The sequence below is a fragment of the Carcharodon carcharias genome, chromosome 13, assembly GCF_017639515.1.
Source record: "Carcharodon carcharias isolate sCarCar2 chromosome 13, sCarCar2.pri, whole genome shotgun sequence".
In the NCBI taxonomy this organism is placed as follows: Eukaryota; Metazoa; Chordata; class Chondrichthyes; order Lamniformes; family Lamnidae; genus Carcharodon; species Carcharodon carcharias.
Genome location: NC_054479.1, coordinates 105,360,085 through 105,503,839, shown reverse-complemented (window position 1 = coordinate 105,503,839; position 143,755 = coordinate 105,360,085). Strand labels below are relative to the sequence as shown.

General features: G+C 44.3%; 1 protein-coding gene across 5 annotated transcripts; it reads right to left on the bottom strand.

The window, feature by feature from the left end:
* Positions 1–76,095: 76,095 nt before the first annotated feature.
* On the bottom strand, positions 76,096–142,145 carry LOC121286230 (pendrin-like). Of its 5 annotated transcripts, XM_041203253.1 has the most exons (22): positions 142,006–142,145; positions 141,670–141,746; positions 134,188–134,371; positions 123,274–123,413; positions 116,976–117,086; positions 116,059–116,240; positions 115,497–115,661; positions 108,390–108,542; positions 102,343–102,425; positions 102,029–102,176; positions 99,937–100,050; positions 98,301–98,378; positions 94,641–94,736; positions 93,443–93,549; positions 93,274–93,343; positions 93,076–93,168; positions 92,885–92,980; positions 90,645–90,875; positions 88,321–88,375; positions 84,944–85,089; positions 83,251–83,334; positions 76,096–79,473 (listed from the first exon to the last, which is right to left on the bottom strand). In XM_041203253.1, exons 2-22 carry the CDS (start codon positions 141,719–141,721, stop codon positions 79,450–79,452), a joined length of 2,412 nt encoding a protein of 803 aa, XP_041059187.1. In that variant the 5' UTR covers positions 141,722–141,746; positions 142,006–142,145; the 3' UTR covers positions 76,096–79,449. The 5 variants fall into 5 exon arrangements, with proteins under 5 accessions (XP_041059187.1, XP_041059188.1, XP_041059189.1 ...); XM_041203254.1 differs by lacking the exon at positions 142,006–142,145 and having other exon boundaries at positions 141,670–141,759; XM_041203255.1 differs by lacking the exons at positions 141,670–141,746; positions 142,006–142,145 and adding an exon at positions 137,167–137,265.
* Between the last annotated feature and the right edge of the window lie 1,610 nt (positions 142,146–143,755).

The window sequence follows — 143,755 nt, the reverse complement described above, 5'->3', positions numbered from 1 at the left end:
GTTGTTTCTGCAAGGCTCTGCCTGGCTTTGATTGTGCTCTGTTTAGTCTCTGCTATCGCTCTAGCCAGGCTCTTTTTGGCTCTGCTTTGCTCTGTTTGGTATTTTTCTGGCTCTGCCAGGCTCGATTTGGCTCTGTTTGTCTCTGCCAGCATCTGTGTGGCTCAGTATGCTCTGCCAGGGTATGTTTTGATTTGCCAGGCTCTGTTTGGCTCTGCTTTACATCGTCCAGGCTCTGTTTGGATTTGTTTGGCTCTGTTTGGCTCAGCCAAGCTCTGGTTGTTTCTGTTTGGCTCTCCCAGGGTTTTGCTTGACCCTACCAGGCTCTGTTGTTTCTGCAAGGCTCTGTCAGCCTCTGTTTGATTGTGGCAGATTATCTTTGATTCTTATTGGCTCTGTGTAGCTCTATTTGGCCCTGCCAGACTCTGTCTGGCTCTTTTTGGCTCTGTGTGGTTCTGCCAGGCCCTTCAAGGCTCTGTCTGCTTTGTTTGGCTCTTTTGGGCTCTGTATGGCTCTGCCAGGCTCTTCCAGGCTCTACCAGGCTTTGTTTGCACTGTGTGGCTCTGATTTGAACTGCCAGGCTCTGTTTGGCTCTGTTTGGCATTGGCAGGCACAATTTTGGCTTTGCCAGGCAATGTTTGGCTTTGTTAGGATCTGCCAGGTCTCTGTTTGTCTCTCTTTGGCTCTGCCAGACTCTGTTTGGGCGCTTTTGGTCTCAGTATGGCTCTGCCAGGCTCTTCCAGGCTCTACCAGGCTTTGTTTGGCACTGTTTGGCTCTGATTATAACTGCCAGGCTCTGTTAGGCTCTGTCATGCTCTGTTTGGTACTGTTTGGCTTTACCAGTCTCAGTTTAGCTCTGCTTCACTGTGTCAGTCTGTTTTTGGCTCTGCTTTGCTCTGTTTGGCATTTTCTGGCTCTTTGTTTTGTTCTGCCATGCTCCGTTTGGCTTTGTTTGTCTCTGCCAGGGTCTGTGTGGCTCGGTTTGGCTCTGCTGGGCTCTATTTGACTTGGTCAGGCTCTGTTTGGCTTCATTTGGCTCTGCCAGGCTCAGTTTGGTTCTGTTCATCTCTGCCAGGTTTTGTTTGCTCTATTTGGCTCTGCCAGTCCCTGTTTGGCTCTCTCTGGCTCTGCCAGGCTCTGTGTGGCTCTGTTTTTAACTGCCAGTCCTCTGTTTAGCTCTGTTAAGCTCTGCCATGCTCTGTTTGGCTCTGCTGGTGTCTGTTTAGGTCTGCTACGCTGTGCCAGACTCTTTTTGGCTCCACTTTGCACTGTTTGGTATTTTTTTGGCTCTGCCAATCTCGGTTTGGCTCTCTTTGCCTCTGCCAGCATCTGTGTGGCTCAGCATGGCTCTGCCAACTCTATTTGGATTTGCCAGGCTCTGTCTGGCTCTGTTTGGCTCTGTCAGGCTCTGTTTGGCTCAGCCAAGCTCTGGTTGTTTCTGTTTGGCTCTCCCAGGGTTTGCTTGACCCTACCAGGCTCTGTTTGTTTCTGCAAGGCTCTGTCAGCCTCTGTTTGATTGTGTCTGTTTAGTTCTGCTTCGCTGTGCCAGGCTCTTTTTGGCTCTGCTTTGCTCTGTTTGGTATTTTTCTGGCTCTGCCAGGCTCGATTTGGCTCTGTTTGTCTCTGCCAGCATCTGTGTGGCTCAGTATGGCTCTGCCAGGGTATGTTTTGATTTGCCAGGCTCTGTTTGGCTCTGCTTTACATCGTCCAGGCTCTGTTTGGATTGTTTGGCTCTGTTTGGCTCAGCCAAGCTCTGGTTGTTTCTGTTTGGCTCTCCCAGGGTTTGCTTGACCCTACCAGGCTCTGTTTGTTTCTGCAAGGCTCTGTCAGCCTCTGTTTGATTGTGGCAGATTATCTTTGATTCTTATTGGCTCTGTGTAGCTCTATTTGGCCCTGCCAGACTCTGTCTGGCTCTTTTTGGCTCTGTGTGGTTCTGCCAGGCCCTTCAAGGTTCTGTCTGGCTTTGTTTGGCTCTTTTGGGCTCTGTATGGCTCTGCCAGGCTCTTCCAGGCTCTACCAGGCTTTGTTTTGGCACTGTGTGGCTCTGATTTGAACTGCCAGGCTCTGTTTGGCTCTGTTGGCATTGGCAGGCACAATTTGGCTTTGCAGGCAATGTTTGGCTTGTTAGGATCTGCCCAGTCTCTGTTTGTCTCTCTTGGCTCTGCCAGACTCTGTTTGGCGCTTTTGGTCTCAGTATGGGCTCTGCCAGGCTCTCCAGGCTCTACCAGGCTTTGTTTGGCACTGTTTGGCTCTGATTATAACATGCCAGGCTCTCTTTGGCTTTTACAGGCTCCGGTTTGCTCTGTTTGTATCTGCCAGGCTCAGTTTTCCTCTGCCTGCCTCTGTTTGGCTCTGTCTGCTCTGTTTGTACTGTTTGGCTTTACCAGTCTCAATTAGCTCTGCTTCACTGTGTCAGTCTGTTTTTGGCTTCTGCTTTGCACTGTTTGGCATTCTGGCTCTTTGTTTTGTTCTGCCAGTCTCTGTTTGGCTTTGTTTGTCTCTGCCAGGTCTATGTGGCTCAGTTTGGCTCCTGCTGGGCTCTATTTGGCTTTGTCAGGCTCTGTTTGGCTCTATTTGGCTCTGCCAGTCTCTTTTTGTTACTCTTTGGCTCTGCCAGGCTCTGCTTGAGTTTGTTTGGCTATGTTTGTCTCTGTCAGGCTCTGTCTGGCTGTGCCAGGTTATCTTTGGTTCTTTGTGGCTCTGTGTGGCTCTATTTAGCCCTGCCTGACTCGGTTTGGCTCTTTTTGGCTCCGTTTGTCTCTACAAGGCCCTTCAAGGCTCTGCCTGGCTTTGTTTTGCTCTTTTTGTCTCTCTATGGCTCTACCAGGCTCTTTTTGGCTCTTCTTTGCTCTGTTTGGTATTGTTTGGCTCTGCCAGGCTCGGTTTGGCTCTGTTTGTCTCTGCCAGCATCTGTGTGGCTCCATATGGCTCTGCCAGGGTCTATTTTGATTTGCCAGGCTCTGTTTAGCTCTGCTTTACATCATCCAGGCTCTGTTTGGCTCTGTTTGGCTCTGTTTGGCTCAGCCAAGCTCTGGTTGTTTCTGTTTGGCTCTCCCAGGGTTTGCTTGACCCTACCAGGCTCTGTTTGTTTCTGCAAGGCTCTGTCAGCCTCTGTTTGATTGTGGCAGGTTATCTTTGATTCTTATTGGCTCTGTGTAGCTCTATTTGGCCCTGCCAGACTCTGTCTGGCTCTTTTTGGCTCTGTGTGGTTCTGCCAGGCCCTTCAAGGCTCTGTCTGGCTTTGTTTGGCTCTTTTGGGCTCTGTATGGCTCTGCCAGGCTCTTCCAGGCTCTACCAGGCTTTGTTTGGCTCTGTGTGGCTCTGATTTGAACTGCCAGGCTCTGTTTGGCTCTGTTTGGCATTGGCAGGCACAATTTGGCTTTGCCAGGCAATGTTTGGCTTTGTTAGGATCTGCCAGTCTCTGTTTGTCTCTCTTTGGCTCTGCCAGACTCTGTTTGGCGCTTTTGGTCTCAGTATGGCTCTGCCAGGCTCTTCCAGGCTCTACCAGGCTTTGTTTGGCACTGTTTGGCTCTGATTATAACTGCCAGGCTCTGTTAGGCTCTGTCATGCTCTGTTTGGTACTGTTTGGCTTTACCAGTCTCAGTTTAGCTCTGCTTCACTGTGTCAGTCTGTTTTAGCTCTGCTTTGCTCTGTTTGGCATTTTCTGGCTCTTTGTTTTGTTCTGCCAGTCTCTGTTTGGCTTTGTTTGTCTCTGCCAGGGTCTGTGTGGCTCAGTTTGGCTCTGCTGGGCTCTATTTGGCTTTGTCAGGCTCTGTTTGGCTCCATTTGCTCTGCCAGTCTCTTTTTGTTACTCTTTGGCTCTGCCAGGCTCTGCTTGAGTTTGTTTGGCTATGTTTGTCTCTGTCAGGCTCTGTCTGGCTGTGCCAGGTTATCTTTGGTTCTTTGTGGCTCTGTGTGGCTCTATTTAGCCCTGCCTGACTCGGTTTGGCTCTTTTTGGCTCCGTTTGTCTCTACAAGGCCCTTCAAGCTCTGCCTGGCTTTGTTTTGCTCTTTTTGTCTCTGTATGGCTCTACCAGGCTCTTTTTGGCTCTTCTTTGCTCTGTTTGGTATTGTTTGGCTCTGCCAGGCTCGGTTTGGCTCTGTTTGTCTCTGCCAGCATCTGTGTGGCTCCATATGGCTCTGCCAGGGTCTATTTTGATTTGCCAGGCTCTGTTTAGCTCTGCTTTACATCGTCCAGGCTCTGTTTGGCTCTGTTTGGCTCTGTTTGGCTCAGCCAAGCTCTGGTTGTTTCTGTTTGGCTCTCCCAGGGTTTGCTTGACCCTACCAGGCTCTGTTTGTTTCTGCAAGGCTCTGTCAGCCTCTGTTTGATTGTGGCAGGTTATCTTTGATTCTTATTGGCTCTGTGTAGCTCTATTTGGCCCTGCCAGACTCTGTCTGGCTCTTTTTGGCTCTGTGTGGTTCTGCCAGGCCCTTCAAGGCTCTGTCTGGCTTTGTTTGGCTCTTTTGGGCTCTGTATGGCTCTGCCAGGCTCTTCCAGGCTCTACCAGGCTTTGTTTGGCTCTGTGTGGCTCTGATTTGAACTGCCAGGCTCTGTTTGGCTCTGTTTGGCATTGGCAGGCACAATTTGGCTTTGCCAGGCAATGTTTGGCTTTGTTAGGATCTGCCAGTCTCTGTTTGTCTCTCTTTGGCTCTGCCAGACTCTGTTTGGCGCTTTTGGTCTCAGTATGGCTCTGCCAGGCTCTTCCAGGCTCTACCAGGCTTTGTTTGGCACTGTTTGGCTCTGATTATAACTGCCAGGCTCTGTTAGGCTCTGTCATGCTCTGTTTGGTACTGTTTGGCTTTACCAGTCTCAGTTTAGCTCTGCTTCACTGTGTCAGTCTGTTTTTGGCTCTGCTTTGCTCTGTTTGGCATTTTCTGGCTCTTTGTTTTGTTCTGCCATGCTCCGTTTGGCTTTGTTTGTCTCTGCCAGGGTCTGTGTGGCTCGGTTTGGCTCTGCTGGGCTCTATTTGACTTGGTCAGGCTCTGTTTGGCTTCATTTGGCTCTGCCAGGCTCAGTTTGGTTCTGTTCATCTCTGCCAGGTTTTGTTTGCCTCTATTTGGCTCTGCCAGTCCCTGTTTGGCTCTCTCTGGCTCTGCCAGGCTCTGTGTGGCTCTGTTTTTAACTGCCAGTCTCTGTTTAGCTCTGTTAAGCTCTGCCATGCTCTGTTTGGCTCTGCTGGTGTCTGTTTAGGTCTGCTACGCTGTGCCAGACTCTTTTTGGCTCCACTTTGCACTGTTTGGTATTTTTTGGCTCTGCCAATCTCGGTTTGGCTCTCTTTGCCTCTGCCAGCATCTGTGTGGCTCAGCATGGCTCTGCCAACTCTATTTGGATTTGCCAGGCTCTGTCTGGCTCTGTTTGGCTCTGTCAGGCTCTGTTTGGCTCAGCCAAGCTCTGGTTGTTTCTGTTTGGCTCTCCCAGGGTTTGCTTGACCCTACCAGGCTCTGTTTGTTTCTGCAAGGCTCTGTCAGCCTCTGTTTGATTGTGTCTGTTTAGTTCTGCTTCGCTGTGCCAGGCTCTTTTTGGCTCTGCTTTGCTCTGTTTGGTATTTTTCTGGCTCTGCCAGGCTCGATTTGGCTCTGTTTGTCTCTGCCAGCATCTGTGTGGCTCAGTATGGCTCTGCCAGGGTATGTTTTGATTTGCCAGGCTCTGTTTGGCTCTGCTTTACATCGTCCAGGCTCTGTTTGGATTTGTTTGGCTCTGTTTGGCTCAGCCAAGCTCTGGTTGTTTCTGTTTGGCTCTCCCAGGGTTTGCTTGACCCTACCAGGCTCTGTTTGTTTCTGCAAGGCTCTGTCAGCCTCTGTTTGATTGTGGCAGATTATCTTTGATTCTTATTGGCTCTGTGTAGCTCTATTTGGCCCTGCCAGACTCTGTCTGGCTCTTTTTGGCTCTGTGTGGTTCTGCCAGGCCCTTCAAGGTTCTGTCTGGCTTTGTTTGGCTCTTTTGGGCTCTGTATGGCTCTGCCAGGCTCTTCCAGGCTCTACCAGGCTTTGTTTTGCACTGTGTGGCTCTGATTTGAACTGCCAGGCTCTGTTTGGCTCTGTTTGGTATTGGCAGGCACAATTTGGCTTTGCCAGGCAATGTTTGGCTTTGTTAGGATCTGCCAGTCTCTGTTTGGCTCTCTTTTGGCTCTGCCAGACTCTGTTTGGCGCTTTTGGTCTCAGTATGGCTCTGCCAGGCTCTTCAGGCTCTACCAGGCTTTGTTTGGCACTGTTTGGCTCTGATTATAACTGCCAGGCTCTGTTAGGCTCTGTCATGCTCTGTTTGGTACTGTTTGGCTTTACCAGTCTCAGTTTAGCTCTGCTTCACTGTGTCAGTCTGTTTTTGGCTCTGCTTTGCTCTGTTTGGCATTTTCTGGTCTTTGATTTGTTCTGCCAGTCTCTGTTTGGCTTTGTTTGTCTCTGCCAGGGTCTGTGTGGCTCGGTTTGGCTCTGCTGGGCTCTATTTGCTTTGGTCAGGCTCTGTTTGGCTCCATTTGGCTCTGCCAGTCTCTTTTTGTTACTCTTTGGCTCTGCCAGGCTCTGCTTGAGTTTGTTTGGCTATGTTTGTCTCTGTCAGGCTCTGTCTGGCTGTGCCAGGTTATCTTTGGTTCTTTGTGGCTCTGTGTGGCTCTATTTAGCCCTGCCTGACTCGGTTTGGCTCTTTTTGGCTCCGTTTGTCTCTACAAGGCCCTTCAAGGCTCTGCCTGGCTTTGTTTTGCTCTTTTTGTCTCTGTATGGCTCTACCAGGCTCTTTTTGGCTCTTCTTTGCTCTGTTTGGTATTGTTTGGCTCTGCCAGGCTCGGTTTGGCTCTGTTTGTCTCTGCCAGCATCTGTGTGGCTCCATATGGCTCTGCCAGGGTCTATTTTGATTTGCCAGGCTCTGTTTAGCTCTGCTTTACATCATCCAGGCTCTGTTTGGCTCTGTTTGGCTCTGTTTGGCTCAGCCAAGCTCTGGTTGTTTCTGTTTGGCTCTCCCAGGGTTTGCTTGACCCTACCAGGCTCTGTTTGTTTCTGCAAGGCTCTGTCAGCCTCTGTTTGATTGTGGCAGGTTATCTTTGATTCTTATTGGCTCTGTGTAGCTCTATTTGGCCCTGCCAGACTCTGTCTGGCTCTTTTTGGCTCTGTGTGGTTCTGCCAGGCCCTTCAAGGCTCTGTCTGGCTTTGTTTGGCTCTTTTGGGCTCTGTATGGCTCTGCCAGGCTCTTCCAGGCTCTACCAGGCTTTGTTTGGCTCTGTGTGGCTCTGATTTGAACTGCCAGGCTCTGTTTGGCTCTGTTTGGCATTGGCAGGCACAATTTGGCTTTGCCAGGCAATGTTTGGCTTTGTTAGGATCTGCCAGTCTCTGTTTGTCTCTCTTTGGCTCTGCCAGACTCTGTTTGGCGCTTTTGGTCTCAGTATGGCTCTGCCAGGCTCTTCCAGGCTCTACCAGGCTTTGTTTGGCACTGTTTGGCTCTGATTATAACTGCCAGGCTCTGTTAGGCTCTGTCATGCTCTGTTTGGTACTGTTTGGCTTTACCAGTCTCAGTTTAGCTCTGCTTCACTGTGTCAGTCTGTTTTTGGCTCTGCTTTGCTCTGTTTGGCATTTTCTGGCTCTTTGTTTTGTTCTGCCAGTCTCTGTTTGGCTTTGTTTGTCTCTGCCAGGGTCTGTGTGGCTCGTTTGGCTCTGCTGGGCTCTATTTGACTTTGTCAGGCTCTGTTTGGCTTCATTTGGCTCTGCCAGGCTCAGTTTGGTTCTGTTCATCTCTGCCAGGTTTTGTTTGCCTCTATTTGGCTCTGCCAGTCCCTGTTTGGCTCTCTCTGGCTCTGCCAGGCTCTGTGTGGCTCTGTTTTTAACTGCCAGTCTCTGTTTAGCTCTGTTAAGCTCTGCCATGCTCTGTTTGGCTCTGCTGGTGTCTGTTTAGGTCTGCTACGCTGTGCCAGACTCTTTTTGGCTCCACTTTGCACTGTTTGGTATTTTTTGGCTCTGCCAATCTCGGTTTGGCTCTCTTTGCCTCTGCCAGCATCTGTGTGGCTCAGCATGGCTCTGCCAACTCTATTTGGATTTGCCAGGCTCTGTCTGGCTCTGTTTGGCTCTGTCAGGCTCTGTTTGGCTCAGCCAAGCTCTGGTTGTTTCTGTTTGGCTCTCCCAGGGTTTGCTTGACCCTACCAGGCTCTGTTTGTTTCTGCAAGGCTCTGTCAGCCTCTGTTTGATTGTGTCTGTTTAGTTCTGCTTCGCTGTGCCAGGCTCTTTTTGGCTCTGCTTTGCTCTGTTTGGTATTTTTCTGGCTCTGCCAGGCTCGATTTGGCTCTGTTTGTCTCTGCCAGCATCTGTGTGGCTCAGTATGGCTCTGCCAGGGTATGTTTTGATTTGCCAGGCTCTGTTTGGCTCTGCTTTACATCGTCCAGGCTCTGTTTGGATTTGTTTGGCTCTGTTTGGCTCAGCCAAGCTCTGGTTGTTTCTGTTTGGCTCTCCCAGGGTTTGCTTGACCCTACCAGGCTCTGTTTGTTTCTGCAAGGCTCTGTCAGCCTCTGTTTGATTGTGGCAGATTATCTTTGATTCTTATTGGCTCTGTGTAGCTCTATTTGGCCCTGCCAGACTCTGTCTGGCTCGTTTTGGCTCTGTGTGGTTCTGCCAGGCCCTTCAAGGTTCTGTCTGGCTTTGTTTGGCTCTTTTGGGCTCTGTATGGCTCTGCCAGGCTCTTCCAGGCTCTACCAGGCTTTGTTTTGCACTGTGTGGCTCTGATTTGAACTGCCAGGCTCTGTTTGGCTCTGTTTGGCATTGGCAGGCACAATTTGGCTTTGCCAGGCAATGTTTGGCTTTGTTAGGATCTGCCAGTCTCTGTTTGGGGCTTTTGGTCTCAGTATGGCTCTGCCAGGCTCTTCCAGGCTCTACCAGGCTTTGTTTGGCAAAGTTTGGCTCTGATTATAACTGCCAGGCTCTCTTTGGCTTTTACAGGCTCCGGTTTGCTCTGTTTGTATCTGCCAGGCTCAGTTTTCCTCTGCCTGCCTCTGTTTGGCTCTGTCATGCTCTGTTTGGTACTGTTTGGCTTTACCAGTCTCAATTTAGCTCTGCTTCACTGTGTCAGTCTGTTTTTGGCTCTGCTTTGCACTGTTTGGCATTTTCTGGCTCTTTGTTTTGTTCTGCCATGCTCCTGTTTGGCTTTGTTTGTCTGTGCCAGGGTCTGTGTGGCTCGGTTTGGCTCTGCTGGGCTCTATTTGACTTGGTCAGGCTCTGTTTGGCTTCATTTGGCTCTGCCAGGCTCAGTTTGGTTCTGTTCATCTCTGCCAGGTTTTGTTTGCCTCTATTTGGCTCTGCCAGTCCCTGTTTGGCTCTCTCTGGCTCTGCCAGGCTCTGTTTGGCTCTGTTTTTAACTGCCAGTCTCTGTTTGGCTCTGTTAAGCTCTGCCATGCTCTGTTTGGCTCTGCTGGTGTCTGTTTAGGTCTGCTACGCTGTGCCAGACTCTTTTTGGCTCACTTTGCACTGTTTGGTATTTTTTGGCTCTGCCAATCTCGGTTTGGCTCTCTTTGCCTCTGCCAGCATCTGTATGGCTCAGCATGGCTCTGCCAACTCTATTTGGATTTGCCAGGCTCTGTCTGGCTCTGTTTGGCTCTGTCAGGCTCTGTTTGGCTCAGCCAAGCTCTGGTTGTTTCTGTTTGGCTCTCCCAGGGTTTGCTTGACCCTACCAGGCTCTGTTTGTTTCTGCAAGGCTCTGTCAGCCTCTGTTTGATTGTGTCTGTTTAGTTCTGCTTCGCTGTGCCAGGCTCTTTTTGGCTCTGCTTTGCTCTGTTTGGTATTTTTCTGGCTCTGCCAGGCTCGATTTGGCTCTGTTTGTCTCTGCCAGCATCTGTGTGGCTCAGTATGGCTCTGCCAGGGTATGTTTTGATTTGCCAGTCTCTGTTTGGCTCTGCTTTACATCGTCCAGGCTCTGTTTGGATTTGTTTGGCTCTGTTTGGCTCAGCCAAGCTCTGGTTGTTTCTGTTTGGCTCTCCCAGGGTTTGCTTGACCCTACCAGGCTCTGTTTGTTTCTGCAAGGCTCTGTCAGCCTCTGTTTGATTGTGGCAGATTATCTTTGATTCTTATTGGCTCTGTGTAGCTCTATTTGGCCCTGCCAGACTCTGTCTGGCTCTTTTTGGCTCTGTGTGGTTCTGCCAGGCCCTTCAAGGTTCTGTCTGGCTTTGTTTGGCTCTTTTGGGCTCAGTATGGCTCTGCCAGGCTCTTCCAGGCTCTACCAGGCTTTGTTTGGCACTGTGTGGCTCTGATTATAACTGCCAGGCTCTGTTAGGCTCTGTCATGCTCCGTTTGGTACTGTTTGGCTTTACCAGTCTCAGTTTAGCTCTGCTTCACTGTGTCAGTCTGTTTTTGGCTCTGCTTTGCTCTGTTTGGCATTTTCTGGCTCTTTGTTTTGTTCTGCCAGTCTCTGTTTGGCTTTGTTTGTCTCTGCCAGGGTCTGTGTGGCTCAGTTTGGCTCTGCTGGGCTCTATTTGGCTTTGTCAGGCTCTGTTTGGCTCCATTTGGCTCTGCCAGTCTCTTTTTGTTACTCTTTGGCTCTGCCAGGCTCTGCTTGAGTTTGTTTGGCTATGTTTGTCTCTGTCAGGCTCTGTCTGGCTGTGCCAGGTTATCTTTGGTTCTTTGTGGCTCTGTGTGGCTCTATTTAGCCCTGCCTGACTCGGTTTGGCTCTTTTTGGCTCCGTTTGTCTCTACAAGGCCCTTCAAGGCTCTGCCTGGCTTTGTTTTGCTCTTTTTGTCTCTCTATGGCTCTACCAGGCTCTTTTTGGCTCTTCTTTGCTCTGTTTGGTATTGTTTGGCTCTGCCAGGCTCGGTTTGGCTCTGTTTGTCTCTGCCAGCATCTGTGTGGCTCCATATGGCTCTGCCAGGGTCTATTTTGATTTGCCAGGCTCTGTTTAGCTCTGCTTTACATCATCCAGGCTCTGTTTGGCTCTGTTTGGCTCTGTTTGGCTCAGCCAAGCTCTGGTTGTTTCTGTTTGGCTCTCCCAGGGTTTGCTTGACCCTACCAGGCTCTGTTTGTTTCTGCAAGGCTCTGTCAGCCTCTGTTTGATTGTGGCAGGTTATCTTTGATTCCTATTGGCTCTGTGTAGCTCTATTTGGCCGTGCCAGACTCTGTCTGGCTCTTTTTGGCTCTGTGTGGTTCTGCCAGGCCCTTCAAGGCTCTGTCTGGCTTTGTTTGGCTCTTTTGGGCTCTGTATGGCTCTGCCAGGCTCTTCCAGGCTCTACCAGGCTTTGTTTGGCTCTGTGTGGCTCTGATTTGAACTGCCAGGCTCTGTTTGGCTCTGTTTGGCATTGGCAGGCACAATTTGGCTTTGCCAGGCAATGTTTGGCTTTGTTAGGATCTGCCAGTCTCTGTTTGTCTCTCTTTGGCTCTGCCAGACTCTGTTTGGCGCTTTTGGTCTCAGTATGGCTCTGCCAGGCTCTTCCAGGCTCTACCAGGCTTTGTTTGGCACTGTTTGGCTCTGATTATAACTGCCAGGCTCTGTTAGGCTCTGTCATGCTCTGTTTGGTACTGTTTGGCTTTACCAGTCTCAGTTTAGCTCTGCTTCACTGTGTCAGTCTGTTTTTGGCTCTGCTTTGCTCTGTTTGGCATTTTCTGGCTCTTTGTTTTGTTCTGCCATGCTCCGTTTGGCTTTGTTTGTCTCTGCCAGGGTCTGTGTGGCTCGGTTTGGCTCTGCTGGGCTCTTTTTGACTTGGTCAGGCTCTGTTTGGCTTCATTTGGCTCTGCCAGGCTCAGTTTGGTTCTGTTCATCTCTGCCAGGTTTTGTTTGCCTCTATTTGGCTCTGCCAGTCCCTGTTTGGCTCTCTCTGGCTCTGCCAGGCTCTGTGTGGCTCTGTTTTTAACTGCCAGTCTCTGTTTAGCTCTGTTAAGCTCTGCCATGCTCTGTTTGGCTCTGCTGGTGTCTGTTTAGGTCTGCTACGCTGTGCCAGACTCTTTTTGGCTCCACTTTGCACTGTTTGGTATTTTTTGGCTCTGCCAATCTCGGTTTGGCTCTCTTTGCCTCTGCCAGCATCTGTGTGGCTCAGCATGGCTCTGCCAACTCTATTTGGATTTGCCAGGCTCTGTCTGGCTCTGTTTGGCTCTGTCAGGCTCTGTTTGGCTCAGCCAAGCTCTGGTTGTTTCTGTTTGGCTCTCCCAGGGTTTGCTTGACCCTACCAGGCTCTGTTTGTTTCTGCAAGGCTCTGTCAGCCTCTGTTTGATTGTGTCTGTTTAGTTCTGCTTCGCTGTGCCAGGCTCTTTTTGGCTCTGCTTTGCTCTGTTTGGTATTTTTCTGGCTCTGCCAGGCTCGATTTGGCTCTGTTTGTCTCTGCCAGCATCTGTGTGGCTCAGTATGGCTCTGCCAGGGTATGTTTTGATTTGCCAGGCTCTGTTTGGCTCTGCTTTACATCGTCCAGGCTCTGTTTGGATTTGTTTGGCTCTGTTTGGCTCAGCCAAGCTCTGGTTGTTTCTGTTTGGCTCTCCCAGGGTTTGCTTGACCCTACCAGGCTCTGTTTGTTTCTGCAAGGCTCTGTCAGCCTCTGTTTGATTGTGGCAGATTATCTTTGATTCTTATTGGCTCTGTGTAGCTCTATTTGGCCCTGCCAGACTCTGTCTGGCTCTTTTTGGCTCTGTGTGGTTCTGCCAGGCCCTTCAAGGTTCTGTCTGGCTTTGTTTGGCTCTTTTGGGCTCTGTATGGCTCTGCCAGGCTCTTCCAGGCTCTACCAGGCTTTGTTTTGCACTGTGTGGCTCTGATTTGAACTGCCAGGCTCTGTTTGGCTCTGTTTGGCATTGCCAGGCACAATTTGGCTTTGCCAGGCAATGTTTGGCTTTGTTAGGATCTGCCAGTCTCTGTTTGTCTCTCTTTGGCTCTGCCAGACTCTGTTTGGCGCTTTTGGTCTCAGTATGGCTCTGCCAGGCTCTTCCAGGCTCTACCAGGCTTTGTTTGGCACTGTTTGGCTCTGATTATAACTGCCAGGCTCTGTTAGGCTCTGTCATGCTCTGTTTGGTACTGTTTGGCTTTACCAGTCTCAGTTTAGCTCTGCTTCACTGTGTCAGTCTGTTTTTGACTCTGCTTTGCTCTGTTTGGCATTTTCTGGCTCTTTGTTTTGTTCTGCCATGCTCCGTTTGGCTTTGTTTGTCTCTGCCAGGGTCTGTGTGGCTCGGTTTGGCTCTGCTGGGCTCTTTTTGACTTGGTCAGGCTCTGTTTGGCTTCATTTGGCTCTGCCAGGCTCAGTTTGGTTCTGTTCATCTCTGCCAGGTTTTGTTTGCCTCTATTTGGCTCTGCCAGTCCCTGTTTGGCTCTCTCTGGCTCTGCCAGGCTCTGTGTGGCTCTGTTTTTAACTGCCAGTCTCTGTTTAGCTCTGTTAAGCTCTGCCATGCTCTGTTTGGCTCTGCTGGTGTCTGTTTAGGTCTGCTACGCTGTGCCAGACTCTTTTTGGCTCCACTTTGCACTGTTTGGTATTTTTTGGCTCTGCCAATCTCGGTTTGGCTCTCTTTGCCTCTGCCAGCATCTGTGTGGCTCAGCATGGCTCTGCCAACTCTATTTGGATTTGCCAGGCTCTGCCTGGCTCTGTTTGGCTCTGTCAGGCTCTGTTTGGCTCAGCCAAGCTCTGGTTGTTTCTGTTTGGCTCTCCCAGGGTTTGCTTGACCCTACCAGGCTCTGTTTGTTTCTGCAAGGCTCTGTCAGCCTCTGTTTGATTGTGTCTGTTTAGTTCTGCTTCGCTGTGCCAGGCTCTTTTTGGCTCTGCTTTGCTCTGTTTGGTATTTTTCTGGCTCTGCCAGGCTCGATTTGGCTCTGTTTGTCTCTGCCAGCATCTGTGTGGCTCAGTATGGCTCTGCCAGGGTATGTTTTGATTTGCCAGTCTCTGTTTGGCTCTGCTTCACATCGTCCAGGCTCTGTTTGGATTTGTTTGGCTCTGTTTGGCTCAGCCAAGCTCTGGTTGTTTCTGTTTGGCTCTCCCAGGGTTTGCTTGACCCTACCAGGCTCTGTTTGTTTCTGCAAGGCTCTGTCAGCCTCTGTTTGATTGTGGCAGATTATCTTTGATTCTTATTGGCTCTGTGTAGCTCTATTTGGCCCTGCCAGACTCTGTCTGGCTCTTTTTGGCTCTGTGTGGTTCTGCCAGGCCCTTCAAGGTTCTGTCTGGCTTTGTTTGGCTCTTTTGGGCTCTGTATGGCTCTGCCAGGCTCTTCCAGGCTCTACCAGGCTTTGTTTTGCACTGTGTGGCTCTGATTTGAACTGCCAGGCTCTGTTTGGCTCTGTTTGGCATTGGCAGGCACAATTTGGCTTTGCCAGGCAATGTTTGGCTTTGTTAGGATCTGCCAGTCTCTGTTTGTCTCTCTTTGGCTCTGCCAGACTCTGTTTGGCGCTTTTGGTCTCAGTATGGCTCTGCCAGGCTCTTCCAGGCTCTACCAGGCTTTGTTTGGCACTGTTTGGCTCTGATTATAACTGCCAGGCTCTCTTTGGCTTTTACAGGCTCCGGTTTGCTCTGTTTGTATCTGCCAGGCTCAGTTTTCCTCTGCCTGCCTCTGTTTGGCTCTGTCATGCTCTGTTTGGTACTGTTTGGCTTTACCAGTCTCAATTTAGCTCTGCTTCACTGTGTCAGTCTGTTTTTGGCTCTGCTTTGCACTGTTTGGCATTTCTGGCTCTTTGTTTTGTTCTGCCAGTCTCTGTTTGGCTTTGTTTGTCTCTGCCAGGGTCTATGTGGCTCAGTTTGGCTCTGCTGGGCTCTATTTGGCTTTGTCAGGCTCTGTTTGGCTCTATTTGTCTCTGCCAGTCTCTTTTTGTTACTCTTTGGCTCTGCCAGGCTCTGCTTGAGTTTGTTTGGCTATGTTTGTCTCTGTCAGGCTCTGTCTGGCTGTGCCAGGTTATCTTTGGTTCTTTGTGGCTCTGTGTGGCTCTATTTAGCCCTGCCTGACTCGGTTTGGCTCTTTTTGGCTCCGTTTGTCTCTACAAGGCCCTTCAAGGCTCTGCCTGGCTTTGTTTTGCTCTTTTTGTCTCTCTATGGCTCTACCAGGCTCTTTTTGGCTCTTCTTTGCTCTGTTTGGTATTGTTTGGCTCTGCCAGGCTCGGTTTGGCTCTGTTTGTCTCTGCCAGCATCTGTGTGGCTCCATATGGCTCTGCCAGGGTCTATTTTGATTTGCCAGGCTCTGTTTAGCTCTGCTTTACATCATCCAGGCTCTGTTTGGCTCTGTTTGGCTCTGTTTGGCTCAGCCAACCTCTGGTTGTTTCTGTTTGGCTCTCCCAGGGTTTGCTTGACCCTACCAGGCTCTGTTTGTTTCTGCAAGGCTCTGTCAGCCTCTGTTTGATTGTGGCATGTTATCTTTGATTCTTATTGGCTCTGTGTAGCTGCTATTTGGCCCTGCCAGACTCTGTCTGGCTCTTTTTGGCTCTGTGTGGTTCTGCCAGGCCCTTCAAGGCTCTGTCTGGCTTTGTTTGGCTCTTTTGGGCTCTGTATGGCTCTGCCAGGCTCTTCCAGGCTCTACCAGGCTTTGTTTGGCTCTGTGTGGCTCTGATTTGAACTGCCAGGCTCTGTTTGGCTCTGTTTGGCATTGGCAGGCACAATTTGGCTTTGCCAGGCAATGTTTGGCTTTGTTAGGATCTGCCAGTCTCTGTTTGTCTCTCTTTGGCTCTGCCAGACTCTGTTTGGCGCTTTTGGTCTCAGTATGGCTCTGCCAGGCTCTTCCAGGCTCTACCAGGCTTTGTTTGGCACTGTTTGGCTCTGATTATAACTGCCAGGCTCTGTTAGGCTCTGTCATGCTCTGTTTGGTACTGTTTGGCTTTACCAGTCTCAGTTTAGCTCTGCTTCACTGTGTCAGTCTGTTTTTGGCTCTGCTTTGCTCTGTTTGGCATTTTCTGGCTCTTTGTTTTGTTCTGCCAGTCTCTGTTTGGCTTTGTTTGTCTCTGCCAGGGTCTGTGTGGCTCAGTTTGGCTCTGCTGGGCTCTATTTGACTTTGTCAGGCTCTGTTTGGCTCCATTTGGCTCTGCAGTCTCTTTTTGTTACTCTTTGGCTCTGCCAGGCTCTGCTTGAGTTTGTTTGGCTATGTTTGTCTCTGTCAGGCTCTGTCTGGCTGTGCCAGGTTATCTTTGGTTCTTTGTGGCTCTGTGTGGCTCTATTTAGCCCTGCCTGACTCGGTTTGGCTCTTTTTGGCTCCGTTTGTCTCTACAAGGCCCTTCAAGGCTCTGCCTGGCTTTGTTTTGCTCTTTTTGTCTCTCTATGGCTCTACCAGGCTCTTTTTGGCTCTTCTTTGCTCTGTTTGGTATTGTTTGGCTCTGCCAGGCTCGGTTTGGCTCTGTTTGTCTCTGCCAGCATCTGTGTGGCTCCATATGGCTCTGCCAGGGTCTATTTTGATTTGCCAGGCTCTGTTTAGCTCTGCTTTACATCATCCAGGCTCTGTTTGGCTCTGTTTGGCTCTGTTTGGCTCAGCCAAGCTCTGGTTGTTTCTGTTTGGCTCTCCCAGGGTTTGCTTGACCCTACCAGGCTCTGTTTGTTTCTGCAAGGCTCTGTCAGCCTCTGTTTGATTGTGGCATGTTATCTTTGATTCTTATTGGCTCTGTGTAGCTCTATTTGGCCCTGCCAGACTCTGTCTGGCTCTTTTTGGCTCTGTGTGGTTCTGCCAGGCCCTTCAAGGCTCTGTCTGGCTTTGTTTGGCTCTTTTGGGCTCTGTATGGCTCTGCCAGGCTCTTCCAGGCTCTACCAGGCTTTGTTTGGCTCTGTGTGGCTCTGATTTGAACTGCCAGGCTCTGTTTGGCTCTGTTTGGCATTGGCAGGCACAATTTGGCTTTGCCAGGCAATGTTTGGCTTTGTTAGGATCTGCCAGTCTCTGTTTGTCTCTCTTTGGCTCTGCCAGACTCTGTTTGGCGCTTTTGGTCTCAGTATGGCTCTGCCAGGCTCTTCCAGGCTCTACCAGGCTTTGTTTGGCACTGTTTGGCTCTGATTATAACTGCCAGGCTCTGTTAGGCTCTGTCATGCTCTGTTTGGTACTGTTTGGCTTTACCAGTCTCAGTTTAGCTCTGCTTCACTGTGTCAGTCTGTTTTTGGCTCTGCTTTGCTCTGTTTGGCATTTTCTGGCTCTTTGTTTTGTTCTGCCAGTCTCTGTTTGGCTTTGTTTGTCTCTGCCAGGGTCTGTGTGGCTCAGTTTGGCTCTGCTGGGCTCTATTTGACTTTGTCAGGCTCTGTTTGTCTCTGCCAGCATCTGTGTGGCTCCATATGGCTCTGCCAGGGTCTATTTTGATTTGCCAGGCTCTGTTTAGCTCTGCTTTACATCATCCAGGCTCTGTTTGGCTCTGTTTGGCTCTGTTTGGCTCAGCCAAGCTCTGGTTGTTTCTGTTTGGCTCTCCCAGGGTTTGCTTGACCCTACCAGGCTCTGTTTGTTTCTGCAAGGCTCTGTCAGCCTCTGTTTGATTGTGGCATGTTATCTTTGATTCTTATTGGCTCTGTGTAGCTGTATTTGGCCCTGCCAGACTCTGTCTGGCTCTTTTTGGCTCTGTGTGGTTCTGCCAGGCCCTTCAAGGCTCTGTCTGGCTTTGTTTGGCTCTTTTGGGCTCTGTATGGCTCTGCAAGGCTCTTCCAGGCTCTACCAGGCTTTGTTTGGCTCTGTGTGGCTCTGATTTGAACTGCCAGGCTCTGTTTGGCTCTGTTTGGCATTGGCAGGCACAATTTGGCTTTGCCAGGCAATGTTTGGCTTTGTTAGGATCTGCCAGTCTCTGTTTGTCTCTCTTTGGCTCTGCCAGACTCTGTTTGGCGCTTTTGGTCTCAGTATGGCTCTGCCAGGCTCTTCCAGGCTCTACCAGGCTTTGTTTGGCACTGTTTGGCTCTGATTATAACTGCCAGGCTCTGTTAGGCTCTGTCATGCTCTGTTTGGTACTGTTTGGCTTTACCAGTCTCAGTTTAGCTCTGCTTCACTGTGTCAGTCTGTTTTTGGCTCTGCTTTGCTCTGTTTGGCATTTTCTGGCTCTTTGTTTTGTTCTGCCAGTCTCCGTTTGGCTTTGTTTGTCTCTGCCAGGGTCTGTGTGGCTCGGTTTGGCTCTGCTGGGCTCTATTTGACTTGGTCAGGCTCTGTTTGGCTTCATTTGGCTCTGCCAGGCTCAGTTTGGTTCTGTTCATCTCTGCCAGGTTTTGTTTGCCTCTATTTGGCTCTGCCAGTCCCTGTTTGGCTCTCTCTGGCTCTGCCAGGCTCTGTGTGGCTCTGTTTTTAACTGCCAGTCTCTGTTTAGCTCTGTTAAGCTCTGCCATGCTCTGTTTGGCTCTGCTGGTGTCTGTTTAGGTCTGCTACGCTGTGCCAGACTCTTTTTGGCTCCACTTTGCACTGTTTGGTATTTTTTGGCTCTGCCAATCTCGGTTTGGCTCTCTTTGCCTCTGCCAGCATCTGTGTGGCTCAGCATGGCTCTGCCAACTCTATTTGGATTTGCCAGGCTCTGCCTGGCTCTGTTTGGCTCTGTCAGGCTCTGTTTGGCTCAGCCAAGCTCTGGTTGTTTCTGTTTGGCTCTCCCAGGGTTTGCTTGACCCTACCAGGCTCTGTTTGTTTCTGCAAGGCTCTGTCAGCCTCTGTTTGATTGTGTCTGTTTAGTTCTGCTTCGCTGTGCCAGGCTCTTTTTGGCTCTGCTTTGCTCTGTTTGGTATTTTTCTGGCTCTGCCAGGCTCGATTTGGCTCTGTTTGTCTCTGCCAGCATCTGTGTGGCTCAGTATGGCTCTGCCAGGGTATGTTTTGATTTGCCAGGCTCTGTTTGGCTCTGCTTTACATCGTCCAGGCTCTGTTTGGATTTGTTTGGCTCTGTTTGGCTCAGCCAAGCTCTGGTTGTTTCTGTTTGGCTCTCCCAGGGTTTGCTTGACCCTACCAGGCTCTGTTTGTTTCTGCAAGGCTCTGTCAGCCTCTGTTTGATTGTGGCAGATTATCTTTGATTCTTATTGGCTCTGTGTAGCTCTATTTGGCCCTGCCAGACTCTGTCTGGCTCTTTTTGGCTCTGTGTGGTTCTGCCAGGCCCTTCAAGGTTCTGTCTGGCTTTGTTTGGCTCTTTTGGGCTCTGTATGGCTCTGCCAGGCTCTTCCAGGCTCTACCAGGCTTTGTTTTGCACTGTGTGGCTCTGATTTGAACTGCCAGGCTCTGTTTGGCTCTGTTTGGCATTGGCAGGCACAATTTGGCTTTGCCAGGCAATGTTTGGCTTTGTTAGGATCTGCCAGTCTCTGTTTGTCTCTCTTTGGCTCTGCCAGACTCTGTTTGGCGCTTTTGGTCTCAGTATGGCTCTGCCAGGCTCTTCCAGGCTCTACCAGGCTTTGTTTGGCACTGTTTGGCTCTGATTATAACTGCCAGGCTCTCTTTGGCTTTTACAGGCTCCGGTTTGCTCTGTTTGTATCTGCCAGGCTCAGTTTTCCTCTGCCTGCCTCTGTTTGGCTCTGTCATGCTCTGTTTGGTACTGTTTGGCTTTACCAGTCTCAATTTAGCTCTGCTTCACTGTGTCAGTCTGTTTTTGGCTCTGCTTTGCACTGTTTGGCATTTCTGGCTCTTTGTTTTGTTCTGCCAGTCTCTGTTTGGCTTTGTTTGTCTCTGCCAGGGTCTATGTGGCTCAGTTTGGCTCTGCCGGGCTCTATTTGGCTTTGTCAGGCTCTGTTTGGCTCTATTTGTCTCTGCCAGTCTCTTTTTGTTACTCTTTGGCTCTGCCAGGCTCTGCTTGAGTTTGTTTGGCTATGTTTGTCTCTGTCAGGCTCTGTCTGGCTGTGCCAGGTTATCTTTGGTTCTTTGTGGCTCTGTGTGGCTCTATTTAGCCCTGCCTGACTCGGTTTGGCTCTTTTTGGCTCCGTTTGTCTCTACAAGGCCCTTCAAGGCTCTGCCTGGCTTTGTTTTGCTCTTTTTGTCTCTGTATGGCTCTACCAGGCTCTTTTTGGCTCTTCTTTGCTCTGTTTGGTATTTGGCTCTGCCAGGCTCGGTTTGGCTCTGTTTGTCTCTGCCAGCATCTGTGTGGCTCCATATGGCTCTGCCAGGGTCTATTTTGATTTGCCAGGCTCTGTTTAGCTCTGCTTTACATCGTCCAGGCTCTGTTTGGCTCTGTTTGGCTCTGTTTGGCTCAGCCAAGCTCTGGTTGTTTCTGTTTGGCTCTCCCAGGGTTTGCTTGACCCTACCAGGCTCTGTTTGTTTCTGCAAGGCTCTGTCAGCCTCTGTTTGATTGTGGCAGGTTATCTTTGATTCTTATTGGCCCTGTGTAGCTCTTTTTGGCCCTGCCAGACTCTGTCTGGCTCTTTTTGGCTCTGTGTGGTTCTGCCAGGCCCTTCAAGGCTCTGTCTGGCTTTGTTTGGCTCTTTTGGGCTCTGTATGGCTCTGCCAGGCTCTTCCAGGCTCTACCAGGCTTTGTTTGGCTCTGTGTGGCTCTGGTTTGAACTGCCAGGCTCTGTTTGGCTCTGTTTGGCATTGGCAGGCACAATTTGGCTTTGCCAGGCAATGTTTGGCTTTGTTAGGATCTGCCAGTCTCTGTTTGTCTCTCTTTGGCTCTGCCAGACTCTGTTTGGCGCTTTTGGTCTCAGTATGGCTCTGCCAGGCTCTTCCAGGCTCTACCAGGCTTTGTTTGGCACTGTTTGGCTCTGATTATAACTGCCAGGCTCTGTTAGGCTCTGTCATGCTCTGTTTGGTACTGTTTGGCTTTACCAGTCTCACTTTAGCTCTGATTCACTGTGTCAGTCTGTTTTTGGCTCTGCTTTGCTCTGTTTGGCATTTTCTGGCTCTTTGTTTTGTTCTGCCAGTCTCTGTTTGGCTTTGTTTGTCTCTGCCAGGGTCTGTGTGGCTCCGTTTGGCTCTGCTGGGCTCTATTTGACTTTGTCAGGCTCTGTTTGGCTTCATTTGGCTCTGCCAGGCTCAGTTTGGTTCTGTTCATCTCTGCCAGGTTTTGTTTGCCTCTATTTGGCTCTGCCAGTCCCTGTTTGGCTCTCTCTGGCTCTGCCAGGCTCTGTGTGGCTCTGTTTTTAACTGCCAGTCTCTGTTTAGCTCTGTTAAGCTCTGCCATGCTCTGTTTGGCTCTGCTGGTGTCTGTTTAGGTCTGCTACGCTGTGCCAGACTCTTTTTGGCTCCACTTTGCACTGTTTGGTATTTTTTGGCTCTGCCAATCTCGGTTTGGCTCTCTTTGCCTCTGCCAGCATCTGTGTGGCTCAGCATGGCTCTGCCAACTCTATTTGGATTTGCCAGGCTCTGCCTGGCTCAGTTTGGCTCTGTCAGGCTCTGTTTGGCTCAGCCAAGCTCTGGTTGTTTCTGTTTGGCTCTCCCAGGGTTTGCTTGACCCTACCAGGCTCTGTTTGTTTCTGCAAGGCTCTGTCAGCCTCTGTTTGATTGTGTCTGTTTAGTTCTGCTTCGCTGTGCCAGGCTCTTTTTGTCTCTGTATGGCTCTACCAGGCTCTTTTTGGCTCTTCTTTGCTCTGTTTGGTATTGTTTGGCTCTGCCAGGCTAAGTTTGGCTCTGTTTGTCTCTGCCAGCATCTGTGTGGCTCCATATGGCTCTGCCAGGGTCTATTTTGATTTGCCAGGCTCTGTTTAGCTCTGCTTTACATCATCCAGGCTCTGTTTGGCTCTGTTTGGCTCAGCCAAGCTCTGGTTGTTTCTGTTTGGCTCTCCCAGGGTTTGCTTGACCCTACCAGGATCTGTTTGTTTCTGCAAGGCTCTGTCAGCCTCTGTTTGATTGTGGCAGGTTATCTTTGATTCTTATTGGCCCTGTGTAGCTCTATTTGGCCCTGCCAGACTCTGTCTGGCTCTTTTTGGCTCTGTGTGGTTCTGCCAGGCCCTTCAAGGCTCTGTCTGGCTTTGTTTGGCTCTTTTGGGCTCTGTATGGCTCTGCCAGGCTCTTCCAGGCTCTACCAGGCTTTGTTTGGCTCTGTGTGGCTCTGATTTGACCTGCCAGGCTCTGTTTGGCTCTGTTTGGTATTGGCAGGCACAATTTGGCTTTGCCAGGCAATGTTTGGCTTTGTTAGGATCTGCCAGTCTCTGTTTGTCTCTCTTTGGCTCTGCCAGACTCTGTTTGGCGCTTTTGGTCTCAGTATGGCTCTGCCAGGCTCTTCCAGGCTCTACCAGGCTTTGTTTGGCACTGTTTGGCTCTGATTATAACTGCCAGGCTCTGTTAGGCTCTGTCATGCTCTGTTTGGTACTGTTTGGCTTTACCAGTCTCAGTTTAGCTCTGCTTCACTGTGTCAGTCTGTTTTTGGCTCTGCTTTGCTCTGTTTGGCATTTTCTGGTTCTTTGATTTGTTCTGCCAGTCTCTGTTTGGCTTTGTTTGTCTCTGCCAGGGTCTGTGTGGCTCGGTTTGGCTCTGCTGGGCTCTATTTGGCTTTGTCAGGCTCTGTTTGGCTCCATTTGGCTCTGCCAGTCTCTTTTTGTTACTCTTTGGCTCTGCCAGGCTCTGCTTGAGTTTGTTTGGCTATGTTTGTCTCTGTCAGGCTCTGTCTGGCTGTGCCAGGTTATCTTTGGTTCTTTGTGGCTCTGTGTGGCTCTATTTAGCCCTGCCTGACTCGGTTTGGCTCTTTTTGGCTCCGTTTGTATCTACAAGGCCCTTCAAGGCTCTGCCTGGCTTTGTTTTGCTCTTTTTGTCTCTGTATGGCTCTACCAGGCTCTTTTTGGCTCTTCTTTGCTCTGTTTGGTATTGTTTGGCTCTGCCAGGCTCGGTTTGGCTCTGTTTGTCTCTGCCAGCATCTGTGTGGCTCCATATGGCTCTGCCAGGGTCTATTTTGATTTGCCAGGCTCTGTTTAGCTCTGCTTTACATCATCCAGGCTCTGTTTGGCTCTGTTTGGCTCTGTTTGGCTCAGCCAAGCTCTGGTTGTTTCTGTTTGGCTCTCCCAGGGTTTGCTTGACCCTACCAGGCTCTGTTTGTTTCTGCAAGGCTCTGTCAGCCTCTGTTTGATTGTGGCATGTTATCTTTGATTCTTATTGGCTCTGTGTAGCTGTATTTGGCCCTGCCAGACTCTGTCTGGCTCTTTTTGGCTCTGTGTGGTTCTGCCAGGCCCTTCAAGGCTCTGTCTGGCTTTGTTTGGCTCTTTTGGGCTCTGTATGGCTCTGCCAGGCTCTTCCAGGCTCTACCAGGCTTTGTTTGGCTCTGTGTGGCTCTGATTTGACCTGCCAGGCTCTGTTTGGCTCTGTTTGGCATTGGCAGGCACAATTTGGCTTTGCCAGGCAATGTTTGGCTTTGTTAGGATCTGCCAGTCTCTGTTTGTCTCTCTTTGGCTCTGCCAGACTCTGTTTGGCGCTTTTGGTCTCAGTATGGCTCTGCCAGGCTCTTCCAGGCTCTACCAGGCTTTGTTTGGCACTGTTTGGCTCTGATTATAACTGCCAGGCTCTGTTAGGCTCTGTCATGCTCTGTTTGGTACTGTTTGGCTTTACCAGTCTCAGTTTAGCTCTGCTTCACTGTGTCAGTCTGTTTTTGGCTCTGCTTTGCTCTGTTTGGCATTTTCTGGCTCTTTGTTTTGTTCTGCCAGTCTCTGTTTGGCTTTGTTTGTCTCTGCCAGGGTCTGTGTGGCTCAGTTTGGCTCTGCTGGGCTCTATTTGACTTTGTCAGGCTCTGTTTGGCTTCATTTGGCTCTGCCAGGCTCAGTTTGGTTCTGTTCATCTCTGCCAGGTTTTGTTTGCCTCTATTTGGCTCTGCCAGTCCCTGTTTGGCTCTCTCTGGCTCTGCCAGGCTCTGTGTGGCTCTGTTTTTAACTGCCAGTCTCTGTTTAGCTCTGTTAAGCTCTGCCATGCTCTGTTTGGCTCTGCTGGTGTCTGTTTAGGTCTGCTACGCTGTGCCAGACTCTTTTTGGCTCCACTTTGCACTGTTTGGTATTTTTTGGCTCTGCCAATCTCGGTTTGGCTCTCTTTGCCTCTGCCAGCATCTGTGTGGCTCAGCATGGCTCTGCCAACTCTATTTGGATTTGCCAGGCTCTGCCTGGCTCTGTTTGGCTCTGTCAGGCTCTGTTTGGCTCAGCCAAGCTCTGGTTGTTTCTGTTTGGCTCTCCCAGGGTTTGCTTGACCCTACCAGGCTCTGTTTGTTTCTGCAAGGCTCTGTCAGCCTCTGTTTGATTGTGTCTGTTTAGTTCTGCTTCGCTGTGCCAGGCTCTTTTTGGCTCTGCTTTGCTCTGTTTGGTATTTTTCTGGCTCTGCCAGGCTCGATTTGGCTCTGTTTGTCTCTGCCAGCATCTGTGTGGCTCAGTATGGCTCTGCCAGGGTATGTTTTGATTTGCCAGGCTCTGTTTGGCTCTGCTTTACATCGTCCAGGCTCTGTTTGGATTTGTTTGGCTCTGTTTGGCTCAGCCAAGCTCTGGTTGTTTCTGTTTGGCTCTCCCAGGGTTTGCTTGACCCTACCAGGCTCTGTTTGTTTCTGCAAGGCTCTGTCAGCCTCTGTTTGATTGTGGCAGATTATCTTTGATTCTTATTGGCTCTGTGTAGCTCTATTTGGCCCTGCCAGACTCTGTCTGGCTCGTTTTGGCTCTGTGTGGTTCTGCCAGGCCCTTCAAGGTTCTGTCTGGCTTTGTTTGGCTCTTTTGGGCTCTGTATGGCTCTGCCAGGCTCTTCCAGGCTCTACCAGGCTTTGTTTTGCACTGTGTGGCTCTGATTTGAACTGCCAGGCTCTGTTTGGCTCTGTTTGGCATTGGCAGGCACAATTTGGCTTTGCCAGGCAATGTTTGGCTTTGTTAGGATCTGCCAGTCTCTGTTTGTCTCTCTTTGGCTCTGCCAGACTCTGTTTGGGGCTTTTGGTCTCAGTATGGCTCTGCCAGGCTCTTCCAGGCTCTACCAGGCTTTGTTTGGCAAAGTTTGGCTCTGATTATAACTGCCAGGCTCTCTTTGGCTTTTACAGGCTCCGGTTTGCTCTGTTTGTATCTGCCAGGCTCAGTTTTCCTCTGCCTGCCTCTGTTTGGCTCTGTCATGCTCTGTTTGGTACTGTTTGGCTTTACCAGTCTCAATTTAGCTCTGCTTCACTGTGTCAGTCTGTTTTTGGCTCTGCTTTGCACTGTTTGGCATTTCTGGCTCTTTGTTTTGTTCTGCCAGTCTCTGTTTGGCTTTGTTTGTCTGTGCCAGGGTCTGTGTGGCTCGGTTTGGCTCTGCTGGGCTCTATTTGACTTTGTCAGGCTCTGTTTGGCTTCATTTGGCTCTGCCAGGCTCAGTTTGGTTCTGTTCATCTCTGCCAGGTTTTGTTTGCCTCTATTTGGCTCTGCCAGTCCCTGTTTGGCTCTCTCTGGCTCTGCCAGGCTCTGTTTGGCTCTGTTTTTAACTGCCAGGCTCTGTTTGGCTCTGTTAAGCTCTGCCATGCTCTGTTTGGCTCTGCTGGTGTCTGTTTAGGTCTGCTATGCTGTGCCAGTCTCTTTTTGGCTCCGCTTTGCACTGTTTGGTATTTTTTGGCTCTGCCAATCTCGGTTTGGCTCTGTTTGTCTCTGCCAGCATCTGTGTGGCTCAGCATGGCTCTGCCAACTCTGTTTGGATTTGCCAGGCTCTGTCTGGCTCTGTTTGGCTCTGTCAGGCTCTGTTTGGCTCAGCCAAGCTCTGGTTGTTTCTGTTTGGCTCTCCCAGGGTTTGCTTGACCCTACCAGGCTTTGTTTGTTTCTGTGAGTCTCTGTCAGCCTCTGTTTGGTTGTAGCAGATTATCTTTGATTCTTATTGGCTCTGTGTAGCTCTATTTGGCCCTGCCAGACTCTGTCTGGCTCTTTTTGGCTTTGTGTGGTACTGCCAGGCCCTTGAAGGCTCTGTCTGGCTTTGTTTGGCTCTTTTGGTCTCTGTATGGCTCTGCCAGGCTCTTCCAGGCTCTACCAGGCTTTGTTTGGCTCTGTTTGGCTCTGGCTTGAACTGCCAGGCTCTGTTTGGCTTTGTCATGCTTTGTTTGGTACTGTTTGGCTTTATCAGTCTCAGTTTAGCTCTGCTTCACTGTCTCAGTCTGTTTTTGGCCCTGCTTTGCTCTGTTTGGCACTTTCTGGCTCTTTTTTTTTTGTTCTGCCATGCTCTGTTTGGCTTTGTTTGTCTGTGCCAGGGTCTGTGTGGCTCGGTTTGGCTCTGCTGGGCTCTATTTGGCTTTGTCAGGCTCTGTCTGGCTCCATTTGGCTCTGCCAAGCTCTTTTTGTTACTCTTTGGCTCTGCCAGGCTCTGCATGGCCCTGCCAGGCTCTGTTTGGCACTGCATGGCTTTGTTTGCCTCTGTTTGGCTCTGCCATGCCCGGTTTGGCTTTGTCTGTCTCTGTCTGGCTCTATTTGGCTCTACTGGGCTACATTTGGCTCTGCCAGGTTCTGTTTCACTCTGACAGGCTTAGTCTTTCTCTGCCAGCCTCTGTTTGGCTCTGCCAGGCTCTGTTTGTCTCTCTTTGGCTCTGCCAGACTCTGTTTGGCTCTGCCAGGCTCTGTTTGGCTCTGTTCGGCATTGCCAGGCACAATTTGGCTTTGTCAGGTAATGTTTGGCTCTGTTTGTCTCTGCCAGCATCTGTGTGGCTCAGTATGGCTCTGCCAGGCTCTCTTTGGCTTTTACAAGCTCCGGTTTGCTCTGTTTGTATCTGCCAGGCTCAGTTTTGCTCTGCCTGCCTCTGTTTTGCTCTGTTTGGCTCTGCCAGGCTCTGTTTGTCTCTCTTTGGCTCTGCTGGACTCTGTTTGGCTCTGCCAGGCTCTGTTTGGCTCTGTTTAGCTCTATTTAGATTTGCCAGCGTCTGTTTGGCTCAGTTTGGCTTTGCCAGGCACAGTTTGGCTTTGCCAGGCTCTGTTTGGCTCTGTCATGCTCTGTTTGGTACTGTTTGGCTTTACCAGTCTCAATTTAGCTCTGCTTCACTGTGTCAGTCTGTTTTTGGCTCTGCTTTGCTCTGTTTGGCATTTCTGGCTCTTTGTTTTGTTCTGCCAGTCTCTGTTTGGCTTTGTTTGTCTCTGCCAGGGTCTGTGTGGCTCAGTGTGGCTCTGCTGGGCTCTATTTGGCTTTGTCAGGCTCTGTTTGGCTCCATTTGGCTCTGCCAGTCTCTTTTGTTACTCTTTGGCTCTGCCAGGCTCTGCTTGAGTTTGTTTGGCTATGTTTGGCTCTGTCAGGCTCTGTCTGGCTGTGCCTGGTTATCTTTGGTTCTTTGTGGTGCTGTATGGCTCTATTTAGCACTGCCAGACTCGGTTTGGCTCTTTTAGTCTCTGTTTGTCTCTACAAGGCCTTTCAAGGCTCTGCCTGGCTTTGTTTTGCTCTTTTTGTCTCTGTATGGCTCTACTAGGCTCTGTTTGGCTCTGTTTTTAACTGCCAGGCTCTGTTTGGCTCTGTTGCGCTCTGCCTTGCTCTGTTTAACACTGTTTGGCTCTGCTAGTGTCTGCTGAGGTCTGCTTCGCTGTGCGAGGCTCTTTTTGGCTCTGCTTTGCTCTGTTTGGTATTGTTTGGCTCTGCCAGGCTCGGTTTGGCTCTGTTTGTCTCTGCCAGCATCTGTGTGGCTCAGTATGGCTCTGCCAGGGTCTATTTTGATTTGCCAGGCTCTGTTTGGCTCTGCTTTACATCGTGCAGGCTCTGTTTGGCTCTGTCAGGCTCTGTTTGGCTCAGCCAAGCTCTGGTTGTTTCTGCTTGGCTCTTTTTTTTTGTTCTGCCATGCTCTGTTTGGCTTTATTTGTCTCAGGCAGGGTCTGTGTTGCTCAGTTTGGATCTGCTGGGCTCTATTTGGCTTTGTGAGGCTCTGTTTGGCTCCATTTGGCTCTGCCAGGCACTTTTTGTTACTCTTTGGCTCTGCCAGGCTCTGCTTGGCCCTGCCAGGCTCTGTTTGGCTCTGTGTGGCTTTGTTTGCCGCTGTTTGGCTCTGCCATGCCCGGTTTGTCTCTGTTTGGCTCTGCCTGTCTCTGTTTGGCTCTACCGGGCTACATTTGGCTCTGCCAGGCTCTGTTTGGCACTGTTGAGCCCTGCCAGGTTCTGTTTGGCTCTGACAGGCTCAGTTTTGCTTTGCCAGCCTCTGCTTTGCTCTGTTTGGCTCTGCCAGACTCTGTTTGGCTCTGCCAAATTCTGCTTGGCACTGCCCAGCTCAGTTTGGCTCTGTTCATCTCTGCCAGGTTCTGTTTGCCTCTATTTGGCTCTGCCAGTGCCTGTTTGGCTCTCTCTGGCTCTGCCAGGCTCTGTTTGGCTCTGTTTTTAACTGCCAGGCTCTGTTTGGCTCTGTTGCGCTCTGCCTTGCTCTGTTTAACACTCTTTGGCTCTGCTAGTGTCTGCTGAGGTCTGCTTCGCTGTGCCAGGCTCTTTTTAGCTCTGCCAGGCAATGTTTGGCTTTATTAGGATCTGCCAGACTCTGTTTGTCTCTCTTTGGCTCTGCCAGACTGTGTTTGGTTCTGCCAAGTTCTGTTCAGCTCTGTTTAGCTCTGCCAAATTCTGCTTGGCTCTGCCCAGCTCAGTTTGGCTCTGTTCATCTCTGCCAGGTTTTGTTTGCCTCTATTTGGCTCTGCCAGTGCCTGTTTGGCTCTCTCTGGCTCTGTCAGGCTCTGTTTGGCTCTGTTTTTAACTGCCAGGCTGTTTGACTCTGTTGAGCTGTGCCATGCTCTGTTTGGCTCTGCTGGTGTCTGTTTAGGTCTGCTGCACTGTGCCAGGCTCTTTTTGGCTCTGCTTTGCTCTGTTTGTTATTTTTTTGCTCTGCCAATCTCGGTTTGGCTCTGTTTGTCTCTGCCAGCATCTGTGTGGCTCAGCATGGCTCTGCCAAGGTCTATTTTGATTTGCCAGGCTCTGTCTGGCTCTGACAGGCTCTGTTTGGCTCTGCCAGATTCTGTTTGGCTCTGCCAGACTCTGTTTTTAACTGCCAGGTTCTGTTTGGCTCTGTTTGGCATTGCCAGGCACAATTTGGCTTTGCCAGGCAATGTTTGGCTTTATTAGGATCTGCCAGACTCTGTTTGTCTCTCTTTGGCTCTGCCAGACTGTGTTTGGTTCTGCCAAGTTCTGTTCAGCTCTGTTTAGCTCTGCCAAATTCTGCTTGGCTCTGCCCAGCTCAGTTTGGCTCTGTTCATCTCTGCCAGGTTTTGTTTGCCTCTATTTGGCTCTGCCAGTGCCTGTTTGGCTCTCTCTGGCTCTGTCGGGCTCTGTTTGGCTCTGTTTTTAACTGCCAGGCTCTGTTTGACTCTGTTGAGCTGTGCCATGCTCTGTTTGGCTCTGCTGGTGTCTGTTTAGGTCTGCTGCACTGTGCCAGGCTCTTTTTGGCTCTGCTTTGCTCTGTTTGTTATTTTTTTGCTCTGCCAATCTCGGTTTGGCTCTGTTTGTCTCTGCCAGCATCTGTGTGGCTCAGCATGGCTCTGCCAAGGTCTATTTGGATTTGCCAGGCTCTGTCTGGCTCTGACAGGCTCTGTTTGGCTCTGCCAGATTCTGTTTGGCTCTCTCTGGCTCTGTCAGGCTCTGTTTGGCTCTGTTTTTAACTGCCAGGCTCTGTTTCGCTCTGTTGAGCTCTGCCATGCATTGGTTGGCTCTGCTGGGGTCTGTTTAGGTCTGCTGCGCTGTGCCAGGCTCTTTTTGGCTCTGCTTTGCTCTGTTTGGTATTTTTTGGCTCTGCCAATCTCGGATTGGCTCTGTTTGTCTCTGCCAGCATCTGTGTGGCTCCGCATGGCTCTGCCAAGGTCTATTTGGATTTGCCAGGCTCTGTCTGGCTCTGTTTGCCTCTGACAGTCTCTGTTTGGCTCAGCCAAGCTCTGTTTGTTTCTGTTTGGCTCTGCCAGGCTTTGCTTGACCCTGCCAGGCTCTGTTTGTTTCTGCGAGGCTCTGTCAGCCTCTGTTTGATTGTGGCAGGTTATCTTTGATTCTTATTTGCTCTGTGTAGCTCCATTTGGCCCTGCCAGACTCTGGCTCTTTTTGCTTTGTTTTGTACTGCCAGGCCCTTCAAGGCTCTGTCTGGCTTTGTTTGGCGCTTTTGGGCTCTGTATGGCTCTGCCAGGCTCTTCCAGGCTCTACCAGGCTTTGTTTGGCACAAAACAAAAACAGAATTACCTGGAAAAACTCAGCAGGTCTGGCAGCATCGGCGGAGAAGAAAAGAGTTGACGTTTCGAGTCCTCATGACCCTTCGACAGAACTGTTCTGTCGAAGGGTCATGAGGACTCGAAACGTCAACTCCTTTCTTCTCCGCCGATGCTGCCAGACCTGCTGAGTTTTTCCAGGTAATTCTGTTTTTGTTTTGGATTTCCAGCATCCGCAGTTTTTTTGTTTTTATCTTTGTTTGGCACTGTTTGGCTGTGATTATAACTGCCAGGCTTTGTTTGGCTCTGTCATGCTCTGTTTGGTACTGTTTGGCTTTACTAGTCTCAGTTTAGCTCTGCTTCACTATGTCAGTGTGTTTATGGCTCTGCTTTGCTCTGTTTGGCATTTTCTGGCTCTTTGTTTTGTTCTGCCATGCTCTGTTTGGCTTTGTTTGTCTCTGCCAGGGTCTGTGTGGCTCAGTTTGGCTCTGCTGGGCTCTATTTGGCTTTGTCAGGCTCTGTTTGGCTCCATTTGGCTCTGTCAGGCTCTTTTTGTTACTCTTTGGCTCTGCCAGGCTCTGCTTGAGTTTGTTTGGCTATGTTTGACTCTGTTAGGCTCTGTCTGGCTGTGTCAGGTTATCTTTGGTTCTTTGTGGCTCTGTGTGGCTCTATTTAGCACTGCCAGACTCGGTTTGGCTCTTTTCGGCTCTGTTTGTCTCTACAAGGCCCTTCAAGGCTCTGCCTGGCTTTGTTTGGCTCTTTCTGTCTCTGTATGGCTCTACCAGGCTCTGTTTGGCTCTGTTTCTAACTGCCAGGCTCTGTTTGGCTCTGTTGCACTCTGCCTTGCTCTGTTTGACACTGTTTGGCTCTGCTAGTGTCTGTTTAGGTCTGCTTCGCTGTGCGAGGCTCTTTTTGGCTCTGCTTTGCTCTGTTTGGTATTGTTTGGCTCTGCCAGGCTCGGTTTGGCTCTGTTTGTCTCTGCCAGCATCTGTGTGGCTCCATATGGCTCTGCCAGGGTCTATTTTGATTTGCCAGGCTCTGTTTAGCTCTGCTTTACATCATCCAGGCTCTGTTTGGCTCTGTTTGGCTCTGTTTGGCTCAGCCAACTCTGGTTGTTTCTGTATGGTTCTGCCAGGCCCTTCAAGGCTCTGTCTGGCTTTGTTTGGCTCTGTATGGCTCTGCCAAGCTTTGTTTGGCACTGTTTGGCTCTGATTTGAACTGCCAGGCTCTGTTTGGCTCTGTCGTGCTCTGTTTGGTATTGTTTGGCTTTACCAGACTCAGTTTAGCTCTGCTTCACTGTGTCTGGCTCTGTTTGGCATTTCTTGCTCTTTTTTTTTTGTTCTGCCATGCTGTGTTTGGCTTTGTTTGTCTCTGCCAGGGTCTGTGTGGCTCAGTTTGGCTCTGCTGGGCTCTATTTGGCTTTGTCAGGCTCTGTTTGGCTCCATTTGGCTCTGCCAGGCTCTTTTTGTTACTCTTTGGCTCTGCCATGCTGTGCTTGGCCCTGCCAGGCTCTGTTTGGCTGTGTGTGGCTTTGTTTGCCTCTGTTTGGCTCTGCCATGCCCGGTTTGGCTTTGTTTGGCTCTGTCTGGCTCTATCTGGCTCTACCGAGCTACATTTGGCTCTGCCAGGTTCTGTTTCGCTCTGACAGGCTCAGTTTTGCTCTGCCAGCCTCTGTTTTGCTCTGTTTGGCTCTGCCAGGCTCTGTTTGTCTCTCTTTGGCTCTGCCAGGCTTTGCTTGGCTCTGTTTGGCTCTGTTTGGCATTGCTAGGCACAATGTGGCTTTGTCAGGCAATGTTTGGCTCTGTTTGTCTCTGCCAGCATCTGTGTTGCTCAGTATGGCTCTGCCAGGCTTCCTTTGGCTTTTACAGGCTCCGATTTGCTCTGTTTGTATCTGCCAGGCTCAGTTTTGCTCTGCCCGCATCTGTTTTGCTCTGTTTGGCTCTGCCAGGCTCTGTTTGTCTCTCTTTGGCGCTGCCGGACTCTGTTTGCTCTGCCAGGCTCTGTTTGGCTCTGTTTGGCTCTATTTAGATTTGCCAGGCTCTGTTTGGCTCAGTTTGGCATTGCCAGGCACAATTTGGCTTTGCCAGGCAATGTTTGGCTCTTTTAGGTTCTGCCAAGATCTGTTTGTCTCTCTTTGGCTCTGCCACGCTATGTTGGCATCTGTTTGGCTCTGCTTTGCTCTATTTGGCTCTGTTTGTCTCTGCCAGCATCTGTGTTGCTCAGTATGGCTCTGCCAGGCTCTCTTTGGCTTTTACAGGCTCTGATTTGCTCTGTTTGTATCTGCCAGGCTCTGTTTGGCTCTGCCAGATTCTGTGTGGCTCTGCCAGACTCTGTTTGGCTCTGCCAGGCTCTGTTTGGCTCTGTTTGGCATTGCCAGGCACAATTTGGCTTTGCCAGGCAATGTTTGGCTTTGTTAGGATCTGCCAGGCTCTGCTTGTCTCTCTTTGGCTCTGCCAGACTCTGTTTGGCTCTGCCAGGTTCTGTTTGGCTCTGTTTAGCTCTGCCAAATTCTGCTTGGCTCTGCCAGGCTCCGTTTGGCTCTGTTCATCTCTGCCAGGTTTTGTTTGCCTCTGTTTGGCTCTGCCAGGTCCTGTTTGGCTCTATTTGGCTCTGGCTCTATTTGGCTTTGCCAGGGTCCATTTGGCTCTGCCAGGCTCTGTTTGTTTCCGTTTGGCTCTGCCAGGCTCTGTTTGACCCTGCCAGGCTCTGTCTGGCTCTGCATGGCTCTGTTTGCCCCTGCTTGGCTCTGCCATGCCTTGTTTGGCTCCTTCTGGCTCTGTTTTTCTCTGTTTAGCTCTGCCAGGTTTTTTGCCTGTTTTTGGATTTGCCAGGCCCTGTTTGGCTCTATTTGGCATCTTTGGCTCTATTTGGCTCTGCCAGGCTGTTCTTAGCCCTGCCAAGCTCTGTTTGCTTCTGTGTGACTCTGTTTGCCTCTGCCTGGCCTTGCCATGCCCTGTTTGGCTCTGTCTGGCTCTATCTGGCTCTGGCAGGCTCTGTTTGGCACTGTCTGGCCATGCCAGGTTCTGTTTTGCTCTGCCAGGCTCCGTTTGTTTCTGCCAACCTCTGTCTGGTTCTGTTTGGCTCTGCCAGGCTCTGTTTGGCTCTGTTTGGCTCTATTTAGATTTGCCAGGGTCTGTTTGGCTCAGTTTGGCATTGCCAGGCACAATTTGGCTTTGCCAGGCAATGTTTGGCTCTGTTAGGTTCTGCCAAGCTCTGTTTGTCTCTCTTTGGCTCTGCCACACTATGTTGGCCTCTGTTTGGCTCTGCCAGACTCTATTTGGCTCTGTTTGTCTCTGCCAGCATCTGTGTTGCTCAGTATGGCTCTGGCAGGCTCTCTTTGGCTTTTACAGGCTCCGATTTGCTCTGTTTGTATCTGCCAGGCTTTGTTTGGCTCTGCCAGATTCTGTTTGGCTCTGCCAGACTCTGTTTGGCTCTGTTTGGCATTGCCAGGCACAATTTGGCTTTGCCCGGCAATGTTTGGCTTTGTTAGGAACTGCCAGGCTCTGTTGGGCTCTGCATTGCTGTGCCAGGCTCTTTTTGGCTCTGCTTTGTTCTGTTTGGCATTTTTTGGCTCTTTTTGCATCTGCCAGGCTGTTTTTCTCTTTTTATCTCTGCCGGGTTTTTTTTGCCTCTTTTTGGATTTGCCAGTCCCTGTTTGTCTCTATTTAGCATCGTTGTCTCTATATGGCTCTGCCAGGCTGTTCTTAGCCCTGCCAAGCTCTGTTTGGCTCTGTGTGGCTCTGTTTGCCTCTGCTTGGCCCTGCCATGCCCTGTTTGGCTCTGTCTGGCTCTATTTAGCTCTGCCAGGTTCTGTTTCACTCTGCCAGGCTCAGTTTGTTTCTGCCAGCCTCTGTTTCGCTCTGTTTGGCTCTGCCAGGCTCTGTTTGGCAATGCTTGGTACTGATTGGCTATGCCAGGCTCTTTTTGGCTCTGTTTGGCTTTATTTAGCTTTGCCAGGGTTTGTTTGGCTCAGTTTGGCATTGTCAGGCTATGTTTGTCTCTGTTTGGCTCTACCAGGCTATGTTTGTCTCTGGCTCTGCCAGACTCTATTTGGCTCTGTTTGGCATTGCCAGGCACAATTTGGCTTTGCCAGGCAATGTTTGGCTCTGTTAGGATCTGCCAGGCTCTGTTTGTCTCTCTTTGGCTCTGCCAGACTCTGTTTGGCTCTGCCAGGCTCTGTTTGGCTCTGTTTGTCTCTGCCAGGTTTTGTTTGCCTCTGTTTGGCTCTGCCAGGCCCTGTTTGTTTCTGTTTGGCTCTGCCAGGCTCTGTTTGGCCCTGCCAGGCTCTGTCTGGCTCTGTTTGCCTCTGCTTGGCTCTGCCAAGCCTTGTTTGGCTCTGTCTGGCTCTATTTGGCACTGCCAGTCTCCATATGGCTCTGCCAGTCTCTGTTTGGTTCTTCCAGACTCTGTTTGGCTCTCTTTGGCTCTGCCAGGCTCTGCTTGAGTTTTTTTGGCTCTGTTTGGCTCTGTCAGGCTGTTTGGCTGTGCCAGGTTATCTTTGGTTCTTTGTTGCTCTATTTAGCCCTGCCAGACTCTGTTTGGCTCTTTTAGGCTCTGTTTGGCTCTGCAAGGCCCTTCAAGGCTCTGCCTGGCTTTGTTTGGCTCTTTTTGTCTCTGTATGGCTCTACCAGGCTCTGTTTGGCTCTGTTTTTAACTGCCAGGCTTTGTTTGGCACTGTTTGGCTCTGATTTGAACTGCCAGGCTCTGTTTGGCTCTGCCATGCTCTGTTTGGCACTGTTTGGCTTTACCCGTCTCAGTTTAGCTCTGCTTCACTGTGCCAGGCTCTTTTTTGGCTCTGCTTTGCTCTCTTTGGCATTTTCTGGCTTTTTTTTTGTTCTGCCATGCTATGTTTGGCTTTGTTTTTCTCTGCCAGGGTCTGTTTAGCTCAGTTTGGCTCTGCCAGTCTCTTTTTGTTAATCTTTGGCCCTGCCAGGCTCTATTTGGCTCTGTGTGGCTTTGTTTGCCTCTGTTTAGCTCTGCCATGCCCGGTTTGGCTTTGTTTGGCGCTGTCTGGCTCTATTTGGCTCTACCGGGCTACATTTGGCTCTGCCATGCTCTGTTTGGCACTGTTTGGCCCTGCCAGGTTCTGTTTCGCTCTGACAGGCTCAGTTTTGCTCTGCCAGCCTCTGTTTTGCTCTGTTTGGCTCTGCCAGGCTCTGTTTGGCACTGTTTGGTACTGATTGGCTCTTCCAGGCTCTGGTTGACTCTGTTTGGCTCTGCCAGGCTCTGTTTGACTCTTTTTTGATCTACCAGTCTATGTTTGGCCTTGTTTGGCTCTGCCAGGCTCTGTTTAAGTCTGTTTAGCTCTGTTTGGTCCTGTTATGTTCAGTCTGCATCTGCTTAGCTCTGTTTGGTTCTGTTTGTCTCTGCCAATGCTCTGTTTCACTCTGCCAGGCTCTGTTTATCTCTGCCAAGCTCTGTTTGTTTCTGTTTGTCTCTTACAGGTTTTGTTTGCCTCTGTTTGGCTCTGCCAGGCCCTGTTTGGCTCTATTTGGCTCTGCCAGGCTCCATTTGGCTCTGCCAGGCTCTGTTTGTTTCTGTTTGGCTTTGCCAGGCTCTGCTTGTCCCTGCCATGCTCTGTTTGGCTCTGCGTGGCTCTGTTTGGCTCTGCAAGGCTCTGTTTGTCTCTGTTTGGCTCTCTCTGGCTCTATTTGGCTCTGCCAGGCTCTATTTGGATCTGTCAGGCTGTTTGACACTGGTTGGCTCTGCCTGGTTCTATTTCACTCTGCCAGGCTCCATTTGGCTCTGCCAGCCTCTGTTTGGCTCTGTTGGGCTCTGCCAGGCTCTGTTTAAATCTGTTTGGCTCTGCCAGACTCTGCCAGGCTCTGCCTCGCTCTGTCTGGCTCTATTTGTCTCTGTATGGCTCAGTTTGGCTCTGCCATCCTCTGTCTGGCTTTGCCTTGTTCTTTTTGTCTCTCTTTGGCTCTGCCAGGCTCTGTTTGGCACTGTTTGGTACTGATAGGCTCTGCCAGGCTCTGTTTGGCTCTGTTTAGCTCTACCAGGATCTGGCTGGCTCTGTTTGGTTTGGCCAGGCTCAGTTTGGCTCTGTTTACCTCTGCCAGTTTGACTCTGTTAGGATCTACCAGGCTATGTTTGGCCCTGTTTGGCTGTGCCAGGCTTTACTTGGCCCTGCAAGGCTCAGATTGCCTCTGTTTGGCTCTGCCAGGCTCTACTTGGCCCTGCCAGGCTCGGTTTGCCTCTGCTTGTCTCTGTTTGGCTCTGCCAGGCTCTGTTTGGCTCTGACTGGCTCTGCTTAGCTCTGTTTGGTTTTGTTTGGCTCTCCTAGGCTGTGTTTTGCTCTGTTTCGCCCAGTTTGCCTCTGCCAGGCTCTATTTGGTTCTTTTTGGCTTTGCCAGGCTCACCTTAACTCTGTCTTCCTCTCCACTGGTGCTGTCAGACCTGCGTAGTTTTTCCAGCCATTTTTATTTTTGTTTTTGTTTCCCGTCTTAAATGGCCCGCCCGCATGAAATTGCCTTCTGGCCATGATCGCGGGCAATGGTCAGCTTCCCGTCCGCCCGCCCCCACCAAGCCCACCCGCCAAGGACTAAATTCTGATCATAGTGCTTTTCGCATCCTCATGATAACCCAAGGCACTTTCCAGCCAAAGATGTACTTCTGGAAGTGTAGTCTCTGTTGTTATTGGAAGCAATGCACCAGCTAATTAGTGCAAAGAACTTGGTTAGTAAAGGTAAATTTTTATCAGTCTCCCAAAAACAATCACCTATGAACCCATGCAGTCAGTGCCACAGAGAATTTTCCCACCTCCCTAAGTAAGTTATTCTAACTAAAAGCATGTGGAAACATCAGTTTGTGCACAGCTAAATTGTCCAGTTAAATTAAATATAAAACCCAGCAGAACCCTAAGTTCTATCAGAGTGAGTGTGGCTCAGTGAACCATCTACCTGACTAGACAGCAAGTGTTCAATCTCAAGCTTGAAGTATGAGAAGGGGAAATGTCACTGATACTTAACTGGCAGGGGAGAGACCTTCATCACGTTTCTGCCAGGGAAAGAGCAATGGCTATAACCAGCCAAACCCCTTACCATGGGTTACCTAACACCATCCGAGTCATGGTGAAGGGCAGCGAGCAAGGAACAGGAATGGATAGGACCTTCTTCACCAAGAGGATCCTATTCAAACTGTGTGGTTTCGAGGCTGCGGAGATCTACTGCCTACAGGATTTCCCCAGTGCTGGTTTCTTTGATGTGACCTTCAAGCAAGTGGCAGCTTGTGTCAAACTCCTGAAGATGTTTGAGGAAAAGAAAGACCTGCCAGAAATGAAGATCCTGACGGCGGAGCCGCTTTTTGCTCTACCGTTGCATTGAGAATGGGTTGCATCTGTACAACCCCTCTGTCCCTGTCGCTGACGTGCTTACCTTCCTTACCAGGTACTTCAATAAGGTTGGGAGCTGCACTGAGGTTAAAGATAATTTGGGGATCTGGACATGTAAACGCCAGGTTAAGATAACGCTCAAGACCGACGCTAAGGGAGCCGTTTTCCAACCCCCTTCCAGATTCGCTATCGGGGGAAGCCGTGGGTACCTTGTCTACGCTGGGCAACCCAAACTTTGTCGCTCATGCGGCAAGTCTGGTCATGTGGCGGCCAACTGCAGTGCTGTCCTCTGCAAGAACTGCAAACAGGAAGGGCACCAGACAAAAGACTGTAAACAGGCTAAGTGCTGCAACCTGTGTGGCGAGGCAAGTCACCTCTACAGGACCTGCCCCAAATGTTGCCGTACTTATGCACAGGCAGCCAAAGCCAACGAGGGGGAAGCAGAAGAAATGCCTCGTGTCACTCCAACCACCAAGGCCCCCAGGGAGAACAACGGGACAAAGGAGGACACAGAGAGAGACAAGGTGGAGGAAAAGATTGGGGCAACAGACAGCCAATCAACAGCACTGCCCCCTGAACCTCCCACTCCTCAGGAGAGCGAATCAACAGAGGAGGAGGAGGCAGCAGTGGAAAAGCAGCAGGGGGAGTGGCAGCTGGTGAAGACAGCCAAAAGGAAGAAGGGGCTAAAAAGAAACCAAGCCACTTCCCAGACAAGAGTCAAGAGGCGTCTCCTATCCGACACGGATAACAAGAGCAGCAGCTCTTCGGATGAAGAGGTGCCAGGGCGGCGCCAACAGAAGAAGTGGCAAAACGCTAGGGAGTTGGAGGATGAGACACCCAAGCTCCAGAACATTGGAGACAATGAGGAGACCAGCGCACCCCAACTTGGCCCACAACCCGAAGAGGCCAGTGCACCACAACCCCAGGAATCTGGGAACAGTGAGGCGCTTAGCACACCCCAGCTCCGGGAAGCCGGGAGCAGCAACGCCGTAGAGGGGGAGGGGATTGGAGAAGCTTCTCCAACAGAGGACATTTCAAACCCCGCTCTCTGCATGGACCCCCAGATGCCACCCGAGCAGAACATCTCCAATGGGGAGGTTCAGGACGCTTTCCTCAGCCCATCCCAAGTGAAGCAATTTGAGCACACCACGGGCATGAAGGAGCAGACCAAAGGTCTGGAACTCTCAGAGACAACAGGTTCGGTAAGCGACTAACTGCTTTAAAATGGGTGTAAAGATTGTATCCATAAATGTGCGTAGCATTAAATCTACTACGCGATGTGTTGCGACCTTGGACTACCTTGCCAAGGTCAAAGCTGACTTGTTGTTTCTGCAGGAGTGTGCGATACAGCACCTCAGCTCCTACAGGCAATGGTCACGATGGTGGCCCCATGGGCCATCGATCTGGTCGGGAGGAAAAGACTCTCGTTCCTCCAGCCTGGGTATTCTGCTGCTTCACCGGCTCCCAGGTTAAGGAGGTGGTGGGTGGGCGCCTCCTCGTAGCAGACGTAATGTACAAGAATGCTCCACTCCGGGTAATTAACATCTACACCCCGTCACAAGGGGCTGAGCGGCTGGAGGTTTTGCAGCAGATCCCACTGCTGCTGGCGACCTCCAGGCCGGTCATTCTGGGCGGTGACTTCAACTGCATCATCGATGCGGCTGGACGATCTGGCAGGGCTGACAACAGATTGGATGCTACAACCAGATCCCTGATGGAAACAGTAAAGGATGCCAAGCTGCACGACATCTTCAGCAAACCCTGCAGACGGAGCGCAGCGTAGATACACCTGGTCGCGGCCTGACGGGTCCGTCTGTTCCAGGATAGATTTCCTGTTTGCGTCCCGTGCATTCACAGTCAGATCCACCGACGTCAAGCCGGTGTTCTTCTCTGACCACTGCCCCCTACTGGCTGACTGTCACTTAGAGAAGGACCAGAGGGTTGGCAGGGGGGCATGGAAGCTAAACGTGCAACTGCTGACCCCAGAGAACATTGAGGAGCTCAAGAGGGATTACAAAGGTTGGAGAACCATGAAACCCCTCTTTGAGTCACTGACACACTGGTGGGAAGCGATCAAGGGAAACATCAAGAGGTTTTTCGTCCTCAAAGGCGTCCAGAAAGCTAGAAAGGAACAGAGGGAAATGTCCCGACTCCAGAAAAACATGCAGAATCTGCTCAGGCTGCGGTCGATGGGGGTCGATATCAAGGAGGAACTCCAAGAGGTGAAGAGCCAGCAAGCCTCGCTCTTTGCCTCGGAGGCCTCCAAGATCATCTTCAGTTCCAGAGTCCGCTCCGTGGAGCAGGATGAGACGTGCTCACGTTTCTTCTTCCAAAAGGTACACAGAGGTCTGTGATCAGCAGCCTGAAGGAAGAAGATGGCTCAGTAAAGTCATCACAGTCCGACATTTTGAGGATCAGCAAATCCTTCTATGCCGGATTATGTGACGTGAAGCCCACAGACAGCACGGCCTCCCAGTCCTTCCTGTCTTCTTTCATGGAGGTTTTAGACGACAGTACACGGGAGAGTCTGGACAAAGCGCTAACTCCTGACGAACTGACTGAGGCCCTTGAGTCCTTCGAGAAGAGTAAAACTCCCGGAAGCGACGGCTTGCTGGCGGAGTTGTATTTGGTTCTGTGGGACTGGATCGGCCCAGACCTGCTAGAAGTGTACGAGAGTATGCTCCTGGCTGGCAGTATGTCAGAATCCATGAGGAAAGGCATTATCACCCTCATCTACAAGCACAAGGGGGAAAGGGAGGAAATTAGAAATTGGCGACCCATTTCACTGTTGAATGTGGACTATAAGATTCTGTCCAAGGTCATCGCCAATCGGGTCAGATCCGCTCTGGAATTGGTGATCCACCCTGACCAGACCTGCACTGTGCCGGGCAGGAAGATCTCTGACAGCCTCGTGCTGCTCAGGGATACAATTGCCTATGTACAGGACAGGGGTGTGGATACCTGCCTCATCAGCCTGGATCAGGAGAAGGCCTTTGACAGAATATCGCACACCTACATGGTGGATGTGCTCTCCAAAATAGGGTTTGCAGATGGAATTTGCAATTGGACCCAACTGCTCTACACTAACATCAGTAGTGCAGTCTCAATCAATGGGTGGGAATCAGATAGCTTTCCTATTAAATCTGGAGTCAGGCAGGGCTGCCCTCTCTCGCCTGTTCTTTCTGTGTGTTGCATAGAACCCTTTGCTGAGTCCATCAGGAAGGATCCGGGCATAAGAGGAGTGACGATCCCAGGTAGTGGAGGCACTCAGATCAAAGTCTCCCTGTACAAGGACGATGTCACCGTCTTCTGCTCGGATCCGCTGTCGGTGCACAGACTTATCTACATCTGCGACCATTTCGAACTGGCGTCGGGAGCCAAGGTAAATCATGGGACGAGCGAGGCCATGTTCTTTGGGAAATGGGCTGACCGATCCTTTGTCCCCTTCACTGTCAGGGCTGACGGCCTGAAGGTGCTGGGGATATGGTTGGGAGGGACCGGGGCATGCGTTAGAAACTGGAAGGAGCGAGTGTCTATGATGAAAAGGAAACTGGGCATGTGGGAGCGACGCTCCCTCTCCATTGCGGGCAAGAACCTGGTCATCAGGTGTGAGGCACTCTCGCTGTTGCTGTATGTGGCGCAGGTCTGGCCCATTCCTGTGTGGTGGCGATCACCCGAGCCATCTTCCGCTTTATCTGGAGGTCGAAAATGGATCGTGTCCGCAGGGACACGATGTACAAGCCTCTAGATAAAGGGGGAAAAAACGTGCCCAACATCGCCCTCATACTGATGGCCACCTTTGTGTGCGGCTGCATCAAGCGGTGCGTAGACCCTCAGTATGCACACACCAAGTGTCACTACATGCTGAGGTTCTACCTGTCCCCGGTGTTGTGAAGGATGGGTCTGGCCACACTGCCGCGGAACGCTCCAAGTAGTTGGACCACCTGTCCCTCGTGGGAAAATTTATGCAGAGAAACACCTTCGACCACAAGTCCGTCAGGCAGTGGTCGGCACGTAACGTCGTAAAGGCCCTGAGGGAAAAGGAGAGGGTGGATCCTGTGGGATGGTTCCCTGAGCAGACTGACAAAGTCATTTGGCAGAATGCCTCATCACCAGAACTTTCCAACAAACACCAAGATGTAGCTTGGCTGGTGGTGAGAAAGGCCCTCCCTGTAAGATCCTTCCTACATGCCAGGAGTCTCACCCCCTCTGCACGTTGCCCTCGAGGTGGCTGTGGTGGGGAAGAGACCGTTGTTCACCTCCTTGTAGATTGTGTCTTTGCGAAGAAGGTCTGGAGAGAGGTGCAGTGGTTTCTGTCGAGGTTCATCCCGAGCAGTTCTGTGACAGAGGACTCTGTGCTCTACGGGCTGTTCCCAGGGACACACACCGAGACAAACATCAACTGCAGCTGGAGGATCATCAACTCGGTGAAAGACGCTCTTTGGTCTGCCCGAAACTTGTTGGTTTTCCAGCACAAAGAGTTGTCCCCGACCGAGTGTTGCAGACTGGCACATTCCAAGGTCCAGGACTACCTGCTGAGGGACACAGTTAAGCTTGGGGCAGCCGCCGCAAAGGCGCAATTGGGAAAGGTCGCTGCCTAAGATCTTTCTGCCACAGTGCACTGGGGGGCTGGGAACTGTAAAGAGCCCCTCAGGCTGTACAGATTAAAATGTATGTCTGCCAATGATTGAAATATTCATTGTTTGTTCTGATACACCTTGTGATTCATGTTGTAAAAGTTGAACCTGTTAGTATTTTTGTAATGGTGATTTGAAATGGTTCGAAATGTTTTTGAAGATTTATGAATAAAGTATATTTTTGCAAAAAAAAATGGGGAAATGTCACTGACTATGACCTTTCAGCCATAGTGCATGAAGGGGCTGGGAATTGTATAGTCACCTTGGGCAGTATGACTCACACTGAATGTATGCAGTGAATACTACATGGAATTCAATTATATTGTAGCACCTCATTGTGCAACATGATCTATGTAGACAACTTAAATACCATTGCACTGCCTGACTGTCTGTTATGACCGTTTTGAAATGTCTGTAATGTTCCTTGATTGTATTGAAGCACCCCAGGATGGGACATGATCTGTATGAAAACTTGAATATTATTGCACTCTTTGTGATGGACATTTTGAAATGTTCTTTCAGATATTTTATAAGTAAAGTATATTTTTGCAAAAAGAACCACTGAAAGCATACATACAAGACCAATTCCTTGTTGAATTGCTGCTGAGCTTATGAATCTCCCAGAGACAATTAGCCCAAACAAGCAAAATAAATGGCGGCAGATCTGATCCTTCACACAGACCATAAAAATCAGCAAAGTCCCACAGACCTCACCATGATATGAACATTGAACAATGGAAGACAAATCCACCTGTGACTCAACCACCACACTTTCCCACCACAGCACTCCTGACCCCACCCAAACCCCAATGGAGCATACTTTCTGGATCAGGACCACAAACCCTTATTCCTCCGTAACAACCTCTCCCTCTCCTAATAAATAGCAATTATGAGATTAAACCCACATTCAACTTTACCCATGTCAAGCTATGGAACCCTGATAGCTAGACAGCACAAGCAAAAATGGTCCATGAACCACTGCTGAGTTGGTATACCAAAGTAACTGCAAGAGAACATGAGGCATAACACTCTTCTCCCACAGAGCAAAACTATTAACACTAAAGTCAAAACACCAAGTTCCATACGTCCCACCATGAAAGCAGCATAAGCTGAAGAATACAGACCCACAGATGCATTTGCCATCTGTCCAGCCCATAATGACCAGGTCATCATAGATTGTACTGCAAATCTATCCCTGAACAGAAATGCAGGTCGGAAGCCCCCTCAATAAGCAGAAAGGCTGTGATGCAGCCAAAAACTTACTCTCCCCTAACCCCCACTTAATTGAGCTGATGCATGTTGAAACTCAACTTTCTCCCTCCCGCTAATCAGAAATCATGAGGCCACAAACCTGCATTCCACTTCCCCCACTGAGCAAAAATGTTATAACCAAACCCCATGGATTCCTTTTCAATAATGAGCCTCAGAGCAGAAATATCATGACCATTAGCCGAATTATACTGGATCCCTCAGCCCAATTAACCAGAGATATAATTCAAACCTAAATACATGTTTCCAAACCTCCTGCCAGCCAAGAAACATCACTTCCCACTCTGGTCTTTGGTGACTGGAACCCGGATGTCAACTAGAACATCTTTCCGTCCCCATTGATCAACACAACAGACTGTAACCAATCTCCAAGCCCCCTGCTCCATTATCCTCATCACACACTCTCTTCTCTAGCTCTTCCATCCATCCTCTCCCTTCCCCTTTCTGCTCTTCTTCTGTTCCACATCCTTTCTTCTGTTCTAAAACAAAAACAAAAATTACTGGAAAAACTCAACAGGTCTGACAGCATCTATGGAGAGAAAGACAGAGTTAATGTTTCAAGTCCGTATGACTCTTCTTCAGAACTATAGAGAAGTAGAAGCAGAAATGTGGTGAAATTTTCTGCCAGACTGACAGACCTGCTGAGTTTTTCCAGCAATTTTTTTTTCAGATTTCCAGCATCCGCAGTATTTTGCTCTTATTTTTGTTTCTTTCTTCTGTTCTTCCTGCTCTAATTACATTTTCTCCTGTACTGTTTGACCTGAATGTTGCTCCTGGTCTTGATTCCCCTAATACCCAATGCTGCAGCAGGTTGCTAAGTGACATCTTAAAATCAGTAGATCTTCCATTCCTTCTTGAACATCACCATTCCCTGGCATGTTTCTAGGTGGCACCTTGGTAGGATTTCACACTGTAGTTGTCATGACTCAGTCGTGTAACACCTACAGATCTATCTCTAGCGCTAGATGGTGCTTCAAAGTACATCCAACCCAATACACAATTAGCACAGACTCATGCATGCTTTCATGTTACAGATTTTAAAAGTTTTAAATGAAAATTTATTTCATTGACCACCTCTTATACCAGAATATAAACTTGGCAGGCCTCAGCCAGTGTTGTGAATTTAAAATAATTCTCCTTGATTTCTTACCCCGCTCTAACTAAACTTCCCATCCCTCCACTCCCAAACTCTTTCTTCAGGCTTCACTGTTAGACATCTGCTGCTACCCCCAGCCACTGTCAGAAAAATCCCATTGATCTTTCCAGACCTACTGCCTTTTCTGTATTGCTTTCTGCAACAGATTCTAGTTAAAGACATCGACATTGCTCCTTTATTCCTGGGCCTATTCTTTCATCATATCTCTGCCCTGCCATTACCATTACACGGCCAGCATTGTGCCTCCTTACACTGCCACCACTACATCCCACTCCAGTCTACTCTGCCAAAGAAAATAAGAACACCACAAACTGCAGTGACAACAAGGACAAAATGAGGCACAGCAGGTTCCTGAATGGTGTTGGACATTTATATTTTTTGTTAAAAAGCAAGCACATAGAAAACCGTAGGCCTTCCAATACATTCCTGCCACACGCCAGACAAGGGTGCAGTACATTAAGCCAGAACTCAGATACTTTTCAATCTGTGCTGTGAATATTTGTGAGGCCTTTTATCAGCCAGATCTTCTATTGACTGTAAAAATGATTCATTGCTCTGTGGGGAGTTTGGGGTGGGGGTGGGGGTGGGGGTGGGGGTGCGCGGTGGTGCAGGGGGTGCTGTTTGTGAGGAAATTCCCAAGTGAGGAATTTCCTTTGGCCTGGCCTGTGATCCTCCAGGTGCCTGGTACGTAGTGTAAAAGGGGGCATTCTAGGATCCCAGTTGGTAGAAGTAGGATGTACTTGCAGGGGATTAACCTGGGGCCCTGATGATAATGGTTACACTCATTCAGGAATCTGCTTCCTTTACAAATTTGAATCCCTTTTATTAGCTTAGTCTTCTTCTATTTATCATTCAAAATTAAATAAATCATTTTATCTTTGCTTGAAATTAGTTCACGCAATCTTCCACATTTATTCATCTACTCAATGATACACTGGTAGGATGATTAGAGGGCAGTTGCGGAGAACTTTTTTCACCCAAGGGGTGTTGGGAATTTGGAACTCACTGCCTGAAAGGGTGGAAGAGGCAGAAACCCTTGTCTCATTTAAAAATATATGGATGTGCACTTGAAGTGTTAACCTACAAGGCTACAGACAAGGAGCTGAAAAGTGGGATTAGGTTAGATAGCTCTCTTTCAGCTGACACAGATATGTGGACTGAATGACCTCCTTCTGTGCTGTAAACATCTAGGATTCTAGGAATATTTACATTTTCCATAATGAGGCTTTCCCATCAGTATTTCCAGCATTTTCTGCTTCTATTTCCCATCAGCGAGCTCTGCAACACCAGATCATGCCTACAGAGGGCACTGTTACCTCACTATTTTACTTATAGGTGAAAAGAAAAATGCTGGAAACAACCAACCAATCAGGCAACCCCAGTGATGAGAAAAGAAAAGTTGAAGTTGTAGGTATGGACCCTTCATCGAAACTGGAAGATATCACAGAGAAACATCATATAAAAAGGAACAGAACAAAGGAGGTGGGAGGAGAAGAACATCTGCAAATTGACAAAACAAAAACAGAATTACCTGGAAAAACTCAGCAGGTCTAGCAGCATTGGCGGAGAAGAAAAGAGTTGACGTTTCGATTCCTCACGACCCTTCAACAGAACTTTTATCTGCAAATTGACATTGGATCCTAGGTAGGGAATTCTCAGATTTTAACACATCAATGAAGGAGTAGTGATAAATGTCCAAGTCAGATTGGTGTATGACTTAGAGCTAAACTTAAAAATGATGGTGATCCCATGTCTTTGCTGCTCTTGCTTTTATGATTAATTGCCTAGAGGTGTGTTTTTGGACTTCCAAAGCACTTTTGGCAAAGTTTTTCGTAAAATACTACTGCAAAGCTGAGCAATGGGAATTCAAGATAAACCCCGAAAATGGATAAATAAAACTGACCAAAAAGAACCAGGATTGGGGAAACTGGGGTTGTTTGCCTTAAAAGATGACTCCAGAAAGACCTAATAGAGAAGTGTAAAAATTATTAAACTGTAGAAATCATATATCCAGGACATAATTTCAAAGTAAACAAAGACTGGACAAGGGGTCATGGGTTAAATTTATAAAGGACAAATATAGGACCAATGTCAAGAAGAACAATATTCAATTAGGTAGCATGATGGGGGGTTTGGGGGGGGGCACTGTATCATTTTAAGTTTTTGGATGAATGAGCTGACATGGGACCAATTGTCTTCTCCATTTGTATTCATTTCATGATTTCCTTTTTGCAGTTGCATTTACAAAAATCACCAACATTTGAGAAAAACACCATTCATCATAATTACAATATAATACAATTAGACAGCTCCCCATATTATATGGAAACATGCAATAAGTCATCATAAGATATGTTTGACCAATGTATGGTCAAAGCAGGCTATTGACCTTTCATCAACATCTTGAATGGAAAGACAAACACAAACTTAGTTCTCTGCCTGGAGCATTTGAAATGATCCCAAGCACGAAGTTGTAAATTTGGATTGGAATCAAATACCAAAAAATTTCTGCCTCCTTTCATGTGAAAGAGATTGAATCAACTGCTGTACAACTCACAAAAATAGTAATGCACTGTCATTCAGTTAGAGCTTAAAGGAAGCTCTAGACTGTTGGGCAAAAGTCAGAAATGCTTCAGCAGTGGAGAAACTGTTCTTATCAAATGGTTACCTCCATGTTAAATACTAAAATTTAAAGACTTTTATTCTTACTGTAAATCTCAGATCAGCTCCAGATTGTGAGATTTCTCGTTGGCTTGAGAACAAGTGCAAATTTGAGCATTGCTGAAAAAGATACATGTTTGTCAAAGGTGGCAGCCATTCTCTGGTTCATTCCCCAGGGCAATACCTTGACCAATCAGAGTCAATCTTCCTGGTTTGAATTTAAATAAAGCTTGGTAGTTAACTGTCGGTCATCAGTTAACTGGTGAATTCTCCATGGCAACACTTCTACTAATCAGAGTCCACTTGCCAACCAATCAGCACACTCTTCTCATGAAGTATAAATGTTTGTTCCCTTTACATTTAGCATTCTTATAAATTGTCCTGATGAGTGCAAGATGGGAAGTTTTGACAATGTGTCTTTTTTAGCAATATTTAAGTTCTGTACTACCAAATGACTAATGCAAATTTATGAAATCTATTTCCATCATTGAGCCCAACACCTATTAGCCAAACATTTGATAAGATTAGTGACATTTGCCTCTTCTTTATGAAAGTGACAGGACAGTTGAATGAGTATGGCTCCAGTATTCCTTCCCTCCTTGTCCTGGCACAGGGGAACATACTTAGTGCGCCCGTCCATCAGTGCCTGAGCTTGGTGGACTGTATCATTAGTATGGTCCTTTGTCATGCTCCTAGCACTGATTTCCTCCCTTGCATTGAGAAATAAGGGCTGGAAAAGAATTGGAGGTGCAGATCTAGGATGCCTATAGCTGCAGGATCAGCCACTTGCCTTGGGACTCCTGGCTTCAGTTCTAAGAGCCATGAAGCCTCCAGAGCTAAAGATCTGACGATAGACTGCAAAAGCAAGGTAACTTTTACCTTTTCTGCCTCCCTTGCCATGTTGCTTCACCTTCTCAGGCTCTCCAATCTGAGGGGAATTCCTAGAGCAAGGCTCCGCCCACCCCCCCCCCCCCCCACCACCCCTCAGATGCAGATTCATAAAAATAGTGGCAGCAAAGCCAAGGACACCTCCTCCTGCCTCAATGTAATGGCTGGTCTGCCTCTGTGCCTGTGCAGAGCCAGGCCCACCAAGGTGGAGAACCACAGGAAATGCAGGGCACTTAACGGTGTGTGCATAATGGGTCTGCACCCCATTCTGCACAATAGGTCTGCACCTCCTCATACAGTGCTAAACTGGCACTAGGGAAAGCAATTTAATTTTTGGTCATGTTTTCCTGAAATGTTTTCTGAAATCCTTCAAAAGCTGCATCACGATAAATTTGCCAGGCTACGAAAGAAGTGCATTTCTTTCTCTTGGTCTGAGGGCCGTCCAAAGCCACATAGACCAGCGGACTGAATATTCTGCAGGCCACCTTTCCACCAGCAGAGAGGCAACCCAGCCATCAGACCTTTAAGTGACTATAGTTGGTGCAGCACACAGGAGTTACAAGTGTTTATATCAGAACTCCACATTTATGCCAAGAATGCAGAAGGAGCAGTACTACACACCTCTTGGAGGTTGTGTATTGAGGTCAAAAGATTGCAGAGTACCAGTAATGAAGGTTCACTTCCAAATCCCCTGTCTGACCAACTCTTTCTCAGACAGTTGCTATCACCTCGAGTCCAGCCTTTGCTGAAACTCAATTGCAGAGCATCATTTGCAGAACCAAGGCTTCTTAACAGTGGGGAATATGATAACCTTCTTAACCAAGGTATGTGTTGTGAGCTCAACTGGGTAGTTATCTGATTTTGCACTCTCTTTTGGGAATTACCACTGTTGTTATCTGTTGTTACCTCTAGCCCATGTTGTGCACAATTTTCCAGCCATTTTAAATCACACCCAGCATACACTAGATTCTCCAATAATATAATAGGTTGATCCATTCTGTCATGGTTACTGCAGCATTATTTAGTTTTCCTGTGTTTGTTATGTTATGAACTTTATTTAAGGGGTATATTGTGGAGCGAATGAAAATTCAAGCTGGTTGCTGAAAGTACCCATAATTAGTAGTCAGAATATTAATTATAATGGATGCATATCATTGTACACTTATGATATCTTTTTTTTAACTATTAGTTTCTGAACTGGCAGAGAGAGTTTAATCATTTCTTCTTGATATTCAATGGCATCACTATTGCTGAATTTCCCACTATCAACATCCTGGTGGTAGTTATTAACCAAAACTTAACTGGACTGATAGAAATACTGTGGCTACAACAGCAGATCAAGGCTGAGTATTCTGCAAAAGATAACTCCGCTCCTGACTTCCCAAATTCTTTTCATCATAGACAAGGCAGGAGTCAGGAGTGTGATGAAACACTCTGGATCAGCACAGTTCCAGCAACACTCAAGAAGCTCAACACCATCCAGGACAAAGTAGCTCACTTGATGGGCAACTCATACACCATCTTAAACATTCACTGCAATATGTACCACCTATAAGGTGCACTGCACCAACTTACCAAGCTTTCTTTGACAGCATCATGCAAAACTGCAACATCTAACATCTAGGAGAACCAGAGCCTGCAGGTACATGGGAACACCACCAGCTGCAAGCTGCACTCCAAGTCACTCACCATCTTGTCTTGGAAATGTATCGCCGTTCCTTCATTGTCACATGGTCCAGTCCTGGAACTCCCTCCCTAACGGAGGCGTACCTACACCACGTGGACTGCAGCGGTTCAAAAAGGTAGCTCACAAACACCTTCTCAAGGACATTTAGGGATGGGCAATAAATTATAGCCTTGCACAAATTAGAACAGTGTAAGCAGTTTGAGCAGTGTAAAGTATCACATCATGGTGATATTGTAGGTACATTCTCAGCTTGACACCCTGGCATAAAACTGGTATTGTGGGTCAGCTGCCCACTATAAAAACCATGAGATTTGCACTTCCCTTAAAATCAGTGAAAATGGCCCTTACAATTCAAATACATATGCCAATAAAGGACATCCATTGGTGAAAATCTGCCCCAGTGTTACCACATTGGGAAATGGTAGTTTGAACAGTCTCCACTGGTGCTCCAATTCACCCTCCATCACTTAGTTTTGCATTTCTTATCTCAACCCTATTTAGAAAGTTATGTAGTAATAGGAAGCCTTCCCACCCCATCCTCTAACCCCATCTCAGGAAGAAGTTTATACCTCTCAGAAAACACCCCAAATGGGTTTAGCCAGTCACTGAGCTCTATTGACAGTAATGAAGTTACCTATGGATTTGATGTTGCTAACTCCACTTCAAACTATTCCTAACTCTCTCCTGCTTAATCCTCCATTACCAAGGTATACTCAAAATTTCCCCATTCCACGTGTCATCATTTCCTGGTCCTAGTCATGTTACCTGCAGAAGTCACTAACTACTAATATCATTTAATATAGTTAGCCTATATATTCCAATTAAGCAGCTCTCCAAAAACCTTGAAGCCACTAATGAAATATCTGTTAGCATGTTTGATTGTCACTTGCTCAACATTCAAGCAGCTTTTTAATTGGTATCATGAAAGAATTGCCAAAAACAATAAGCAAGTCATTGTTTTTGTTGTATGATGAGGTCTATCGAAACAGTATCAAGGAGAAAGACACTAAACAGAATTGTCCCAGATTTTCACTAAGTGCGGTAGCAGGCAGAAAAAAGGAAGCAATGGCAGCTTTTCACGCTGTATCATTCCATTCCTGGCACATCCCACCTCATTAATAATGCATTCACAGGTAACACACCAGCTTGCTGCTAAGCGGGCTCAGATTTGCCCGCCATACCGTGACGTCAGTGCTTCCTCACTCCAGGCGCCATATTTGAAGCACAAGGGCGCATCCCAACTTCATGTCTTCAGATCAGGGCTGCTCCAAGCAACAGATGGCCCCAAAAGCAAAGATGACTGCAGCTACCAAATTTAATAATGCCTTTCTGGGGCGCCTGCTGGACACAGTGGAAGACCACCACACTATCCTTTACCCCCACTCTGGCCGCAGGAAGTCCACCAGAGCCACCAATCTGGCCTGGGAGGCAATCAGTGCCACTAGAGCACAGAGGAAGTCAACCATACAGGGCAGGAAGAGGATGAATGCTTTCATTCATTCCGCCAGGGTAAGTCAACCACCTCATCACTCTCAACCCACACACTCACAAACCCATCATATATCCATAGGGATCTCACACCTCATGAGACAATGCCACTAATACTCATACACACGCTCATATCTCCATCAGACACATATCCTCTGAAGCTCATGTCCTCATCCTGTCCATGGCTCCGCTCACTACACACACATTCCATGCAGTGCCATGTGTCCTGTTCACACTCTCTCCATCTGTTTTCATGCAGGAGAAGTGGCTCACAGCAGCAGGGAGAGGTCCCAGACCGTGGAGCGGCCCACATTAGACCCCTCAGTCACTTTAAGGAGCATGCCATCACGCTGACTGGGGAGGACCTGGACCACACCTGTGGCGATGGTGAGGTTGGCAGCGTGAGGATCCTGCACCACATCATTCCTCTCTCAACACAACTATGAGTGCTCTCTCTCCTGCTTTTGACTCTGCTGCCATGTACTAATTATCTCTACTTTGGTTCACAGGGAGATCTGACAAGCAACCAACATCCTCAGCCAGCCACTCCCTCAGCTCCACTCAGGTCCTCACCTCCAGCCAAGGGGACACCTCCTCCATTAAGAGCTGTAAATAAGCAGCCTGGAAGACCCATCACAGCGCTTACCCACACCCTCCATCAGAGCAGAGACACAAACCTTGGTGGGATCTAGATCTAGAGCAAGCTCAGGTTCACAATCTGGTTGTCACTGCATGGACATGTGTCTGCAGCAGGAGGATACAGGTTCAGCCGAGCTCTCCAGCACTCGGAGGACTTCTGGGGAAGAGGTATCTGTGAGGTCCAAGTCAGGTGACAAGCCACTGTATTTGGCCTTCCAAATCATCGTGGAGAGTCAGTAGAAGGCGGGGGACATCACACAGAGCTTTTGGAAGCCCTCAACAGAGTGACACGAGAGTCGGAGGAGTGCGTCCGCCTGCTCTCTGATGAAGTGGTGCCCACATGTGCACGTATGGGGGTCTCCGTGGGGATAATGGCGGATGCCATGGAGACCCTGGTCCAGCAAAACGCAGAGATGCGCTCAGACTTGCATTCCATGGGGGTAGCCATGGGTGAGTTCCTGCAGCGGCAACATGAGAGGGAAACTGGGCATCTCAACATCCCTCCAGGTACTCCTTCCCCTCAAGGGGTCAGGCTGGGGCCCTCAGGAATCTGAAGGGAGGGGGAGTGGCAGCTAGACACCCTCGGGTCATCCACTCAAGAATCTCAGAAGATATCCACTCCGTCTGAGCCCCCTTTGCCTGTGGCCCCCCTCAACCTTGTCCTCTGTCACCGCAGAGGGTGCAGCTGGCCCACAAGAGGACAACCAAAGCAAGCTGGGGCCTTAAAGGCCTCAGCTTTCCAGAGGATGCATGTCAAAGTCATCAGAGCCAACAGGGCCGAGCATTGTATGGGCTGTTTCCACCCCTAGAGGTGGTAGGCCTAGAAAAATTAAGAAGGTCTGATCACAAGTGGTTACACAGGTGAACACATTTTGTCATTTTATAATCTGAAAACATACTCGCTTTCACTAAATAATGTGTAATGGTGTCTGTCAGCCTCATTTACAGGCTTCACGAGTCTTCTCCATGCATCCCTTCACTAGCAGTTCAGCTGCACGCAGCTCAACCACGAGTGATTCTGGAGGGTGAAGTGTGTGTGTGACAGGGCGTTTTAGAGCCTCATGTGAGCACTCTCCCATGCACACGGAGCCTTCCTCCAACACGCTCATCTCAATGTTCTGAGCATTTTCAATGCTGCCTGCTAGGGTTTGCTTTCAGTTGTCCATCTGAGCCAACCTGTCATCTCTGCCCACCCACTGATCACACACCCATACAGCACCTGTGCCCAACCAACACAAGGCTCCGCTCACTTTCAATTTTGACTCCCATAGTCATAGTGCAGTTTTGGATCAGATTCCCCATCCTTTCCCCTCCCTGAGTCACCCATGTGCTTTCCCCCATTACTGTCGACCACCCCTTGCATCACCTTCCACCTCCCCACTGTTATCTACCAACCAGAACCTTTTTCTATCCAGGATGTCCATGTGGACATGTACATTTCCTACCTTCCTGAGAATTGCACCCCCATCCACAGTGAACTCCCCAAATTACTCCTTCTCAGCCCAGGGTCCACGCCTGACTCCAAATCCCCACCAACCACCTCACTTTCCCTTCTACTGCTACCATCGCACCTTCAGCCTCCCACCCTTCTGGCTCACTCTGCCCCCTCTCATACTCACCATTCCCTCCTAACACACCCACCTTCAGTTTGCTCACCAGAAGGTAGTTATTGACTCCACAGACCCCTGCCTTGTACGTTTACCTGGACATTCCCCCTTTACTCCCTCCTCCACCCTTACTCCCACCTCCACCCTTACTCCTTCTCCCTCTGGACTCTTTCCACCCCACCCGGACTCCTTCCCCCTTCCAAACTCCTTCCTCCCTCTGAACGCATTTCCTTATGCCTTCCTCCCCACATGCACCTATCTCCCCAGTTGCAGCATTCCCCCCATTACACAGTCCTCCCTGTACACCCTCCCCGATCCCAACATCACCCCCCCAACACCTTTGTTCCCCCTCTCCCAGCCTCACTCCCCACTTACACCCAACCTCACCCCACCACACCTTTGTTCCCCCCCCCCCTCCAAACCTTACACCCCTCTTTCTGGTACATTTACCTCTCCCAGTCAAACCAAGACCTTCCTCTCCCAAAACCCCCGGTACACCTTCTTCTCCCAACACCTTCCTGTACACCTTCCTCTCCCACTCGCAGCTGGCCCTTCATATCCCCACCCTCACCGATCACCATAGCAGTCCATGGCCAAGACCGTGATTTTCTGAAGCAGACCCCAGACATCAACAGAGACCCCCCATCTTCCATGAGCTGCTTCATGGCAGAGCCATGTCCATGAGAATCCACCAGCATGCGATGCACGTGTTCCTCCAGGGTCCGGTTGCTGTAGGGCTCCAGAGTCTTTTGGTCCTTGGATGTCCGTGATGTGAGCAAGACCCTAACGGTAAGTCCTGACTTCTGCACGTCACGCTTGTCCAGATGTGTTCTGGGCCATGTGTTTCCCAGCTGACATGGGCGGTAACTTTGAGGTGGGGGTGATTCCGGCGAGCAGGTAAGATGATGAGATGCAAATGCATTGAAACTAGGTTCCTGGCATTGGATGGCAGGAAAGGCGGCCCACCGTTGATGGGCAGAGCAGACGATTGCAAACTGGTTTCACGATGGCATAAAATCAATTTTTGGCCTTCTCGCCATTTTGTCTGCTCATGCCCACCATGATGCCCGATACCAACAGGAGTGGAAAATTCCGGCCACTATCTTGGTTTCACCTTCCATTTAAGAATGTCATGCCTTATACCAGTAAGATCCTATCTAGTGTTGCACAGCCCATTGAAACAACAAAGGCTCATTTAGCTCTAGTTTGACAAAAGGATATACCTAGTGTAAGCAAAAGTCAAATGTGCTTTGCAGATGGGAAAAAGGTAATCAAAAGGATCTCTCCATACTAAGTACCCTGGCAGAGGCTCAACAGCACATATAAGGTCTGAACTGTGTGATTTTCCAACAGTTTCAGTTTGATGTCCCTCAGCAACTAACAATCATTTTGAGCCTAATCAGTTGCGCCCTAAACTTAAATATGTAGTTGCTTTTACATTACGGCTAGGATGTTGAAGCATGCTAACCCAGCTACTGCCCTGCAATTATGTTATAATATGCAGCTGATATCTGGCATTGTGAGAGAGAAGTATATTTGCAAAACAGATTGTGTACTTTAGCCAGCAGGCCTGTGCATAGTGGTGCCATGAAGACATTACAGAGATAACAGGAAACACTTTGTGCTTTGATGTAATACCATGATGTCACCACCAAAAATGATCTACTATTATTGCAGTGGTAAATTTGCCAGCATACCAAGCCACTGGCAGCCAGGAAAAGCCAAGGAAAAACAACTTTACTTTGATGTGCTACAAAAGCCAACAACTGAAGAATAATTTTAAAACAGCCTTACAATTCAAACATGTATGACAATAAAAGGCTCCCATGTGCAGGATTAATCGTCATTTGAGTCATTTGTTCATAAGGAGCAGGAAGATCATTGTGGCTCATTATACCACTATTGTGCCATGTGTTAAAATATTGCAGGGTCTTTGCTGAAAAATATAGAGCAATAATATTTATAGATAGATATTTATAGGTAGATATAGTCATTGCCTGGCACTTATGTGGCGTGAATGTTACTTGCTACTTGTCAGCCCAAGCCTGGATATTGTCGAGGTGTTGTTGCATTTGGACATGGACTGCTTCAGTATCCGATGAATCGCGAATGGTGCTGAACATTGTGCAATCATTAGCGAACATCCCCACTTCTGGCCTGATACTTCATTGATGAAGTAGCTGAAGATGGTTGGGCCGAGGACACTACACTGAGGTAGTGTCAGCCTAAGCTCTCTCATAATGGTTAAAAAAGGTAACAAATTATAATATTTAGATTTTATTACAAAAATTTTGTTTATTGTAGTCAAGTGAATGAAGAATCATTGGCGTTCTGGACATCAAGAACGTTTAGGGTAGCTCCATATCCTCTGCCCAATCAATTATATTGTGATGAATCTTCCAAATCCGCTTTCTCCAACCAAGTTCCAGTCTGTTTCTGATGCAGCCGCAGCTGTTCCTTTCTGAATGATAGTTTAGACTGCTCAACACCTGGTACAACTGTGTGGAGTTTGCACAATACATTCTTTGCCCATTTGCACCTGAAATTTGCAAACAGGGCCCTGCAATAAATTGTGGAATTCCAACTTGCATCTGTAAGCAGCCTTCTGCCTGTTTCTGGCAGGCATGCTGTATTCCCAATTTCAGGCCTGCCTGAAAGTTGCACCAGGCAGCCTTTGCATGTCCAGAGCAGAGGAATCTTATGTTGTGGTCCAGTGTAGGCTAGTGCTAAAATGTATTCTTAATGTCCGGAGAAGTTCAGGAATTTGGAAGTCAAGTTTGAGAGAAAAAAAACAGCGTTCATTGAGGAAGGCAGAGAGCAGACAGAGTCGGGGAATAGGCAGTGGCAGATATTGGATGTCTGCTGATTGGCTAGGGAGGCCAGTACCAGAGACAACTAACACCAGACACTGTTGTGAAGTATAGGGATGATGTCATCATGTACAGAGTGATGTTATCAGGTATGGAGATTCATGAGAGAGAGACAAGAAGGGAGGGGGGTGGGGAATGTGAAAACTAACCTGTTTTCTGTGCCCCAGTCACGTTGAGGCTGTTGCAGGCAGGAAAAGGTACAGCACAGGACATGACAAGTTCTTCAGTGAAGTAAGAGTACAAAGCCATAAAATACCAGACATAAAGTCATCCTGTGCCAGACAGCAGCCACTCACTAAAAACCGGAGTGCCCACTACAAAACCAGGCACTTGGCTGCCCTATGTTTGATTTTTTTTATTCATTCATGGGATGTGGGTTTCGCTGGCTAGGCCAGCATTTATTGCCCATCCCTAACTGCCCTTGAGAAGGTGGTGGTGAGCTGCCTTCTTGAACCACTGCAGTCACTGTGGTGTAGATACACCCACAGTGCTGTTGGGGAGGGAGCTCCAAGATTTTAACCCAGTGACAGTGAAGGAACGGCAATATATTTCCAAGTCAGGATGGTGAGTGGCTTAGAGGGGACCTTCCAGATGGTGGTGTTCCCATCTGTCTGCTATCCTTGGCCTTCTAGATGGAAGTGGCCGTAAGTTTGGAAGGTGTTGTCTAAGAAGCGTTGGTGAGTTGCTGCAGTGCACTTTGTAGATTGCACACACTGCTTTCACTGTTTGTTGGTGGTGGAGGGAGTGAATGTTTGTGGAAGAGGTGTCAATCAAGTGGGTTGCTTTGTCCTGAATGGTGCCAAGCTTCTTGAGTGTTGTTTGAATTGCACTCATACAGGCAAGTGGAGAGTATTCCATCACACTCCTGACTTGTGCCTTGTAGATGGCGGACAGCCTTTGGGTAGTCAGGAGGTGAGTTACTCGCTGCAGGATTCCAAGCCTCTGACCTACTGTTGTAGTCACAGTGTTTATATGGCTAGACCAGTTCAGTTTCTAGTCAATGGTAACCTCAGGTTGTTGATAGTGGGGGATTCAGCCATGGTAATGCCCTTGAATGTCAAGGGGTGATGGTTAGATTCTCTCTTGTTGGAGATGGTCATTGCCTGGCAATTGTGTGGCACGAATGTTATATGCCACTTGTCAGCCCAAGCCTTGATATTGTCCAGGTCTTGCTGCATTTGGACATGGACTGCTTCAGCATCTGAGGAGTAGCGAATGGTGCTGAACATTGTGCAATCATTAGCAAACATCCCCACTTCTGACCTTTTAATGGAAGGAAGGTCATTGATGAAGCAGCTGAAGATGGTTAGGCCAAGGACACTATCCTGAGGAACTCCTGCAGTGATGTCCTGGAACTGAGATTATTGACCTCCAACAATCAGAACCACTTTCCTTTATGCTAGGTAGGACTCCAACCAGCAGAGAGTTTTCCTCTTGCTTGGCATTGACTCCAATTTTGTTAGGGCTCCTTGATGCCACACTTGATCAAATGCTGCCTTGATGTTATGGACAGTCACTCTCACCTCACCTCTGGAGTTCAGCTCTTTTGTCCATGTTTGAACCAAGGCTGTAATGAGGTTAGGAGCTGAGTGGCACTGGCAGAACCCAAACTGAGCATCAGTGAGCAGGTTATTGCTAAGCAAGTGCTGCTTGACAGGACTGTTGATGACCCCTTTCATCACTTTACTGATGATGGAGAGTAGGCTGATGGGGTGGTAATTGACCAGGTTGGATTTGTCCTGTTTTTTATGTACAGGACATACTTGGACAATTTTTTACATTGCCAGGTAGATGCCAGTGTTGCAATTGTACTGGAACAGCTTGGCTAGGGGCATGGCAACTTCTGGAGCACAAGTCTTCAGTACTATTGCTGGAAGGCTAGGCAATCAGGGCCCATAGCTTTTGTAGTATCCAGTACCTTCAGCCATTTCTAAATATCATGTGGACTGAATCAAATTGGCTGGCTATCTGTGATGCTGGGGACCACTTGAGAAGGCCCAGGTGGATCATCCACTCGGCACTATTGGCTAAAGATTGTTGCGAATGCTTTAGCCTTATCCTTTGCACTGATATGTTGGGCTCCCCCATCATTGAGGACGGGGATATTTGTGGAGCCTCCTCTTCCAGTGAGTTCCACCACCATTTGCGACTGGATGTGGCAGGACTGTCCATTTTACACAGTGCAACTTTCAAAAATTGCATGGCCACACCTCGTGCAGCTTTCCATCTTGCTTTAAATATATTTTCTCCCCTTTTGACCTGTAAATCCCATTGTTTCAGCCTGTCTCTGGAAGTTACTTTTCCCAGAATATAAAAATCTGTCATGTTATCATTATGGCCAGCACTTTCAGGAAAAATAAGCTTAATAACTTTGCCTATTTATCAGGCCAATTGTAAACATCTTATCATGTCCTTTTGATGGTCAAACAACCTCTTAATTTACCACAAATGCAAATTCCATTCACACTGTATCTGCTGAGACCATCCTAGCTTGCCCATCCCCATTTCAAATCCCTGTTTTACACCAATTCCTTTTGATAATTTAAACCTTGCATTCCAACCGTCTCTAGTTTAATTAAATTAGTCACACACAAGTATGCACCCACAGTCCCCATAAGCCTGCTTCAGTTTTCCACAGCAATAATTGGAAAAAAATGATATTCCCTTTACAGCATGCAAGTGGTCCTATGTTGCAGCTTCACTAGGTTGACACCTTATTTTTAGGTTTGCCTGGTGCTGCTCCCGGCATGCCCTCCTGCACTCTTCATTGAACCAGGGTTGATGCCCTGGCTTGGTGGTAATGGTGGTAGAGTGGGGGATATGCCAGGCCATGAGGTTATAGATTGTAGTTGAGTACAATTCTGCTTTGCTGATGGCCCACAGTGTCTCGTGGTTACCCAGTCTTGAGCTGCTAGATCTGTTCAAAATCTATCCCATTTAGAACAGTGGTAGTCCCACACAACACAATGGAGGTTATTCTCAATATAAAGATGGGACTTCATCTCCACTAGGACGTGGTAGGTGATCACTCCTACCGATATTGTCAAGGACAAATACATCTGCGGCAGACAAGCTGGTAAGGATGAGGTCAATTATGTTTTTCCCTCACCACCTGCTGCCACCCGGTCTAGCAGCTGTGTCCTTTAGGACTTGGCCAGCTCGGTCAGTAGCGGTGCTACCCAACAACTCTTGCTGATGGACATTGAAGACCTCACCTAGAGTACTTTCTGAGCCCTTGCCACCCTCAGTGCTTCCTCCAAGTAGTGTTCAGCATAGAGGAGTACTGATTCATCAGCTGAGAAGGAGAGGGGACCCTATGTGGCAATCAGCAGGAGGTTTCCTTGCCCTTGTTTGACCTGATGTCATAAGACTTCATAGGGCCTGGAGTCAATATTGAGGGCTCCCAGGGCAACTGCCTCCCGTCTGTATAACGGACCTGTCCTACCGGTAGGACAGGACATACCCAAGGATGGTGAAGGTGGTGTCTGGGGCATTATTTGTATGGTATGATTCCGTAAAGATGACTATGTCAGGCTGTTGCTTGACTAGTCTGTGAGACAGCTCTCCCAATTTTGTCACTCGCTCTCAGATGTTAATAATGAGAAATTTGTAGGGTCAACAGCACTGAGTTTGCCGTTGTCATTTCCGGTGCCTAGGTCGATGCCACATGGTCCGTCCAGTTGCATTCCTTTTAGGCTTTTTAGCAGATTGATACAACTGAGTGGCTTGCTAGGCCATTTCAGAGGACAGTTGTGAGTCAACCATATTGCTGTGGGTGTGGAGTCACATGTAGACCAGACCAGGTAATGACATCAGATTTCCTTCCCTGAAGGGCATTAATAAACCAGATGGGTTTTGTGACGTCATTAGACTTTTAATTCCAGGTTTTTGTTGAATTCAAATTTCACCATCAGCCATGATGGGCGCATTACCCTGGGTCTTTGGATTACTAATCCAGCAACAATCCCTTTACGCCACTGCCTCCCCTGCATCATGTTTGGGTCCACAAGCATGTGAAAGGATTTGGCCACCACTTCTACACTAAAAAGACTATGCTCCAAGTTCTGCACAAAGCCCTGTGCCAAGTTGGTACCTGACTCCTTCAGGCTCCTGGATAATGAACATATGCTTTGCGGCAGGCTTCCCAATGCCCCAAGCATTTTATTGTGCATGAACATCGGCATTCTTCTGCATACTGTCGCATTGAAGCACTCATCTGAGTCCTCTGCAACAGAACTCTTGTGGTCTTGGCCTTTGCTGAGCTGGCAGCTGTGCTATACCTGCCCCCTGCCCTGCCTGCAGCCCATTGATGTCCAGTGTCTCACCATGTGCAGATCCTGCCAGTAACGTATGCACAGTGTCATACCTGAGTTGGTAACTGAGAGTATGGGATTGAGCGAAGGTACGCTGTTATTATCACTTTCTTCTTTCTGTTCCTCCACAGCCTGACCAGGTTGCATTTCTTGGATATGTGAGAGGAGAAAGGCACAAGGGTAAGGATGTTGTGTGAACAGGAGGGAAAGTAAGAGGTGCGTGCTTACACTATCTGCATCTTGGAAATCAGAAGTGAGCGTGGGATAATGGAGAAATGGGATGTGAGAAGTTTTCCAGCCAGAAGGCAGGAAGGAAAATATTTATATGCATATCTATATTAACCTTATTATTTTTATTTTTAAAATGGATAAGGCTTCACCCTGACTAGCCATGACTCATACCAAAGGAATTTCTAACCTTCAGACAAGCAGCAGAGACTCATTATCTCTAAAAAGGTGTTAACGCACCCCCGCTGCATCCCTCCCTCCCTGTGCCCCCCACGCTCTCCCTCCCCGCACCATCCTCTCCCCAGGCCCCCCTCCCTGCATCCCCCTCCCCCCATGCCTGCCCCCATGCCCCCCCATCCTCCTACCCGCCCCCCCAACACCCCCCACCCCACTACCACTCCCCCCACCCCCCCACCACCACCGGCACCCTCATTTCCCCCCGCCTCCACGCCACCTCCTCTCCCAACTCAGAACTGCACAAAACCTCTTTACATTTCTGAAGAAGAATTCTAGCCCCACCAGAGGCAGTATGTCTGCAAAGGCCAAAAGAGACCCTGACTCCTTTATTAAACTCCTCAAGATTCCAGGCCTGTGAAAATACATCCTTTGACCAAGACCCAGGAGAATAAGTGGGAGGTATGTCACATACCTCTTCCAAGGTGCTAGAACCTGTAATATTGCTGTGTGGAACTGAACCCAGGCAGTCTACCATTTTATCAACTAACAGATAGCAGCAGAAAGAGCACTGTCCAGGTTAATGGCCTGGTCCTCATCTACACTGAATTACTGGAACCTTGGAACATCTGTATCTGTGCCTTCAAGACTAATTCTTCTCTACATGCCTTCTTCCATCATGGAAGTCCTCGCTTCTGGAAAGATGGATCACCGTGCAACAGCTTCAGCCTGTTAATCTCTGAAGGAATACACCACTGGAATTTTGATTCTGGACCCTGGTCTCACATGAGACTATATTTTTATAGTAGTCTTGCCCTGTACCCCTTTCTTTCCCTTATCTCTCTTTTATTGTATGAGTGCAAAAAGAAGTAGACATTGCGAAACTCCTCTCCCTTGTTTTTTTTGTGTGTAAAATAAGCCAACCCTTTTAGTTTACTAGATCTCGAGTTTGCTGTGGGGTTATTAATAGAGGATTGGATAACTTCAAAACTGAAGGGTTGGGGAAAGAACACCACCACTTATAAATGGGGAAATCAAAAATCAAAAATACCTTTCTGTTTACCGATGGGTAGTCAGAGGAGCAATCAGGGTTGTTTAAATTAATCCCCCCTTTAGTCTGTAACAGAGGGAAGATTAAGAATGAATCTTCTGTTATCTTCAGTGATTTCAGACCTCAGCTGCCATGGCCTCAGCAATGGTTGTCTCAAGAATCGTCGTTACGTCCCCTCCATGGAGGGGGGTTGGTTAGGTCCAGCTCCAGTTAGCTCCTGTGCCTCAGGTTGTGCACCACCTTGTCCTGTAAGTTAGTGGAAAGTGAGTCAGTGTCCTGTAATCTGTTTTTGTGATGTGGCTTTCAAGCTTTAAATTTTTTTTTTGAAAAATATACTTTATTCATAAAATATCTGGAAAAACATTACAAAACATTTCAAAATCACCATCACAAAAGTACAATCAGATTCAACTTTTACACATGGATCATGAGGTGCATCAATACAATCAATGAATATTACAATCATTTCAATATGGTCATTAAAGACAATCAGACAATGGTATTGGAGTTATCAACATACATCATGTTGCACTCTGAGGTGCTTCAATACAATTATAATACAATTAGTATTCAATGCATACATTCATTTTGAGCTGTACAGCCCGAGGGCTCTCCATAGTTCCCAGCCCCTTGGTGCACTATGGCTAAAAGTTAGGCAGTGACCTTTTCCCATTGCGTCTTTGCGGCGGCTGCCCCAAGCCTTAGCACACCCCTCAGCACGTAATCCTTGATCTTGGAATGTGCCAGTCTGTAACACTCGGTCGGGGACAACTCTTTGCGCTGGAAGACCAACAAATTTCGGGCAGACCAAAGAGCGTCTTTCACCGAGTTGATGATCCTCCAGCTGCAGTTGATGTCTGTCTCAGTGTGTGTCCCTGGGAACGCCCATAGAGCACAGAGTCCTGTGTCACAGGACTGCTCGGGATGAACCTCGACAGAAACACTGCATCTCTCTCTAGATCTTCTTTGCAAAGGCATAATCCACAAGGAGGTGAACAATGGTCTCGTCCCCACCACAGCCACCTCAAGGGCAACGTGCAGAGGGGGTGAGACTCCTGGCATGTAGGAAGATTCTGATGGGGAGGGCCTTTCTCACCACCAGCCAAGCTACGCCTTGGTGCTTGTTGGAAAGTTCTGGCGCTAAGGCATTCTGCCAAATGACTTTGACAGTCTGCTCAGGGAACCATCCCACCGGGTCCACCCTCTCCTTTTCCCGCAGGGCCTCTAAGACGTTACGTGCCGACCACTGCCTGATGGACTTGTGGTCAAAGGTGTTTCTCTGCATAAATTTTTCCATGAGGGACAGGTGGTACAGCACGGTCCAACTACTTGGAGAGTTCCGCAGCAGCGTGGCCAGACCCATCCTTCGCAACACCAGGGACAGGTAGAACCTCAGCACGTAGTGACACTTGGTGTTTGCGTACCGAGGATCTACACCAGCTTGATGCAGCTGCACACAAAGGTGGCCATCAGTATGAGGGTGATGTTGGACACATTTTGTTCCCCCCTTATCTAGAGGCTTGTACATCTCATCCCTGTGGACACGATCCATTTTCGACCTCCAGATAAAGCGAAAGATGCTTTAATAGCTCTCAGCATGTACAAGCTGAGATGTAGGTGTGAAGCTTGCAGCCGTACTAAGTATGTGAAGATATGGTGGAGGAATCACAGCCAAGAATCCTGACTGGTAGGTGAGTGACGTGGGTGTGGTGATCTGAGCAGTGTCTGAAGCTAATAGTGCGGTGGGTAAGTTCTAGCATTTGAAAATGCACTCACTGACCCTGACTGCTTGTGTGAGTTCATTGAACTTCTAGCGACACTGCATCCAGATCCTGACATTCACTTTCATGGCTATCTGCTCTCACTGCCTTTTGAGTGTGTGTCATGAGGGATTCAGCCCCCTGCAGCTACAGGATATTTCACCAACTTCCACATCCATCACCAAGACCCCCAGTGCAGAGCAGAGATATAATGGTGCCCAAGTGCAGCTCCAACACCTCTTATTTAAAGGCTTTAACGTTCACCACTGGATGGTAAACTCTCCTTTGCCAATTGGCCAACCGTTATATGTCCCACTTGATTTTTCTTTCCACTGATCTCAGTGGAATCCATTCCATTAATTGTCTGATTGGATTTTAATCCTCACTGCCTCCAAGATTGAAGTTACTGGTTTCTGGGAGTAACACATGCAGGGGGATTTGGTTCATTGATGGCAACAATCAGAACTGGAGGGGAAATCCTCTTGCAATCACGTGAGGCTGCGTGGCTTGTGATGCAGAAGTGGCCAGTGCTCGGACCACGTTAAGTGAATTCTATCTGCGATATTATGTGGGGCGCAAGGGCAAGTTTGGCCACGAGTTCCTGGAGCTTGAGTTCAGGCCGGACAGTAAGAGTTGACCGGAATGTTGAGCTCATGGTGTGGCTGTGAATCTGGAGCCTGTGGAGGTTAAAAGGAAGGCTGGGTCCCAGGCCTCACGCTGCTGCTGCCAAATGTCTGACTCACTGTGCAGCAGCAGCAACAGCAACAGCAACAGCAGTAAACCTCTTTTACAGATCTCTGACTGTAAAAAACAAGATCTTACAACTCAGTTCTGTCGAAGGGTAATGAGGACTCGAAACGTCAACTCTTTTCTTCTCCGCCGATGCTGCCAGACCTGCTGAGTTTTTCCAGGTAATTCTGTTTTTGTTTAAGATCTTACAACTCCCTGCACAAACTTTCTCATAAACAGGTTTTTCTGGCTCCAACTTGGTAGAGGGCATGGCATGGAGCCTGGAGCTCATCCTTTCCACAGTGGGAGTGGTAGTCAACTCCATGATGACACTGGTAGACTGACCAATGATGCAGCATTTGTGGCTGCTGTCTCAGTTTCCATTGCAGTATCTCAGTGCTGCCATGGAAGTTCAGATGGAGGTCATGAGATCCATGATTTCTGTCATGGGGACAGGGCCGGGGGAGTAAGAACAGCTTGTTTACAGCATCTGCAAATGATCAATCCGAAGAGGGTGCAGGATGTGCATGGACAATTTGCAGGCACACTACCCATTATTTTTCACCTGTATTTGGATGCTAGATTGAGTGCAACATTCCCACATTTCCTGGCGTGTGCAGGTGGCATTTTGTTTTATTTGTTCGTGGGATGTGGGCATCACCATGGCTGGGCCAGCATTTATTGCTCATCCCTAATTGCCTGAGAAGGTAGTGGTGAACTGCCTTCTTGAACTGCTGCAGCCCATGTGGTTTAGGTACACCCACAATGCTGTTAGGGAGGGAGTGGATGAATTTTCTCAATAAGGTGTTTTCTCATGGTCATTGAGAAGGCAACAGGATCATTTATCGTTTTAAACAATAGGTGATTTGTTGCTGGTGTAGCAGCTCCCCCAACATTATTTAAAAACACACAGGTTATATATTGAACTTACTGTAGATCTTCCATGATGTTGTTCAAAGTTGCCTGGAGTCTTCTCTATATTTTTGATGCTCAGTTTGACCTCATTTTGAGCCAGGGAGCTGAGCACATTAGGGCAGTGGAAGGGGGTGAGCTGCACAATGGGAAGATGGAATCTGGAGTGTGGAAGATGAAAAGGACGTAGAAATATTCAACTAAAAGTACTGGACCTCACGTGGAGTAAGGGTTTGTCTATTCCAGAATATTTTGCAGGTGGGCAGTTGCAGTGAACTGTGTTGGTCTGAAGAGTTTCTTTTGAAGTCCTGATTCTGGTTTACATTTAATAAACTGAATCTGGGAGTAATTTTTTGTCTGCACAATCCAGGTATGTCATTAGGGAACAAGAATCTTTTATGACTCCTAGTTAGACATATTTTTAAAATCGATTCTTGGGATTTGGACAAGACCAGAATTTATTGCTGATGAAGCTTATTAGAGGGCTAATAAAAGTCAAACTTTTTTTTATTCTTTCATGCATGTTGGTGTCACTGGCAAGGGCTGCATTTGTTGCTCATCCCTAATTGCCTATGAACTGAGTGGCTTGCTAGGCCATTTCAGAGGGATGTAAGAGTCAATCGCAATATATTGCGGGTCAGGAGTCACATGTAGGCCACACAAGGTGCGGATGGCAAATTTCCTTCCTGAAAGGCATTAGTGAACCAAATCAGACTTTACAGCAATCAACAATGTTTTCAGGATTGCCATTATTGACACTAGCTTTTCAATTCCAGATTACTAATTGAATGTAAATTCCACCAGTTCCCATGTTCCCAGAGCATTAGCATGGGCCTCTGGGTTACTAATCCAATGACATTACCACTATGCCCCTGTTTCCCCCAAGTCATGTTGACCACACTGGTTATGGGTCACAGGTTTCCTTCCCTAGAGGACATTAGTGTGCCAATTGGATTTTTATGATAATATGATAGCTTCATGGTCACTTTTACCAATGTTAGCTTTTTATATCCAGGTTTTTTAAAAACTGATTTTAAATTTTTAGACTTCCATGCTAGGATTGACATTTACATTCTCTGCATTACTATTCCAGACCTCTAGATTGCTAGTCCATTAATATAACGACTACACTGTTATGCCTGTGCTGATTTGTAGAGAATTGTATAGTTTTCTGTTTGTAAGCACCTTAAACTGCATTCTGGGACTTGCAGTTTTCCATGTGACATGCATTCTATGTGTCAGCACAATCCATCCAACACAAACAAAAAGTAAACTAATCACCCTTAGAAATCCCCTAGTGACTGTCTTGTGGACACCTTTGCCTATCTATCTCTCCTATGCAGTGCTATCCCAATGAGTGTAGTGGCTCAAAACAAAAACAAAAACAGAATTACCTGGAAAAACTCAGCAGGTCTGGCAGCATCGGCGGAGAAGAAAAGAGTTGACGTTTCGAGTCCTCATGACCCTTCGACAGAACTTGAGTTCGAGTCCAAGAAAGAGTTGAAATATAAGCTGGTTTAAGGTGTGTGTGTGGGGGGCGGAGAGAGAGAGAGAGAGAGAGAGAGAGAGAGAGAGAGAGGTGGAGTGGGGGTGTGGTTGTAGGGACAAACAAGCAGTGATAGAAGCAGATCATCAAAAGATGTCAACAACAATAGTATAAAAGAACACATACGTGTTAAAGTTAAAGTTGGTGATATTATCTAAATGAATGTGCTAATTAAGAATGGATGGTAGGGCACTCAAGGTATAGCTCTAGTGGGGGTGGGGAGAGCATAAAAGATGTAAAAAAAAAAAAATTTTTTTTTTTATAATGGAAATAGGTGGGAAAAGGAAAATCTATATCATTTATTGGAAAAAAAAGAAAAGGAAGGGGGAAACAGAAAGGGGGTGGGGATGGCGGAGGGAGCTCACGACCTAAAGTTGTTGAATTCAATATTCAGTCCGGATGGCTGTAAAGTGCCTAGTCGGAAGATGAGGTGTTGTTCCTCCAGTGTGCGTTGGGCTTCACTGGAACAATGCAGCAAGCCAAGGACAGACATGTGGGCAAGAGAGCAGGTTAAAATGGCAAGCGACAGGGAGGTTTGGGTCATTCTTGCGGACAGACCGCAGGTGTTCTGCAAAGCGGTCGACCAGTTTACGTTTGGTCTCTCCAATGCAGAGGAGACCGCATTGGGAGCAACGAATGCAGTAGACTAAGTTGGGGGAAATGCAAGTGAAATGCTGCTTCACTTGAAAGGAGTGTTTGGGTCCTTGGACGGTGAGGAGAGAGGAAGTGAAGGGGCAGGTGTTGCATCTTTTGCGTGGGCATGGGGTGGTGCCATAGGAGGGGGTTGAGGAGTAGGGGGTGATGGAGGAGTGGACCAGGGTGTCCCGGAGGGAGCGATCCCTATGGAATGCCGATAGTGGGGGTGAAGGGAAGATGTGTTTGGTGGTGGCATCATGCTGGAGTGTAGTGGCTTCTGACTTTCAACAGGGGAGACAGCAGATGACCTTTTAGGTCACCCTTGAGCAGCCCTGGACATTGTGGGCAGGCCTGATGCCATACCACCTCAGCCTGTGTGGCAGCAGACTGAATTGTCTGGTTGGCACCAGCAAGAACACTGGCCGACTGGCAGTGGTGAAAGTATGAATGTTGTCATCCTGAGAAAAAAGGCAGCAGGTTCATGCTCCAAGCATCCACTAGTACTCCACCAGGATAGCACCTCAGCAATCCTAGTTATCTGTTAAAAGGAATAAAATTGCTTGACTGCAGTAAGAGCTTGCATTCCCCTCTAAGCACTTAGTTCGCATCCACAATGACTGCAGGCCTCCCCGCATAACATCCTTACCAATATTCCTTCTAAGCTGCAAGGCTATGTAACCTTGCAGCAAACTGCAAGTTCCTATGTAGACCATACTCAAGTCAGCCCCTATAAATTACCCTGTATGCACTGGAGAAAATTTAAAGGGCTGCACACTTAAATAAATCACCTGTGTGCTACAAAAAAAATTAGAGGGAACATTGATGCTTGCCCTTTTCCCTTTCAGATATCCAAGTGGTATAACCTGGCCTAGCAATGGAGGAACGCTAAGAAGAGAGCAGTGATGACTGTCACTTGATTTCACACTTGCAGCTATCAGCTCTGTTACTGACGCTGCATGCACTTTAGAGGATACCAGAGGTGGAATCTGCACATGGTGAGATGCCGAGCATGAGGGAGCTGCAGCCAGGAAGAGGCGGGAAGGTGGGGGAAAGAGTAGTCCAGGGACTTTAACCCAAAATATTCTGAGTCAGAGGCAAGAGAACTACCCCCTGAGCCAGAGCTGGCACCTAAATGACTTCCTATGTGACTGTGACAAAGGTAAACTATCCCTTTTCATTCTTCTCAACCTGTTGGCAGCCTTTGACAGTTGAGCACATCATCCTCCTCCAACACCTTTCCACTGTCATCCTGCTAGGTGGCACCCTCACCTGGTTCCATTCTTATCTGTCTATCTAGAATGTCACTTGCAATGGCTTCTCTTCCTGCTCCAACGTCGTTACTCCTGGTATTCCCAAGGATGTATCCTTGGCCTCCTATTTCTGACCTACATGCTGCCATTAGTAACATCATCCTAAAGAATGTCATTAGTTTTCACATGTATGCCAATGATAACCAGCTCTACCTCATCACCGACTCTCTCGACTCCTCCACTGCTGCTAAATATTAGATTGCTTTTCTGACATTCAGTACTGGATAAACAGAAATTTACTGCTATTAAATATTGGCAAGATTGAAGCCAATGGCTCCAAAGTCCCAATGCATTGCCTCCGTGGGAATTGCCTGGGAAGTTTGAATTTTCAACTGGCAATTCTGCTCCCCCAGATCCTCCATAAAGAGTCTCCAACCCTGAATTAGAGTCGGAGGCTTCATACAGTTCCGACTTACTTACCTGAATAGGTACCCAGGAAACGTTAGACAGATTAGAACCTAGTCTATCACCTAAGTAACTACACAACTGACCCCTCCCAGTCACTCACACTGATCCTCTCAAACCCCTACCGAACCCCCATCTCCACCGACTCTCCAACTCCCCAACCCGATCTAACATGATTCGCCCCCACTGTCCAACTATCCCCCAACCCTTTGACCCTCCCCTGACCCTCTGACTGCATCCCTGACCTGAGCTCATCATCCAATTCCCCCAGGATACAAACTGACCTGACCTCACCACCTGACTACCTCCAACCCTCTGACTGCCCCCAATCTGACCTGACTAACCCCCAACTCCCTCCCTCCCGACCTGACCTGGACTCACCACCAAATTCCTCAATTTTTTTTTTTATTCATTCATAGTATGTGTGCACCTCTGGCTGGGCCAACACTTATTGCAGTTCAAAAACAGAATTACCTGGAAAAACTCAGCAGGTCTGGCAGCATCGGCGGAGAAGAAAAGAGTTGACGTTTCGAGTCCTCATGACCCTTCGACAGAACTTGAGTGAGTCCAAGAAAGAGTTGAAATATAAGCTGGTTTAAGGTGTGGGGCGGGGTGGGGGGGGGGGGGGGGGGGGGGGGGTGGTGGGGGGTGGGGGGTGGTGGTGGAAGAGAGAGAGAGAGAGAAGTGGAGGGGGCTTGGTGTGGTTGTAGGGACAAACAAGCAGTGATAGAAGCAGATCATCAAAAGATGTCACAAACAACAGAACAAAAGAACACATAGGTGTTAAAGTTGGTGATATTATCTAAACAAATGTGCTAATTAAGAATGGATGGTAGGGCACTCAAGGTACAGCTCTAGTGGGGGTGGGGAGAGCATAAAAGACTTAAAAATATTTTAAAATAATGGAAATAGGTGGGAAAAGAAAAATCTATATAATTTATTGAAAAAAAAGACAAAAGGAAGGGGGAAACAGAAAGGGGGTGGGGATGGGGGAGGGAGCTCAATTTACTGCACTTCCCTAATTGCCCTAGAGAACCGAGTGGCTTGTGTAGGGGTTCCCCTTTTCCCTCAGAAACCCTCCCCATTCTCAAACTCGTGACACCAGATTCACAAGTGTATGGCTTCAACAGAATGACCAATGAGACAAGTTTCTTCAGGTAATTCACAAATGCTTTATTGAATCACCAACAATCCCATAGCACAAAACCCAAAATTTAAAACAACCCATTCCCAGTACCCGACACAAAGTCACCATGACTTGGTTAAAACTTACAAGAACACAAGCAAAACAACATATCCTGCCCTGAAACCTTAAGAAAAAAAACCCTCAGACCAATATCACCAAGGTATGGCTGAAACAAGCTACAAGGTACAGGTAAAAAACACCAAGTTTTCACCCCAAACCTTACAAAACCCTTAGACAAATATCACTATGATTTGGTTGAAACTTATAATCCCCAACACAGCTGTCCAGTCTGTCCAGTGATAAAAACAAAAAAACTGCGGATGCTGGAAATCCAAAACAAAAACAGAATTACCTGGAAAAACTCAGCAGGTCTGGCAGCATCGACGGAGAAGAAAAGAGTTGACGTTTCGAGTCCTCATGACCCTTCGGACAGAACAGTTCTGTCGAAGGGTCATGAGGACTCGAAACGTCAACTCTTTTCTTCTCCGCCGATGCTGCCAGACCTGCTGAGTTTTTCCAGGTAATTCTGTTTTTGTTTCAGTCTGTCCAGTGTTGACTGTAGGCCTGAGTCAAGGTGACCAAACTCGGCCGTTCTTCTGACTGCAGCCTAAAGCCTTCAGGCCAATATCACTACGATATGGCTGGAAACACTTACAATCCCCAACACAGCTGGTCCTTCCGGTGAGAACTGTAGGTCCATGAACCAGGTTGATCCTTCCTGACCCTCCTTCTTGACTGCAGCCCAGATGCTCATTTCTGCTCTGCTTTAATAATAATTTAACTCAGACATGTCAAAACATATTTCCTGTTGTTCCAATGTCCCTTTAATTGAGTCCATGCAAAGTCCAGACAAATGTTATCAGCTCCTATTGGTTGAAACAATACAGGGTTTTCCATGGAAGATGTATCCAGACGAATATTATCAGTTCTCATTGTATGAGCAATTCTCCTGCTGTCTGAGGTGGCACAGTAACAGCACCTGGCTCCAAAGTTAATGAGGGTTTGAATCACCCTCCCCCAGTACTATTGTCTGTGGTGGTTGAATAATTCCCTGAGTGTATTGTACTGATGAGATGTCCTTTGTGTCATTGTACTGGGTATTCTGGACTTCTTCATCGCATTTGTTCAATGTCCAAACGCTTTTGATGAGTCACTGTGTTTTCACTAAATGTCCGAATTAACCCCTTGCTGCCTAGCCCTGTACTGCTGGCTGCAGCTTATCTTTGAAATTTATAGCTCTATAAATTTCCCAGTTGGAGGGGATTTCGATCCTACATAATTCCTCCATTTTGGAGGGCATTTAAGAGTCGGAAATAGTGGTTCTGACCCTGAATGGAAAATTCAGGTCATTGTTTGCAGTCCTCGCTCCAAACTCTGTTCCCTAGCTACCAACTCCATCCCTCTCCCTAGCAATAGTCTGAGACTAAACCAGTTTGCTTGCAAACTTTTTGTCATGTTTGATCCTGAGATGAGCCTCTGACCACATATTTCCATCTCTGTAACATTGCCTGACTTTATCTCATCACAGCTCCTCAGCAATCCTCATTCATGCCTTTATTTCCCCTAGACTTAACTATTCCAAAGCACTCCTGGGCAGGCCTCCTACAAAGTTAAAAACAGAATTACCTGGAAAAACTCAGCAGGTCTGGCAGCATCGGCGAAGAAAAAGAGCTGACGTTTCGAGTCCTCGTGACCCTTCGACAGAACTTGAGTTCGAGTCCAAGAAAGAGTTGAAATATTTCAGTTTTTTGTTTTTATCTCCTACAAAGTTTCCTCCATAAGCTTAAAGTCAACCAAACCTCTGTTGCCCATGTTCTAACTTGTACCAAGTTCCATTCACCTATCACCTATGTACTCACTGACCTACATTGGCTTCCAGTCGAGCGCATCTTGCTTTTAAAATTCCCATCCTTGTTTTCAAATCCCTGCATGGCTTCACCCCTCCCTATCACCGTAATCTCCTGCAGTCCCACAACCCACTGAGATATCTGCAATCATCCCATTCTGGCCTCTTAAGCATCCCCAATTTTAATCTCTCCATCATTGGTGGCTATGCCGTTAGTTTGTCTAGGCCTGAAACTCTTTAATACGCACTCTGCCACTCCACCAGTGCCCTTGTTGTTGCCTGTGAGTACAGACTGCTGCTGTGATGGTGGAGTTCGCAGCCAGGTCTTCTAGGCCCAGAGCTGCTCAAGGTTGGCCTTCAGGTCCACCTGAAGTTTTGTCTGCTGAAATTCAACAGCCATCTGCTAGGCCTGCAGCAGCTACTGGATTGCCACAATGTGGGAGCACTAGGACAGACAAAGGCACTGTGATTGTCAGTGTTGGAGGAAAGGTAAGGTGTGGGACTGTTGGTGAAAGGAGAATTGATGTATGGTTACTGGTATTGCACTAGGATGAGTTCTTCATAGACTACCCAGGCAGAAAGGAGTTTATCTATGCTGCCTTCTATCTTCCTTCTTACCCTCCTCCACAGCTTGCCATATAGCTAATGGCAAGGGCTGTTCACTCATAATGGCATGTTTGTGCAGCATGCAGCAGATCATGAAACTTGACACCAACTTTGCCAAGTACTTCAGGGCTTCTCCAAAACAGTCCAGGCACTGGAAGTGTTGTTTCTGTTCTATCACATTTTATGTAGAAACATGGTGCTCATTGTATGCATACATGTGCATGGGTTGCACACTGGAATCAGCAGATAGCCCTTGTTACCCAGTAGCTACCCTTTGGTTTTCCATGGTAGCTTAAATGCAGTTGGTACAATGGACTGACACAGAATGAAGGCATCACAAGTACTTCCAGGATACCAGCATTGACCTGTATAATTCATTGCCAATGGGCCTATGGTCACACACCATCCTGACTTTGAGGGATTGGAATCCCTTTTAGTTCCAGTATATGGCAGAGTTAACATGTGGTGTTTGCAAAGTGATGTGCCTGCAACCACCACATGTTGCACAGTGAGAAGCCTGCAATCTCAACTAGTAAGCTATCCACTCTCTCCACTTGCTACTTTCTGGCAAGAGAGAAGTAAATGTATTCAGCTTTATCTGAATGTTGCAAATATTTCAGCTCTAGCCTAGAAGGAGCCAAATGCATAAAAGTTCATGACCACAGTCACTGGCAATGTATTTCTTGCCCTGCTGAAATTGCAGCTATGGCAGATTTCAATGAGGACATACTGAAGCTCAGGCATCTTGCACACTGTTTCTCACTGAAGTTTAGAGAGCGAGTTGTTCCCAGAACACCATGGCTGAATATGGTCTCCGGCTGAGAGCCCTTCTCCCCATCTTCCTTGTTTCAGCAGTTTGTATTGCCTCTATTTCAAGGGACATGCCCACTAACACAGCCATGGCTCAGTGTAATGAGTTTGTGCAGAAGCCTTGAAGTTGGCAAACAGTCCTTCAGCCTGCCCCACCACACCCTGTAGACATTGGTGCCTTTTGTGGTGATGACCTTTCACATGAAAGGTCATTTAGCTGAAACATTAACTCTGTTTTACTCTCCATAGCTGCTGACCATTTCCAGAATTTTGTTTTTATTTCAGGTTTCCAGCATTTGCAGTATTTTGCTTCTGTAGTAGTGCTTCCTATAACTGTTTTAAGTTTCCAAACACTTGCTGGTTGATGGCTTCTGGCTGTTGCCACAATTCAACAACTAATCTGTAAATAGTTGGTGATCCCTTTATCTAACACTGGTGGGGGTTGTTTCTGCTGCTGAAGCTAAGTGTGAGGTTAAGAGTGTGCACCAGCTGGAGTGTTGACTCCAAAATGGTACAGCTGGTGACAAATCAGCTGACGTCATGTTTTACCTGCTCTGCATATTTTCAGCAAGTTGCACATTTCACACACAAGCTCACATCCTTACCCACATGGCATCCGGTTTGATGGCACGTGCACGACAGACACCATTTTGGAACTCTAAGGGCACTCAGTAGCTAAAAAAAGGGCAGTAACAAGTCTGATTTCTTGCCCCATGTGTCTAACGAACAAGGCATTGAAAATCCCCTCACTAGCAAGTGAAAATCAAGAAAATCAGCTTATGTGAGATATTGTCCTGTTTCAGAACTATCGCATATTAGAGTGGAAGAGCAATAAAAACATCCTGTTAGCTTTGTATATTTTGTTGTTCTTAATTCTACATGCCTAGTGTTATAAAGACATGCTTTATCAAAAACGACTTTATGGGTTTACTGGCCGAAAAGCACTAACTGAGTTTTAAAAAACTGAAACCATATTTCAATGACTTGAAACAGCAGTTTCTAGGATGGCTGAACATTTGCATGACTGTACCTTACACATTGCAAAGCTATTGGAGTTAACCTGTTTAGAAAGCTGAAAGGAGATAATTACCTTGAAGGAAAAAAAAACCAAAAATAGCATTACCTGGAAAAACTCAGCAGGTCTGGCAGCATCGGTGAAGAAGAAAAGGGTTGACGTTTCGAGTCCTCATGACCCTTCAACAGAACTTCAGAAGTTCTGTTGAAGGGTCATGAGGACTCGAAACGTCAACTCTTTTCTTCTCCGCCAATGCTGCCAGACCTGCTGAGTTTTTCCAGGTAATTCTGTTTTTGTTTTGGATTTCCAGCATCCGCAGTTTTTTGTTTTTAATTACCTTGAAGGAATGTGAATGGAATCATCTCCTAACCCATTCACAGAACATTCGGACAATCAGCTGGTGTATTCACCTGGGTGGGGTCTACACATTGTCTGGGATGATTACATCCAATGAACTCTGGCTGAGAAAGGAATTCAGTCAGCCATAATCTAATCAAGTTGAAACCATTCACCTGGGATCCACTAGTCATGACCATATTTGGGTCAATGGAAAGAGAGGATCACGTGACAAGTCAGCTAACCCTCTTTTGTGTTGAAGAAACTGCATTTCTCGGGGCCACAAAAGGACAGAAGCCAAAGAGATGCCAGAGAAACAACCAGCATGGGGCATTCTGTCTCCCTCCATTCTGCTGCAAGTTTGAGTCCTATCTGCTGATTGACCATCCACACGCCACAGGCAGTGATTTAGGAATTAACCCAGCAGTCGCTGATGCACCATTCATCAACAAATTTAAATTGTCTCAATGTTGGATCCAGAGGGACGACCGAACTTAGCTTGAAACCACCCCAGCCATCGGCCTACATGACCTGTATACCTTTCACTTTTATTGGACTCTAAAAGACTGCTTAATCTATCCTCCTTCTTTACAATTTACTGGTGGGTGTGAATGTGTGCACATGTGCGCATGAAAGTTGGAACATTTTCATTACTTTTCATTAGACTGGGTTAAGTACAATAGATACTATTCTCTTCTTTAAAAAAAACTTACACAAGGAAACCTGTCTGTGTTTGTCTTTTACAGTCACAGCACATAAACAGTTAAACATTTACTGAATTGGCAAGTACGTGCTTTAAAATAAAACCCTGTTGTGGCCAAACAAGTAGTGGGAAAAGAGAGGCATTCTAGCTCTCCTCACCTGATCGTAACACAGTAATAAATGGTGATATTACAGACCAATACTGAACACAAAAGGACACTCCTCTGTCCATTATTGTAATATAAGTGTTAATCATTGATTTTAAATAGATTAATGCTTTCATTTAGGAAGTGGACAGATGTATAATGAGCATGTTAACATTAATCAACTAACATTTTCTAGGAAATGTCATCTCACGCACCCTACCAAGTGTGAAGATTTTTAATTGCTTGATCCTGATTCTAAAACTACTCAGTAACAGCACATTTGTTCTTGATGCTAAAATAATTATATAACATCAATCATTAACCACAGATTGTCAGAATAATGTTTAAAATAAGTAAAATTGAAATTTCACAAATATTCATTTTTTTATTTAACTTGTTTGCAAAATGATCAAATAATTAAGATATTAATTTCACATTCTGATTTGGAAACTAAATATTCGGAAACTCTACATATTCTTTAATAAAAACATTTTAAAATGAAGGAAATTTGACAGGATATGTGCTCAGACAGCTTATAATAGAACTAAAAACCAAAAGGTTGCTGGAAGGAATGAACTTATCCATCTTTTCCCTTTAATTCAGTTACATAATAAAGTGGGTGAGTCATACCAACCACTTTCCCAAATTCTTAACACAAAAGATTTTCAGCTATCAAAATCACCATGTACAATATTTGCTCCATCATGGACTCTACCCAGCCAACCAATCATCAATGGAGAAACCTCCAAGTGGATAACACTCTGGTATTTGACCCAAGCACCAAGGAAAATCAAGCATATCTGTGGAATATTAGTCCAATCTTAAAACCCACTCTTGCAACTCCTCCAAAGGTAACCCAGGTATGGCCCTATCGACATATGAACCATTGCTTTCCACAGTATAATGATCATCTTAAAGAAATTAATAAACAGAGCACAAACTGCTTTTACTGGAGTTTAGTTAGCCTATCTACTATGCAACAAAGAAAACTCGCTAACCTCTAGTTTTTGTTCAAGACTTATGAACGTTGTACTCCCATCTTTCAATTTTGCAACACAGCCCTGCTTCCAGTTACATTCATTTCAAGATGTCAAGTTGTATGTCCTCTCAATTTTCTTATCTCTCTAATGAAAAAAAAGTTCAGTTCTCTGAATTTCTCATTAGACATTATGACTTTAGGTCCTTGAGTAAGCCTAAATTATGTTCTTTGAAGTCTCTCCAATGTCCTTTGGAAGTTGGTGTGCTCAGAATTATATACAATGTTATAAAACACGTCTTGGCAATGGGTTTGAAACAGGCTATTATATAGGCATCGACCTACCTGTTGATAACACTTGAGATTGACTGGATTGGATCCTTTCATACGGAGATTTAAAAAGTCCCATTCTTATCTTTTAAATGTTGCAGGTTTAGGAGCTCATGAACAGTAAATCAAATGTAAACAGGACATAACTTGTTACGAGTGCATGTTTGTTGAAATATTTAGTTTAGATTATATTGCTTTCTCCTCCAAGTTCCAAATTACACACATGAAATACAGTTCTTGGGAGTCGTCTTGGAACATTACTCTTTTATACCAGCAAGAAAATATCTATCTTTTTTCCTGCTTACAATGTCTCCTTGAAGAGATGGCAACCAATTAGGTGTTTATGCTCTAGGATTAGGCCACAAAACTTCTCTCAAATTTTGGCTAAGAATAAAAGGTTGGTCTGATCATGATGCTTCTGAAAATTCAAGACACCTGGAATTCCTTGTGGATAAACTTAAAATAAAAAAACAAACACAATACCATTCCATTTTAACTAGTTACAACATTTATGCTTTTCATCAACAAAGAAATCTAACCATCACATCTGTCCTCAAAAGTCATCATCACCAGTTGATAGGAAAGAAAAAAATTCCCAGATTAACAATTTTATTTCCAAAATATTTCCAAGAGGTCTTTATCGTATTTTTCCCTGCAGTATGATTAAAATATTAATTAAGAAAGACCGAGGAGAACTACAAAAATCACTAACAGAAAGAATCACATTAACCCTGCAAGGGTTACTAAGCATTTTTTGAAAATTCTAACAAGAATCAGAAAATATCATAGATATCTGGTTAAAATTCAATAATTCCATAATATTGTTTTCTAATACCCAGCATTGTTCCGCATATATATTTTGTGTTATATTGTGCTTTGAATTCAGTTCTGATAGAAAATATCTGAACAATCCAATGAACATGCTGTGCAGAAAAGCATTTGGCTTTGGAATTTTTTTTATAAAACCAAGGACTTAAGGTTGGATTTTACAGAGATAAATGAGTCAACTATCATCAGGAACCTGGACATGTGGGACGTCAGTAGTGACATTCCATGGGGTAGCAAATTAAGAAGCCTCCTTCTAAAGCCTTGTCCAATTAAAAACAGCGAGCAGATCAAGCAACCTACAGACTCAATCACAGGGCCTGGGGTGATTTCTAGCTGGCACAGGGATAGGTGGGCATTGATGTAAGGAGAAGACTGAGAGGTCTAACGAACTGTAAATGAGCAAAAAAAGTGTGGCCACAGCTTTCAGGCCATCATTGTGGATGGTGACCCCTCCAGGGGATGGCCTATGGCCACAGCTACAATCCTCTGGAAACAGGCTCACCAGAAGGGTGGGTGGGAAGTAAAAGGAGACCTCACTGGCCTGCTGCTGGGAGGCCACCTCCAGCCACTAAACACACTTCAGTCTCAGCTGGGGACCATCTGCTGCCAGGAAGATCCCAGCAGCGCCACCAATTTGCTCCCAAGTGGGCATTTAATTGAGCCTAGTAATTAGCCACTGAAGCTGGTGCCAGTTAGACTTCACATTCAACAACACCATTCAGAGGCAGGATTGTTTTGGCGAGCCACTCCAATGAGATCATCTCTAATTTTGCTTCCAGTCGTATCTGTGGGACTGAGAAAATTTCACCCTTAGCGTATATCAAGTAAACTGATAACACAGAGATAACAATTAGCTTTTGGAGGATAAGTGTTCGGAGTCTGGTGAGATACGGTTGTTTAAATGTTACACTTAGGGTTAATGTTGGTTCAGTGCCACTGTAAAGGTTCATTTTGACATCTTGCTAGTGTGGCCTAAAAGGGTCTTCTGCTACAAGTACTCTAACAAAGATGGAGAACCTTCATGATATTGTAGGAAACATGGAGAAGTGTTGGACTATCACAAAAAAAGATTACTTCGAGAGCGTTAAAAGAAAAAATAATGCAGTTGTTATTATGTCGGAAGAAAATAAACAATGCAAACTGGACAGTGGCAATCTGTGGTGGCCTGCATGATACAGGTCTAACTGATGGATAAGACATAACCGCAGGTTATTTTAGGCTATTCCATGGTGCAGCGCTATTCTTTGCTTGTTAATGTCATCACACCCCTAGTATCTGTACAAAATGGTGCCCATTAAACCATAAAACAATGATAACTTTAATTCCGAGACAAAAAAATATAGTCACCATTGCAGGAATAAGAAGGTTAAAATCGCCATACATTTTATGTACATAAAAATAGATTGAGAATTATATAAATTTTACTGAAGATCATTTATACTCTTAACTGTATAATAGCATAATAGCTGCATGGTATGGAAAACAGCATTGAAGCTGCAATTTGTAACAACAGTATGCTGAATAATCATCATGCATGTATGGCCAGAGAATTTGCATCATTTAGGAACATCTGGATGGATGTGCTTTAATAGCTGAATCCACTGTGACCCTGTGAAGAAATATTTGAAATAAAGCATTACAAGTCTTTTATCAGAGCAATAAATTGAATTTTAAGAGCCAAAAAACACAAACATTAAAGTCTAACAAAGTGGAGCATAACAGTAATGGTTTACGATGTTAAAAGCTGCAAACTGCTTTCCAGGAACAGTCTTGCCCAATAATTAAGCCACTAACATAGCTAATTGGGTGTCCAGATGTATTTTTGATTAGTAAGTAAAAAATTAGTAAAAGATACATCTGTTGGGGGTATGATTTCAAGTCATATTCACACTGCATAAGCAAGTGTACCTTCACTTTTTTGTGCATTTGCAGCTAAGACGGCAAGATAATAACCTGCATGCAAGTGGTTTTTGATCATTGCGTATACATGCTCTATTTTCTCGGTTACTGCTTGTTGGTGATCTGTTAAAATAGCATGGAGAAGGAGCAAAAACACTGCACTTCAACACCATGGAAACACCAGCACCATTGTCTGGAGATGGGAGCTGTTGTCATGGTCAGCTCAACCAATTGGAATAACTGCTACAAGCCAGCAAAAGAAAGGCCAACCAATAACAAGTAGCTAAAATAGTGTATTTCATGGAATGGAGCAAGTAGCGTCAAATTGCATTACAGGTGGAGAACACAGGTCATGTGTGTCTTGCTGTACGAGTCAACATTCATAGTAAATCACTCTGAGGAAGTCAAAGTACCACTTGTAACCACTGAAAAGAATCTTAGAAGCTATATTAATATACGCTTTGCTGAACAAATTCATCCCAGAGTTCCAAACTTTGGTGAAAGATCGACTGCTCTGAAATAATGGTGGTAAATGTTTGGTTAAGTAAATTTAAACGTGAAGTACATTTATTCGTATTGTGTGTAAGGAATTTTCTATTAAAATTAGTTCATGTGGGTAAAACATTGTAGCCACACCAATAACTTGTCAACAGATTCTATTAGACAACATCAAAGAAAGATGCCCAATCTATTAAACTTTTTTTGATTTTACTTTAGGTCATTGGTGCATTAACTGGAAAATATCTTAAGCGTTTACTGGGCCATTTCACTGATTTAATTTCTTTCAGAAATAGCCTGATGACTCCCTGAGGTGGTTGCTCTTCAAATGTGATCCTTGAAAGTGAAGTGAATGGTGACAGGCTATTCCAATATGGAGGGCATTATGCAAGCTTGACTCCAATATTCGCACTTCACTGCAGGTAGCATTGGATAAGTAGCTGAAGCAGACATTTTGATTCTGTTTGTTGCTCATTAACAGCTGGAATTTCAGATCTAAGGGTACTGAGGTACCCAAAGTCCTGCTCAAGATACTATCAGCTAAATCAGTAGATCCTGTGAACTTTGCATAATTTCTTGCCATTTTTAAGTGTTTGCAAAAAGGAACTGGGGTATGATTCCATGGGTACTGTCTGGCCTACAACAGGTGACTGAGTAGGCCATTCTTCAGATATAGAACCATACAGTTGAACTGTGAGGGTATCAGAGTCAAACCTGGTCATGTCTTTACCCAATGCCCAACTACATGCACTTATCAGAGCTGCCGCTGCCATTGCTGCCAATCAGGAGAAGGAATCATGAATGATTTTCCTCTCCTTAGCTCAGGCCGATTGGAAGACCTACTGACGCCTTGGCTGAGGGCAGATAACTCAATCACAATTTAAGAATCTAATCATGGATCTCTGTATGGCTGTTACATGTTACCTTTATAAACCTAACTATTGGGGAAATTCAGAACTTAGAGCAAAATGTCTGGAGGCAGTAATGGGTTCTTCAGTATTCAACCCCCATCACAACTGAAATTATGGATTTTTGAAACATAGCATGCAGAAAAAAATCCTCAAGAGAAGTTGTCCTGATTGGCAATGCAGTGGACAGCTGTCTGTTAAGAACTGATAACAAATGAGCCCTAGTTTGTTTCTTTTACTTCAACCAAGCAATAACAAGAGATACAGCTCCAGCTTTCAACCACCCATGAAGTGAGTTTAGCCCTGCAGCTTTCCACCACCCATGATTGAGTCTAGCCCTGGGTGAATGCCAATGAGAAAATTGGCTATTGTGATATTGAGTGCTTATGAAACAAAGTGTTTATTGGATTCAAATTGCCTTGCCTAAATGGGCCTGATTTGTGTATCAGGTCAAGCCAACCTTTCCAATTTTAAGAAGCAGATTAAGATATTAGACACAACTTTCTGACTTTGTACTCCAGCAGGAAGCATTGCCAGCCAAGAGAAAATACTGGAAATTCAGTCATGTACAGCATACAAACTTCTATTTAAATTGTCAGAAAATCATGTCTCACGCATGGCTTAATTTCCAATGTGCACTATCTGGCAAGAGCACAAAATTGGAAAATGACCACTATTTATCCTGACAGGTGTTAAAAATAGTATAATCGGTACTCTCACAAATATTCTCATTGTAACCACAATATACCATGAAATAGATTGTGAAACCTTGTACAACAATATGATTTTTGGAATGGTTCTTCCAATTGTTTTCTTGAAGTTGTATTTTACTGTCATGCTTTTCTTTCCTTATCTCTCAATCTATGCGTTAGATTCCTCAGTTTTTCCTTGCTCATTTCTTCACTTCCTCTCCTCTCATTCACTTCTCCCCACCCTCTTTTAATCGTCTTTCTCAGTTTCCCCTCTCCTCAAATTGCCCTTTTATGTTTCATTGTGCTTCTTATTACCTGGTCCCTTTCTACCATTCACTCTCATAATTACAGTGCAGCACCTATAACCCAGGTACCAGCATCTGTCTTATTTTCCACAACAACAGGAGTTAAGCCATTCAGGTCCTCAAGCTGGTTCTGCTACTTAATCAATTTTTTAAAAAATTCTTTCATGGGATGTGGATGTCACTGGCAAGTCCAGCATTTGTTGCCCATTCCTAGTTACCCTTGAACTTTGTGGCTTCTTAGTTAAGAGTCAACTACATTTCTGTGGTTTTGGAGTCACATGTAGGCCAGACCAGGTAAGGATGGCAGGTTTTCTTCCCTAAAAGAACATTAGCGAACCAGATGAGTTTTTACAACAATCAAAGATTAATCACCATCACTGAGACTTGTTTTATATTCCAGATTTATTAACTGAATTCAAATTCCACCAGCTACTGTGGTGGGATTTGAAACCATGTCCCCAGAGCATTAGCCTGGGTCTTTGGATTATTAGTCCAGCAACATTACCACTATGCCCTTGGCCGATCTGTACTTCAACTCTATTTACCAACATTTACTCCGTATCCCTCAATACCCTTATCTAACAAAAATCCACTGAACTGAGTTTTAAAAATCCCAATTGAACTCGGTATCACAACTACATGTTTGTGCCCATGGTAGTATTAATACTATGGCCATTCTGTTTGGAATTCAACTGTTTACTGCAGGCCTTGTCATCTGACAGGGTGGTACATTCAAAGTCAAAAAGAGCAGTTCAATACAAGCCAGTTACAAGAGACAAATGTAGCTCATGAGGCACATGCTGGCTGCTCCTACCACATATTGTAAATTATTTCCAGTGTTCTGTGTTAGAGTGATGCTGTATGATTTGGAGCTAAGACTGTATAGCATAATAAGCTACTGCTTTTGCAGTTTTTCAGTAAACTGATTCATTTATCTTTGAAAGTTAGGTGCAAGAAAAGTCAGGGATGAGAAAAGGCTAATCATGCCATCAAAGGAGATTGTGCTCCTGGGAAATGAGCTGTAAGGTGATAGAACTCTACCTTAGGCTACCATAGACTAGATATTTTAAAACCAAGTGCTTACCTGATTCTGATCTTCTAATTCTTCCACATCATCTTCCAGCTCTGACAATGGAATTGGTTGTTTTGATTCTTGCATGAGTGATATCTAAATAGGTAAATAAGATAACAACTTAGTAAATTTTATAGTCATGGGATAGCAAAGGGTAGTATATGTAGATATCCATGACTCAACAAAGAAGGTTTATTACATCTGACAGAAACGATGAGACCAATTTTAACACTGCACAATATGTCTTGCCTTTTTACTAGGCCATACTAAACATGGCAAGTATATTTATCCACATGAGCACAATGGATAATATAATTTATGTTCCAACAATTAACAATGTCTGTCATATACTGCACAATTAATGACAGCACTCAAATATACATTTGTATCAATTGTGCTGTTATGACACTTTCTGCCTTCCTTTGGGCCTGCAAAGTATCACCAAGTATTTCTGTGACAACAGAAGGGGAAAGACAGTCTCAACATCATAGTAAATACCTCTCCGTGCCATCATAATATTCTTACAAATTGTCTCAGACAATGTAAGAAGTGGCATGATGTGGACAGAATTCATAGGTAGACAGTACCAGTCCTCTTGTTGTAGAAGCTTCTGAGGTCTGGATTAGGACTCCTAATTAATCAGAAGTGCCATGTGTTATGAATTATGATATATTATTATGTTTGCCTCCAGATCTGACATGCCCAAGTATAGCACACCAGATTGCAGAAACATAAGCTCTTGCATTTTAGCCTAAAAGTTTGATCTGTTACACATTATGCTCCATTACATAGCAGCCCTTTGTTTCTTTGAGTTTGTTCTTCTTTCCTAACAAGTACTGACTTACTAGGATTCCACTTGTCACTGTTCCACAGGTGCCACGAAAATGATGGGGGAGAGGCGAAATCTCATAATTAGTCAATTCTACTGGATATTCTCCAGTGTGTTTCATTCTTTTTTTCCTCTGCACTCCACAGTGTTCCTATCCTCACAGGAATGTCTATATTTTGCAGGATTTGGTCCAAAATAGACAATATAAAAAGGATAATGAAAAATCACACAGACGATGCAGACTTCCAGTCCAATATGCATCCCTGTCCCTCTCACAACCTAACTCCTTATTGCATCCATTTCTGTAAATGTTAACTGAACAGGAAGGGAATATTAACGCAATCCCTCCGGTGAGGTGAAAATAGTCAGCATTGACTGTTCACACACTGCAGGAGAGGCCGAGGTAAACTGCAAGATCTTCAGGAAGTATCTGATCAGGAGCTTGTAACAAGGTGGATGAATTGATAGCACAAATAGAAATAAATGAGTATGACATGATAGCCATTGCAGAGACATGATTGCAAAGTGACCATAGCCAGGACCTGAATATTCAAGAGTATTTGATATTTCGGAAGGGCAGAAAGAAAGGAAAAGGAGGTGGGATGGCTCTGTTAATAAAGGATGAGATAAGAACAGTAGTGAGAAATGATTTTAGTTCAGTGGATCAAAATGTAGAATCATTTTGGCTGGAGATAAATAGGTCTTGTTGGGTAGCGGATCAGGATCAATGGGCCAAATGGCCTCGTCCTGCTCCTATTTCTTATGTTTTGCAAGTAAACACATTGTGATCTACAACACCTTATCTGGATTTGCTACAAGATTTCCTATTAATAGGACCAGAAATCCATTAGTTAACAATTAGCAATTTTCTCCTACCTTCTCAAAAATAGGATCTTGTATATCTTTATACATAGTCTGAGTATGTACGTAAACAACAGCATCATGAACTGTGAGGTACAAGATGTCCTTTTTAACATTGTCATCAAAAAGGCCACAGCTCTCCATTTTCTTCACAATGTGGTCTGAAATTAGAATGATAAAAATATTAAACTCATCCCAGCCCCATGACTTTAACCACAATACTCTGTAAAAAGAAAAAACAAATACCTGATTATGTCATGCCAGTAAACATTCTGGTAACAGTCTGAATACTAACATCCTTTCTGTATAAATTGGGGAAAAAATCTAATCAAGAATTGAATCTTATAAAGGTAGATTGGTGATATTAGTGCCTGGGAAATCTGCATGAATTGTAAGTATTAAAATTAAGAACTACCAGCAAATCTTCTATGGTGTTGATTACTGCTCTGGAGCACAGTATTGTACTTAACTGGCCCATCAGGCAAATCCAGGTAACTGTGACTGCTGAAAATACTGAGGTCAGAGTGCAGCATAACTCCTTGTAAATGTCAGGCTCTAGATTGTTTTCTAACTCTAACAAAGTATGATACTTTGAACAGTGTAGCTGACAGATATTAGTTGGTAGACCTCCTGAGGCATTGCTCACGTTGAATTGATGGTTTTATTTGAGATTAAGATTGTTATTCCAAGTAGTTTTACCAAAAACACTGACATCAGCATTGTGGTGGGGGCTGGGCTTCCAATTTTAGTGGCAGGGCAGGATGAGGCTATCCCTCTTGAAGCAGTCTGGTCTCCAGATGACCTGAGACTTCACTATTACTAATTAGCTCCAACTGATCTGAGCAATGGACAGTTGTGAACATATTTATACTTCAATAGCAGAATAATATATGCTTTGTGTTACAGGTATAATGTACTTGCCCTCCAGATAGGAAGAAGGTTGTATCACAGCATGCATCAATGATATTCCACCCCTCTAATTCAAATGTGGAATAAGTTAAGTGCTGTTGGTTGAGTAAGCCCTTTGAAGGGAGCCTTGGGCAAAACCCCACATGCAGATATATGTACAAATCTTAAACATGGTGGTGAGTCACTTATTGAACCACTGCAGTCCATATGGCATGGGTGCACACTCAGTGCTGTTAGGGAGAAAATTATCCAGTAACAACGAAGGAACAGCGATATAGTTCCAAATTAATACCTTTATCATTCTAATTTCAGACTATATTGTGAAGAAAATGGAGAGCTGTGGCCTTTTTGATGACTAGGTTTTCCACTTTAAAAATACTTATATATATTTCTGCAAGGAACCCGCTAAGGCTTCTTCAACAGTATCCTCCAAACCCGCAATCTCTATCGCCTTGAAGAAGAGCAGCAGTGACATGGAAATGCCACAACCTGGAAGTTAACCTTCAAATCATTCACTAAATTAACTTGGAACTATATCGCTGTTACTTCACTGCTGTTGGATAATTCTCTCCCTAACAGCATTGAGGATGTACCCATGCCACATGGACTGCAGTAGTTCAAGATGACTCACCGCCATCTTCTCAGGGGCTATAAATGCTAGTCTTGCCAGCTGCAGTCACATCCCATGAATGATTTTTTTAAAATCCTCCCTGCTGCTCCCGAAGGGGTAGTCTCTTAGTGAGCCATCCATTCATGAGTGGTGATTGCCATCTGACACCTTACCCAAACAGTCATTATTCATGTGTTAGCCTTGACAGTCAGTATCAGTAGGCTGTCCAACTATGGAAGACATCACAATTAAGCACAGTACTGTCCTCAATATCTACACACATGCTTTCCATAGTGATCACTGCAGGGCAGTATAGTAAGTCCCCATTTTAAATTGCCTTGCTTTAAGTAATTTTGCTTTAAAGTCATGCAGTTTCTAGGGCCAGTATTCAAGTTTTGCTTCTTCAATCTTGATTTAATATCACTTTGCATTGCTGCTCGCCATTTTGCATCATTGCGTGTCATCATTGTGTGTTGTTTTGTGTTGTTTCATGTCAATGTGATGTCAGATCCTGTGACCCAATTGGCGCTATTCTGAATTTAGTGCAACTGGAGACGTTCGGTCACACTCAAGGGAACCGCGATTTTTTTTTCAAAAACACCCTGAAAGCAAAATTTTTATTTTTGCAAGGAAGAAGTTGAAACCTGGGCCGCTCATTTCTGTGCAGAAAAAGCCCATTTCTAGACTTCACAAACTGAGTTTAATTTTGGAGCCCCAGATGTGCCTGCTGTGAAGCTTTACATTGGGTGAGGCAGAGAGGGCATTTTAACGTCCGAGAGAGAGAAGCATTTGCTGCAGGTAAAATTGCTTTCCTTGTCTCGGGGCTTGTTTGGGTGAAAGATACAGGGTGCTGTACTTACTCTTCACCAGGCTGACTCTGCAATTTTCAGATTCATTTTGCAACTGCAAGTCTGGCCCTTGTTCAACTCTGCAGCAGGTGAGGCAGAGACACCATTTTAAAGCCAGTGTGAAAGCCCAGCCTCGAGGCGCTAATGACTGAAAGCCACTTCCACTGAAATGCCTTAGGGATGTCCTCAAAGCATACCTGAAGAGGTCAAACATCTCCACTGACTCATGGTGACTGGCCAAAATGGGAGAAGGTTCATTCAAGAAAGGCACCAAACACAGAGAGACTTCGTCAGGAACATGCAAAGGTGAAGCCAAGGTGGCGGACAGTATGAAAACCTCCAAACAACTCATCTAACTGAGCCTCCAAGAAACACGTGCCCAGATGTGGCAGAGTCTGCAATCAAACATTGGACCTATCAGCAGAACCAGAGTGAAAGCAAGTCATCCCTGAACCAGAGGGACTGCCTAAAAAGAAAGAGAGATTGGTGAGTGTGTTATCTAATCTGAATTTATACACTTTCTTTTCTATTTAGGTGATTTATTTTACTTTGCAAGTTATTTCAGCTAGGAATGCACAGTTCTTCACATGTACAAATAGAAATGCTGCACTGTACATTGGACGTTTCTTGTCCAGTAAAACCAAAGCAATGTAACTCTGGTTTTAACATTGACTCCTATGGGTACTTATGATTCCTTTAAAGATGTGATTTTCAGGAACAAACCGCAATTTAAAGTGAGGACTTACTGTACTCTGATTACTTATAGCTTTCACTCTGTTCTAAATGCAGTCAGTTGATATTATACAGCTTCAGCATTGAGATTGGCACAATCCTCTTTCCCTTTTTATTAGGCATTTCAAATGGCTACCAGTTTGGAGAGAATAAAGAACCCTAATTCTATGAAAAGGAGATAATTTTTAAAAGTTTTTTGCACATCTCAAGTTTTATTCCATGATTTTTTTTCCATGTTGCTCTTCATTATTTTTAAAATATTCAGTGGAAATAGAGTAATGAAAACCAATTACCGTCATAAGCTGTCAAATACACCTTAACGCCTATTCGTTCAAATTGTCTGATAACCTGCAATAAATAATAATCAGCAACATGTCAACGGGGCTAATCTGCACACCATTTATTTTAAATATTGTGGAGGTAAAAATCAGCTGTTGACCAGAGGAACAAAATTGTATGAAACAGCTGAGTTTATAGCTTGGTTCTTTAATACCTGTATACAAAAGCAGTTAATAATAATCTACATTTATATCTGGCGAGGAATAACTGCAGGAATTTACACTTAACCCAGTGATACTAATTTAGGAGTGATACTGAATTGTGAAAAACGGAGCAAAAAATTGCAAAAAGGACAGATAGATTAAGCAAGTGGGTAAAGATAGCAGATGCAACTTAAAGAGTGATATAATACACTTTGGATGCAAGAGTGGAAGATGAGGATACAGTCCCAATGGGGAAACACCAAGTATATAATGCATTAAAATTCACCAAAAAATTTATGAATTGCTGAGCTTCACCACAAGAGTCACAGAATCTAACTACACACAATGCTAGGAATACCTCATTTGGATTATGATGTTCAGGAAGGGTATAGAGGCCTTGGAAAAAGTACAGCAGTAAATATTTCTGGAGCTGTACCTGGATCTGAAAGAAGTGGGCTTCTAATCTACACAAATGAGAAAGTTACTGGGCAATGTGATGGAGGTATTCAAACAATGAAGGAAATTTAAAAAGTTTAGCTATGGGATGATTCTTTCCTCATAAACAAATCCAGAACAATCATATAATTTAAAACTAAACCCACTAAAAGCAAATCCAGTAAAACAAGAAAAAAAATCACAAAGAATGACATCAGTAAATTTACAGCACAGAAACAAGCCATTCAGCCCAAACAGTCTTCACTATTGTTTATCCTTCACAGGGTCTCCTCCAATCCTGTTAACATAAACTTCAACTCTTTTCTCCCTCATGTGCTTATATAGTTTCCCACTAGATGTATTTATGCTATTCCCCTCAACTATCCCATATGGTATCAAAATTCACATGCTGACCACTCTCTTACTAAAGAAGTTTTTCCTGAATTCCCTATTGGATTTATTAGTAATTATCTTCCAGTTATGGCCTCTCGTTTTTACGAGATGGAGAATATCCTAGGAAAAAAAGTACATAGCAGCAAGTTGAGTGTTTAAAAGGGAGACAAATACTTACCTGGGAAAGAAGGTGAATAAAGAATATGGAGAAAGGATAAGAGAATTTAAAATAGAGCTGTTGTGGCCAACAATATAGCACAGCAGACTCAATAAACTGAATAGCCTATTCATGGGTTCATATTCCTATTAGAATATTATTCAGAAGTATGAGCACTCCATGATAATGATTACCAGAAGTAGAATGTATAGGTTAGTCTCAGTGTTGAGCTGTGCTTGAAGGGATGTGGGTCACAGGATTGGGGTTAAGCGCTATCTCCCCAACTCTGACCCATGCTCCTTTTCAGCATGGCTCATCAATGTGAACTTTGGATTAGTTAATAAATGTACAAGTGGCTTCTCACCTCCAGTGGTAAACCTCACCTGCTGCCAGCAGATATTGAAAACTCGAGAGCTTTAGGTGCCTGAGACAAAACGTTGGATGTAATGAGCCAAAAAATTATCCCTCAAATACTTTTCATTAAACCACCCATATTTGAAGGAGGAAAGGGGCTCATGAGGCAATCAATCATTCTAATTTGAAAATGCAGTGATGTATCAAGAATATCTATTTAATCCAGTTATTTCTAACAGTATGGTTAAAAAAGCAAAAACACTGGAAACTTGGACTAAAAAAGGGCATTATTGCTGCAAAAAAAAGGGACGTGCTATCAAAGTTTTTCATCTTGCATTTATCAGGACAGCTTGCAAGAAATAACCAACTGTAAAAAAAAGGGCGGGGGGGGGGGATGAGAACAATTTATACTGCATTCACCATTGCAAAGCCTTTGCAAATCAGAGTCCACTTGCCAATCAATCTTCTCATGTAGTATAAATTGTCGTTTCCTTCATTGTTGATAATTTCTTGCAAGCTGTCCTGAGTTGTGCAAGACGAAAAACTTTGATAGCATGTCTCTTTTTTCAGCAATACTCAGGTTCTGGACTAAAATGGCTAGTGAAAAGAAAATACGCTGGAAATACAAATTAGCACTTGAGAGAAGAAGAGTTTAAATGTTTTGGGATGCACTTTTCCTAAGATGATGGATCCTACCTAAACATTAGGCTTTCATTTTTGGAATGCTGACTGACCCATGAAGCATTTCCAGTTTTCATTTCTGGATCAGCACTAGTTCCAATAAACATTTACTCACCATTTTAAGTATTCTGACTCCTACAAGATCCATGAATGACACTGCACTAAAATCAAAAATAAGGCTGTGAATGGTAACTTTGGGAACCAGGACTTTGATGGGGAGATCGGAATTCCAGTCAACTTGAATTTCCACTTCTTTTGTTGGAACATCCTGTTCTTGTTCTTCTTGAGCTTCCTCATCATCTTCAAAAGCCTCATTAGAAACACTTCCATCAGTTACAATGCCATCCTAAAGATAGATAAGCAAATTACAAAATGTAACTGCACAACTAGTGACTTAGATCATTGTGAAATTCATCAAGTACATAAAGACATGGAAAAATTGTCTTTTTTAAACTGCCTTATCATGATTTTTTAAGCATATACTCAAATTGGAATAAATAAGTTAAGCAACTTTTTTATATTACGGATATAAACAATAAGGGAACATTTTTATTCATCGATAACTTGCATTCCTAACTTGCTAAGAAGGCATCTAAAAATGTGCTTAATATTTAGAGCAAAAAAAAAAAGCAGATGCCAATGAGGCAGGGAAATTAGAAGACCTTGTTCATCCTTTAAGGCAAAGGTGACCATGTTCAGCACCTGTGGTATCTGGTAGGGTACGTAGGTGACTGTTAAGGCTGATCTGTACCCTGAAAGTTCTGCTGCAAATAGGAAAGGATACCACAGATGATTGAGATTTGGAGGAGTTGCTGACTCAGGATTTCCTCTGCTTGCATTTTCTCTATGGTTTTGACATATGCTTGCTTTCAAAGGAGGCTGCATCGTTTTTTTATTTGGTTGCACCAGGTACAGCGATCCTGAATGAGCTTCTCCCAAGACTCAAAGTCGGTATCAAAACTCCTAAGTGAAGCTTTCAGAGTGTTATTGCAACATTTGTTTTGACCACTGTCAGAGCGCACCCCAGACTCAAGCTCTCCATAGAAATTTCTAGTCAATGTTAACCCCCAGGATGTTAATAATGGGGGTTTTAAGTGATGGTAATGCCATTGAATGTCATTAAGCGATGGTTAGATTCTCTGTTGCAAATGGTCATTGCCTTGCACTTGTTACTTGCCACTTGTCAGTCCAAGCCTGGAGATCGTCCAGGTCTTGCTGCATTTGGACATGGGCTGCTTCTGGTGACGTGTTCAAATCCCACCATGGCAGCTGGTGGAATTCAAATTCAATTAACAACCACAAAATTATCGATTGTCATAAAAACACATCTGGCTCACTAACGGCTTTCATGCTTACCTGGTCTAGCCTACATGTGATCCCAGACTCACAGCAGTGTGGTTGACTCTTAACTGCTGACAAGAGCAATTAAGAATGGGCAACAAATGGGATGCCCACTTCCCATTAACAAATAAAAGAAAGAAAGAATTAGCATTCATTTATGGCGGGAGAGAGGAAGCTCAACACATGGACGAACCCAGTGTTTGTGGAGGGTACATGTGCTCCATAAAGCAGGCAGCAATCAGAGAGATAGGGCAGTTTGAGGGGCTATGGAGAGATTTGCAAGCAATGGAGAATTTTTAAATCAACTCTGGGAAGCTGGTGGAAACAGACAGTGAAAAACTTTGTGTGGTGGAGAAAATAGGCTGCAGCTTTTTGAATGTGTTGTGGTTGTAGAGGGTTCACATTGATAGGGCAAAGGAATGCGCTAAAGAAGTTGATGTGATGGAGACATAGACAAAGATGAAGTGGAAAAGGTGAGGGGTGGGTTGCCCAGAAGTAAGCAATGCTGTGGAGGTGGAAGGAATGATTAACAGAATTAGAAGAGGAATCTGAACTTGGGCTTAAGCAGTACACTAAGGTTCCATACTTCCAGGTGTTGATGAAGTCAAGGTCAGAGACAGCTACTGGGAGACAATCAGGATGGCTTTGGTTTTTATAATATTGAGTAGGATGAAACTTATGACTTCAGATAGTGTAGTAAATGCTGTTAGGATTCAGAGATGGGTGTCCTTAGCATGTATACGGGAGAATGATTGGAGAAGATGAGAAGCAACTTGTGGCAATGTAGTGCCTACATTATTGCAGCGATGAGCAAAACCAATGAAAGCAACATGTCACATAAATAGATCGTAGAGGAGAGACAATAAAGAAGGATAGAATGGCCAAAAGTAGCAGCAAAATTGAAGAGAATAAAGAGAGATAGAAAGCTATGTTTAGAGTTATATTGGAACCTTGCTTTATATATGGATATAGTTTATAACTGTGTAACTACACAATTAAAGTATATGACTTTACCTTTGTTGTTTTTAACTGACCCTTCTTTATAAGCGCCTGAATCTTCTTCAATGCTTTGGTTCGCTTATTATACACTCGAACGGGATTAAATCCAACCTGAAACAATTCCGTTCATAAAATAGTAATCAACACAAATAAAAATAAATGAATATTCAAACTATTTTGTATTACACAATTGTGAATTTACTCACCGCAGAATTGATTCTCTCTTTAAAATAATCAACGCTTCCAAAAAATAGAGGAGAAGAAAATTTGAAGATCTTCACTCCCGATGGCTCAACAAGCTGTGGAAAACCAGAAGAAAAAAAATGTATTTTCTATTAGATTATGAGGAAAGTATGAATTTTATTTCAGAACATCTTAATAAAAACTGATATAAACGTTCTTACATTTTTGTATTTCTTTAAGTTCTTGTAAATGTCAGTGTTTGGTACATTCCCTAAAGCAGCTGAAGCAGGGCTAGAAAATTAACATTGAATTAAATAGATAAATATTCCACATAGTAAATGATAAATTAAATAGTACACCATTCTAATAAGCTACTATTCAAGTACTTACAACTGGGCTCTAAGCACAACAGTGAGAAGTTCAAAGCACACACCAACTAAAAGCCCCAAATCTAGTCCCAGAAGGATGGCTGCAATCCATGTCACAATCCAGATTAGCTACAGAAAATCAAGACAATGAGTTAAAGCACATTCTTGTAATGAACTACAGTCTTGGCTTTTGAAAGACTGCTTAATTTGTCAATAGTATGCAGACATTTTATCATTGCAGTAACACATATACAACAGAAATAATGCACAAATGTACTCTACAGCACAATACTTGGTTAATGAAAAACTACATTCTGTTAAACTTCTCCATAATTTCTAAATAATATGCAAATTTAGTTTTTGCTCCTTGGATGCAACCTGGATGTGGAAAATATTGGCCTAAATTTTCCCGGCAGTGATTTGGGGGCGGGGCCCGCTCACCGATGGGAAAATGATGTGGGATGACGTTGGGAGGAACCCCCGACATCATCCCGTTCCCTTTAAATTTTTATGAAGGTGGGCGGACAGTGAAATCAGCTGTCCGCCTGCTGACCTGTCAATGGCCAACTGAGACCATTGACAGAGTAATTAAGATAATGAAGGACCTGCCCGTCCAACCTTAAGGTCGGTGGGCAAGCCAGGAGCCCCAGCGGGCTTCTGATAATACATGAAACCTTATCCACCGGCGGGATGAGGTTTCATGTCCGTTTTTTTAATACATTTTATGTGATATTTATTAACATGTCCCATCTTGTGTGACATTGTCACATGAGGGGGTCATGTTAATAATTTTTTAATTTTTCTATTTTTAAAGTTTTTGGACTGTCACTAATCTCCCTGAGACAGCACTTAGTCTGAGGGAGCAGTGCGCTCTTCCGCGTGCATGCACGAAAGAGCGCACTTTGACAGCTGGGGATTCCCTCCACCGTCCCGCCCCCACACAGGAAGTGCAAAATTCTGCCCATTGTGTGCAACTCCTATTCATGTAATATCCTAAACTCTACTGCAGCAATGTCACAAATCAAGGTGCAATATTCCTTATTTGTGACATCACATCAAGGAAAATTTCTATACCAAATGTCTGCACCAATTAAATAATAAGTAAAATATGTTCTACATAACAGAGTAGTATTATCACATTTTTAAACTAACATGAAGGTTGTACATTTTCTAATGAACAGTACATTTTACAAGAACAGTATCGTTAATTAAATACTTACACAATCAACTTTGTTTTGTCTCCACAACACTGGAATGTCAAAGGTTTGCCAGAACATTCCTTTCAAATTGGCAATGACAATTGCTGCCAATACAGCCTGAGAAATTAGTTAAAAAAACACATTAAATGTATTATGCTTGTGCATTTCAAAATACAAAGCCATCGAGTTGAATTATGGTCACTGTCTACATTTTTAGCCACACCTTTCCAGTATGGTAAGGTGAGACTAGAGTAGGGATATAAATGAAATTTCACTTCAAATCATTTGAAATAACTCAAATTAAATTTTTAAATTGATGCTTAATTATGTAATGTTCATTAATTCTCAGCAATCCAAATACAGATACAAATGCCAATTTCAGTGATCCTGACTAAATTGGTGCTAGGATTTGAGACCTGTACAAGTGGTCAGCTTACTTCAGCAGATTCGGCATGAATTAGTTCAAGAATTTAATTCAAGAATATAATTTGACTAAGTCCCAGATGCATTTGCCACAACTGCAAAGGGCACTTATGATTTGCAGAGAGGCAGAAGCCCCCTTTATCTTTTACAGAGATCCTCTTTCAAAAAAAAAGACAATTGTGAAGTTGGCTCAGCCCAGCAAGCAACTACCAGTTCACCTCAGGAGATTTGGATACGAGATCAAAGCATTCAGCATCAGGAAGGAGCAGCAAGTGGAGGTGGCAACAGAGGTGCAAAAACCAACTGAATGGGATCCCACCCTACTTTTCACCTGTCTCCAATGACAGCTGCAAGAGTTGGGATTTTATACCAACATGGGGCTTTATGGAAAGGAGCCCATTAAAGGGCAGAAGCATTTTGTGTAATCTTTTGAGAATGTTTTGCATGATATATCATAGAATCTACAGAATTCCATGAAGGATTTAGAAAGCTACAAGCCACTGTGGAATAGATGGTGATTTTATACGCCTCTATGAGGTATATCAAAGCGCAGAGGTCTAAACCATGATTGTGACTGTTAAGAGCTAAGGCTTCAATGTACAGGGCTTTCTGTTCTGTAGTTCACGGTATAGGTATCAGTTTACAAATCTCAGCAATGATCATTATTTTTTAACCATGTAGTTCCTGGCTCATCCTGAAGGATTGCATGCTGGTCCAAACATGGTGAGAGCTAACGTGAAAGAAAGGAAGTAGAGAGTAACTACAACGCCACACCCAGCCAACCCTCTCAAAAGCCTCAGGAAGTGCCAGGTAGAGGGCTGGAGTAGTTAGCCAATGTTGGAGAGGGCTAGAGTCATCACCTCATTTACTCCTCCCATTAAGATAGCACTCAGGAGAAGTAATAAATTAAGTCCTAAAGAATACATCCATATATAATCACTAATACAAACTAACTGGAAAACATAGTAACAGCACATAGACAGAACACAAGCATGGAAATAAATTGTTTGTACTTTCTTTCGTTATAATCTCAAGTGTTCTTCAAGAAGAGCATGTTTGGTTTATGGGCATGTAGGTTGTATGTAATACAAGGTATGTTGATAGGCAACCAAATTATGTTCAACATGGTAGGCGCATACATGCAGTGATGGGTTAGAGATTTTAGGTGAATGGCCAAGAATTCTGGGTTGCAAAATGTCTTCAACCATTTCGTCCTCCTGCTCCTCCACAGTTGCCACCTGATCCCATGCCTCTTGATCACACCTCTCTGGATGACAAATTTCTGCAACAAGCAGCAATTGTCTAGTGATTTTGGAGATGTTGGCATGGTTACAGCACATGTAGTCTTTCACCTGTTCAAACAGTGGAACATCTGCTTGAGCATGCCAATAGTATACTCCACCAGAATTCTATTAAAGATACAATATTGTATCTGCATTCTGCATTCCTTCCTGAATTTATCAACATGGTCATTAACCAGGGCTTCAGTGGATCTCCTTGTCCTGTAGAGGCCACCTGTCCATCTAACTGCTTCAATGGTCGCATGATGGATCAGGGGCAAAATATAGGCAAGGTGACTGCTATCAGTTATTCACTTGCATGATTCAACTCTTGTAGTTAAAGATTATCTGGACATTAGTGGAATAGAACCCTCTCCTCTTCACTTATGAAATAGGGTTGTGTTATCTATGAAGCACAGTATTTTAAGGAAATTAACCAACCGGTAACATAGGAACAGGAGTAGGCCATTCAACCCCTTGAGCCTGTTCCACCATGCAGTAAGATCATGACTGATCTGAATCTTAATTCTATTTATTTGTCATGATTCCATGACCCTTAATGTCCTTGACTAAACAAAAATCTAGCAATCACTCCAGTGTTGTATTGACCGAGGTGCAACTGTTTTCTGAGGGACATAGTTGCAGATTTCCTCTGTACCGACCCCTTTACCTATCCCCGACCTTCCCTTTTGCTCCACCTGACCCTCCCCTCCTTTTCACATTTCTCGCTCTTTTCAGTATTGAACAAGTGTCATATTGATCTTGAAGCATTAACTCTGTTCCTTTCTCCACAGATGCTCCAAGACCTCCTGAGTTTTTCCAGCACTTGTTTTTATTGTAGATTTCCTCTACGCTTTGTATGAAGTTGTGCTTCCTGACATCACCCTTGAATGGCTTAACTGTAATTTTAAGGCTGTCCCCCCTTGTTCTGGGCTCTCTGACCAGAGGTAATATTAGCTGTCTCTACTCTATCAAATTGTTTAAACCATCTATAACACCTTTAATCTTCTATATTAGAGGAAATGCAAACCTAGTCAATGCAGCCTGTCCTCATAATTTAACCCCAGCATCATTCTTGGGTATCTATGCCGCAACCCTTCCATGGCCAACATATCCTTGAAGTTCAGCTTCCAGAACGGAGCGCTGTACTCCAGACGGAATCTAACCAGTGTTCAACACAGCTGTAACGTAACTTCCATAAATTTGTATTCCAGCCCTCGAGATAAAGGCCAGCATGCATTGATTATTTTAAATTATTTTTGCACCTGTCCATTAGCTGTTAATAGTTTCTGTACATAGACCCCTAAATCACTCTGCTCAACCACAGTTACTAGCTTCTCAACATTTAGAAAATACTTTAATCAGTTAGTGCTGTGGTCTGATGCTGGTTTCTCCAGTTTGTGGAATAAATAATAAAACCTGTTCCCAGGCAAACAAAGCTTCTGATCTCTGGCAAATGATTCTAGTAGTGGTATGGAAGGATCTGGTAACAAAGAAATTTAGTGTTGTGGTCACCTTCACAACCACAGCCACAGCTGTACCCCGGTGGTGGACTTTGTCTGGAGTTTGGGCAATAACTCAAAGAAATCAAATGGCAAAGACCAGGTCATTCAAATGCCTACAGATTGGAAATACTCAGAGTAAACAGGAACAAAACAACTACAGACTGCACTGTAGAAGCAACTTGAATGAGATAGCTTGAGTTTTGGGAGGGGCCAGGGGAATGGGGGTGGGGAAGGGGAAGCAGGGGCAGTTGGTAATAATGATGCTTTTGCTCTCTGGCAAGGAGGCTTCAGAAAGCACAGAAAATGTTAATATTGCTGGATTCATAGCTTCACAAATCAGGCCATCTGGCCTGCCCGCCCAATCCAGTAAGATACACTCCCAGAGTACAATGGTGTCCTTCCATAGCAGATTACTGCTGAATCAGCCCCATTGCTCTGGACATGGCATGCCTTGAAATAATAAAAAAAGTTACCTTCTGCAAAGGTTCAAGTAGTTTTCCAACTATCAGGATGGCAATCATCACAATTACTGCAGTTAAAAGCCCAGCAATCTGCAATAAGTGTAGGTGCAAGTCATTATAGAGTTAGTTATCAATGCTTGCAGGTAAAATTTCATTGCAATGTAATATATAAAAACATATATAGAAAAGACTTATGACAATACAGGTAAGAACTTTCCAACGTGTCCACTAGGTTCCATACACAATCAAAAGTCAAAAGTTTGTTTCACTGTCGCCAACAGGATTTTTTTCCAAGCCCTTTCACTGAATCATCAAAATGATATAGCACAGAGACCCATCCTGCTTACGCTGGCTCATAGACAGAGTCATATAATTAGTCCCATTCCCTTGCCCTTTCCCTATAACCGTGCAAGAATTTTCCTCTTCAAGTATTCATCCAATTTCCGTTTGAAACTTATTATTTAATCTGTTTCCACCACCTTTTCAGCCACTGCATTTCAATTCACAATGCACTGCAGTAAGTAATTTCTCCTCTCTCGCCCCAAGTTCTTCTGCCAATTAATTTTGGCTTCTGATTACCAACCTTTCTGCCACTGGAAACAATTTCCCTTTACTTACTCAATCAAAATCCTTCATGGTTTTGAACACCTTTATTAAATCTCCTCCTGAGCTTCTCTCCTCCAATGGAGAGCAAACCAAGCTTCTCTAGTCTCTCCATGAAAATGAAGTGCTACATCTCTGATACCATTCTAGTAAATCTTTTCTGCACCCTCACTAAGGCCATGAAATCCTCCCTGAAGTATGCTGCCCAAAATTGAAACAATAATGCAGCTGGGCTCTAAACAGTGTTTTATAAAGCTTAGCGTAACTTTCTTGCTTTTGTACTCTACTGTCGCTGTTTGTAAAATGAGGGATCCAGTATGCATTTGTAAAAACCCATCTCAATTTGCCCTGCTGCCTTCAAATATTTTTGCAGGTATACCCCCCAATCTCCTTGTTCTTGCACCTCCTTTAATATTGTACTCTTTATCTTATATGGCCTCTTCCCATTCTTCTGACCAAAATGTATCACTTCACACTTCTCTGAATTAATTTGGATTTGGCATGTGTCTGTCCATTTCACCAACCTGCCTACATCCTCCGTGCAACAGCCACCATCCTCCTCACTGTTTTCTACATTTCCGAGCTGCCATCTGCAAAATTTTGAATGATCCCCTGTATATTCAAGTCCCAGTCATTAATATATATCCAAAAAGAGCAATGGTCATAATGGCAGCCTCTGGGGGTGAGGGTGGTCACCACTATATACTTCACACCAGTCCAAAAAAACACGACCATTCACCACTACACCCTGCTCTCTCTTACCTAGTTCCATATCCATGCCGCCACTGTCCCTTTAGTCCCATGTTATTCAATTTTGCTAGCAAGTCTATTATGTGGTATTTTATCAAATGCCTTGAAAGTCCACATACACAAAAAAACCCAGTACTTTGGCTTGCTATGTTAGTTCTTTATTCACTCCATCCTGTGGTTAATTCAATGCCCTCTGAACTGGCCTAGCAAGTCACTCAGTTGTTGTAAGAGCAATGCGGCCATGAGATTCGCTGATAAAGTATGAACACACACATAATCCATGTTTATTTATTACCTGAGTTTTGCCGCCTGTGCTTTCCTGTACAGCTGTCCGGGACAGAGCAGTGCCTGCCAAAAAGCTTGAGAAACAGCCACCAAAAATGTTGGAAATTCCTAAAGCAATGAATTCCTGGAAGATTGCACAATTATGTAAATACACATGCAAATGATAGCTCTCTTGCTGCTGTATTAGCACCAACAATCACTTCTTGCCATTTTGATACAACTCTGAGACATTTTGAATGTTTTTAGGCAGGATTTTATTGACAGAACATGTTTTATCAATGCACACACTCGATGACTATTCAGCTATTATATTCAGTTTGAAATATTCTTAAATTATTTCCAAACTTGCTGCTGTCTCTTGTGTAGTACTTGAGGCGTGTGGATCGATTCTAATCTTTGTTGCACCTGGGCACCTTTGCATGAGGCCTTCAGTTCCACAACATTACATGGGATCTATGCTAAACACATGTAATGGGGCCCAGGCCCACAGCAAACAGAGGCAAATATAACTGTAAATAAGGTGGCATTCTTGCCAACTGCCTCATTTGCAAAATGCCAATTCTTGCCAATAAAAGTTTCCAAATGGAGATGTACCCAATGATGCTGCTTGTGCAGTCTATGCTAACATGCTCAAAGGACCAGAAAGTGCAGAAGTCTAGGAACAGTCCAAAAATGAATGGAGCCAGTGTAACTTATATCCCGCTACCCCAAGCCTTCAGACAGTTGCTCTCCAGCAACAATCACAAGGCATGTATGATGGCAGTTAGCTGGTTGTATACAGGCCTCTCATGCATGCAACTACGTTCCTGTTTCGGCTTCTCTTATGGTCCCAGCACAAGGCCCTGCCAGAAAGCACCCAGGTCCTGCAAGTGACCTAGGTCAAGCAAATTGATGTCACAGTGTGGCAACAGACAGCGCCAACTGGGAGCTTCTTCGTGGCAATCACCAGCCCAGCCCAACAAAGTAAAATTGGCTCCAAAGTTTCATGTTTACTTGAACAATCTAAAAATGAATTAAAAAATAAAAATCAGGATAGTGTAGGGAGACGATGTTAATTGGTTCTCATTTCCTAGCTAATGCAAAGATGTGGGGGGTGAATGAACCTTGGGGTTTTCACTGGTTTTGTGCTGGGGTTGCTACAACAGAAATTGCAGAATTTCACTCTGGAACCAACACTCCTGGTCTTCTAAATAAATTTATGCTGCTCACTCAAGCCTGTATTCTTACTTTTCCAAGATGAAAATATTATGGGCGGAACTTGGAATGGGGTACATAGAGATGCTAAACAGGTAGATCTGCCACCTGTTATGCATCCCATCTGTAACAGACAGGGGAAAAAAAATTACAAGTGGCCCATTTTACAACCCTGCCAATGTTAACTTTCACCCAATATAAACAGGAGTGATGTATCATCCTAATATGACTGTCAGCTCAAAAAATGCTGTAGGAACCTTTGGTTTCTGAATTTTCTTTCCAACATGGAAGATATTGGTTCACATTCCATAAAGCTCCGTAATGTAAAAATTAACAACGTTAAGATAGATTCAACTTTTGATTTCTGAATTGACAAAAAAAAGATAAAGGTGGACAAGCAAAAGCTTTCAACTTTACCAAAAAAAAGCTTTCAACTATAAGAACACAACAATAAAATCTTGTTGACTAATTCTGGCATCAAGTGAAGCTAAATGTTTATGTGATAGATATGTAAGCTACAGCCACTTTAACTTCTAATATAACTTAGATTTTGAGCTTTCCCTTGTCTACTGCTATAAGGAAGACAAAACACATGCTCATGTCTGTTTCTATGGCTAGTTTTTTTTCTGGAGCAGGCTGCCACCAGAGACTATAGCTCGAGAGGTGTCACTCCACATCAAGTATGGTTGACCATTGAGATCTCCCACTCTTCAGTTGTGATAAATATGTTATAATCAACATATTTGGCCACGTTATGCATACACCTCCCATGACCACCAAGTCCAGGAGTGGGACTTGAACACTAAGCTTCTGGCTCAGAGGCAGGGACACTACTCATTTTGCCACAAGACCCCCCTTAATATGAAACACCAAATATTAACTGACATTGCATTCAAACCTTCTCTTACCTGATTTCCATCAATGGGATAGTCATGTTTGCTGCCAAATACTTTAGCGACTGAAACAGCCACAGCATATCCCACAATTGCAATGGAAAATGCCGATGCTCCCACTTGAGAAAAGATGTTCACATCTGGTGACACTGGTGGTAGAAATCTGCACAAGTGCAAAAAAAAAATTATTCAAGAATTTCTGAACTCAATCTGACTGAAGTTTTAATGTCTGTAACAAATAAAAATACAAATGGCGTTAATTAAAATTTAAGACAAGAATTGTGAGTTTTCAAAACTGATGCAGCAATCTTTTAAATTTATCTTCTTACCCTGTTGGAATGCTTTTAATGATTCCAGCATTATACTTCTGTTCCAAATTAGTACCATAGGAGATCCCTGTAGCTACTATAGTCTGGAACAAGCAAACATTTGTATTTAAAAATCAACCACATTTATATATTGTTACCCCTCCCAGAAACTTCACTAATCATATTGAACTCTAACTCAATTCTATACCAGGATCTCAAATTTGTGGAACTCCGGCCCTCTGGAGACAGGTGAAGGAATAAAGTGGCAGCAGAAGATGTTAGCAGGGGAGTTCCTGCTGCCATGGGATATTATCAAAGGCAGGAATGGCAGCGGCTCAGCCATTCTCTAACTGGGATGGGCAGCCAATTAAAGTAATTCATTGGCCTATAGATGACCCTGCTGGGATTTTACCGCCATCCAAACTGCCTCGCAACTCCCACTCCTGCCAGATGGTGAGTCTTCCAACTACATCGAGGCAGCCTCCCAGAGGCTTCCTCAGAGTCCTTTCTTTTTGGAGGCTCCAGAGGTCAAAGAGGACCCATCAGTGGCAACAGCTGCCCCGTGGCCTCAACCCCGCGGCTGGAAAATTCATCCATCCAAAAGCTGGGGCCTGACTTCCTGGCCGCAGCACATGAAAGAAATTTTTCATGTACCTGTGGCGGTCCCTTAATAGGGAGGTTCCCTCTTCTTCCCCTTGCAGCCTCAGCAGCAGCCACATCTATCAGTGGCACTGCTGAGGCTGCAAAGTTGCCAGCTCTCTGATTGGGCTAGCAGGTTGGAGAGACGGCCCACCGTCTTTTTGGGCAGTGATCCCAGTGGCAGGCTCTTAAGCGGTGGTAAAATTGCCTCTGCAGTCCCACTATATGCTTGAGTAGGCCCAGAACTGACACTTGGTCCCAGCAGCATACCAGTGAAATTCTGGCCCCAATGTCTTTCCTTTCTCCGACATCTACAGATTTAAAAACCATACTCAACTTTAACCACTATTTGATTTACCAAATCTCTTACTCTTTTTTTCCCAAATGGGCCTTGGCCCTTCATGGTAGTTTCTTGACAAAGACATGCGGGGCTGGAAAACCCTGATCATGATAGTTGTGCCAAGATTTAAGGGGAGATTGTGACGTAGTGGTAATGTTACTGGACTAGTAATCCAGAGGCCTAGGCTAATGCTCTGGGGACATGGGTTCAAATCCCATCACTGGAGGCGGTGGTGGAATTTAAATTGAATAAATAAAATCTGGAATAGAAAAATAGTAATAGTGACTATGAGAATTATCCTTGACAACTGTAAAAACCCATCAGGTTTATTAATACTACTAACGAAATTTGCCATCCTTCCCTGATCTTACATGTGACTCCAGACCCACAGCAATATATTTAACTCTTAACTGCCCAAGCAAGCCAGCCAGTACAAGGACAATCAGGGCTGGGCAATAAACACTGACTTTGCCAGCGATGCCCACATCCCATGAGAGAATGAAGGAAAAAAAATATCGTTTCCACCAGTGCTGATCCATCACAATTGGTGTGGTCTCCAGGAAGATACTTATTTAATAGGAGGACAGTGACCGCCTGAACCACTGTGGACATAATGAAGGTGGCCACCTGCCTCCACGCTTATGAGGTCAATACTGGAACTTAAAAAAACAATTCCCCACCTTTCGTATGCCAGACTTTCCTATCTTGGAGCATTCCTTCCCAATGGGAGTCACTTCCTTCTACACAGATTTCTGACCCTGCATATTATTTTATATCATATTCCTTATGGGCAAGGCAGCAGGATCCCCAGCTACACGCTGATATACCCAGGGGGATTGTGCTGCAGGAGCTCTGCACTGCACCTCCAAACAGTGCCCAGGAAGCAGAGTGCCGAGGAGTGGGGTGCTAGAAAGCAGAGTGCCAGGGACCCAGGGAGGCGAGGCTGACTGCGAGGCCCAGGAGTGAGATGTTATGGAGCTCTAGGTCAGGGTCAAGGGGAAGAGTGCGCCGCATGCATAGGGGAGTGAGAATGTGTGAGAGCACACGTGTGAGTGTTGTGGGGGAGTGAGAGAGGGCGTGTTTCTTACTTATTCTCATTCTCAGGTTTCTCACTTACCCTCACCACCACACACCAACCTATATGCACACTCACTCACAGTGGGTGAGGGCTATTTGAGTGAGCACCCTGGGACTAGGAGTGAATCCGGTACATACACACACACACTCTCTCTCACGCTCTGGTCATTTTATTAAATAACTCTTTTTTTTAAAATGTAATTTTTTTTTTTGCTATGACATTACTTTATTTTTGCTCAGCAATTGTTTCTTTTCTTAATACCTCAGTTATTTTTTGAAATTCAGTTTAAAGTTGTGCCGAACCTTATCTTTCTGAAATTTGCTTATCGGTCCCTTGAGGGAGAATAAAAATGGAAATGTGGCCTCTCCAAGCAAAAAGGTTGCACTAGCCTGTTCTAAATGGAGTTCTCGTCATCCACGCTGAGCAGCCAGAGCTTAGGACTGGACAGACAGGCTTAAGAAAAAACCACAACCTTCAGGCCGAGAGTTCCAATGCTTTGAAGCCAGTCTGTCAGGTCAAGTTCATTCGTTGCTATGCGGCTGCTGGGGTGGGGTGGGGTGGTGGTGGTTGGCGGCGGGGGGGGGGGGGGGGGCAGGGTGGCTGGAATATAGTGCTGACGGAGTGCCAACCCAGCACCTCCTATTTAAAAGCTTTAACATTCACAACTGGATGCTAAACTCTCCTTTGCTGACTGGCCATCCATTATACGCCCCACTTGATTCTTCTTTCCACTGATCTCAGTGGAATCCATTCCATTAATTGTCTGACTGGATTTTAATCCTCACTGCCTCCAACATTGAAGCTACTTGTTTCTGGCAGTAACACATGCAGGGGGATTTGGCTCACTGATGGCAACATTCAGAACTGGAGGGCTGCATGACTTGCGACGCAGAGACGGCTAATATGGGAGCCGCGTTAAGTGAATTCTACCTGCAGTATTGGCTGTGATGGCCTGAGGATGTAAAACGTAGAAAAGTGTCTGTATTCCCTGCCGGCAGCTTTACATGGAATTTACATCACAGAAACAGGCCATTTGGCCCACTCCATCTATATTGGAGTTTCTGTTCCACACAACCTTCCTCCCCACCCTTTTTGATCATACCATCCCTCTAACCTTTGTTTATCAAGTTTCTTGAATGGTTACAGCACAGAAGGAGGCCATTCAGCATACTGTTTCTGTCAGTTCTCTACAACAGCAACTCAGCTAATCCCACTCTTACACCTTTTCCCTGTAACCTTGTGAAACCTTTTCTCTTCAGAATTATCCAGTTCCCCTTTGAAAATCACAATTGAATCTATCTCTGCCCACATGCCCAGGCAGTGCATTCCAAATCCAAACCACTCGCTGGCCACTCATTGGATAAAGAAGTTTTTCCTCATGTCGTTTCTAGTTCTTTTCTTAATCACCTTAGGGGTCTTGACCTTCTGCTGATGGGAACATTTTCTCCCCTTTAAACTGGTCCCACCAGCAGAAGGTCAAGACCCCTCATGGTTTTGAGCATGTCTAACAAATCTCTTCTCAACCTTCTCTTCTCCAAGAAGAACAGCCCCAGCTTTACCACTCTATCCACATAACAAAAGTATCTCATCCTTGGAACCATTCTCGTAAATTTTTTCTGCACCTGCACCTTTCTAAAACCTTCACATCCTTTCCATCGAGGCTGAACCAGTGTTTCATGAAGTCTCATAACTTACTTTCTTTTGTACTCTGTGCCCCTATTTATAAAAGCCAGGATTTGATATAATTTATTAACTGCTTTCTCAACCTGCCCTGCCACTTCAATGATTTATGTGCATGTACACACAGGTCCCTCTGCTCCCACATTTCCTTTAGAATTGTACCCTTTATTTTATGTCACCTCTCCTCATTCTTCAGACAAAAATGTATCACTTCACACTTCTCTACATTAAATTTCAACTGCCACATGCCTGCCTATTCCACCAGCCTATCTATATCCTCTTGAAGTCTGTCACAATCCTCCTCACAGTTCACAATACTTCCAAGCCTTGCATCGTCTTCAAATTTTTAAATTGTGCCCTTTACACCCAGGAATAGGTTATTACTATAAATCAAGAAAAACAGTGACCCCTTTATATACCATCCCTCAGTCAGAGGTAAGTAGTGTTCCGTAAAAGCAGTCTTGAACTAAATAATTAAACTGTTGCATAATGAAATTCTAGCCATGGTAAAGACTAATGATTCAAACTACCACATGGTTCGAAATAAAATGCCTACCAGCACTGCAATTTTTCACTTAAAAAGTATAGTTTTACTGATATTTGGGAACTCAAATGATTAATACATAGGAAAACAAAGTTAATAGTAGATTGAGAATGGATATGACCAACACATTTTCTTAGAGCCTGGCACCTCAAAATTTGGCACTACACCCCTGACTGGCTAAGTAAAGATTTTTTGCTCCTGAAATTAGGACCCAGCATAATTCGGTCTGGTTTTTTTCAAATAATTCCACTGGACTGTTCTAGGATTTATGATCCAATCTGGCAAAATGTCAAAGGAAATTTGGACACTACTTTTAAAAAATATTTATCCTTTACTTTGTCCTTTCCCATAAGAATCTGATAATCAGCAGTTAAGACAGCTGAAGATCCTAAGCCACCTCTTTCTTCATGGCTGCCAGGAATAACTAAAGCAGCATGTCCTTCCTTGCTCCCTTGAGATTCAAGTCAAATGATCTATTCTAGCACCTCAGTGCTAGAAATGTCAGAGCTGTGCAACTTCATTCAGCAGCTGCTGGTGGCATCCCCATAATAACAACACTTCAGGGCAAATGAAGTGCGTTACTGTTTTTGAATTTTGTAGATGCCAAGCAATGATGTCTCTGGTGAAGGTAACCACTATGAAGGCATCAACCTTAGCTCAGTAGTAGCACTGCTGCATCGAGTCAGGATGTCATGTGTTCAAGTCCCATTCCAGAAGCTTGAGTATACAGACTATGCAGACACTCCAATGCTATATTAAGGGAATGCTGCATTGTCTTGCAGCTGAGGCGCTGAATAGAGTGCCCATTGGTCCTCTCGGGGGGGGGTGCAAAAGAGTCTGTGGCAATATTTGAAGAGCAAGTGAGTTCTTCCTCCTACCCTGGCCGGTATTTATCCCTCAATCAATATCACTTAAAACAAAAACACAAATGGTCTGACCATCATCTCATTGCTGTTTATGGGATTTTGCTATTCAAGATGGGCTGTTGTATTTCCTACTTTACAACAGTGACTACACTACATTGTCTGTAATGAATTGTTGGAGGTTTTGAGGTTGTAAAAGGTTCTATATAAATACAAATTATTTCTTATTTTTCTTGACTTAGGCAAGTAATTTGTGTCTGTATGGGCCTTGCACAATCATTGGAAAAAAAATGTTTAAATCAAAACGTAAGATGAAATGCAACTTATGCAAGTTTATGAGTGAGCAAGTGGTTTATCTATTTGTTTATATGGTGGAATCAGTCTTATAAATAAACAGGGTGGGTCATAACACCATATTACCCTGTCCAGCAGCAGGTACATAAACTGAATTCCATCTTGTACCAAATGGTTTAGAAAACAGGCACTTAAGTTCCCCTGGCATTGTGTGGTACTAAACCAAACATTTCACAAGCCAAACTAGATCATAAGGTCTTAACTGGTTTGACAGAGCAGCAGGCGGTGTACCAGAATAGACGTGATTGTCCCCAGGGTTAGAGTAAGTAAAAATCAGGCATGATTCTTGTTCCTGATTGTGATCCAACTGCCTCAGGTGGAAATCATGTGACAATAGCATTAGATTATCCAATGAACCCTTTCATAGTTGAACATTCAATGTTGGCTCTTCCCTTGACAACAGGCACGTTGGTGGAGTACTAGAATGCTGCCTGTCGCAATGAAGCCAAATATCAGTGCCTTTAGAAAAACAAGAGCAAAATAAAAGAACTGAAAACACTGATGCCCCACCCTTTCCTATGGGGTTGACTTAAACTACTGCTTGGCTTTTACCACAGATAACTTACTTACCACAATCACTTCGATAGGAATAGGCACTTTAATCTTATCTTTGAAACGATTGTTGATTTCTTTTACAATTACACACACGACAAAGGTGATCAGGCCAGCAATGAAGTCTGCAATATTGGTTTGTCGAATGTTACGGAATATATCAATAAGAGTCTACAAAATGAATTAAAAAGCAGAAGTTATAACAAATGCTGCAGCTCAGCAGTTTGATCCTGACACCTGGGTTAAAGAAAGGTACATAACAATGCCGGTTCATTCATGGTAACAATCTTTCTTGCATAGCAAATTATGGATTCTAACCACACCAAGGACTTGAATACTTATTTACTGAAGTAATAAGGGGTGTGCTGCGTTGCTGAAAGTGTCATCTTTAAGATATTAATGACACTCTCAAATTGCCTGTTCAGCTGGCCATGCAAGATTCCATGCTACTTTTTGAAGAGCAAGAAATTTCCCTGATATCTTGACCAATCTCTCAGTAACCAAGATCAACAAAAATAGATACAAACATATGAAGACACCAGGCAGGAAAAGTGCAGCTGCTCCATCAAGCCTACCTCACACCAAAATGGCTGGACTATCATGGTTAAACATTCCTTCCCTCCCCTGACCCTGCTTCCACCCTTTAACATGTAATCTCTGACCCCCTCCAACAATCAACAATTCACTTCATCTTCTACATGTGAAATATTGTTGTGCACTAATTGATTGTCAAATTTGGCTGAATAACAACAATGCCTACTGTAGTTAGTTAGCTGTGAAGTAGAGAAGATATGCAACGTATTTGATAATGGACAGCAGGTAATAACAGATCAGACTTCAAGTTCTCCAAAGTCAGACACAGCCTGTCAGTAGTCAGCATCAATGCCAATGCATGATTAATGGTGAGTTGGGCATGGTACCTATAGGTGACCAGCCATGGAACTGTATCATAGTGATGGAGTCAATGCCGACAGGAATGAATGAAAGGAATAAAATTTTGAATTAAATTGAAGGTTGAAAATATAAATGCTATGGCAGATAGGTTTTATTATACTTCCAACATCTTTTCTTCTCCTTTCTGAGAGACCTAAAATGTCCCAAATTGTGCGTGCATGTGAACTGCGAGTGAAACTCGAGCATACAGACTGCACAAGCAAACAATGCAACAACTGTTTCAATCTTATACTGAACTGAAGACACAATGGTGTTAAGACAGGCCTTACTTGAGCAAATTCACCTTGGCGCCAACAAAATCTTTTGTTTGTCTGTGACTGTGGCAGAGTTTTGCACAATGGAACAGTGAATAAGTATTGCGACTTGACAACCTAGCAAACACTGACAGCTTCAAAAAAATCTGACACTTAAGAATGACCTCATTAATAGGCCAGTTATCTGGAATGTTACGTCTGAATCCTCAGTGCCAAGGACTGCTGCTGGGTGAAAGGGGTATAGTGCATTGAGCAGCACGAGAGGTTGTTGATATGATGGTTAGATGCTGTCATGTGAAGATGCATTCATGGACTTTGATCACCTGTGTAAAGTCATTAGACTTCTTGTGGCACTACTACCAGGTCTGCTGGTCCAGACTTGAGGAGTTTCCCACCCTGAGCAGCTGTTCGTACTCACTTGAGGGTGATCCTCGAGGGCCTTTGGGCTCCCCAAGGAAACATGGCATCTCTCCTCCTGCTCACCTGCACCAATAATACCTCCAGCACTGCAACCATCATCCAGGAATCCTCTCTGCCCTGGTGTTGTTTTCCTTCTTTCAAATTCCAGCAAAATGATTGTGCAGCTTCCATTTGAGAGATGTTGCTTGCCTTTAGGAGTAACAGGCTGGCTGCACCAAGTGATCTTAGCACAACACTGTTCTGAGCACAGAGGTAGGCGGCAGCTTGAAGATGATGCCAGCAGCCAGGAACCTGGTTGGCACCACCTTTTGTCAGGTAAATGAAGTTGAAGCACCAAGTTTGTGTGCTGCTCAGCTCCAATAGAATCGACGTGTGCAGCTCACTAATTTCAACCCCCACATCCAAAAAACAGGGCTAAACAAATTTTTAGCCTTCTGACCCAGAGTCATCAAGCTGGAGTGCAAGCTACGAGAAACAGTCTGAGACATACAAAGGCAGAGAAATTGCTGGATAGTTTAGTGCAGAAGACAGTCACACCTCTGACGAAAATGTAGGTGCTGAAAGGGAAACGTGTCTGTCAGTTAGCAGGGTAGAGGGAATCTAGGGAAGATAAGAGAGAATGAGGTCCCACAGGTAGTGGTCTTAGCCAACAGGTAAAAGGTACCTACTACCTGTGAGGATAGGGATGAGGTCTGCAGAGAAGTTGGCCAGAATGCTAACCATGTCACTGTCAAGCATGAGCCAATCCAAGTGAGGAGGAAAGAATGCATAATGTTGCAGTTGTAGGGGGATTTGATCATTAGAGCGATAGATGACATCCTTTGCAGCAAGGGTCAAGAACCCCAAGTAGAGACATCCAGATGAGACATTTATAAAGTCAGCCATTTTATTAAGGATGTGACTGAACTCTGTGTTGTGACATACTCTACTATGTCGACATTGGCAAAAACAAAAAGACCTCCGACTGTCGGCCTGGAGACTTGTACATGTGGGTCTCATTATACATTTCTTTCAATGAGCTCAGATACTAAAACCTCTAAGTTTTATTTTCTTCTGGTCATATTTGAAAATTAAATTTCATTTAATACATTTATTTTGTTTGGCATTTGCAATAACTAATGTATTTATGTTGCACAATGGAACAGTGAATTTAGTTATTAAAATATGCAATATTAGGATTATATCTGTTCAGTGCATTTTGCTGTCATGTTGACACCTTGTGAACATTACTTTAGTTACGTATGTGCCCTATTCAAACAGAGTACTTCCCTAATTGACAGAACGGTGTTGGTGGATGGGTGAATAACCAAATGTGGCATTGTAAGAAACGTAAAACATCTACTACTATAGGATGTTAAGCAATACTGGGGTCTCAGGTGCTGTATATGTTGTCTGAAAAATGCTTGAATGGTGCTCAGTTCTGAGTCAGTGTCTGCTGCCATTTGCTCAGGGCCACACAATAGCTTAGAACACAAGTATATGATACCATTACCACCAAGCCAGGGGATCAACTCTGGTTCAATGAAGAGTGCAGGAGAGCATGCCAGAAGCAGTACCAGGTACACCTAAAAATGAGGTGTCAACCTGGTGAAGCTACATCACAGGACTACTTTCATGCCAATCATCATAAGCAGCAAGTGATTGACAGAGCTAAGCGATCCCATAAATCAACGGATCAGGTCCAAGCTCTGCAGTCCTGCCACATCCAGTCGTGAATGGTAGTGGACAACTAAACAGATCACCAGAGGCTCCACAAATTGCCCCATCGTCAATTATGGAGGAGCCCAGTACATCAGTGCAAAAGATAAGGCTGAAGCATTTGCTACAATCTTCAGTCAGAAGTGCCAAATGGATAATTCATCTGGGCCTCCTCCGGAGGTCCCCAGCATCACAGATGCCAATCTTCAGTCAATTTGAGTCACTCCACGTGATATCAAGAAACAGCTGAAGGCACTTGATACTGCAAAGGCTATGGGCCCTGACAATATTCCAGCAATAGTACTGAAGACTTGTGCTCCAGAATTTGCCGCGCCCCTAGTCGAGCTGTTCCAGTACAGCTCCAACACTGGCATTTACCAGGCTATGTGGAAAATTGCCCAGGTATGTCCTGAACACAAAAAGCAGGAAAAATCCAACCTGACCAGTTACTGCCCCATCAATATGATCTTGATCCTCAGTAAAGTAATGGAAGGGGTCATCAACAGTGCTAAAAAGCAGCACTTGCTTAGCAATAACCTGCTCATTGATATCCAGTGTGGGTTCCACCAAGATCACTCAGCTCCTGACCTCATTAGAACCTTGGTTCAAACATGGACAAAAGAGCTGAACTCCCGAGGCAAGGTGAGATGAGGGTGACTGCCCTTGACATCAAGGCCGCATTTAACAGAGTGTGGCATCAAGGAGCCCTAGCAAAACTGGAGTCAATGGAAATCATGGGTGGGGGGGATCTCTGCACTGGTTGGAGTCATACGTAGCATAAAGGAAGATGGTTGTTGTTGTTGGAGGTCAGTCATCTCAGCTCCAGGACATCACTGCAGGAGTTCCACTGGGTAGTGTCCTCAGCCCAACCATCTTCAGCTGCTTCATCAATGACCTTCCTTCCGTCATAAGGTCAGAAGTGGGTATATTCACTGATGATTGCACAATGTTCAGCACCATTCGCGACTCCTCAGATACTAAAGCAGCCCATCTCCAAATACAGCAAGACCTGGACAATATCCAGGCTTGGGCTGACAAGTGGCAAGTAACATTCACACCACACAAGTGTCAGGCAATGACCATCTCCAACAAGAGAGAATTCAACCAACGCCCCTTGATGTTCAATGGCATTAACATCACTGAATTCCCAACTAACAACATCCTAGGGGTTACCATTGACCAGAAACTGAGGCCATATAAATACTGTGGCTACAAGAGCAGGTCAGAGGCTAGGAATCATGCGACGAGTAACTCATCTCCTGACTCCCCGAAGCCTGTCCACCATCTACAAGGCACAAGACAGGTGTGTGATGGAATACTACCCACTTGCCTGGATGAGTGCAGCTCCCACAACACTCAAGAAGTTTTGCACTATCCAGGGCAAAGCAACCCGCTTGACTGGCACCACATCCACTCCCTCCACTGCCGACACAGCAGCAGCGTGTACCATATACAAGATGCACTGCAGGAATTCACCAAGGATCCTTCAACAGCACCTTCCAAACCCACGACCAATACCATCTAGAAGGGCAAGTGCAGCAGATGGATGGGAACACCACCACCTGGAAGTTCTCCTCCAAGTCACTCACCATCCTGACTTGGAAATATATTGCTGTTCCTTCACTGTCACTGGGTCAAAATCCTGGAACCCTCCTTCCTAACAACACTGTGGATGTACCTACACCACATGGACTGCGGCAGTTAAAGAAGAAAGCTCACCACCACTTTCTCAAGGGCAACTAAAGATGAGCAATAAATGCAGGCCCAGCCAGCGGAGCCCATATCCTGTGAATGAATTAAAAAAAACACAAATACAAGATAACTCAAACTGAACTACTCCATTGCTGGAAGATATATTCCCATGATGCACACTGATCTGTGCAAACAAAAATTATTGGTCACCTGTGACACTGGAATCCCTCAATCATAACTACACTCTGGAGTTTTAATCCCAAAGACTCCACAAGAAAAAGTGAGCCTTCTACTGAGCCAATAGTCTCAGAACTAAGAACCTGATTGCAGCTGCTCTGGTGTTGCCACATGCTCAATGGTTTACTGCAGTGCAGACAATCATTGTTCCAGCTTTCACATTTGTGCTGATGCCTGTTCCAGCTGGAGGTAATGATAGTTTGTGCTCAGTTTCGTGATGGCCTGATTGATGAAGAAAGCAATTTGAACATGGAGTATATGAGCATACTTAGCAATGTAATATTGCTTTGTCATTTCCTGCATTATTAAATGATTGTGTACTATCATTTGGATGGACAGACTAAAGATGTTATAAAGGTTATAGAATACCCAATTTTAATATGGAAAAGACCATGTTTTATTTGTAGTATTCCAATTGCCACAATCAATTCCTTTCAGACTCTTCATGACAGACAACTCCACTATGTTTTCTCCATTTAACACAAGTAGTTTCATAGTTGCAATCACCAGCTTCTTTATACGGTGTTCTTCTATTATGGGTAAAGGTAAAACTTTTGCCATAAGAGCAGTGGAGTTTGATATATGCCAAATGATAACATGCTGTCTGATGCCTAGAAACAGATATGGAATCCTGAGACCTACAACATACCAAAGTGACCCAATGCAGGCACTTAGTGTAAAACAGAGCAAGAGAAAGAGACAATGCACAAGACTCATTCATCCCCATATTTTATGTAAATTAGGGAGCCTTCATAAAGTAGCTAGAGCATGAGCCAAGAAGCAACATTTAAATTTAGAAGCTTAGTTAGGCACCTCCACCCTTTGTCCCCTTGGAAATGTTGCCCAATGTTTGCTTCGGCAATGGCTCCTTATCCCTCATTGTCATGTGCATATGTCTCAGGGCCACACTGGGAAAGTGCCCAATGTATAATAGACAACCTACAATCTTTTACTGGCTGCTAGTGGATGATTATGCAATCCTGGCTTAGGCTGTGTTATCAGTCTACTATATTTGGTCCATGGAAATTCTCAGTGCAATACATTCCCTGTCCTATTACAATGTGTGCATCTATCATTTTTGCTTCTGATACCTCACATGTTACATTACTGTTAATACACCCTTTTTTTGCTCATCTTTTACAATTACAATTTCTTTCTTGTGTGCACACGTGTTCTGCTCTCCAACTTTATGATATTCAGCTCATACCCTGTGTTCTGCTTTACATTGTGTGCAGCTTCAACTGGACCACCTACCAGGTCCCGCTGCGGAGACAGCATTGATGCGGTCAGTGACATATTGCCATGCTTGACATACGTTCTGCATTTTAGAAGAATGCCCTTTCCAAAAAAAACATGTGCCTGTTCCCCATGACCAACACTATTGAGTCTCTTTGCTGAAGAAGATGACTTCAATTTGCTGCTCTGGACCAGTTTTCCACCATTTGTTCATACAGAAAAGATAGATCCTTTTGAAATTCATAGGAAGGCAAATGGTTCCTTGGCAGCTTCTTTATAGTACAAGTCACAATTAACTTCTAGTTTTGTTGTTGCTATAGCTTATGAACGTGTATTTTTCACTTAGCAGTGTATCATTATGGCTTTACACACATCTTTGTATGGAATGAGGATTATTAGACTGCCAATTAGATCCAATCACCTTACATTTGCTTTTTAATTGAAATGACCTTACAAAAAGGGTGATGGTTTCAATCTGAGTGGTTTAAAAATAAAAAAGCACCTTCTCCAATTCCCGTACATCTTATAACTAAACTTACAGTCACAATGTAAGTTGATATTGTAGTCTTAACATTTGAAACTACTTCACATAAAACCGGACTTTGTTCTTTAACAAGCACAAGATAATACTCACATATATGACAGAGAGGATGCCCATGTAACTCTTTGTTGGGACGCTTAAGCATATTTTCAATTGAGAGACAAAAACATGAAACGCAGCAGCTGTCGTAAATCCTCCCACTAATGGGACGGAGAGGTATCGAACAATGAAACCAACTTGCAGAATCCCAAGCACAAGCTAAAATTTGAAGGAAACAGCTGTTATAAATGTTATTGAAATGATGTATTGTTACACCACAGAAGGAGGCCATTCAGCCCATTGTGACCTCACCAGCTCTCAAAGCGAAACTCAGCTAGCCCTATTTGCCTGCAACCCTGCAAATTTTTTCTCTTCAGCCAATTATCCAATTTTCTTTTGAAAGCAACGATTGAATATGCCTGCACCAAACTCTCAGGCAGTATTCCAGTTCCTAACTACGTGCTGCGTTTAAAAAAAAGTTCTCTCATTTGCAATCAGTGTCCCCTGGTTCTCGACCCTTCTGCCAATAGGACCATTTCTCTCTATCTACTCAGTCCAGACCCCTCATGGTTTTGACTGATGAGTAGAAATAGCAACATAATTCAAAGCTTATTACCTGGATAATGCCAGCAAGAACAGTGACTGAGGATGCAATTATGACTCTCCGGCCATCTCTGGCAATGGTATCCACAACTGTAGTATTGAGATCTGTCATGTTACTTGAAATCAGGAAATTTTCATCAGGTGCCATTGATAAAATCAAAGACCCTATCATCAAACTGGTAATTGGAAATGGTCCTATGCAAAATCAAGCAAATAATTATATCTTTGTCAGCAGCAGATCTCAACCATGACATATTATTGTGACTGATATGGTCCAATGAGAAGTTTCAAACAGGAATGTTCCCATAATTTGTAAACCAGTTCTCTTCTCCCCATATAATTTCCTCTACTTCCCTCTTAAGATGTAAACTCATGCTGGAGTAAGATTTTACAAATGCCAGATGCCATCCTGTAGCTTAGCCACATGGTCATTCCTCATACATGAACCAGTCTAGATGACAAGAGTGCATATTGGGGACATCACAATAGAGTGAGTGTCATCCTATTCTTATCCCAATGTTGACATTACACAGTTTCTATTCTTGTAAAGGAAATGCGTTGGTTTGATTAACAATATTTCTGTAAGTGCACTAATACTCAGGTGATTAATCTAACTCTAAAAGGTAGGTCTGTATTAGGGATGGACTAATTTGGTTTAAAACTGACCTACTGAGTTTACGTGATCAGTTAAATCAAAATACTTTTGCTAATCCAATAAACGTTCATTTGTAATATTGCTTACAAAATATATTTAAAGCAGAAGGTAGAGGCTGCACCTATAATGCAGTAGCTTGCGTCAAATATTCTTATTAACAAAGTGTCTATTAATAGTTCAGCCAATGTAGGAAACAGTTACATTTTTACTTGCGATATAATGATACTAAAGATGTGAATAAAAATATAAGAGCTCAAGATTCAACGTGTACTCACCGACAGCTAAGTGCTTTGAAGTTCCCAAGAAGAAATAGGGTAGAATGGGGAAAAATGCTGAGTAGAGACCATAGCCAACAGGGACTTCAGCCAACAGGGCAAATGCAAGACCTAAAGTAAAAAAAATTAAAATACATGAAATATTTGCTATAATACTAGCTTTTACCATCTTAATATGTAATAACGTTATAATCTCACAGCAAACAACAAAAGTTGTTCTGAACATGAGTATTGCTGAAGCTTTTTATCTTGTACTCATCAGGACACATCACAACAATATGTGGGTTTCGCTAGCTAGGCCAGCACTTATTACCCATCCCTAACTGCCCTCAAGAAGACGGTGAACTGCCTTCTTGAATTGTTGCAGTCCATGTGTTGCAGGAACACCTGCAGTGCTGTTTGGGAGGGAGTTCCAGGATTTTGAATCAGTTACAGTGAAGGAAAGGTGACATCATTCCAAGTCAGGATGGTGTGTGGCTTGAAGGGGAAGTTGCAAGTGGTGGTGTTCCCATATGTCTGCTGCCCTTGACCTTCAAAGTGATAGGGATCACAGGTTTAGAAGGAATTGTCGAAGGACTCTTGATGAGTTGCTGCAGTGTATCTTGTAGATGATACACATTGCTGCCACTGCGCATTAGTGTTGGAGGAAGCAAATGTTAGTGGATGGTGTGCCAATCAAGCAGGCTGCTTTGCCCTGGATGGTGTTGAGCTTCAGGAGCATTGGTAGAGCTGCACTCGTCAAGGCAAGTGGAGAGTATTCTATCACACACCTGACTTGTGCCTTGTAGATGGTGGACAGGCTTTGGGGAGTCAGGTGGCAAATTACTCTGCACAGAATTCCCAGCTCTTGTAGCCACAGTATTTATATGGCTAGTCCAGTTCAGTCCCTGGTCAATGGTAACCCCCAGAATGTTGATAGTGGGGGATTCAGCGATGGTAATGCCATTGAATGTCAAAGGGAGATGGTTAGATTCTTGTTGGAGATGGTTATTGCCTGGAACTGGTGTGGCATGAATGTTACTTACACTTATCAGCCCAAGCCTGGATATTGTCCAGGTTGCGCTGCACATGGACACGGACTGCTTCAGTATCTGAGGTGTGACTAAATGACAAAAAGGAATGATGGTGCAAGGCTAACGGTGGTTATGGGACAAATAAGGAAAAAAGATGGGTTTAGAAGAATTATAAATGGCAACAGTAGAATCATTACAGAATTGTTACAGCACAGGAGGTGGCCATTTGGCCCATCGTGTCTACACCAGCTCTCTGAATGAACAATTCATCTGGTGTCATTCTCCTGCCTTCTCCCTGTAACCCTGCACATTCTTATTTTTCAGATAATGGTCTAACTCCCTTTTGTCATTTCTTTTCACTTTTCCACCCTGGTGATTTTTAAATACAAATCAAGAATAATTAGTAATGTTTGATAAATTAGTCCCAGAATGACTTCCACCTTGTTCTGAAGCTAAACTCATCAGTGCTGGTTGACATGAGATGCCTGCATTGTACAACTGCTGAAAGGGATCTAAATCTCACTCTCTTTTCATGCAATCATATAGCAAAGGAGGCAACCATACCACCCATCACACCTATGCCAGCCCTCAGAAAGAGCTATCCAATTAGCCTTACTACTCTGTTCTTTCCCCGTTGTCCTGAATGTTTTCTTTTCAAATATCTATCCAATTCCCAGAACTTACTATCTGAGAAAATGCGAGCAGTGATTTAGGATCCGAAATTGTTGAACTCAACGTAGGGTCTGGAAGAATGTACCGTGCCCAACTGAAAGGTAATGTGCTATTCCTCAAGCTACCAACGAGAGGTTCATTAGAACTGTGCAGGAAGTGAAAGGCAGAGGGGACAGAGTGGGAGCTGGTGGAGAATCAAAATGACGAATGACCAAAAGGTCAGGATTATGCTTGTGGAATAAATGGAGGTGTTTTGAAGTGATCACCCAAACTGTGTTTGGCCTCCACAACGTAGAGGAAATTGCACTGTGAGCAGCTAATACAGTATTCAAAATTGTTTCAACTGGAAAGAATTATTAAGGCCTTGAGCATTGGAAATGCAGGTGAAAGGGTGGGAGTTGCATCTCCTATACCTGCACTGAAGGAAGAGCAGGTGTTTGGGGTGACTGCAGAGTGGACCAGGGTGTCAGGGAGGGAATGGTTTTGAGGACAAAAGGAACACTATTGTGATTCTGGGAGGGAGGAGAAAGATGGCAGGATAAGTGCAGGAAATGGGTCGGACTTGGTCAAGGGCCCTGTTGACCAAGGTGGAGGGGAATGGTAGGTTAAGGGAAAGGAAAACATATGGAAGCCATATTGTGAGCAGTGAATAATGTACTAAATAGGAAGTGGCATTGGCAAAACAGATGCAACAGAGATCGAGAACCTGGGAAAATGGAATAGGATCTTTAGAGGAAAAGGGGTGGAAGGAAGTGCAATCAAGGTAGCTGTGGCTGTCATTGTGTTTATAGTAGATATTAGTTGACAGCCTATCCCCAGAAATGAAGATACAGAAGTTGAGAAAGGGGAATGAAGAGCTGGAGGGAGGCAAGGAAGAGTTAGAAATTGGAAGCAAATTTGATAAACAAAAATTTTCAAATTCAGAGTGAAAGCAGGAAACCGCACCAATACAACATACTGGATAAAGAGTCAAGAGAGAGCAGATCAGGGTACGACTGGAACAAAAATTGTCCCACGGATCCCATCAAATGGGAGGCATAAGACTCATAAGACTTCCTTTGGAAAACTTTTTCTTTGGAAGAATTGAGAGCAGTCAAAAGGAGAAGCTGTTCAACGTGATGAAGTGTGGTTAGGTTTCCATTGTAGGAAGATGTGGAGGGCTGCAGATTTACCTGGTGGGGGATGGAGGTGAAGAGGGACTGGGCGTCCACAGAAAAAGGAGATGGTTAGGACCAGGAAACTAGAATCCAACTGTTGAAGTGACATGGGTATTGTAAACGTCACAGATAAAGGGGGTAAGTGGTTGGACAAGGTGAGAGAAAAAAAGAGTTCAGGTAGAAAGACCTAAGTTTCCTGGGGCAAGAACAGGCTGAAACAATGAATATGCCAGGACATGTGGGTCTTGGGAGGAAGTAGAAGCAGGTTGTGTGGAGCTGGGAGCTAGGAGGTTGGAGACCATGGAGGAAAACCTCCAGAGGGGATGAACTAGTAACTAGCTTGATTTGGGGTGGTAGAGTCATAGTCCAGGGAAGGTAGGAGGACATGTCAGAAAGTTCACAGTCAGGGTCTGTAAGATAGAGGTTAATTGCCAAACTACAACGTCACCCTTGTCAGCAGATTTAATGATGCTATTAGGGTGGAACCTGAGGGAATGGAGTGTTGAAGGTTCAAAGGGCCATAGGTTAAAAAGTGATGTACCTAGAGAAATTGAGACAGCAATTCCAAAATGAAGGGATGGCAGGAGGGCAAAGGGTGAGGTCCAGGTGGAACAAAAATTCTGACGATGGGAGAAAGAGTCCACACTGTCACAGCATGGGGGAGGAGGGCAGGGGATGTGGTGATGATGGTGAACAGATGTCCGGCCAAAGAAGTTAATCCAGAGAAGAAGGAAGAAGTGTTCGGCAATTTGTCAAGTTCAAAATTAACTAAGGTGGGGTTTAAGAAGATAAAGCCGAGGCTTTTACTGGGTGCTGATCATTAGGGTGGAGGTCGGGCTAGGGGTTGCAGAAGGTCAGAGAGGAGAAGGTTAAAGAGCATAGGGAGACACTAAAGGTGAGAGTGGAAGGAGGGATTCGGTCAAAGGAAGGTGAAAGGGGAAGCAGGATGCAGAGGGACATTGCTCAAATACTACTGGTTTAATTTCACTTCCCTTATTTTATGACTGTAAACATCACTCTCTGTCTGAGAATTCTCATGAGGCTCAATTCCAGGTTGTGCAAATGTAGCTCTACAGCTAGCCTAACTAGCAGCTGCTCAGGAGCAGCCTACGGTGAGTAACATCTAACTCTAGTGGGATCGGAATCCCTTCCAACTGGTCTTTACGAAATATGAAAAACCCCAAAAACCATGGACACAAGTACTGTAAATAAAAGCCAAATCTCAACACAAAACACACAGAGGCAGACTATACTGTAAGGTGTTAATTTCAAACATTCCAACTTTGTAAAAGAACTAACACAATTAAAGGACTAGAAATGGGGACATTATCACAACAGTGGCACAAAATAACTGCCATCATGTAACCCAATTAAGAAATTGAGGATGTCATTGTCACAACCAAATGGCCCAGACAACAGCCATCATGCAGCAGCAATTCACAGCATTCAAGGAAGGGGAGAAACTTTACGTGCATATCAGCTTTGGAGCCAGAGATACCTCCCCTTGGTGCAGTCCATCGTTTTTGGTTCTGAAAATAACATCAGCACTGAGTGAGTCCATCTGGACCAGGGCATGTAACACACTAAGAAAGACTGAAAGATTCTAAGCACTGACCATCGAGGAGGATGGCCTCAGGAAATGTGTTTATGATTTTCCGATAAGAATCATCATAAAAAGAACAAGATCAAAGGGTTTGGCACTATAGTCAAGACTGTCAGGAATGGTCAACCTGGCCCGTGAACCTACAATTCACACCAAAAGGACCAACCACGTGGGAGGATTGTAAGTTATCAGCCAAATCCAAGGGCTGTTGGGACTGAGGTCTTAAAGTAACTTAACTGCAACAACCAAATCCTGGGTGGGTGGGTTGGGTTTGAATTGAGGAAGTTTGGGGCAGAAACATGGGGTTTTACCTGTGGTTTTTCAGTAAAGATTTTCTAATAAGTCGTGGTGACTTTGTGCTTGGGTGGGAGCAGAGATTAAGTGGTGGAGGGATTTAAATCAGACTAACCAACTGAGGTGTTGTGTGGTGTCATTTACACTAATTTAGAGGTCTTTGTATTAGGGCATTAGGTTTTTTAAATAAACAATAAGTTTGCGGTTGAGCCAAACCCTGTGTCTGTGAAATTTTGTCCTTAATAGAAATCCTAAAGTTGAGAACCATCCATAATGGACAAATGGGAGTGGTAACCTCTAACACTCCTTATTTGCACCAGGGCAAAGAGCATGTGCTCCACTCAACATCTCCTGTGATGCTATTATAAGCTGCACTGCATTCAAGTTGTGTGACTTTAGTAGACCACACACTTCATGGGGAAAGGCTATTTGGATCACAATGCAAAATTATAAACTATTCAAACACAAAAACTGTTCCCCAAAAGTGAACCCACTTTATTCGTATCCTTTTATTCATAAGGAAGACTTGAGACCATAAAGGCATGAGTTTTCAGTAAGGTTTTAAATTCAACAAGAGGTCTGTTAAAGTTGTCATCCTTCATCCCATAACTTTAAGAAGTAAAAAGTGCCCAAAAATACTCCAAGGTGTCATGTGTTATCCACTGTGCCAGCTATTTGGTGAGGATGGGTTTTACACTAATAACAACTTAAAAAATAAGACCAGCTTAGTTCCATTGGCTCAAAAGAATGTTCCTTGGCAAATGGTCAGCCTAGGCAAAAAATAAAATAAAATGGCACTGACAATGATTAACACAATATATAATGTCGATTCTGCTCTTCAGTCTGGGGAGGCGGTGGCATTGTGGTAATGTCGCTGGACTAGTTCCAGAGATGGGTTCAAATCCCACCACGGCAGCTAGAGGAATTTGAATTCAGTTAATAAATCTTGAATATAAAGCTAGTGTCAGTAATGGTGACAATGAAGCCATCATTGATTGTTGTAAAAATCCATCTGGTTCACTAATGTCCTTTAGAGAAGGAAATCTGTCATCCTTGCCTGACGCAGCAACACAGTTGACTATTAACTGCCCTCTGAAATGACCTAGCAAGATCAGTTCAAGAGCATTTGGGGATATGCAACAAATGCTGATGCAGATTATAGATTACATGCAGTATCCAATGCAGATTATAGACCTACAATGTCACTATTAAGAGAGAAAAATAGATTTTATTTATTTTTAAGTTACATCAAGTGGAATTATTACATCAAGTGTAATTAACTGTATCACATTGGGATTGGAACAATAACTGAAGGTTCAATTAAAGAAAGTACTGCAAGGGAATTTGGTCTTAATTCACAGTTTGAAATTATCAATGATTCTTATACAGTGGAGAGGAGCAGAATTCTTCACTTCTTACTATCACCTCTTACAATCAAATGAATAACAACCAATGATTGCAGACTGCAACTGCATAGACCAGAAGAGCTATTATTTCCTTTGGATTCTAATCAGAAAGGCAAAGTTAAATAGAAAATTGTACTCTGCAAAGAAACTTACCTTGTAGTGTTGCTACCAGGCCAGTGCTCAGCCCAGAAATAATGTCGCCAGGTAACCATTCCTTCAATCTGTACTTGGGCAACCAGTCCAATACGGGAATAAAGCCTTTAATTATACCCAGGACCCTTTTAGCTGAGCAACTGGGGAGGAACAAAATCATAATTATAACTGGTTTTAATACATGCAGCGCAATCAAAATCACTGCAGTTCAACTGACATGGAGCAATTTCAATGTGCTGTCAAATCATGCAGTGTCCTTAATGAGAAAAGCCAGACCAAAAATAAACTGAAAAGAAAAGCTAACGGTGTAGATTATAACAAGTAAATCAAAATAGAGACATTTCAAGGACATAACATTGTAGGGATCATAAAACACTGAAAAAATAAATTTATTTCTTTAGTTATTTTGAATATAAAAATATTAAAGGCAACCAAAAGATCTCATTTCAATCTGGTTCAAGTCTAACCTGACTCGTTTCCATTTGTTTGCCTACTCAAAACTTATATTCTACCATACTTTGTTAAACCAGAAATCGATCTGACCCAATTTTGAATGCTACAAATGAATGAGCAAGCAATCTACTCCACAAGGATAAGTTTAGCTTTTGGCTTCTTTAGCTAGTAATGATTATCAGCTGTATTGGCTCTATGAACCAACTCTTAGACAAAATGCCTCCCATATCCACATCATTGGTTCCTTGGTATCTTTATTAATTGGAAAACGTGCACCTTCCTCCCAAAAATCCTCTTGCATCCAGTGAAAATGATTGTCATATCTTTCCATAGTTTGATGTTCTAAATTCTGAGCCCTTTGCAGATCCTCTAAATAATTCTGAAAATTCAATGACCACGATTAGGTCCAATAGCGTGTCCTTGATTTCTCACACAATTCCAAAATTAATTTCCTATTATACAGATTTACTTTTGCAGATAATATTTTTCCTTCCAACAGTTCGCACACACCAGGGGTGTAATGCTGCTGGAGTTCACGGAGGACTGCCATGGCACCTTCTATTTAAAGGCTTTAACATTCACCACTGGATGGTAAACTCTCCTTTGCTGATTGGCCATCTGTTATACGCCACTTGATTTTTCTTTCCACTGACCTCAGTGGAATCCACTCCATTAATTGTCTGACTGGATTTTAATCCTCACTGCCTCCAATATTGAAGCTACTTATTTCCAGGAGTAACACATGCAGGGGGATTTGGCTCATTGATGGCAACAATCATAACTGGAGGGAAATCCTCTCCCAACCACGTGGGGCTGCGTGGCTTGTGATGCAGAGGTGGCTGGTGAGGGAGCCATGTTGAGTGAATTCTACCTGTGGTATTATGTGGGGCACAAGGGCAAGTTTTGGCCACGAATTCCTGGGGTTTGGGTTCATGCTGGACAGTAAGAGTTGATAGGAACATCCCGGGGCTCGTGGTGTGGCTGTGAATCCAGAGCCTGAGGAGGTTAAGAGGTGGCAGAGGGAAGGCCAAGCCCAGGGTCCTAGGCCTCACGCTGCTGCTGCTGAGTGTCTGAGTCACTGTGCAGCAGCAACAGCAGTAACCCTCCTGTACAGCTCCCCGACTGTAAAAAAAAAAATCTTACAACTGCCTGCACGCAGCTTTCTCACAAACAGGCATTTCAGGGTCTTTGAAACTCAAGGTTTCCAGGATCTAAAGCAACATCAATATCCCCAAACACCCGGCTGTGTTTGCCTACTGAACATTAATTCCTTGGCTGTGATGGCCTGAGGATGTGAAACGCAGTATAGTGTTTGCATTCTCTGCTGGCAGCTTTACATGGAATTAACAGCACAGAAACAGGCCATTTGGCCCACCTCATCTATGTTGGTGCTTATGTTCCACATAAGCCTCCTCCCATCCTATTTGTTCATACTATCAGGATAACTTTCAGCTTCTTTCTTCCTTGTGTGTTTATCAAGTTCCTCGAATGTAACTATACTAGAATCATAGAATGGTTACAACACAGAAGGAAGCCATTCAGTACAAGGTCTCTGTGACAGTTCTCTGCAACAACAGCTCAGCTAGTCCCATTCCTCCTCCTTTTCCCTGTAAAATATTTTCCCTTCAGATAATCATCTAGTTCTCTTTTGAAAATCGCAATTGAATCTGTCTCCACCACATGCCCAGGCTGTATATTCCAGATCTAAACACTTACATATAAAGAAGTTTTCCTCATGTCGCCTCTGGTTCTTATGTTAATCACCTTAGGGATCTCGACCATCTGCCGGTGAGAAGAGTTTCTCCCCCTTTACTCTATCCAGGCCCCTCATGATTTTAAACACGTCTAACAAATCTCCTCCCAACCTTCTCTTCTCTAAGGAGAACAGCCCCAGCTTTGCCAATGTCTAAAGTCTCTCATCCTCAGAACCATTCTCAATTTTTTTCCCATATCCTTTTTAAAAACTTCACATCCTTCCCCTGAGGCTGAACCAGTGTTTCATGAAGGCTCATAACTTACTTGCTTTTGTACTCTGCGCTCCTATTTATAAAACCCAGGATTTGGTATAATTTATTAACCGCTTTCTCAACCTGCCTTGCCATCTTCAATGACACCCAAGTCCCTCAGCTCCTGCATTTCCTTTAGTATTGTGGACTGCGAGGAGGGTAGTGATAGACTTCAAGAGGATATAGACAGGCTGGTGGAATGGACAGGCGCTTAGCAGATGAAATTTAATATAGAGAAGTGTGAAGTGATATATTTTAGTCAGAATAACAGGGGGACATGACATAAAATAAAGGGTACCCTTTATTTTATGTCATGTCCCCCTGTTATTCTGACTAAAATATATCACTTCACACTTCTCTATATTAAATTTCATCTGCTAAGCGCCTGTCCATTCCACCAGCCTGTCTATATCCTCTTGAAGTCTATCACTACCCTCCTCGCAGTCCACAATACTTCCAAGTCTTGCATCATCTTCAAATTTTGAAATCGTGCCCTGTACACTCAGGTCTAGGTTATTACTACAAATCAAGAAAAGCAGTGACCCCTCTATATACCATCCCCCAGTCAGAAGTAAGTAACATGTTCTATAATTAATGTTATAATCGTCTTAAATTAAATAGTTAAACTATTTAACTGCATGATGAAATTCTAGCTATCCTAAAGACTAATGATTCAAACAGCTACCTCGATTACAGCTCCTCACACCCTGCTTCCTGTAAGGGCTCCATCCCATTCTCTCAGTTCCTTCGCCTCCGTCGCATCTGTTCTGATGATGCCACTTTAAAAAACAGTTCCTGTAACATGTCTTCCTTCTTCCTTAACCAAGGTTTTCCACCTACAGTGGTTGACATGGTCCTCAACCGTGTCCGGCCCATCTCCTGCGCATTCACCTGCACATCTTCCTCTCCCTCCCAGAACCATGATAGGGTCCCCCTTGTCCTCACTTATCACCCCACCAGCCTCCGCGTTCAAAGGATCATCCTCTGCCATTTCCACCAACTGCAGCATGATGCCACCAGCAAACACAACTTCCCTTCATCCCCCCTGTCAGCATTCCATAGGGATCGTTCCCTCCGGGACACCCTGGTCCACTCCTCCATTACCCCCTACAGCTCAACCCCCTTCCACAGCACCTTCCCATGCAACCGTAAAAGGTGTAACACCTGCCCCTTTACTTCCCTCCTCCTCACCGTCCAAGGGCCCAAACACTCCTTTCAAGTGAAGCAGCACTTCACTTGCATTTCCCTCGATTTAGTCTACTGCATACGCTGCTCCCAATGTGGTCTCCTCTACGTTGGAGAGACCAAATGCAAACAGGGTGACCGCTTTGCGGAACACCTTCTGGTCTGTCTGCAAGCATGACCCAGACCTCCCTGTCGCTTGCCATTTCAACACACCACGCCCATATGTTCTCATGCCCATATGTCTATCCATGGCCTGCTGCAATGTTCCAGTGAAGCTCAACGCAAACAGGAGGAACAGCACCTCATCTTCCAATTAGGCACTTTACAGCCTTCCGGACTTAACATTGAGTTCAGCAATTTTAGATCATGAACTCTCTCCCCTCATCCCCACCCCCTTTCTGATCCCCCTTTTTTCTAATAATTTATATATGTTTTTAATATATTTTTCTTTTCCCACCTATTTCTATTATTATTTTTAAATTTATTCCCATCCATTGTTTTATCTCCACCTTTTAGCCCATTTTGATCCCTTCCCCTGACCCCACCCCCACTAGGGCCATCTGTCACTTGCTTGTCCTGCTTTCTACCCTTAATGTCACCATTAGCACATCCTTTAACTGTTAATACCCCTTTTTCCTTTTGTCTATGACATCTCTGGCAATCTCTTCTTTGCCTCCACCTATCACTGGCCCTCTATCCAGCTCTACCAGTCCCACCCCCCTCAAACAGCTTATATTTCACCTCATTTCTATTTTTCATTAGTTCTGATGAAGAGTCATACGGACTCGAAACGTTAACTGTCTTCCTCTCCGCAGATGTTGTCAGACCTGCTGAATTTTTCCAGCTATTTTTGTTTTCAATTCAAGCTACTACATGGTTCAAACTAAAATGCCTACCATATTTTTCACTTAAAAAGCATTGTTTTACTGATGTTTGGGAACTCAAATGATTAACACATAGGAAAACAACAGAAGATTTAGAAATAATATGGTCAACACATTTTCTTACAGCTCTGGCACCTCAAAATTTGGTACTATGCCCCTGGCACACACACATGACTATTTAAAATAAAAACTGAAAATACTGGAAATACTCAGAAGGACAGAGTTCACCTTTCAAGTCAATGACCTTTCATCAGAAGTATTTCTAGCATTTTCTGTTTTTATCTCAGGTTTCCAGCATCTGCTGCATTTTGTTTATATGATAGTTTAAAATGCTTGGCTAATACAAATCTTTTCAATTGTGATTTATTTGATCAGGTATCCCCATGTCTGGCACAGGCACCATCGGCTGAATGGCCTCTTCCTGCGTCGTAACTTTTCTATGGCTCCATAAATGTCTTTGAATTATGTTTCCACAGAACATTCTGCTTTCCCAACCAACTTACAACAGACTTTTATATTGAGCTCGAGAGGGATTTAGCCCCAAACATATACATATATATGTATGTGCGTATATATATAAAATTGAAAGGAGTAGCAAGCCTGAAGATTCATGGTTTTAAAATGCAGCAAAGAATGACCAAGAAATTAATGAATAGAAAGGAGTAAAGTAACAAGTACATAAAACTCAATTACAAAAGCTTCTATGGGCCTTACACACAGAGAAATTATAACAGGGAATGAGGAAATGGCAGAGACATTAAACAAAACATTGCATGGGTCTTCACTGTAGAAGGCACAAAATGAATTCCGGCAATATTGGGGAACTAAGGGGCGAGTTAGAATGAGAAATTTAAGGGAATTAGTATTAATAAAGAAATATTATGGGAGAAATCAATGGGACTAAAAGCAGACAAATCCCCTGGTCCGGATAGCCTAAATCCTAGGTTTTTAAAAAGAGCTAGCGCAGAGATAGGGAGCAATGGTTTTGATCCTCCAGAATTCCCTCGAATTTAGAATGGTCACTGCAGATTGTAAGGTAGCAAATGTAACTCTGCCTATTAAGGAAGGATGAAGAGAGTAAATAGGGAACTATAGGTCTGACGTTAGCATTAGGGTAAATGTTAGAATCTATTATTAGGAATGTGGCAATAGGGCACTTAGAAAACCATAATATGATTGGGCAGAGTTAACATGGATTTATAAAAGGGAAGCAGTGTTCAACAAATCTGTTGAACTTTTTTTATGTGTAACTAGCAAGGTAGCCAAGGAGGAACCAGTAGATGTGGTGTAATTGGATTTTCAAAAAGCATTTGATAAGGTGCCACAAAAGAGGTTCTAACAAAAAGACTTTGGCACATGGATATTGGATTGAGGATTGCTTAATAGACAGAAAACAGTAGGAATAAACAGGTCAATTTCAAGTTGGCAGGCTGTAACTAGTGCAGTGGTGCAAGAATCAACACTTGGACCTGGGCTATTTAGAATCTATATCAATGACTTATATGAAGCGATCCAGTGTACTGTATCTAAGCTTGCTCATGATGCACAATTAAGTGGAAAAATAACCTGAGAGAGAATGCATAGAGGCTGAAAAGGGATATGGACAGACTAAGTCAGTGGACAAGAATGTGCCAAATATGGAGTTATCCACTTTGGCAGAAAAAAATATAAAAGCAGTATGGTTTTAAAAAAGATGTCGCTGGAAATGTTGATATTCAGAGCAATCTGGGTGTCTTTTTATGCAAAACACAGGTACAGGAAACAATTAGGATAGCAGGAGATATGTTGTTCGTTATTACAAAGAGATTGGAATACAAGAATAAAGAACTCTTACTACAATTACATAAGGTCTTGTTGAGACCACATCTGGAGTACCGTGAAAGTTCACAGGACTGATTCCTGCATGGACGGAATTTACATATGAGGAGATTGAGTGGGAGATCTAATTGAAACATGTAACATTCTGAAGGGGCTTAACAGGATAGATGCTGGAAACATGTTTCCCCTAGCAAGAGTGTATAGAACAAGGGGCCCACAGGATAAGGGGGTCAGGCATTTAGCTCAGAGATTAAGAGAAATTTCTTCACTCACAGGGCTGTGAATCTTGAAATTCTCTACCCTAGAGGATGGAGGATGCTCAATTATTGGGTAAACTTAAAACAGAGTTCGAAAGATTTTTGGCTACTGAGCAAATCAGGGGATATGGAAATTGGGCAGGAAAGTGGAGTTGAGGTAGAAGATCAGCCATGATCTTACTGAATGGTGGAGCATGCTCAGTGGGCTGAATGGCCTACTCTTGTTCCTATTTCTTATGCCCTTATCTGAAAACTCTTTCTTTTCGTAATGCAAGTAGAGCATAAATGTTTAGCTATTTTCCAATGTTTCTATCACTAAATTTAATAAATATCAAAAATGTTCCTTTTAGTCAAATTTCCTTGAAAACTTTTTTTCTTCATAATAAATATTTAAAATAGACTGTTTACAGGCCAGCCACACATTTAAGAGTGTCCATTTGAACCTATTGAGAAATTCAGCATCCCACATGAGTCACTCAGACTCTCCCATAGGGACATAATCCGCTTACTCAAGAGTAGAGAGCTCAGACACAGTTTGGAAGAGAAAGTCTTGAACAATACCTCCCACCCCCATCCCAGCCACTGCACCTGGGATTTACCAGTTACAGCTGCACAACTTACCAGAGTCACTTTCTGTTACTTGTCCAGCTAGGACCACCGACCTGTTAGGGTATTGGTTTGCAGGATCATCCGGAGCCAAGTCAGCAGAATTCTTGTCTGAAGGGACAGCTCTACCCCTCCAGATTCCATTGGTGGGCCACACTAGTTTGTCTAACAAATTTGACTGAATTTTTCGAGGAGGTGACTAGTTGTGTAGATGAGGGTAGTGCAGTTGATGTTGTCTACATGGACTTCAGTAAGGCTTTTGACAAGGTCCCACATAGGAGAATGGTCAAGAAGGTATGAGCCCAGGGGATCCAGGGCAATTTGGCAAATTGGATCCTAAAATTGGCTTAGTGGCAGGAGGCAGAGGATGATGGTTGAAGATTGTTTTTGCGTTTGGAAACCTATGACAGTGGAGTACCGCAGGGTTCAGTGCTGGGGCCCCTTGCTGTTTGTAGTGTACATTAATGATTTAGATATGAATATAGGAGGAATGATCAGCAAGCTCACAGATGACACGAAAATTGGTGGTGTCATAAATAGTGAGAAGGAAAGCCTTAGATTACAGGATGATATAGGTGGGCTGGTAAGATGGGCAGAGCAGGGGCAAATGGAATTTAATCCTGAGAAGTGTGAGATAATGCATTTTGGGGGGATTAACACAGCAAGGAAATACACAATGAATGGTAGGACTCTAGGAAGTACAGAGGATCAGAGAGACCTTGGTGTACATGTCCATAGATCCCTGAAGGCAGCAGCTCAGGTAGATAAGGTGGTTAAGAAGGCATATGGGATACTTGCCTTTATTAGCCGAGGCATAGAATATAAGAGCAGGGAGGTTATATTGGAGCTGTATAAAACGCTAGTTAGGCCACAGCTGGAGTACTGTGTGCAGCTCTGGTCACCACACTAAAGGATGTGATTACACTGGAGACGGTGCAGAGGAGATTCACCAGGATGTTGCCTGCGCTGGAGCATTTCAGCTATGAAGAGAGACTGGATAGGCTGGGGTCGTTTTCCTTAGAGCAGAGAAAGCTGAGGGTGTACCTGATAGAGGTATACAAAATTATGAGAGGCATAGATAGAAAGAAACTTTTCCCCTTAACAAAGGTGTCAATAACCAGGAGGCATCAATTTAAGGTAAGGGGCAGAAGGTTTAGAGGGGACTGGAGGAAAAGTTATTTCACCCAGACGGCGGTTGGAAGCTGGAACACATTGCCTGAGGGGGTGGTAGAGACAGGAGCTCATTTAAGAAGTATTTAGATGAGCATTTGAAATGCCATAGCATACAAGGCTACAGGCCAAGTGCTGGAAAATGGGATTAGGATAAGTGTTTGATGGCCGGCAAGGACATGATGGGCCGAAGGGCCTGTCTGTGCTGTATAACTCTCTATGACTACTTAATCAGTCATACAAAGCCTGGAGCACTGCAGAGCTGCCTGGTTCAGGTATCGAGTTACTGAGTCTTCTACAGAGGATGCATTTGCTTATAAACTACCATCATCAGGCATATACCCTTAGAGTTATCTCAATAGGCTTCTGTTTTCAGTACGGTGGAAGAACCTCCATTTGCCAGCCACCCTAATTGCCCATGTGGTTAAGCCCAATGTTATGTACCAGGCTTTCACATCAACTCATTAATCCAGATCCTCGTGTGAGGGGTTCAGTGACAAATCAGTGCAAGCCGGAGCTCTACAAACTGCTTCTCCTTCTCACCACAGATCTACCTCAGTCTGGTAGTGGTTTTGTACATGGACCAGAGTAAGCCCATAGTTACAAGTCTAAGAGTTCTAACCATAAAGGAAACCAGTTTAGATAAGTGTATAATTTGTCACAAGGTTAGGCTACATTGGGATTTTGTTGTCATTGAAACAAGACAAGGGAGACCAAAGTTATTGTTGACTCTTCTCAGCATAGTCCCAGACAACTATATCCAGATGGAAGTTGCCATCCCTCAGGATCCGCCAGTACTAAATATGAATCAACAGTTGGGACAGATGCCTCATATTTTCTCTTGAGCTGTGTGCAACACCATTACACTGCAATGGAGGGCACTCACTACCGTCTAATTATTATCAGTTAACCAACATTCAAGATGGAGAAGAGCATGTTACATTCTTGAGTGAATCTGTTAGCAAACCAAGAGGGGGAGGAATTCCTGAAATGTGTACAAGAGAACTTCCTTGATCAGTATGTTTTAGCCCAATGGAGGAAGGAAGCAGTGCAGAATATAGTTCTGGGTAATGAACTGGGGCAAGTGGATATGTTCCAAGGGAAAGTGTTCGGGAAACTGATCACATTTTTGATGTAGTTATGGAAGAGGGCAAGATGCATTCAAATGTAAAAACACTCAGCCAGAGGAGGACTAATTTCAGTCAGTAGAAAGAGGATTTGCCCCAGGTAGAGCCATGTAAAACAGTAAGTGAGCAATGAGAGGCAAAAAGGAATTAGTTGGGATACCAACTCGACATTTCCAAGAGGGGGAAAGAAGGGAAACCAAAGCTAGGAGTTCTCTGGATGACTAAAAATGTAGATTAAAAATGAAATAGAAAATAAAAGAGGCTTATAATAAAGGTCAGGCTCATAATTCTGTATTCAGCTTGCTTCTCAACTGTAAGTAGAGGAGAACTGAGAAAGGAAACAAAAGGGCCAAAGAGAAAATAGATAAGTAACAAAATAATTTTATAAACATAAATAACAAAAGAGTGGTCAATGAACAGGTGCGATCAATTAAGGACCAAATAGAGACCTTGTGGGGGGGCATGGCTGAGCTACAAAGTTAGTGCTTTGTATCTGTATTCACTAAAGAGGAGAACACTGCTAATCTCACAGTAAATGATTTACATGGAATGGAAGCAAGACCTGTATGTCCACCCATGACATTTTCCATCTTCTCTGTATCCTGAACACTCTACACCTGTAATAGTCATTCCCATGCTCTATTTATTATCTAATTCCTCTAAGTGGCCTTTTGTATTACCTCACTCCTCGCCTGTGCCTTCAGCTGCCCAAGACTTGTGCTGTAGAATTCCCTCCCGAGACCTCTCTACCTTCATCTCCTCCTCAAAAACCCACCTCACCCACAAAGGTTATAGTCAACCTTTCTAATCTTCCTTTTGGCTTGACATCCATGTCTCTCTCCCTCTATGGAAGTGCCATGGGATGTTTTTTCTACATCAACAATGCTCTATAAATGTATGCTGTTGAACAAATCAAAATAGGTATTTGCACATTTGACAATGCTGGCTCGTTAGGTAGAACTAAACCAGGTGAGGAGATGAACTGAGTGGTCCATTTTGAATCTTACCTTACATTTTAATGAGATTGGCAGTAGCAGAAATGTTAGTTGTCTTTTCACCCCAATCATCAGTTCTTGTTTATAATGTTACACCAAAAGGCCTTATTTAACTTAACCAAAATCTGTTCCCTGAAGGGTTTTTACAATCACTATTTTGCAATGTTGGACCGTTTGAAAGTTGCCCTCCCCAAGAAATTATTTCTTCGAATATTCTTTTCAATTGACAGTGATAGTTTTCTTAATGGTTTCATGGTTGGCAAGTATTGATGACGTACCAGGGCTGCTACTGAATTTAAAGGAAACAGGAACCCGCTATGCTTTAAATGCATTACAGTAGCGATAGGCTGAGAAATCTGCAAGGGGGGAGGGGGGTACCACTTCGTCTTGAAATCTGGAAAACCTTCACTAACCTGCACCTCTTGGCCAGTCGGTCACGCATAGTTTTCGGGACCTTTTCCTTCTTCTCATTTTCCTCCAGGAAACTATTTTCAGAGTAAACCGAACGGGCCACGAAGTAGTTGTGGTTGACATTTTCTGCTATCGGCATTTCGTACACTCCAAGACTGTCCTGTTCAGCGAACAGGTGGCTGGACACTGAAAGAGAATGATCTCTGGTTACAAACCTTGATCGTGGGCATCCCAACGAGGTACCCTTCAATACACCTCACTCTACCGAAGGGTGTCAAGGAATTTTCAACTCGGATTCTTCTTTCAGTTTTTAACTTTCAGTAAAAGTTACTTCGGCTTGCTCGTTTGTAAACCATAATGTACAGCGGGACTTCATTCAGAAAAGTACCGCCTGCTTACTGGAGAGGGAGAAGGGGCGGCGATTTTAAATTCTCAAAAAAATCACCGATTATTTGAACGGCCACCCAGCAGTTTACAAAAAGCGGCTCTTCCGGATAAAAGTTCCCAGTACAAATAACACACACGAAAGAGAGCGAGAGAAAAAAAAAAATCTGAAAGTCTGCAATAACCCGAGAGAGCGCGTAACAGTGGGAGGTTTGCCAGGACTTTCCACAACTCGGCTTACATCAATAGACAGATACTCAGTGAATCCGAGAACCAACTGGTCCACACTATAGACTGATACTGCCCAAGATGTCCACACTGCGTACCTAGGTTAATTTATAGAAACTCCTGTCCCATGTTCTTGTTGGTGCAACCCATAAAAATCAAACATAACAGACCAGGATTTAAAAAAAATCTACCTTCTCAAAAAAAATGAACACGTGGATGACACCCCCTCCCCCCTCCGCCCCCGACCACCTCATAGAGAAAGAGAAACACTTTAAAAATTAGTTCGTTTTCCGTTCAGAGCACTGTTTTTACGGATAGATGATTTTTTTTCTACATTTGAAAGCTTTTTTTAAAGCCTACTTTTGACAAAGATTATCGACCCAATTATCGACCCGAAGCTGTACAATTAGAAGGTAGTTACTGATTAAAATAACACAGACAAATGTATGTGAAAACGCCAGTTAAGTAAATCAGTTTCAGAAACACACAGTACATGAAATAAAATAGTTCTTTTTTGGACATAATAAACTTTAAAACTTGTTGTCTGTAGCAAATATCCGAACGTGTTTATCAGTCTGTGTTCAAAATCCACATAAATTTATTTTATATATATACATAAACTAACAACTTTACCAATGCGATCTTGAGCCTTCCTGGATGTTGCGTGCTTTCATTGCGAGGGTAGAATTTTCTGCTGCTTTATATACACTCATATATTCTGGATTTTATTTATATTGCACACACAGAGCAGCCTGCTCCGGATCGGGAGAGATTGTCTCGGGTCTGAAACGACTTGCTTACTCGCAAATAAACGCAGGATGGTCACAGCATTAACAGATATTTACTCCAACTGCTGACTGAAGTAAAATATATTAACATTTAGAATGAGAAAATATGTTTGCTAAAAATCTGGAGCGCCCACCCGAAAAAGATTAACCAAATTTTTTAAAAATGCCGTGGATGCTGGAAAGCTGAAATAAAAGCAGAAAACACCAGAAATACTCAGCAGGTCATATAGCATCTGTGGTGAGAGAAACATGGTTAACATTTCAGGTCAATGACCTTTCATCGGTTCTGAAGAAAGAAACGTTAACATTAACCTTTGCAGACACTAACACATCTGCGGTTTATTTCAGCATTTACAGTTTTCCCGCCTTTTGAAAGGTTTAAAATCCTCAATGGCAACGCACCCAGTAATTACAGTTTGACAAGGTTGCACAGGTAAATGTGGACATAGGAACTCATAATGTGAAAAGGGGACGTACACGTAAAGTTCTTAATTTATGAAGATATAACATGGTTAAAAGGGCAACTGAATTTTCTGGACATCACGTTGTGTGCCTTGAAATGAAACTGCTAGTCCTTATAAATAGGTAGCAATGGAACATTGTAGGGGGGCATAGTAAATTACTAGAGCTCTGTAAGGGGTATTGAGAGAATCATTCACACTGAAATCATTTCCACTTGAAGTGGTTTCACAATATCTTGAGTTCATTGTCGTTCCAGATTTAGCATTGATCGTATTGCAGATAGAATCTGCATATGTTGACGTGAAAATATCTTTGCCCAATTTGATTTAGATATTGGAGGAAGTGTCTTCACTGAATCTGCCTTGGGTGTGCAGCTGGCATCTTCAGGTCTTTGCTGTACAATGATTCACTGTCCTTGGATGCAGAGCATAACCTTCATGTGCAGCAGCAGATTTAGGGGCCTGTGAACCCCACAGCCCAAAATTCCAAGAGCATCTTACCAATCAACAATGGTTAAAGAACTTTTTTTCTTCTGTTCAAGGGCAGCTGTTCCTACAGCAAACCCTTGTTAATATTTTACTCTCATGTTCTACACCCCCAAACAAATTCCATGCAAAAAGCAATTTTCAACACCTTAATTTGCTCAAAAGAAGAGGGCAAAGTTATTATTTTGCATTCTTGAAGAGATTGCACTGAATTCCAACCCGCACAGGGTCACATGTCTCTCCACAAACTACGGGTCACATTTTAGAATCAAGATGAGAAGCCTCCATAAATAAAAGTTCATATGGTGACAAAGAAGGAAATTCTTTCTTTGAGCGATAGTGAAATTAGTTTATATTCCATTTGCATTCTTTGTAATCTGTTTAGGTTCAGTTTGTGTCAACAATTTGCCAACGCTCACTTTTTGTTTCTTGAATTAAGAAATTTGACTATAATTTTGAAAAATACAGTTAATCTACAAACAGTGGCAGCATATTATATAAATACAGTAGGCAAAGTTCACAAGGGGCCTTCTCAGTTGTCACTGGGATTTGAAAATTTCTGTTACTTCCCTTATAATAGGACTTGCTTTTGAAGTGATCAAACAATTACATGTATATTTTAGGATCTTTTTACCTTGTTGATTAGGTCCGTGAGGAGCAACAATCAAATTATTCACCTTGTTTCGCCGTACCAATTTAGATTATGACCATACTTCCTTCTAATGCAGCAGCTTGCTCCCTTTAGGGAGATGATTTATGGATAGGAATTTGGCACATCAAAGCAATTGTGAACCATGTCATCATAATTGTAAGGTAGATGGCTCTTGAATTGATGTGAAACTGGTTTTATCTGTATGTGTGCTTGTGTCATGACACCATGATGCATGCTCAAAATAGGCTCTGTGCATTTTATAATGTAGGTGGCTCTTGGATTGATGTGAAACTGGTTTTGTCTGTCTGTGTGCTTGTGTCATGACACCATGATGCATGCTCACAAATGTCCAAAATACACCCTGTGCATTTCATGTGAAGAACAGAGGGTCTTAATCCAAAGCCAGATCATAAGACTCCTAAAAACATACATTTCATACTGTTGGAACATTCTGAGATTATTTGCTTTATATTTGTAGGTGTCATCAATAGTAGGAGAATCATGCAGTTCACAATTACAGTAAAAATGCCTTTATTTGATGTATTTTAGTAAGCTCTGCCTGCCATTGCATCCTGTGGGGTGTAATTTAATCCGTTCCTTTGCATGAATAATCTTGTTTTCTCTCATCGTATTGTGTCCAGTGTTCCATACAAAACTGTGTAAAAATGACTAAGTGAATCTGGCTGTGGCGAGAGAAGACTTTAGGAATGTAAGCTGCAGAATTCCACAATAATAAACACTGTCATTATTAATAATCCCAAATATTGTTAATAATCCCAAATATATCAAGTCTCTAGTAAATCAAGACTGGACTCTGTCAAATTCTGAAGGACAAGATCATTTTGTTGCTGCGAATTCCCTTTACATTTGTCACCTAGTTACAAAGCTGGGTGACACTGTCAAATGTTATACAATTAGAAGTACTCTCCTCAACACTGATACAATTGTCATGACCAAACTCCTGAGCAAGTTTACACACAGTGAGACAGAACTTTAGCCATTTTCTTTTACTGATAGAGTTTCCAATTTAACTAGCTAATTGGAAATTAATTTGGGAACAATAACCTTTACAATATGGAATTGTTATCCATGCTTTCTGAAACCTCAGCTAAATTACACTTACTAGATAGCTGTCATAGAAACATAGAATGATTTATAGCACAGAAGGAGGTCAGCCAACCATTGTGTCTGTGCCAGGACCTTTATAGATTTGTGAGGAATTAACTATCCTTCTAAATCCAAGCAGACTATTCCTTATGGCCTTATAGTCATGCCATATATATCAAGCTATTTTATATCTCCCCTTTTCCTAAATATGAAGTTAATATTCACTAACCTCAAGTCCTCTGGTATAGCTCGAGTGTTCTTAGTGCTCCAGAGGTCCGCATTTCCTCCCTAGTTTCTTCTAAATTCTAAAGTATACCTTTTCTTGACTTGTAGATATTTTATTTCTAAATTTCTTCATAAAGACTTTATTTGTGTCTTTTCGTTAAGAGATTTCTGAGGCAATATGACTAATTGGAAATTTAATGTAGTCATTTGTGAAGGCTGATGTGTAAATATATATTTAACATATCTGACAGAATTTTGATCCTTGGTTGTCTTGCTTCCCAACTCATTTCCTGAAAAATCTACCTGGTCTATCATACTCGTTATAGCTAAAAGAATTTTTGGATTTTTATTGCTGTTTGGTTTTTTTTTATTGAGAGATGAAGGCCCAAAGTGGTTGAAAAGAATAAGAGGGAAGACAAAGTAAAAAGAAAAAAAGTTGTAATAATGCAAACCTAAACAAAGGTTTTGAAACATTAAGAAAAATAAAGGGAAGAGTAAGAAGCACTGTGCAACATGTTTTGATATCAACACTGTCGGGTTGTAGGGAATAGGAAAGGTATTATTTGCAGTCAATCTTTCCACTGCCTGCTTATCATTTCTAGTACTTTTACTCCCATGTCCAACTCAATCCCTAGCAAGGACTTGAGCACATAAATTGGTTAAAAATTAATTGCAGTACTAAGGAAACTGAGGTGCCACCTTTTGAATGAGATGTTACATGGAGGCCCTGTGAACCTGCTTAGCTTGATATTAAATATCTCATGATACTATTTTAAGAAGAACATGAAATTATTCATGTGGTCAGTGGCTTGGTGTGGGGCAATTTTCTACCTTAAAAGGTGCTATGTAAATGCAAGTTATTCTTATCTAGTTCATGCTGGGCATTAACAGGATTACTGCGCAATGGATCTGAGATTGAAAGTGACAAAAATTAAGTGACTTAATTCGAAACTAAATTGACTATCAGATATCAAACTGTTATGAGTGAGATGTTGCAACAATCTTAACAGGCTTGGAAAATACATATTTTTATAGATATTGGTACCTGGATTGGTCTATTGACATTAAAATTTGACTTTGACATTTCCTCTTGTAGATTGGTGCAATGTTTACTGTTTCCCTTTTTATGGGAAAACATAATTGACTAGGGCAGTTGAAATAAATGATCGGGTTAAAGTTGCCATTGTCAGTCACCTAGAATCAACACAGCTACACTGTTCCCTTTTATTCTACAAAGAGAGAAAACATGAGAAAGTTCTTTAGAGGTAGGGTCTCCACAGAAGGAGGAAAAGGTTTTATTGGAAAAGATTTAATTAAGTACAAAGATATCAAGCATAGCTTTAGCAGAACTCTTTCACTCTCAGTTATGAAGGCTGGCATTGCTTTCTCCTAATTGTTTCCCTTGCTTTTTGGCTGGATAAAGAAAGAGGGAGAAATTTAAACACTAACTCTAGCAACCGAGACAGCATATAGGTAAGCCTGTTGATTTGAAAAGAAACACAAAAAGCAAACTGAAATTATAGGAAGCTGCATGGAAGCAATCCCATTTATGTCCAACCTTTGGAAACTGCTTTTTTAAATATGTATGTCTCTGCCAATTGAAATATTTCAATGCAAATCTAGAGTGCTGCTGAACTTTATAATTTAATAATTCATCATATTAAATCATATTTTATAAGTGAGACACCAGAGTAGAGATCTGAGACTGAAATTTGTTCAGCTATTAGGCTGTTGCCATCTGAGATTTTCTACCCGGCTCCATCTGTCCACTTCTCACACTACTTTCAAGAACTCCCACAAAACTTGCTTCTCAACCTACTTTTTGTGCTAATACCTAGTCTCTCCATTTTCCTCCCCTATTCTCCATGCTCCTATTTCGCCTTATTGTAAAGCCCCCTGACAACTTCTGTATAAGTGAAGTGCACTATAAATGAACACTGTTGTACGATTTTTTGAAAAAAATTCAATACTATTGATCTTACAATGCTAATAATTTGTGTGTTTGCAGCTTAAAGATATGATGTGGCTGTTTTGACCCAGGTAGGGTACAATAATGATTATCATGATTAAACAGAAGTTAAAATAAAACAAGCTCTCTTATTGGCTAGTAGGTAAGAGTGTTTTCAGAGCACAATTAAGAATTCTTGGAGGTCTGGGCACCAAGAACATTTGGGATCCTTCCACATGCTCCCATACAACCCTCTCCCCTAACCCATTGAAACATAAACATATAGTAAAATGCAAGAGTAGGCCACTAGAATTATTATACACAGCATTAATAAAGCAAAGTATATCACAATTTTTAAATCAAATTAAACATAATTGCATATTTGGTAGGGAGTCCCTGTTCAAGGGCCCTTAGTTCAGTGCCTTAAACTGCCCTTAAGCATTTCCACATGTAGCAGTAGCTAATTGAGAAGCTCCAAGCTTAAATCCTTATCTTGTGCTGCATTTAATGATTTTAGCAGCAGAGACAGCAATTGAGGTGAAACAATTTGCCTCATGCAATAGCAACAGACCAGGGAAGAGAAAAAGTTAGCTAGCAATTTCCCAATCCTGATTGCAATTCAGTCTGAAAAGTGTAGTTATCAGGCGAAAATAGGATCACCCAACTTGTCTATCAAATTTACTGTCTAAACTCAAATGGCTATGGTGACATATTGGGAGCTATTTATGCCTTTACAACTGTAACCTAGAATTAGCATCTCCAATAGAAAGAAGAAGTTTGGAAAACTAAAGTTTTTAAAAATCATGTTTTTGTTTTACAGATAGAGACACATGCTGTGTTGTCTTAACAATTTAGCTTCCAACACAAAACATTAACACTTTTTTAGTTTAGTGTATCAAATATTCGTAATTTTTTAATTTATAGCATCAAATATATCTGTGCAAGTAAAGTATCAAAACAATTGAAGAGCACAAGCCTGCATGTGTGCAGTATCTCTAATGTGCTTCTTTTTTTTTTACAAGACATCAATAAATAATATAGTTTCAAAATTATCTATCAATTTCTTATTTGCATTAAATTAATTTTCAGCACAATATTTAGATATTACAAGACCAGTGGTCAGTTTTATTTTAGTTGCTTACATGGCAGATAAAAGAACAATAAAAGCACAACCCCCTTTGTCAAATCATATAACATGACTGTACCTTGACTGTCTGTGGAGTCACCGTAATGTGTTGCAGCAACTGTCTGGTCCATATAAATTTCAAAGTATTTATTTGCTCTGAAATTAAATGATGACTGGAATAAGATTTGGCAGAAACAAATACAGAGTTTATTTGCAGCATACAGATCGTTTCCTCTCTGCATACCCTACATCACTGCAAATCACATAGTTGGGTGATCTCTAAATAAATATATATATGTATGCATACACATACACAGTGTCCTCAAGTTTCAGTTTTGATGCTTAATGATGCTCTTCAGTCAACCATGGAAGTAGAGGGGAGGGAACAGAGTTATAAAAATACAGTGTGTCGTACCTGAAACTGATGTTAGGCCTGCTGAGTTCAGTTGTTCTAGGCTCAATCTAACATTTAGGTCCTAGGTGCCTAGGGTTGCTCATTGAGTCCAACTCTTTCTTCAGTAAGTCAAGCCAGAAGAATAAGGAGCTTGTAACTCTATATCGTTGCAAAGTTGAAGACAACAGAATCTTACTTTTTGAAGAAGGGGTGGATCTATTTTTTTAGGAATTTCACTAGTGCAGTTGCTATATTCTAAACTGGTTCAGCAACATTCTTTGGCTTGATCCTCTTTGAGCCATTAACTCTTCTATCAATATGAGAACCTCCTTTTGTCTTTCACCTAAATGTATGGAAGGATTAAAGCAGCTCATTAAAAAGCAGATTTGGGTAACACCATAGTTAACAAATGTATTCAATGGATTACATTTGCTACTGATGATGAATAAGAAGAATGAGTTTATGAGTACCAGATGTAAGAATTAAGCAAGGAAATGACTGTGTTGCTTATTCCTTAGGGACAAAGCTCACAAGTTCCCAAAGGCTGTTTCTAATGTCTGGTTTAAGCAGGCTAATTTTTTAGTTAGAACATACTTAATCGAGAAGGAAAATCTAGAATGATTTTTTTCTCCAAAAGTGCTCTTCATTTTTTAATAGAATAAAGTAGATGAGTCTCTAGATCATTTTTTAATTGGTTGACATCCCCCAAGCTAGGTATCCCTTCCTGTTTGCCTATTCTGGTGATCATGGGTCAATATGGCATTAATTTTTTGATTTGTTTATGCGATGTGAGCATCACTGATAAGGTTTATTGCCCATCCATGATTTGCCTTGAGAAGGTGGTGATAAACGGCTTTCATGAACTGCTGCAGACATGTGGATTATATACTTTTGTAATAACAGTTTTGATAAAATGTCTTGGCTTACATCAGAGGGATGTTGAAAAGTCAACTGCATTATAGTGGAATAAAAACAGTAAGTGCTGGAAAATCTCAGTCGGTCTGGTGGCATCTGTGGAGAGAGAAACAGAATTAACATCTCTTCTTCAGAACTGACCGGACTGACTGAGAGGGTTCCAAAGATGAGTCATATAGGACTCAAAATGTTAACTCTGTTTCTCTCTCCATTGATACTGCCAGACTTGCTGAGTTTCCCAGTACTTTCAAATCTCCAAAATCCATAGTATAGTCACGTTTAAGCCAAATCCAGTATAAAAACTGGCTTCCTTCTCTAAAAGGACATTAGTGAGCCAGTTGGGACTTTTATTTTCTTTATTCTTTCTTGGGATATGGGCATCGCTGGCAAGACCGGCATTTGTTGCCCATCCCTAATTGCCCTTGAATTGAGTGGCTTGCTAGGCAGTTAAGAGTCAATCACAATGCTGTGGTTATGGAGTCACATGTGGGCCAGACCAGGTAAGAATGGCAGATTTCCTTCCCTTAAAGGGACATCAGTGAACCAGATGGTTTTTTTTATGACAATCAATTATAGTTTCATGGCCACAATTACTGAGACTAGCTTTATATTCCAGATTTGTTAACTGAATTCAAATTCCACCAGCTGCAATGCCAGGATTTGAATCCATGTCTCCAGAGCATTAGCCTGGGTCTCTGGATTACTAATCCAGCAACATTACCACAATGCCACCATCTCCCCTTTAATTTTACAGCAATCTGGTAGTTTCATGGTCGCCATTACTGATTCTAGTTTTTTATTTCAGATTAATTTAATTAACAAAATTTTATTTCCCCAACTGTCGTGATGATTTGAA

Bases quoted from the DNA above. Each gene is read 5' to 3' on its own strand.
- LOC121286230 (XM_041203253.1), bottom strand. From the start codon at position 141,721: ATGGACCAGACAGTTGCTGCAACACATTACGGTGACTCCACAGACAGT. The intron at 116,241-116,975 runs GTGAGTACACGT...GATTTTGCATAG, and splicing joins TTCAAAGCACTTAGCTGTCG to GACCATTTCCAATTACCAGT. The intron at 108,543-115,496 runs GTGAGTATTATC...TTCATTTTGTAG, and splicing joins GCATCCTCTCTGTCATATAT to ACTCTTATTGATATATTCCG.